General features: G+C 41.5%; 3 protein-coding genes across 4 annotated transcripts; 1 reads left to right on the top strand and 2 right to left on the bottom strand.

The window, feature by feature from the left end:
- Positions 1–51379: 51379 nt before the first annotated feature.
- On the bottom strand, positions 51380–76744 carry LOC142382373 (protein Niban 2-like). Its single transcript, XM_075468145.1, has 14 exons — positions 76445–76744; positions 69388–69518; positions 68035–68163; positions 67845–67950; positions 67464–67631; positions 58285–58400; positions 57176–57280; positions 56582–56744; positions 55806–55993; positions 55454–55609; positions 54718–54831; positions 53842–53949; positions 53638–53749; positions 51380–53119 (listed from the first exon to the last, which is right to left on the bottom strand). Exons 1-14 carry the CDS (start codon positions 76497–76499, stop codon positions 52041–52043), a joined length of 2730 nt encoding a protein of 909 aa, XP_075324260.1. The 5' UTR covers positions 76500–76744; the 3' UTR covers positions 51380–52040.
- A 21986-nt stretch (positions 76745–98730) lies between these two features.
- LOC142382371 (syntaxin-binding protein 1-like) lies at positions 98731–120854 on the top strand. Of its 2 annotated transcripts, XM_075468143.1 has the most exons (20): positions 98731–98807; positions 102245–102294; positions 102398–102479; positions 103877–103953; positions 104243–104321; positions 104549–104652; positions 107907–108055; positions 110460–110544; positions 111531–111661; positions 111928–112035; positions 112162–112222; positions 112777–112842; positions 114466–114546; positions 114781–114919; positions 115089–115198; positions 115676–115780; positions 116085–116173; positions 116292–116446; positions 117211–117334; positions 119739–119814. In XM_075468143.1, the coding sequence occupies exons 1-19, from the start codon at positions 98771–98773 to the stop codon at positions 117318–117320; spliced, it is 1818 nt and encodes a 605-aa protein (XP_075324258.1). In that variant the 5' UTR covers positions 98731–98770; the 3' UTR covers positions 117321–117334; positions 119739–119814. The 2 variants fall into 2 exon arrangements, with proteins under 2 accessions (XP_075324258.1, XP_075324259.1); XM_075468144.1 differs by lacking the exon at positions 117211–117334 and having other exon boundaries at positions 119739–120854.
- Positions 120855–127289: 6435 nt separating this feature from the next.
- uqcc3 (ubiquinol-cytochrome c reductase complex assembly factor 3) lies at positions 127290–132506 on the bottom strand. The gene is made up of 2 exons (XM_075469068.1): positions 132265–132506; positions 127290–127587 (listed from the first exon to the last, which is right to left on the bottom strand). Exons 1-2 carry the CDS (start codon positions 132376–132378, stop codon positions 127465–127467), a joined length of 237 nt encoding a protein of 78 aa, XP_075325183.1. The 5' UTR covers positions 132379–132506; the 3' UTR covers positions 127290–127464.
- Positions 132507–144179: the final 11673 nt, after the last annotated feature.

Below are 144179 nucleotides of genomic sequence, written 5' to 3'. Positions count from 1 at the left end.
GGAAGGATGGAGATACTACAACACAACCACAAGAGTACCGCATGAAAGTTCACCTTTTCGGTGCAGTGTCATCCCCTGGGTGTGCGAACTATGGACTAAAATACTTACTACCAAAGAACACAGCCACTCACACCCAGCAGGATCACAGTTTGTGGCAAAAGACTTTTATGTCGACGACGGAGTGACAAGTACAGACAAAGTGGAAAAGGCAATTCAGTTGGCTCAAGAGGCAAGGGAGATATGCAGCAACGGTGGGCTCCGCCTCCACAAATTTGTGTCAAACAACCACGATGTGTTACAGAGCCTTCCCTCATCAGAGTGTGCAGCAGGGGCAAAAACAAAAGATTTAACCTTCAAGGACACGAGCCTTAGGAATTGAATGGAGTGTAAAAGAGGAAAAGAGTCTCCCCCTTGAGCTGTCACCTTACCGTGGTGGGGGGGTTTGCGTGCCCCAATGAGTCTGGGAGCTATGTTGTCTGGGGCTTTAAGCCCCTGGTAGGGTCACCCATGGCAAACAGATCCTAGATGAGGGACCAGACAAAGAACAGCTCACAAGAACCCTTATGATGAGTGATACTTTTGGACGCCGTGTTCCCTTGCCCGGACGCGGGTCACCGGGGCCTCCCCCTGGAGCCAGGCCCAGGGGTGGGGCCCGCCGGCGAGCGCCTGGTGGCCGGGTCTGTGCCCGTGGGGCTCGGTCGGGCACAGCCCGAAGAAACGACACGGGTCCCCCTTCCTACGGGCTCACCACCCGTGGGAGGGGCCATGGGGGTCGGGTGCAGTGTGAGCTGGGCGGCAGCCGAAGGCAGGGACCTTGGCGGTCTGATCCTCGGCTACTGAAGCTGGCTCTTGGGACGTGGAACGTCACCTCTCTGCTGGGGAAGGAGCCTGAGCTGGTGCGCGAGGCTGAGCGGTTCCGGCTAGATATAGTCGGACTCACCTCGACGCATGGCTTGGGCTCCGGAACCAGCCTCCTCGAGAGGGGTTGGACTCTCTTCCACTCTGGAGTTGCCCGCGGTGAGAGGCGTAGAGCAGGTGTGGGCATACTTATTGCCCCCCGGCTGTGCGCCTGTACATTGGGGTTCACCCCGGTAGACGAGAGGGTAGCCTCCCTCCGCCTTAGGGTGGGGGGACGGGTCCTGACTGTTGTTTGTGCTTATGCACCGAATGGCAGTTCAGAGTACCCACCCTTTTTGGAGTCCCTGGAGGAGGCACTGGAGAGTGCTCCTCCGGGAGACTCCCTCGTCCTGCTGGGGGACTTCAATGCTCACGTGGGCAATGACAGTGAGACCTGGAGGGGCGTGATTGGGAGGAACGGCCCCCCCGATCTGAATCAGAGTGGTGTTTTGTTGTTGGACTTCTGTGCTCGTCACGGATTGTCCATAACGAACACCATGTTCAGGCATAAGGGTGTCCATATGTGCACTTGGCACCAGGACACCCTAGGCCGCAGCTCGATGATCGACTTTGTAGTCGTATCGTCGGACTTGCGGCCGTATGTCCTGGACACTCGGGTGAAGAGAGGGGCGGAGCTGTCAACTGATCACCACCTGGTGGTGAGTTGGCTACGCTGGTGGGGGAAGAAGCCGGTCAGACCTGGCAGGCCCAAACGTATTGTGAGGGTCTGCTGGGAACGGCTGGCGGAATCCCCTGTAAGGAGGAGTTTCAACTCCCACCTCCGGCAGAGCTTCAACCATGTCCCGGGGGAGGTGGGGGACATTGAGCCCGAATGGGCCATGTTCCGTGCCTCCATTGTTGAGGCGGCCGACCGGAGCTGTGGCCGCAAGGTGGTCGGTGCCTGTCGTGGCGGCAATCCCCGAACCCGCTGGTGGACCCCAGTGGTGAGGGAGGCCGTCAAGCTGAAGAAGGAGTCCTATCGGGCCTTTTTGGCCAGTGGGACTCTGGAAGCAGCTGATGGGTACCGACAGGCCAAGCGGAACGCAGCCTCGGCGGTTGCTGAGGCAAAAACTCGGGCTTGGGAGGAGTTCGGGGAGGCCATGGAGAACGATTTCCGGACGGCCTCGAGGAGATTCTGGTCCACCATCCGGCGGCTCAGGGGGGGGAAGCGGTGCACCGTCAACACCGTGTATGGTGAGGGCGGGGCTCTGCTGACTTCAACTAGGGACGTCGTGAGTCGGTGGGGGGAATACTTCGAGGGCCTCCTCAATCCTACCGACACGCCTTCCGATGAGGAAGCAGAGTTGGGGAGCTCGGACGTGGGACCTCCCATTTCTGGGGCTGAGGTTGCCGAGGTGGTCAAAAAACTCCTCGGTGGCAAGGCCCCGGGAGTGGATGAGGTCCGTCCTGAGTTCCTCAGGGCTCTGGATGTTGTGGGGCTGTCTTGGTTGACACGTCTCTGCAGCATCGCGTGGACATCGGGGGCAGTGCCTCTGGACTGGCAGATCGGGGTGGTGGTCCCCCTCTTTAAAAAGGGGGACCGGAGGGTGTGTTCCAACTATAGGGGGATCACACTCCTCAGCCTCCCTGGTAAGGTCTTTTCGGGGGTACTGGAGAGGAGGATCCGCCGGATAGTCGAATCTCGGATCCAGGAGGTGCAGTGTGGTTTTCGTCCTGGCCGTGGAACAGTGGACCAGCTCTATACCCTCCGCAGGATCCTGGAGGGTGCATGGGAGTTCGCCCAACCGGTCTACATGTGTTTTGTGGACTTGGAGAAGGCGTTCGACCGTGTCCCTCGGGGACTCTTGTGGGGGGTGCTCCGGGAGTATGGAGTGCCGGACTCCTTGATATGGGCTGTTCGGTCCCTGTATGACCGGTGTCAGAGTTTGGTCCGCATTGCCGGCAGTAAGTCGGACATGTTTCCTGTGAGGGTTGGACTCCGTCAGGGCTGCCCTTTGTCACCGATTCTGTTCATAATTTTTATGGACAGAATTTCTAGGCGCAGCCAGGGCGTTGAGGGGGTCCGGTTTGGCGACCTCAGAGTCGGGTCTCTGCTTTTTGCGGACGATTTGGTTCTGTTGGCGTCGTCAGGCCGTGACCTTCAGCTCTCACTGGAGCGGTTCGCAGCCGAGTGTGAAGCGGCTGGGATGACCATCAGCACCTCCAAATCTGAGACCATGGTCTTCGGCCGGAAAAGGGTGGAATGCTCTCTCCGGGTCGGGAATGAGATCCTTCCCCAAGTGGAGGAGTTCAAGTATCTCGGGGTCTTGTTCACGAGTGAGGGACGAATGGAACAGGAGATTGACAGACGGATCGGTGCGGCGTCTGCAGTGATGCGGGCTCTGCATCGGCCCGTCGTGGTGAAGAAGGAGCTGAGCCAGAAGGCGAAGCTCTCGATTTACCGGTCAATCTATGTTCCTACCCTCACCTATGGTCACGAGCTGTGGGTAGTGACCGAAAGAACGAGATCGCGAATACAAGCGGCCGAAATGAGTTTCCTCCGCAGGGTGGCTGGGCTCTCCCTTAGAGATAGGGTGAGAAGCTCGGTCATCCGGGAGGGGCTCGGAGTAGAACCGCTGCTCCTCCGCATCGAGAGGAGTCAGATGAGGTGGCTCGGGCATCTGGTGAGAATGCCTCCTGGACGCCTCCCCGGTGAGGTGTTCCGGGCCCGTCCCACTGGGAGGAGGCCCCGGGGAAGACCCAGGACACGTTGGAGAGACTATGTCTCTCGGCTGGCCTGGGAACGCCTCGGGGTCCCCCCAGAAGAGCTGGAGGAAGTGGCCGGGGACAGGGACGTCTGGGTCTCTTTGCTCAAGCTGCTGCCCCCGCGACCCGATCCCCGGACCAGCGGAAGATAATGGATGGATGGATGGATGGATGGTAAAAGAGGACAGCTTCAGATTCAACAACACCTTAAAAGACCAACCAGCCACAAGAAGAGGCATATTATCCACCGTTGCTTCCATATATGACCCTCTCGGCTTTCTCGCACCATAAGTCCTCAACGGAAAGAGAATCCTCCAAGAGATGTGCAACCAGGGCATTGGTTGGGATGAACCCCTGCCAGGGAGGCTGAAGCCACGGTGGGAGAGCTGGAAACATGACTTCATCAACGCCCTGCGGTGTTTCATTGCTATTCGAGGCTCAGCTCGCCAGATTCAGTGCGACCAAGGCACCAATTTTGTTGGTGCGAAGAATGAGTTCAAGGCAGCTTTACAAGAGCTTGACACACAGAGACTGAGCACATTCCTGTCACAAAAACAGTGTGACTTTGTGATGAATGCGCCTCACTCCAGTCATACAGGAGGCGTGTGGGAGCGTCAGATAAAGACTGTCAAAAGTGTTCTGAGCTCCACCCTGTCTCTTTCTCAAGGCAGACTGAATGATGCTTCATTAAGGACTGTACTGTACGAAGCTATGGCCATAGTTAACAGTCGACCCCTCACTGTGGACAACCTAAACTTCCCTGACAGTCTAGAACCTCTCACCCCTAATCACCTCATCAACATGAAGTCCACCACAGCACTCCCTCCACCAGGCACGTTCCCTAAAGAGGACCTATATGGAGCAAAGAGATGGCGTTGTGTACAGTTCTTAGTTGAACAGTTTTGGTGTAGATGGAAACGAGAATATCTTCACAATATCACCACAAGGCAGCGGTGGCACACGCCTAAGAGAAATCTAATGGTCTTGCAAAACCTTCAGTGTTGGAACGCCCAGTTCAGAAGTTAGTTCTTCTGTTTGAAGCTTCTTAAAGGGATAGTTCGGGATATTTGACATGAATCTGTATGGCATCACCATAACCAGTGTCGTGCATTCAAACTGACTTACCCCCGACAGTGTCCTGTGAGCCGAGTTCTTGTCCAGTGTTGGTCAAGGCGAAAGTAGTCCGGCTTGTTTGCTGGGGTCAAGAAATTAGCGTGTTTTTCTTCCCAAAACAGTACGTGTGCTAAAGAGTGATTTATTTCATCACAAAAACCGAAGCCGGCAAAAGTCACTCCTCGTTATCACTTGGGCCCTATACTGTCTCTCATTGTGTATCAGTGCGCACGTCATTCTGACCGCGAGCTGTGCGCACGAGTTCACTTTGTTTACTGCTCGGGAAGATGTCTGACAACGAGAGCGACGAGGAACATACTGACTTCCGTTCAGAGCCAAGGGGGTATCTTCATGAACCCGTTTATACTGAGGAGGAAGTTCGCCAAATGGACTTAGATCGGGCAGAAAGACAGAGGGTGGACAGAGAAGTGATGGAAACAGAAGCTGGAGCCACTGCTGGAGCTGCGATACCCAGGGTGGCCGACAAATCCTGGTGCACTTGTTTGAAGTGCGAAGTAATGCAGACAGAGGTGGAATGTTACTGCTGCCACGAGTGGGATTTAGTTATGCCCCAGATACAAAACCTTTCCATAGATTAGGATGTCGGCGGCCGCGGGACAGCTGCTGCCTGCATCACAAATAACGGTGACTTCCCTGCACTCCTGAATGCAGGCGTCTTGAGAACTTTTTTCCATGTTCCCAAGATCAACTGGAAGAGGCGTCCCAGACCAGCTGGACCCGATGGCCAGTTGTCTGCAGAGTAAGACAGTGTTGAGCACTGCCAAAGAACAGAAAGACTCGTGCGCACAGCTCGCGGTCAGAATGACGTGCGCACTGATACACAATGAGAGACAGTATAGGGCCCAAGTGATAACGAGGAGTGACTTTTGCCGGCTTCGGTTTTTGTGATGAAATAAATCACTCTTTAGCACACGTACTGTTTTGGGAAGAAAAACGCGCTAATTTCTTGACCCCAGCAAACAAGCCGGACTACTTTCGCCTTGACCAACACTGGACAAAAACTCGGCTCACAGGACACTGTCGGGGGTAAGTCAGTTTGAATGCACGACACTGGTTATGGTGATGCCATACAGATTCATGTCAAATATCCCGAACTATCCCTTTAAGCTGTGGCTACATAAAGACATAGACACTCTTAATGAGAAAATTATTCTCAGTTCACAGCATTTAATGTGTGATGCTCATAATTTTGGTGGGAGTGTAGCAGACCACCTTTTGGTTTTGTGAAATGCTGTTACTCATTTCGTCCACTAGAGGGCAGCTTATGTTGGTTATATGAGTTAAATCTTTAAAACGTCGTAATAAGTGTTCAAAATTATATTCCAACATGATTTGGGTATAAACATTTCATTGATGATTTAAGTTTATGGTAAAAATGTAATTCTTTTGTTTTTTATATGTTTATTGCTCGTTTTGGAGTTTAAGCTAGTATTGAGCTTTTATTTTGAAGCATCGCTAAATCTCCAGCTACTTCCTGGCAGTTTTCGGTCCTCCTGTAACGACAACGAAAATAGACGACGATTAGAGCTGTAACAAAATCCGGGTTATCCGGTTTTCAACCCGGATAAATACGTCACCCGGGCAGACCGGATGGTGGCATGCATTTGATCCGCCTTAAAAAAAAAATTTAAAAAAAGATTAAACCGGAATATATATATATATATATATATATATATATATATATATATATATATATATATATATATATATATATATATATATATATATATATATATATATATATATATGTGTGTGTGTGTTCCCTCTTTAGTTGCCTACTAGGCTACGGTCTTTCTCAAGCATGGTGTTCAGTCACGAACACAGTCACAGACACACTGAGTGAAACGAAACCTAACTCCCGCCCCGTTTGTCACGAGCCGGTTAAGTGAGCCATGCCCCCTACTGATCCGTCCGGACTTGCGATCCGTACGGACGGGACGAATCCCCACTGACTCGTAACTGCTCGAACGGCTCACTCTGCTCGCGCTCGGCTCTATCTCTCTGCTCGCTCGCAACTCTTAGTTGTATAAATGAGCCACACCACCACTTATGTTCCAACTTCGTAGCGTTGCATTTTTTTCTCTAGTTAAGCCAGCCACTTTGACGGATCATTGCTCGGTCAGATCGTATATTGAGTTGTTTCTGTGTGGAAGCGGGTGCCTGAGTCTGGCGAATCATGCCGGCTCTGGGTGACTCACGGCCACACGAGTCACGCGGCAGAATCGAAACTTAAAATGATCCGAGTTGGCACGGATCCGCGGATCCATGCCAACTCGGATCTTTTTAAGTTTCGATTCTGCCGGCAGCAAGGATTGTCGACTCGTCAACCCATCTGACTGCTGAAGCCTTTGTAGCTCGCTACAGGCTCGGTTAGCGTGGCTTCATGCATCTTGTACAGCCGTTGAAAAAGAATCATTTAGTGATATAGGGAGGGCAAGATCATTCCATGTTGTTTACTTGTAGGTCTAAACTCAGCATTGCCTCACCTAATGCTACCACATTTGTCGCTGTGTAAATGCACACACTAGCTGTTGTGTCTGGCTTTCAGATAAAATGGCATTGAATTATTATTTGACAAAAATAAATGAATGAACTTGTAGCCGTAGGCTGCTCTTTGATTTATCAAAATGAATTGATAAATGGGACAAAAAAAAAAGGCGAGGCGCATAGCCACTAAACGGCAGAAAGTTTTTTTTTTTTTTTTTTTTTTTTTTTAATACGTGACTCAAGTGATTCAAGTGATCCGTATAACTCGGATCCCCTCCTCGAAATGATCTGATCAGCCCGGATCACCCAAAAGATTCGAGTTAAGCATCTCTAACGACGATACGAGTTGACATAAAAGGAAAGTAAACAAAGGCAGCAAGGAAAATTAAAGCCGTGATGGTAACATAAGAATAAAACGGCGAAGGCTGACGGTAATAGCAACCCCTCGAGGAGGCACAAGGTAGAGTGTTTAGTGTTTGTGGTCATGTTTATTTTTGTATTGGGAAGCTATGCTAAGCTAACTTTGTGTACCTGCCGTTTGTGTATTGCTTTGTGTATATAGTAGTGGGAACAGAATGTAATTGTGTTTTCTTCATTTTCTGTACAGTTCTCACGTTGGTCTCGCATTGATATAAGGATTTCATGAAGTTAATTACGGAGCTTGCATGAGAAATAAAACATTGTGAAAACCATCAGTTTGGGTCCACCATCTTTCGAAGGGTATGCTACATAACCAACTTAGGCCTTATGTACGATGCATTGCAGGAACTGTCAGAGCTGTCCCTCGAGCTCCAAAAACGAGTGTACAACATCATTATGTCACACAGAGCCATTTCCAGACAGATCCGGGTGTTCGAGGCCATGTCTACGCGGCCCGATCGACACAGCCAACAGAGCCAGAGTGGGGTCGAGGAGGACTCCTTCTTTGGAGTACCCCTGTACGCAGGACGAGTGACCGACAGAACGTGGACAGCAGGGCATTTTTTGGAAGCCTGGCAAGAAATTTGGAGAAACGCCTGTTATCACATGGAAAAGACCAATCCGAATATAACAAGCTAATCAATAATGTAAAGGTAGTTTATCCACAGTACTGGCCGCAGGAGGAAGACGAGCTGTTCGGGGAAAAAGAAGTGGAAGCGCTCTGCCAGCAGTTTTCCATACATGACCCACGACAAGTCATCAGGGCATTCAGGGAATTCAGGGAAAGTAATGGAGAATTCATCCCAGACGAACTGAAGGGCCTCTTGGCCGTGATCAACACTGTCCCTATCTCAAGTGCTGAGTGTGAGCGGGGTTTTTCGCAGATGAACTTAATTTGCAGTGCAAATAGAGCATCTCTTCTCCCATCTACCATCTCCACATTGCTCTTTCTTTGCCTTGTCGGCCCGCCGCTTCCCCGCTTCAATCCCATTCCGTACGTGAAGTCGTGGATTATCCAAGGACACAGAAGTGCACGGGACCAGAGGAGTAGAGAGGGATGCATGAAATATAGTCATAGTATGACATCATGTACTGGTCTGTGAGAATAAAACATGTGCTGATTAATGTAGCAAGAAAAACACTCCACACACCTGCACCTGAAAAATCTCCAGAGGCTTTAAGGTCACACAGGCAGTGAGTCCCCACACCACGTCACGGCAGTACCCTTGTGGAGGTTTTTGTTTGTTTGTTTTCTTTCACCTATTAATGCTGTCAGAACATAACTATTTACATTGAACACAATATATAAAAAAAAAAAGACACACACTACACTTTAAAATGACAGCTTCTCCTTAACCTTTTTCGCCAAGGCCTGTGTACTCGGCTTCTTGGCTGGCGACACCTTTGGATGAGAGAACAGGTATACATTGAGCTCAGTGAATTTGGACGTTTGTGACAGGGATTACGTTTTTTTTTTTTTTTTTAAACTTACTGTACACTCCGCAGGGGAGGAGGAGGCCTGCTGCTGCTGCAGCCGCTTAGTCAGGAGGAGTGTTATGACCACAGGTCTAGGGGATCAGGGTGGTAACATAATTGTGTCCAGAGGGAAAAAGTAAAGTTTAAAATAATTTATAACAAAGAAAAAGGATCCATAAACAAGACACTTTAACCGCCCCAAACTACTCATTAGAAGCACTTGGGTCAGCTAACTCAAACTATTAAACCGAGCAAAAGGTGGAAGTACAAATTCCATTGAAGTTTCCATAAACAGTTAACAAAATGTCGCCGCAAACAAAGTGGGGCAACAGTTCGAATTCTGTTCCTAAGGCTGTCACCCGGGGAAATTAGTTCAGGAGCGGACGTTTGTGACAGGGATTACGTTTTTTTTTTTTTTGTCCTCTCTGGTGTCAGAGAGGACAGATTCAGCAGGTATAATGGATGGATTAAAATATGAATTTAACTTTTTTTCTGGTTAAAACCATATTAATGACAAAATAAATGTGTCAGTTGTGAAAAGAAATAAACAAAACAGATTTAAACCAAACATTTTATTATAAAATGTCATCATGGAAAATGTAAAACAAGCCTTAATAAAGAAGTTATTTTACTGCTATTTATACTGTTGGGTAGATTAATCTGCAACAATGAACTGTATTTGATCAAATTCAAGGGTTTGGACATTGTAGAAAAGTTCTGAAGTCCTAATGAGGGTTGATCCATGACAGCAGCGAGCACCACATCTGCTGACCGCCCTGACAACAACAAGAGAAATTAATAAATTCATTATCACAGCTGCAAAGTCATGCTGAAAAAACACTTACTTAAAGGGGAACTCCGGGGCATTTGAAGCGCATTTCCATTGCTAGAGGTTGTCAAATACTGACAATACATGCCCAGTAATATTGTTGTAATGTTTTAAATACTTGAACACAGTTTTTCTAGAGAAGATAATTGTTTTGTATATGTGATTATCGCCCATTGACTCTTTTGTGCTTTCACATGCGCGAGCCTACAACCAGCCGGTGAGTGAAATGCTGTTTATAAAGTTGTTTTGTAACGTCCCCATGCCAGTAATGTGAGAACCATGCATATGGTTTTGATGGTAAGGCTTGTGACTTTATTGTCGGATGGTTTATAAAGTGGTGTGACGTTTCTGCAGTGTGCAAGTTGTTGTTTTACGTGGAAGGGTTAGCGCTTGCTCCTAGCCACCACGTATTAGCCTCGCATGACAGGCTGTGCGAACAGCGCGATCTCCACACAGGGAGCGCAGATTTGCACCTGTCTGTGTCCTACTATCAGTATTTGACAACCTCTAGCAATGGAAATGCGCTTCAAATGCCCCGGAGTTCCCCTTTAATTAAAGACCAGTCAGCTAATGCCTCACTATGCCAAAAATGTTGCAATTTAATCAATTTACCGGAGAAAATACGTCAGAAATACCAAAAATGTATTAAATATATAGTATTTTGGTAATGTTTTAAAACCTAACAATCAAAACAACTTTACGCAATGTCACCTGACAATAAAAAGTTAACGGACTTTAGTGAAATGATCACGTTAATTACCTCACGTTAGCCTCCGTTACAAGCTTTAAGCTAGGTCCCTAAATCCATTCCATTTTTAACATCAACATCAACATCGACATTTCATGCTAACCAAATGTAAAAATAACGATGTCTAAGAGTATACTTCTGATAGATAATGCTTAAAAATGTAAAAAACGTTTAAAATGCTGTTATTTTATTAACTTACCAGTAATTGTTCTTGATGAGCATTTGATGTTTTGATATCCTCTTAGCATTTGGGCCCTTCTTGTTCAATGTTTTCTTTGACCCCCCTGAAGAATCTTTTCCCGCCTTCTTGTTTCCTTCCAAGAAATCCAGTTTGTCAGTCATTCCTTTCTGCGTCCCTTGTTTGGAACTGAGGCGTCTCCATGACCCACTTGACTTCCGCATTCCTTTCTTTCTATAGAAGTCTATGGGAGTGTCGCCACTCTCTTTTTACACCACTCTGGCTTGTCATCTCCTGCTGGTCCAATAGGGTTGCTCTGCAGCTCCCAGGCAGCCAATCACCGGAGAGTGCTCCCACACTTGAATCTGCATAAAAATAAACAAAGAGACTGCACAGCCTCTGGAGGCCAGGAGCCGTAACAAGGAGGAAAGACAAGATAGATAGAAAGCTTGCCATGAGATAACAGGACTGTAAATTAATGATGTGCTCATATTTCATTTACTCACCTTGAGGTCAGCATAGACCTTACGGAGGTCCTGCTCCTCCCTCTCCAACACCTGGGCCCTCATTTAATCAATCAATCAATCAATTATACTTTATTAATCCCCAAGGGGAAATTCCAATTTCGGTCATGACAGACAACACAGAAACAAACAGGGAGAGAGAGTGTGACCAGGCATCGCAGCCCGCGGGCTCACGGCCACGCAGGCGCCGCCAGATAAGAAGGAAGGGAACAACATTGGGTGAGAGGAGGAGAAAAAAATCATACTTCACACTATACCCTTATCAGGATACGGTCTGAGATCGCAAAAAACCTCAGCACAGAAAAGCAACACATACACATAACAACACCTTTAAGCAATGGGACAGTGAAGAGGTGAGGAGTTGCGTGTGTTATCAATGAGCATGTCTGTGTGTGCGTGTGTGTTTGTTCAATAAGTCTGCACAGAGTGTTGGATCAGGCAAATTGTCCTTGACAAGTTGGAATATGTCAGCCAGTTCCACAACAAATCTCACAGGAGTGTCAGGAAGGGGAGGGGGGAGCACATGGGAAAGAGCATCATGTTATCATAACAAGCGTGGAGAATGATTTTGCAGCTGGCCACAAGGCCAGTGTGGGGCGCCGGATTGGAATAACAATTAATTTAGGTCAGACAGACAACTGATTGCGCTTTCTGTCTTTTTGTCCATTGCTGGTATCTCATGGCGAAGTCCCGAATTCAGCCGAATTGTGGGATGTGGACCCTTTCCGCCCGGTCCAAGTGATCAATCAACCATTCTCCCAGGTCAATCCACTTCTCTTCTGAGTCCAGGAATCTCAGCCAGCCTGCGAACCTGCGCAAGGATCGCCTCCAGCTTCCGACTCTGCTCACGTAGCATCTCAGTCTGAGCGTTGATTGCTCTTGTGACCCCATCGAATGCCTTCCACGATCTCTTAATTTCACAAAATACCAGGTATCCTCCAACTCCAAACAGCAGGAACCCGAGTATCATTTATCATTAGTGCGTAGAATCCCTTCTAAATCCTGTCGTATGAGTGAAATTTAGAATGTGCCCAAGTACAAAAAAAATCGGCATTCATCAAACGTTCTTACACAGGTCGTACGCACACAGGTAGGTAATCTGCAATGATAAATACCACACCTACCAGTTCACCTTGCGCGGGCATGATCAGACTAATTTGCATCATGGAACGCCCCCAATTAACCATATATGGCACCAACATTCCCTTTAAAAGCCACCGGAACTTGCTTGCTTGCGCTTGACATTTCTTTTCTCATGTGTCTATGCATGAAATATCTTTTAACTTATCTAGACTGTTGCCTGTTTTTAAATTCATTTAAATGATTTTATTTGTTTCTCTTTATATTCTTTTACGTATTTTTAATGCTTCTTGCACTCCCTGCTGCAATGCTTTTATTTTATGTAAAGCACTTTGAAATGTTTGTACATGAAATGTGCTATACAAATAAATTTGATTTGATTTGATTTGATTGACTCAGAGCCCAGATCTCGAAAACACATGAGAAGCAATACAGAATCATACACGGCGGACAGCACAGCTTTATGCCAATTGCGCTCAGAGGCTCCACACCTCCACACACGCATCGCGTCTGCAATCATAACTCATCCCCCCCTGGCCATCGGGCAACGACATTGAGAAGCAGCATATCACTGTCGCATATAAGCTGTACATTAATGGAGTGCTTCCCCTTCCTATTCACGAAGTTGTATTCGTGCTGTGATGGTGCTTTTAGTGCGACGTGAGTGCAGTCTATTGCTCCTATGACGTTGGGGAACTGCGCGATACCATAAAACCCTCGCTTAATGCTGCCTGGCGTGGACCCCCATAAGGGAATCGAATGTAAGTCGGGGCCAAAGAAATAATCGCATCCAACATTGTGGGCAGAATTCGGCTCATGGACGGCTGAGAAATGCCGCATCGATCTCCTACCTCGCGCTGAAACGTACCTGTAGCCAAAAAGCCCAGAGTGGACAGCACCTGTATGCACAGGTATGGCTTGCGTGCGCTTAGTTTCTCGCTCGAGAAATGGCCCCAATTCACGGCAGAGGTCGAGCAATATATGTTTTGGAAATCTGAACCTGCTTAGAAGCCACTCACTACTTTCTGCCAATAAATCTGCACGCTCCCTAAACACGCGCTCCCTCCGTAGCGGACGGTTTTCCAGATCCTCAAGCAATGCAAGATGGGCCATGTTGCGTTCTGAATGGCATGTCCTACGTGTGCCTTTTATACCCATGTCAATTAAACTAGGCTGATTATTGTCAGGTCTTCTGGTGAAACAATTATTGTTACACTCTGAATGAAATGCAATGAACGCCAGATAGGTCTAATGCACCGTGCTTTGGAATTGCATAGGCTACGCGGACCCAAATGCCGTCAGACATACTGTAATGCAACAATTGAATGAACATTGTAATATTCCCCTGTGCAGCGATCAACACCATTTGCAGTTTCGTAATTCTACCACTAGGCAATGTGTGTAAGCATGGTCAAAGCTGTGCGTTGATTTAGGCACATTTCCAAGTTCAAGTACATGTTCATAAATCCCACACTTTGCTCAGGAATGATCGCACGCACGCTTTACGCACAGATCTGTTCCTAAGAACGCTTGATAAATGAGGGCCCTGGATCTTACGCCTGGTGTGGACGCACTCTCCTGTGGTCTTTGTCTTGGTCATCTGTAAAAGTAAAGAAGGGAAAAAAATAACTATAGGATGAGAGAATTGTCTCTGTCAGCTGAATCATCCCTCAGATAGAGATGGATGAAGGCAGAAAACTACAGAAAAGAGAAGAAAAATGTAAAAAGCAATGGCAGTTGGAAGCTACTGCTGGGATTGAAATGCTTCTAATTCAAAAAGTAAAATTCTGAAGGCTATGAAAGTCACACTGGCTGAAAGAGGACAAATTTCCCTACGCTTTAATGCTAAAATTATTTCTGTGGCTTAAAGATTTTGGAAAGCGTGAAAGGTTAAAAGCTTTTTTTCTGAAGAATCTTTCTGTATTCTTCCACTCTGTCAGTTGGAGCCTGGACTCTGCACACGAACATTCCGTGTCATTGGAATGCATTGTAAACTCAAATCATCAAGGATTTTACTGAGTTTTTAAATTGTGATAGTTCAAAATTGGCTGAATATTTTAAAAAGCTGCATCATTCAGTAATAGCTAAATGTCTTGTGATTGTAACAATGACATTTGCAGTCACAGAATAGAAAAATATTAAATCATTCATGGGCCCCAATGCAATAAATCCAAACCAGCAATATAAACCAGAAACAGGCCTAACTTCTCATGTCTGTTAGTTTGGTTATGTTTTTAGGTCCTGTTTAGTTTTGCCATGTTTTACAGTCTAGTCATGTTTTAGGTTTCTGTCATGTCTTAGTTTTGTTCAGTTTAAAGTTCCTGTTTAGTTTTTGCCATGTTTCTCTTGCCCTGCCATCACCTTCACTCACGTCACCTGTGTTCTTCCCCACAGCTGCACTCACTCACTCACTCAGCGGAGGATTCTGCGTATTTGTTTGGCTCTCTTAACAGTTTTCTGAAGGGCGTAGAAACGCTCCACCCACTGGATGTTGATAAGACCAGCAAGCTCAGACACAAGCTCCAGCTTTCTCAGAACCTCCCTCTGGTCTTTGCTGTTCCCCTGGTGGAAGACACCGTTTAAAGCAAAATGCTGGGAGGACCCAGTGAGAGGGTCACCATCCTTGTCAGCTGGCATCTTAGAATTTTTCAGCCAATGCATGTTGACATGAACCTTGCGCTCTGAGGCCTGCTTAATGTTCTCTGGGGTGGGATCCAGCAACCTTCCTTGAAAAGGGGCAAAGTTTCCTGGCTGCCTGCGGTTGGCATGCAATGCCAGCCCCCTGGCATAATCATACACTGACACATTGGGAAAGTGTTTCCAGGATTATTATTTTTCTATGATCGTTTTTAAAAATGCACACAAAAGGTTCTCTGTAACTGTACTGTTTTATGAAGTATTCTGTCGAAAATTCTTGTTGGTTTTTGTTCATTTTAGTTGGTTAGCCAACTACAGATAAAATCGCTAATTCTTGTGTGGTGTAGGCTAACACATAACCCCGCCAAGTGCAGTTATCTCAACCAGAAAGCAATCGGTCAAGCAATAACTCGTTTCACTGACTAGTTCTTCAAACAAGAAAATTAGTAAAACTCAAAAAGTTAGATCTTTTCTCACCTGGGCGTGTTGTGGAGAGTTAACATCTTTATTTTCTGCCATTTCTGTCGTCTTGATGTTCCCCAAACCTTTCGATCTTGATTCCCGGAGGACTGTGATTGGTCGTAAAACATCGGAAGGTGTCCAATTGCTGGTTGTGATTGGCTGTTTTTCATTGAAAAATCTCAATGTGCTTTATGTAAAGCACATTGAGTTGCCTGTGGTATGAAATGCGCTATATAAATAAAGATTGATTGATTGATTAATTGATTGATTGAACTGAACGTAATATTTGCAAGGCATGCTTTGTTTGGATGAAAAAGACCAGTCTGTGATTGGCTGGTGGCATGGCTCATTTACATACAACTTGGTTGCGAGCGCAGACACAGAGCCGAGCCAGCGAGCAGAGTGAAGCTGACACCCCACCCACGTGAAAAATTTACGGAGTCAGTATTTTTTTATTTAGTTTATTGATGGTTGGCAAGGAAATTGGTGCATTACCGTCACCGAATGTCACTCAAGGGGTTATATGTGTTAATTTTAGATAACAAAATACTATCTGATAAATTCTCATTTTTGAGATTTTTCCAAATCTATAAACTGAATCTAGTTTTACTTTAATTCTTTTGTGCTGCTTACCGGTCAGTGTTATGTTTTACTTTCAGGCGATCACATGAGGTGCAGGCTGTAATTACTGTTTTGGTTCTGAGTCGATTGTGTTCCATAAACTAAATAAAAAAATACTGACTCCGTAAAATACATATAACTTCATTATCAGGCTAATGTCACTGTTATTTGCAGAAAGAGATTTTAAAAAACAAACTTACCTTATGTTCTTTCCTGCGTTAGCAACATATCCGACAACTTCCCACTGACTGAATTGGCGAAAAGAACTTACTGAAACAAAACAGAATGACTACAACCTGCAGCAGATGAAATAAATAGACCTTTTTCACACTTCCGCATTTTTTGACCGGAAATACGTAGACGGCGGGTAAAGCAACTTCCGGTTTCTATTGAGAATGGCGGAAAGTAGAAACAAAAGTTTTTGTAGTGTACCGGGTGTCATGATCTGTGTTTTGGTCACCTTCTTCTCTCCTGTGTTTTTGGTTTTCCCTGGTTAATTTGCCCCAGGTGTTTTGAGTTCCCTTGATTACCCTCGTGTGTATTTAAGTTCAGTTCTGTCCCTTGTAGTAACCCAATAGTTACTTTTCCTGGTAATGAGTTGCATTTGCTATATAGTAATTCAGTTACTAACCCAATTACTTCTGGGCAGTGGTTAATTTGAGCTGGATCCTGCCGGAACAGGATCCGGCACCTCTTTATTTTGGCCACCCTGTGTTCCGGCACTTATTTGGGCAGATCCGGTACCTCTCACAAAAAAAAAAAAAAAAAAAAATGGTTAAAATGAAATAAAATATGCAGATATAAATTTACAGAACAAATCGCAAGAATTTCATGTTGTTTATTAAGATTAAGATTTGAAAGAGTCAGAGATCTGTGTTGACGCACTGAAAAGTTGGGCCAACGAACAAAGTGCTTTCACTTTTGAAATTCGCCACATCGAGGAGCACGTCGCAGAGAGGAAGAAACGGTAATCTCAAGGAGGCCGGATGCCAGATAAAACTGGAAATAACAAGTTCATTGAGGAGTTGAAGGTGCTTTACGCACAATACTGGCCGAGTGAGGTCGAGTCACTGTGTCAGCGCTTCAACATTGCCAACCCGCGCACAGTCTTACGGGCCTACAGAATGTACAGAGACTCAGATGGTAAAGACACCCCCGATGAGCTGATGGAGTTACTTGTTGCTGTCAACAGCATTCCCATTGCAAGTGCTGAAAGTGAGCGCGGATTTTCTCAAATGAACTTGATTTGCACTCCCAACTGTAGCTCTTTGCTCACATCCACCATGTCATCTTTACTCTTCTTAAATCTTGTTGGACCTCCCTGGCTAAATTCAATCCAGTCCCGTACGTGAGGTCCTGGGTGGCCAAAGGACACAGAACTGCCCCAGACACACGCAGTAAAAGCAGAAAACAAGAGGTAGAGGACAATCCGGACATGCTCGTGATGTGGGGTGTTTTAAACAACTAAATATGGTGAGCAAACATACTGTCTATTAATAGGCCGCCGTGCCAATCTTTGAATAATAAATATTTTTTTTACACATTAGACCTGTTGAGAAATTAATTGCTGGCTGTATCCTGAAGTCCCACCTGTGGTGATGTGGGCATTTGCCTATGTTTTGCGCACTAGCCTAAAATAATTATAAATTATCGTCATAACATTTATACCATGGATATTATTTGAAATTGAGGCTTGTAAGTCCCACAGCGTTTCAAGTGGACATTTTCATGTTGTTTTCAGCACCTTTTCTGTATATGTTCCGGGACCTGTACGCGTCTCGTCATCCCTGAGCTGTCATATGTACTTTGCGTTCAGGCACCTTATGATTTACAAATTAAGCACTGCTTCTGGGGAAATTAACTAGTAACTACAATTAATTACTTTTTTTTAAATAAGGTCCATATAGAAGACACAGTACAAAACCAGACATAACTATGATCAAAGATGATGAAAGCTAAAAGTTCATATTTAATATCAATCATCATCATAGATTATTAGATGACATTACTACTACTGAATACTTCGGTATCATCTCACTGCAGGATTGAAAGAATGAAGGGCTGAATTAGTTTCTGTATTTCTTTTCAATCACTCTAGGTGTTCGTGATGAGGCAGTGGGATATATCCAGGACTTGAAAGCCACGCTGAAGAAGGTAGCCCTACCATCCCCGACCCTCTTCAGCCGATATTGTGCGTCAGACGACCAGATACGATTTTACACAAAATTTCCATCTGAACTTGTGTTTAAAATATTCTGGGAGTCAATTGCACCATCTGCTTCTCGATTGGCCTACTGGAGCAAGGCAAAGAGGATAGGTGAATCAGACATCGGACCCAGCCCCTCTCGTAGGATGCCATTAATCAATGAGTTTCTCATGTACTCTATGCGAGTAGCAGTTGGCATGAAAGAACAGCTCATTGCTGACATGTTTGAGGTCAGTGTAGCCACCGTTAGTCGAGTAACCATCACCTGGGCCAACTACCTGTTCCTGATGCTGGGGTCACTTCCTCTCTGGGTGCGCATGGAGAAGGTGAAGTCTGTCATGCCAGCAAAATTTAAGTTGCACTGTCCCAATGTCCGTGTGATTCTGGACTGCACTGAGGTTGCTGTGGCGATAGCCTCCTCACTGACATTGCAATCAGAAATGTTCTCCCACTACAAAAACAGGACGACCTTGAAGGGAGTGATCGGAGTCGCCCCCAATGGTTTGGTGACGTTTGTCTCGCCCCTGTACACAGGAAGCATCTCTGACAAGGAGATTACTAAGATCAGTGGAATCTTTCCCTTACTTGAGCCAGGGGATGAAGTGATGGCTGACAAAGGATTTCTCATTCAAGATCTGCTTTCCGATGTTGGAGCAAAACTCATCATTCCACCCTTCGAGCATTCAGCTCAATTTACAAGAGAGGAAACCGAGAGAACACAAGCCATCGCCCGTCTCAGGATAGTAGTCGAGGGGGTAATAGCCAGAGTTAAGTCACATCACATCTGGGACTCACCTGTACCCATCACTCTGATGGGCACTGTCAACCAGATATGGCACAACTGCTGTGTAATGGTTCATTTTCAAGGACCTTTGTCTTGTGAAGAATAAGTTGCTGAGAGGATCATCAACAACCCCAGCAAACAAACACATATAGTACACATACTATGTAGTTTTGAGCATTTGTTTTTCAAAGATGTACATGTTGTATATTTTTATATATAAATGTTGTGGCTCAGTATAATAGAAATTAACAATAATCTAACACAAAGTAACACTTAATGTTCTATAAATGTATTAACCTTTAATTATTTAATTAGAATGTGCGAAATTAAACCTTCAGATGAGAGGCTTTGTAAATACATTAATTGGTGCCCAGATCAGTACTGTTATGCATGTTACCTCATTGTAAATTATAATGGTCAACTTACTTTGAATCCTTTACTTTACTCAAAATGAACAAACAATTGGATAAACAACTGATTTATTGAATCAATTCACCACATTTCACAGTGTGAGTAGGTAAGGTAAGTGGGAGCATTACCATTTTGGGCTTTATGTGTCATGAGCAAGGTGTTAGACAGGTAGATTAACATCAAATGATTCAATAAACATCAACATTTTGATTTCATCAATGTCAACAATTTATATAAAGCCATAGAAAGCACAGAAAGATATTAAACATGCCAGTGGAGACTTTGAATAATGAACCAAAAGCACGTCTTCTGTATACAGACATGACATTTAAAGCAAAAGTGAGTTTAGCAACTTTCATATGTGGAGGCAGGTCCCGGATATTAATCTTGCACACAAACATTCTACTTTTACACATTTACAGTGTTGTTGAATCACATTTTATAGTGAGTAACTTTAAGAGGCATGTGCAAGAGTGGGCCAGGCCAAACTTAAAACAACATGGCAGAATAAAAGTCTGTGGTAGGAGGGACTAGTTCATGAACTAATTTGATTTTGTGCTATGCAAAGACGAAAAATTATTCACGGAAAATTACATCAGGTATCTATCTACAGTTCAGTGTGATTCCAAGTAAACATTCATGTATGTGTTGTAGTAGAAAAGGTCTAAGTTGTCCTTCATTCTGATTATGAACGAATCATTGCGCCAAATTCTTTCAACAGACAAACTTGTCTGTTTTTCTGTGACAAAGTGACACCACTCTAGGTCGGTTACTGCTAGTTGTCCCTGAACCTGCCAGTAGTAACGGTGGGAACGCCTCAGGCTGAAACGGCCATTTTCCCTCTTAAGGTGAGCAACCTGCGACGCTTCGTGTTTAGTGGTGCTCTTCACTTCTACAAGTCCAAACAGTGGTGACTCTGAAGGATCGTACACCCTACCATCTGGACTTGCCCCGAGGTGTGGTGCTTCTGTGTGAATGACAAATCCAGCAGGCAGCACATTAACTCGCACTACTTCAGCATAACTTGCCAGGACTCCATTAGCAGACCCCGCTTCATTGCAGCAGTTTGCTTTTTGGAGCCTCTTATCATTTGGACAGCGAGGGCCTTTGCAGCAGACTCTGGATCCACACTTCCCTCCCAGGAAGAGCAGCCCTCTCGAAAGCGACTGGCAGTTAACCGTGGTTGGTGTAGCTGTGCCCATGCAGGACATTTTGACTGCTGTCTGGTTCCCTTCTCAATTTCACTGGCCATTAGTGGTGACACTTGCAGTGACTGGAGGACCTGATGCAGTGTTGGAACGAAGTCCAACACATAGATTACGGCCAAGTGTTTAAAAAAAGACATAAATGACAACGTACCTTTTGACTTTCTTCTCTTTCATTAATATGTTAGATCTCCCATAGTCAATCCCCGATCCCACAGGTCGAGACCCCCTAGTGGCCTGGCGAACTTCCGTTGTGTTTTGAAGTTTGCAGCGCGCTTTTTTCTTGCATGTGTTTTGGAGTTTGCAGCACGTTTCTCTCTTGCATGTGTTTTGAAGTTCGCAGTGTTTCTCTCTTGCATGTGTTTTGAAGTTCGCAGTGTTTCTCTCTTGCATGTGTTTTGGGGTTTGCAGCGCGTGTGCTCCAGTCGTTTTTGTTATTGCTGCATTTTTCTCTTGCAGCATTTTATTGTTGGATTTGTTTTGGCGTTTGCAACGCGTTTGCACGTGTCGGCCACCGTAGGTCAGGGCCTCAACATGAAGGTATTACACACAACTGTAAGTGTAGTCATGGTTGGTCAGGGCCTCAACATGAAGGTATGACACACAACTGTAAGTGTAGTCATGGTTGGTCAGGGCCTCAACACGAAGGTATTACACACAACTGTAAGTGTAGTCATGGTTGGTCAGGGCCTCAACATGAAGTTATGACACAACTGTAAACACACTGACACACCTTGTTGGGTTGGAGGCTTTGCTGACGCTGTGACGCTTTGCGGTAAGACGTGTTGCATCACTTCCTGTTACCTTGCTCGTGCACTGTGGAATTTCTTGCTCCGCTTGGAGTACTGATAATCACTTTATTTCGATCTATAACTTACACAATTTTGCATAGTTAAACTCTATAGCTTACCGTTCTGTTCTAACACACTCCTACAGATCTTTAATCTTTATTCTCACTTTTTAGCGGTGTGTCTGGTTCTCTAGCGTAGCATGGCTACCGGTTCTCTTCCTCCTTCTCCTGCTTTCACCTGCTCCGTGTGTCAGATGTTTAGTTACTCCTCTGCCTCCTTTAGCGATAATGGTACATGTAACAAATGTAGTCTTTTTGTAGTTTTGGAGGCGAGGTTATCTGAATTGGAAGCTCGGCTCTGCACTGTTGAAAATCAACCGATAGCGAGCCAGGCCCCTTTTGCCAGTGTGGAGCCACCTAGCGTAGCTAGCTCCATTAGCCGCCCCCAGGCAGAACCCGAGCAGCCGGGATTACATCGTGGCTGGGTGACTGTCAGGAAGAGGCATAGCTCTAAAGTCAAGCCCGTTGTTCACCATCGACCTGTCCACGCTTCTAACAGATTTTCCCCACTCAGCGACACACCCGCTGAGGACAAAACCCTGGTAATTGGCAGCTCTATAGTCAGAAACGTGGCATTAGAGGCACCAGCGGCCATAGTCAAATGCATTCCAGGGGCCAGAGCGGGCGACATAGAATCCTATTTAAAACTGCTGGCTAAGGATAAACGTAAATATGGTAAAATAGTTATTCACGTCGGCGTTAATGACACCCGGTTACGCCAATCGGAGGTCACTAAAATTAATGTTGCATCGGTGTGTGATTTTGCCAAAACAATGTCGGACTCCGTAGTTTTCTCTGGACCCCTGCCAAATCTGACCAGTGATGACATGTTTAGCCGCATGTCGTCTTACAATCGCTGGTTGTCTAGATGGTGTCCAGCAAACAACGTGGGCTACATAGATAATTGGCAATCTTTCTGGAGAAAACCTGGTCTGATGAGGAGAGACGGCATCCATCCCACTTTGGAAGGAGCAGCTCTCATTTCTAGAAATATGGATGAATTTATTTGCCACCCTAAAACATGACAACCCAGGGCTCAGACCAGGATGCAGAGTTGTAGTCTTACACACTTCTCTGCAGCTTCCCACCTACTGCTGCCCACCCAATCAATTAACACAAAAGGAGCAAATCCTCTTGTGCAAAAAGAAATTATTAAAACAAAAACTTTAACTGAACAAAAACATCAAACTATTAAATGTGGTTTGCTGAATATCAGATCTCTCCTTTCCAAGTCTCTGTTAGTGAATGAGTTGATTTGTGATCATCATATTGATATATTTTGTCTTACAGAAACCTGGCTGCAGCAGGAGGATCATGTTAGCATTAATGAAGCAACTCCCTCTGACTGTTTAAATGTTCACGTTCCTCGAACCACAGGCAGAGGAGGAGGAGTGGCAGCTATTTTCAGATCAGGGTTACTAATCAGTCCCAGACCCAAGATTAGTTTGAGCTCTTTTGAATCTCTGATTCTCAGTTTTTCCCACGCAAAGTGGAAATCACAGAAACCTCTTGTGTTTGTTGTTGTGTATCGTCCACCTGGCCCTTATTCTGAGTTTCTGTCTGAATTCTCAGAGTTTTTATCCCAGTTAGTGCTGAGTACAGATAAAGTCATTGTAGTGGGTGACTTTAATATTCATGTAGATGTTGAAAATGACTGCCTGAATATGAACTTTAATTCTATATTAGACTCTATTGGATTTTCTCAGAGTGTTCACGGACCGACTCACTGCCTTAATCACACCCTTGATCTTGTTCTGACTTATGGCATTGAGAGTGAACAGTTAACAGTGTTCCCTCATAACCCTGTCTTATCTGACCATTTTCTGATAACCTTTGAGTTTACATTACTTCACTATACAGTTTCTGAGAAGAAATTTACATATAGAAGGTGTCTATCAGAGGATGCTGTAACCAGATTTAAAGAATTAATTCCATCATCCTTTTCTTCACTGCCATGTGCAGATATGACAGAGGACGACTACATAAACTTTACTCCAGCAGCATTTGACTCTCTTGTTGACAGCACTATAGTTTCAATGCGTACAGCACTGGACAATGTTGCCCCTCTGAAAAGGAAGGTAATCAGTCAGAAGAGGTTGGCTCCTTGGTATAATTCACAGCTGCGTGCTTTAAAGCAGACTGCAAGAAAGCTGGAGAGACAGTGGCGTTCCTCTAATTTAGAAGAGTCTCAGTTAGTCTGGAAAGATAGTTTAACAATGTATAAGAAAGCCCTTCGTAAAGCTAGAACTGCTTATTATTCATCATTGATAGAAGAGAATAAGAATAATCCCAGGTTTCTTTTCAGCACTGTAGCCAGTCTGACTAAGAGTCCGAGCTCTGCTGAGCCAGGTATTCCTTTAACTCTCAGCAGTGATGATTTCATGAGCTTCTTTATTAATAAAATTGTTTCTATCAGAGAGAAGATTGATGGAGTCCTTCCCACTATTATCAGTGATGTATCATCAAGTACAGCAGCTTTAGAAGTATCTTTAGAACCTGATTTGTATTTAGACGGCTTCTGCCCAGTTGATCTCTCTGAACTAACAACAGCAATAGTCTCTTCTAAACCATCAACTTGTGTTTTAGACCCAATCCCAACCAGACTGTTCAAGGAGGTTTTCCCCTTAATTGACACTTCCATATTGGATTTGATCAATCTGTCTTTGTTGACAGGATATGTACCTCAGACTTTTAAGGTTGCTGTAATTAAACCTTTACTTAAAAAACCTACTCTTGATTCAGAAGTGTTGGCTCATTATAGACCTATATCCAATCTCCCTTTTATGTCTAAAGTTCTTGAAAAAATAGTTGCAGCTCAGCTTTGTGATCATTTACACAGAAATAATTTGTTTGAAGAGTTTCAGTCAGGATTCAGAGTGCATCATAGCACAGAAACAGCACTGCTGAAAGTTACCAATGATCTCCTCTTAGCCTCTGATAGCGGACTTGTGTCTGTGCTTGTCCTGTTGGATCTCAGTGCTGCATTTGATACGGTCGATCACAGTATCTTATTACACAGACTTGAACATGTTATTGGGATTAAAGGAACTGCATTAGGCTGGTTTAAATCATATTTATCTGATAGATTTCAGTTTGTTCTTGTAAACGAAGAATCTTCCTCACACACCAGAGTAAGTCATGGAGTTCCCCAGGGTTCTGTGCTTGGACCGATTCTTTTTACTTTATACATGCTTCCATTAGGTAACATTATTAGACAGCATGGCATAAATTTCCATTGCTATGCTGATGATACTCAGCTGTACTTATCTATAAAACCAGATGAAACCAATAGGTTGGTCAGACTACAAGCATGTCTTAAAGACATAAAGACCTGGATGACTCAGAACTGTCTGCTGCTAAATTCAGACAAAACTGAAGTCGTTATCTTTGGACCTGAGCGTTTCAGGGAGAAATTGTCTAGCTATATAGTTACTCTAGATGGTATTTCCTTGGCTTCTAGTTCTACAGTGAGGAACCTTGGAGTTATTTTTGACCAGAACTTATCATTTGACTCGCATATAAAACAGGTTTCTAGGACTGCCTTCTTTCACCTTCGTAATATTGTTAAAATCAGGAACATCCTGTCTCAGAGTGATGCAGAAAAACTAATTCATGCATTTGTTACTTCAAGATTGGACTACTGTAATTCTTTATTATTGGGCTGTCCTACATATTCTCTGAAAAGCCTTCAGTTGATCCAAAATGCTGCAGCCAGAGTTTTGACGAGAACTAACAGCAGAGATCATATTTCTCCAGTTTTAGCTTCTCTTCATTGGCTCCCTGTTAAATTCAGAATAGAATTTAAGATTCTTCTCCTCACATATAAAGCTCTTAATGACCGAGCTCCATCATATCTTAAAGATCTCATTGTAAGATATTTTCCTAACAGAGCACTTCGTTCCCAAACTGCAGGTTTACTTGAGGTTCCCAGAGTTTCTAAAAGTAGAATGGGAGGCAGAGCCTTCAGTTATCAGGCCCCTCAATTGTGGAATAAGCTGCCAGTAAATGTCCGGGAAGCAGACACCCTTTCCACTTTTAAGACCAGGCTTAAAACTTTCCTTTTTGATAAAGCTTATAGTTAGGGATGGCTCAGGTGATCCTGAAACATCCCATAGTTAAGCTGCTATAGGCCTAGACTGCTGGGGGGCCTCATCTGACACACCTTTCCTCACTTTACTCTCTTTATGTATATGTGATATTATTGTGGTCATTAACTCGTGTTTCCCTGTTCCAACAGATATCCTTTGAATGGTGTTACAGTGCCGCCGTCGCGGTGGCCCCCTGCCCCCCTCCCCCCCCCTTTTTCTGTCTTCTCAAACCCCAGCTGGTCGAGGCGGATGGCCACCCTTCCTGAGTCTGGTTCTGCCAGAGGTTTCTTCCTGTTAAAAGGGAGTCGTTTCTCTCCACAGTCGCCTCAGGCACGCCGCTCAGGCCGGGAGATTGGACCGAAAAACAAAAAGTTTTCAGTGCAATCTGTTGGTTTTCTTAGCTAGGAAATTGTTTTTGAATTGGCTCTATATGAACGAATTGGATTATTTTATGAATTATGATTATTATTAATTAATTGAATTCCAATTGGCTTGAATTGGACTTACTATCTAAGTGCCTTGAGATGACATTTGTTGTATTTGGCGCTATATAAATAAAAATGAATTGAATTGAATTGAACTGTAAGTGTAGTCATGGTTGGTCAGGGCCTCAACATGAAGGTACGACACACAACTGTAAGTGTAGTCATGGTTGGTCAGGGCCTCAACATGAAGGTACGACACACAACTGTAAGTGTAGTCATGGTTGGTCAGGGCCTCAACATGAAGGTATGACACACAACTGTAAGTGTAGTCATGGTTGGTCAGGGCCTCAACATGAAGGTATGACACACAACTGTAAGTGTAGTCATGGTTGGTCAGGGCCTCAACATGAAGGTATGCCTGAAGAACCCTCTCCTTGTTCGGAAAGGACACCTTCTCTGTTGTCTCGATCACTTCTGGAAAATGATGAAAATTAGTATTCTAATGTTATATAATTTTCAAAATGTAAGTAGTATACTCTGTCAGAGTAGCATAATCACCTTTTGTTTAACAGTAATGATCGGTAATGACTGAATTATAATAAAGAAGGATAAATATATGATATTATTATTGCTTTTTTATTATATAAGTCGAGAAGTTGGGTCACTCAGAAGGATGTAAAGAAATTCAATTCTATCACATTGTATAGAAAATCAATTCACTGGACCTTTCAGTGAGCACTATACATCATTGAATGATATGCCCTCACCTGGAATGCATTCCTAACCATCAGGCACAAGTGCAGAGACAGGATTATGTGGTGGTTAAAGTTATGGATACCATCCTCCCACTCCTGGTATCTGTAGATCATGCCACAGTGCAGGCATGTCTTTCTGTATGTTGATATCCCTAAAAACACAGTCATTTGAGACTAGTAGAACTACTTTTTCTATTTCTCATGTCCATATAAATGATGTAACCCACTAAATGATAAGAACACAAGACCATAGAAAGACCTGTGATAGCACCAACCTTCAACTACACCTGTACGTACTTGTCAGGTCATTAGTTGTTGTTCACACAGTGTGTATTCACATTCTACACATTTAGTTTCTTTGGGGATAAGGTGCTCAGGAAAGCTGTCCTTTGTTCTACCCTCTCTGGACAGTTCTATGACAGCTTGGGGTAGATCTGCAGGGAGCTTTTTATGGGTGAGGAGGTCATTCAGCATCCTTGCAACTCTTCTGTCATCTGGTGGATAACTGTCCTTATTACACTCGCTTGCATTTTGATCTGCGGTGACCCGGGTTGGATTGGGTGTCTCTGCCTCTGTGCCCTTCACCTTTCTAAATAGCTCCCATTGTGATGAAGAGATGCCATTCAGCAACAGCTTTGTGAATGCAAGGCTGTCTTGCTTTAGAGCAGGGACAATGCCGGTTGTTCTGTTTTATGTCATATGACACAGTTACTTTTCCCAACCTACAATAATATGTTACCTTTGGCTCATTTGACCAAGGGCTACTGGCAGATTCCCTTCTCTCCCGAGTCTGAGGAGAAAACGGCCTTCTCCACTCCGTACAGTTTGTACTATTTTAGACATCTTTATTTTCAAACATAATGTTAAAATATTATTCTGTAAAGCAATAAAATGATTGGCTGATACTTGTTTTGTGGGTGGAGACTTTCTGCACCGTAAGTAAGTGTCCATGCAAGTTTAGTCCCATATTAGCCAGGCACCTCTGATACAAGAGTCATATTTGGCCTTCAAATATTATAAATTCTCTAATACATTCTAAAAACATTTTTCTTCTATGTTTATGCATTTGGCAGATGCTTTTATCCAAAGCAACTTACAGGTAAGCAGATAGGGTAACGGGGGTCTTGCTTAAGGACCCCTACTCAGAGCCGGCCCAAGGCATAAGCGAACTAAGCGCCTGCTTAGGGCCCCGCGGCCAGTAGGGGGCCACCAATATGGGGGAAATTTTGTGTCAAAAAAATTAATATAAATATGAACGAAATTATAAATGTATATATAACTAATATAAATATAAAAATGTGATCGAGATATATGTGAGTAAAATGAATATAAATATGAACGAATTTATAAATGTATATATAATTAATATAAATATAAAAATGTGACACACAAATAAATGTATATATGTATATAACTATACATACATTTGTAAATATATTTTCGAGATTTTAAAATAAATATGCTTGACTTTGTGTGTGCAGTCTGGCAGTCTCCATTTGTGGATCCATTTTTTGCTCTCGTGTCCATGGCGTAATTTTGACACACTCCTACTGTGCTGCACGATGCACAAACAAATGCATGCCGATTTGAATGTGAACAGCGGCACAGCCCACTATTCACGGAGTCTCCACCAGATGGCAGTGTGCAAGGCACACGGCAATGGCAGTGCCAAGCAGTCCAAGACAGAGGCTTTGGACGATCAATATGGAGTCGACAAGTGGAAAAACTGGATGGGTATGACTAGTAGTTTAATCTTTTATAACTTTTCCTAAATCCCTTTGGCTAGGCAGAATAAAAGGTAAAATGTAATGTAATGTATACCCCGCAATTTTTTTTCTCATGCTTTGAAACCTGCAGCCTATAACATAGTGCAGCTGATGTTCATTGTGTTATATTTGTTATCTAAATGTTCAGAACATATGATCAATGACGCTAGTCATAGCAGCTCCGCTAGCATCAATAGCTATTCTGTTGTCAGAATGCTTTCTCCCACTGACCTAGAACCTGAATCGGAATCTATCAAAGATTCTCTAGGTTCTATATACTCTTATTCTATCTACGTCAATGCTAGCTCCAGACCAGTCTTAATGAAGAATACCCTGGACTAATAAGTTTAATACATTTTACCTTTCATTCTGCCTAGCAAAAGGGATTTAGGAAAAGTGCACACTGCCATCTGGTGGAGACTCCGTGAATAGTGGGCTGTGCCGCTGTTCACATTCAAATCGGCATGCATTTGTTTGTGCATCGTGCAGCACAGTTAGTAGGGCAGATTAGTGAGAGAATATTTCACTTGGTGATACAAGCACCATATTTGGCACACTAGTGCTCTAGAACCTACTTTAACATAAAAGTACGTTGTCCAAGTGAAAAAACAAGATGGCCGGCATTTTTCAAGATGGCCACCATTTGACGTATTCTCAATCATTGTTTGGGCTTTATTGTGACAAAATAGTTCTATTTTGATTATATCAACATCAAATTAGATGTTTTGGGACATGGGCAGTCCTATTCTGCATTCAAAAACTTAAGATTATCTAATATTATAACACAAAATTGAAATGTAGTGCATTCCATTGCTACAGGGCAATGCTTCACTGTTAGTTTAAAAACTTCACTATAACATTATTACCGTATTACAGACAGTCTAAAATATCATTGACGTTCTACTTCTTACTCTTAACTACAATGCTATAGTGGACATGGGGAAGAAAAAGTTGTTCTCTTTTTACTCAGGTGTTGCCAAAAGATGTTCTGGGTCAAGTGAAAAAAGTGTATATTGTTTGAGTCGGAAAACGGTTTGTTGTTGACTGACAACTTTTATCAGTGCTTTTGTTACTTTTTAGTGCTTCTATCTATTTAGTTCTCACATTTGCAAGTGCATAACTGGGTGCACTTCAGGCTAAAGCGAGAACATTTGCATAAGCCTCTGCATTCTGTCTTGCAGCCACATTTTGTCAACTGCTGACAGGCCTGAGCGATGGGTGGAAGAGTTGACCAGAAAACTCTCCAGACCTCACCATCTTTATGCCATCCCCAGTTGGCAGGGTTCTCAGTCTGCATTTTGCATATTGTTGCCTGGCCCCATATGCAGGCGGCTTGGAAGGCAGACCGTTTAACATGCTGTACTAGAGATGCGCTTGTTGGTGGAATTGAATCATAAGACCTTTGCTTCCGAGCAAATAATTCCAGTCTTGCCTCATCAACCTTGGCTGTAGTGCTGTGCTTGTCATACATGGTGACAACAAACCTCTCAAGGATGTTGAGGTCTGCCTCAGTTATGGTAGGTCGGTACCGACTGAGCTTGAGGAAGACTGGACTCACTTCAGGGCACACCTCCCATGCTTGCCATGCCGTTTTCTTGCCTTTCCCATGGAAAGCTGACACAACATCACAACCAGTGAAAGCATGAAAAAAGGGTAAGCCACTACATTTCTCTGGGCCAAGATTTAGCACCATATCATGAATTGGCAACCACCTAAGGGATTGACCCTGGCCAAATTCTACCCAAACCATTTCCAGGCCTGCATCCTGAAGAACCGTAAACACACTGACAGCAAGAACAAGAATATCTGTGTCACATGCCTTAATCAACAAAGATTTTATCTGTTGCTTGGCTGCATGAAGAGCATGTGTGAAGATCCTGGTGTCAGCTTCTTCATGGTTGCATGGACACAAACCTTCAGTGCTGATTGATTTGTTTGAAAGAGCCTGCTCTCCTTTTGTCACAACTATGACATTGTGGGGACACAGGGTCACAATCTTGTCAGCCAAGAACTCGAACAGCTCTGTTTTGTTGTCACTGTCTCGCAGAAAGCTTTTCCAGTTTGGAGGTAGTTTTGTTTTGTCAGTCACTCTTCGTGACTTTTTTTTGGTGGTACTTTGCATTGTTTCGCCGCAGTGTGTCTTCAATACCACTACCATCATCTAATCTGGATGGGTCTAGCTTTATGGGCAATAAGTTGATTGCCTGAAATTGTGGAATATTTCTGGCAATCATCGAATAGCCATCGGAACTACACTCATAGCTGGTAGGGGGAGACTTCAACTCCTCTTTCGTGTCAGTCTGACAGAGGCAACACTTCCTCCAGTCAGTACCAGCAAAACTCAACGGATTGTTGCTTAACATTGTGTATAATACGATTTAAGGCCAAGGGGCTATCCTTTTACTACCTTAACGTACAAAAACATCAAAGCACATTGAAATATGGGATACGACTAGATTCAAGAATCTGATTCCCTACATCTAGCCCGATCGTTCATCCAGTGTCGTTTAATTCCCGTGCGATCTGTACACCATCCAGGTAACTACAGCCCTGTTACCCTTGGCTCGGCTCTCCCGCGCTGGCACACCCTGTCAATTCAGGTGCGGCTATCTAACTACAGTACTACAACTAACTAGTCTTCTAGTCGATGTCTATACAGGGGCTTATTAGATAGCATTTGGGACACTTGAGTATACTATCAGTAACAGTGATGCCGGTAACGCGTTAATTAGTAACGCGTTACTGTAGTCGGACTACTTTTTTCAGTAACGAGTAGTCTAACGCAACTACTATTTCAAAACTAGTAGTCAGATTGAAGTTACTTATCTAAAACATCGTGCGTTACTATTTCTGCATTTCAGGGGAACATATATTTGACTTTTGTCAACATATATTCACGATTATTACAACCATACATTTGTATTAAAATAATTTGGGATAATTTTGTTTTCTTATGCGTTATATCAGTGTCCGCGACGGGAGCGGGGTTCGCCTGAAGTCACTCGTTATTTTACATGATCTGTCCCACTAAAATGTTTAACACCAGCGATATCATTTGTTACATTTTACTCACTTTCCCTAATCATTTTAAATAAATACACCAATCTAAGCCACAGTTTTCATCAGTGCCCGTCACAGACGATAGTTGATAGGTTTAGCTATTCGTGCTAACTTTATAACATATAGCCTACGTTTCAGGCAGTGCTATGGAGAGGGCTAGCTAGCTGTTTATCTTACCTGGTCGCAATTGATGACTCAAAGATGACTTGTTAACGTCGTACTAACGAGTGGATACAGCAAGATAAACGTGACATTTTTCGGTCAAAAACTTGACTGTCATACTGGCTTGGGCCCATAATTATCAGCAGGTTACGTGTTATGACCGTCCGTTTGTCTGCATCGCTGCGAGTGAATGACTGATGTTTTGTAAAACCACTCCTTGCAGCTCTGATGCGGGACAACTACAGGTTCATTAATATGTTCAATGTAACTTAAGTGTTACCGTAATTCATATGGATAGATGCAAGAATGTCTATTGTATGTAGTTTTTTTTAAAGAAGTGTTTATGTTAAATTGAGTCAAAAAACGCTACTTTATTTTTTATAAGAAGTATTTAAGTTAGATTTAATGAAGTCAAAAAAGCATTTAATTTGTAATAAGTATTTCAGTTAAATGAAGTGAAGAAAGAGTATTTTGATTTTTTTTTTTATACTGTTTTTGTTTCATAAAACCACTTCTTGCTGCTCTAATGTTAGACAACTACAGGCTCAAGGGATGTTCAATATAGGTATTATGTATTACTTTTTTTCATAAGAGGTTTTTTATATTTTAAGTAAAGTCAAGAAAGACTGTCTTATTTTTTTTTTATTTAAAAAACATGTAAGCCTATTTCAAGAAAAAGTTTGCAAATGCCAGTGTTATTTTTGATGTTCCGGTTAAAATACATGTCAATAAAGTGAGTATTGGCAGAACTGGTAGTCATTTTCATGTTATAGGGGCGGGAGATCAGCCTCTGCTGAAAGTAACTAAAAGTAATCTAACTTAGTTACTTTTGAAAGCAAGTAGTCAGTAACTTAACTAAGTTACTTTTTAAAGAAGTAGTCAGTAGTCAGTAGTCGGATTACTGTTTCAAAGTAACTATGGCAACACTGATCAGTAAATACACAACAATGTTTAGTGAAGTTTACAACTACAGCTAGTACACTACAAGTCGGCACTGAACCCCATGCTGAGTCTCACAGCAGTAATGTCACCAGTGTGCCCTGGTTGTGCTACAACATCACTCATATAAAATATTGCAAAATACACATAGTTTAGATTACTCAGCTTTACCAGTTTAGTGTGTGATTTTGGATGTTTATTGATGCAGAATATCTGAGGCCAAAAAGACAATTTTGAGTCACATAACGGCCCGTCCCTACACAGCAAAATTTCGCCGAAATTTCAGCGAAATTCGCTCTGTGGTTCGGTGATTTCACGTAGGATCCGCCATCTTGAAGGTAAGCAGCACATATTGGAATACAGATTGTGCCATTGAATATTTCGACACAACATAATTTGGAAACTTTGGTCATGAACATATTTATATTAATCGAAATTCTACCTTGAAAAACGCTTTTGTTTCCTTTTTTTAATTTAATTTGGTGGCCATCTTTAAAACTGGTAGCCATCTTGGATTTGAAGCCAGATAATTTTCATAAATAGTACACCCTTGAATCATTTGGACCAAATTTCACTTGTATCACCCAGTGAATGATCTAGCAGAATGTCTGGCCAGAAAACATTCGAAAACATTAATTTTGAATGACTTAATATCCGCCATCTTGAAAACCGTCAGCCATATTGGAATGCAGTTGACACCACTGGGTATTTCTAGACAGAACATATATATATATATTGAAGCTGTGGTAATCAACACGTGTCTGTTCTATGAAATTCTACCTTGAAAGACGTTTCTATTACATTAACTTTGGCGGCCATGTTGAAAACTGGCGGCCATCTTGGATTTGAAGCTGGACAACGTACTTTTCTTAAATAATACACCCTGGACATCATTTGTACCAAATTTGGTGCTTGTATCACCAACTGAAATATTCTGTGAACATTTGGACTCTAATCCGCCCCACTAAGTAGGAGTGTGTCAAAATTACGCCATGGACACGAGAGCAAAAAATGGATCCACAAATGCAGACTGCCAGACTGCACACACAAAGTCAAGCATATTTATTTTAAAATCTCGAAAATATATTTACAAATGTATGTATATTTATATACATATATACATTTATTTGTGTGTCACATTTTTATATTTATATTAATTATATATACATTTATAAATTCGTTCATATTTATATTCATTTTTACTCACATATATCTCGATCACATTTTTATATTTATATTAATTATATATACATTTATAAATTCGTTCATATTTATATTAATTTTTTTGACACAAAATTTCCCCCATACACCAAGAGCAATAAAAAAAAATTACAATTTTTTTTTTTTTGCATGTACGAGTGATGCTTTCTTTATGATCAAATATATATTATTGTAAAAATAAAATAAAGTAAAAAATTTTAGTGCTGCTGCTGATGTAGGCCTATGATTCATACTGCCGTTCTACGTCAAAGCTCAACTACCGTTATGTGCCTCCTGCTGTGCAATGTGCACTGAGCATCCAAAGCGCAGGTAGTTGTGGGGCAAAACATTGTAGCAAAAAAGGACATATCCTTCAGGAGCAGAGAAAAGAAAGAGGAAGAAAGAGGAAGAAGAGAAAAAAACGCCAAGATAAAGGTATGTTTAAAGAGATTTGTGAAGCTGTTGATAACATATTAGCTAGCTAGTTAAAAATGAAAGAGATTTATCTTTCAACTGGCCCGTTATAGCTTAATATTCATACTACAGTAACGTGTTTGTATTTGTGGGGTTGGGTTGGCCCTTCAAGAACAGATGTCTGTTGTTGTGCGCACTGTAAATCATGGAAAAACACCAGAAATAAAAGAGCACTTCTTGGGGTTTCTCCTAGCTCCTGACTCTACTGGTCAAGGCCTATCTGAACTAATTCTTCAGAGGCTTGAAGAATTGAACATCCCCTTTGACGACTGTAGGGGACAGTCTTATGACAATGGTGCAAACATGAAAGGTGCAAATAAAGGTGTGCAGGCAAGGCTTTCAAAAAGAAATCCACTTGCTTTTTATGTGCCTTTTTATGTGCCATAGCCTAAATCTAGTGGTCTCAGATGCTGCTAAAATGTCGATGGATGCCACTTGCTTTTTTGGAAATCTGGAAACAATATACAAAGTCTTCTCAGGTTCCCCTCAAAGGTGGACCATCTTGAAGAAGCATGTGAACATCACAGTAAAGTCTTGGAGTGAAACACGCTGGGAAAGCCGGGTTAAAAGTATCGAACCGTTACGCTACCAAACAGAAAAGGTGAGAGAGGCTTTGTTAGAAGTTAGGGAAAAAAATACTGACCCCATGGTAAAAGTTGAGACCCACTCGCTTGCTGAAGAAATCGGGTCATTCATATTTCATATTTGCTGGGTGGTTTGGTATGACATTCTCTCCCAGATTAACACCACAAGCAAACTACTTCAGTCAGCCAACATGGTTCAGCTCCTGCTTCAGCTCCTGCTTCAGCTCCTGCTTCTGCTTCTGCTCCTGCTTCTGCTTCTGCTTCTGCTCCTGCTCCTGATCCTGCTTCTGATCCTGCTTCTGATCCTGCTTCAGCTCCTGCTCCTGCTTCTGCTCCTGCTTCTGCTTCTGCTTCTGCTTCTGCTCCTGCTCCTGATCCTGCTTCTGATCCTGCTTCAGCTCCTGCTCCTGCTTCTGCTCCTGCTTCTGCTTCTGCTTCTGCTCCTGCTTCTGATCCTGCTTCAGCTCCTGCTCCTGCTTCTGCTCCTGCTTCTGCTTCTGCTCCTGCTCCTGCTTCTGCTCCTGCTTCTGCTCCTGCTTCTGCTCCTGCTCCTGATCCTGCTTCTGATCCTGCTTCTGATCCTGCTTCAGCTCCTGCTCCTGCTTCTGCTCCTGCTTCTGCTCCTGCTCCTGATCCTGCTTCTGATCCTGCTTCAGCTCCTGCTCCTGCTTCTGCTCCTGCTTCTGCTTCTGCTTCTGCTCCTGCTCCTGCTTCTGCTCCTGCTTCTGCTCCTGCTTCTGCTCCTGCTCCTGATCCTGCTTCTGATCCTGCTTCAGCTCCTGCTCCTGCTTCTGCTCCTGCTTCTGCTTCTGCTTCTGCTCCTGCTTCTGATCCTGCTTCAGCTCCTGCTCCTGCTTCTGCTCCTGCTTCTGCTCCTGCTTCTGCTCCTGCTCCTGATCCTGCTCCTGATCCTGCTTCTGACCCTGCTTCTGATCCTGCTTCTGATCCTGCTTCTGTTCCTGGTTCAGTTCCTGGTTCAGCTCCCTGTACTGCTCCTGCTTCAGCTCCTGCTTCAGCTCCTGGTTTAGTTCCTGCTTCTGCTCCTGGTTCAGTTCCTGCTTCAGCTTCCTGCTTCAGCTTCCTGCTTCAGCTTCTGCTTCAGCTCCTGGTTCTGCTCCTGGTTCAGCTCCTGCTTCAGCTCCTGCTTCAGCTTCTGGTTCTGCTCCTGCTTCAGTTCCTGGTTCAGCTCACTGTACTGCTCCTGGTTCAGCTCCTGCTTCAGTTCCTGGTTCTACTCCTGCTTCAGCTCCTGGTTCTACTCCTGCTTCAGCTCCTGGTTCTGCTCCTGCTTCAGCTCCTGATTCTGCTCCTGGTTCTGCTCCTGGTTCAGCTCCTGGTTCTGCTCCTGGTTCTGCTCCTGCTTCAGCTCCTGCTTCAGCTCCAGCTTCTGCTCCTGGTTCTGCTCCTGGTTCAGCTCCTGGTTCAGCTCCTGGTTCTGCTCCTGCTTCAGCTCCTGGTTCTACTCCTGCTTCAGCTCCTGGTTCTGCTCCTGCTTCAGCTTCTGCTTGAGTTCCTGGTTCTGCTCCTGCTTCAGCTCCTGCTTCAGCTCCTGCGTCAGTTCCTGGTTCTGCTCCTGGTTCAGCTCCTGCTTCAGTTTCTGCTTGAGCTCCTGCTTCTGCTCCTGCTTCTGCTCCTGCTCCTGATCCTGCTTCTGATCCTGCTCCTGCTTCTGCTCCTGCTTCTGCTCCTGCTCCTGATCCTGCTCCTGATCCTGCTTCTGACCCTGCTTCTGCTCCTGCTCCTGCTTCTGCTCCTGCTTCTGCTCCTGCTCCTGATCCTGCTCCTGATCCTGCTTCTGACCCTGCTTCTGATCCTGCTTCTGATCCTGCTTCTGTTCCTGGTTCAGTTCCTGGTTCAGCTCCCTGTACTGCTCCTGCTTCAGCTCCTGCTTCAGCTCCTGGTTTAGTTCCTGCTTCTGCTCCTGGTTCAGTTCCTGGTTCAGCTTCCTGCTTCAGCTTCTGCTTCAGCTCCTGGTTCTGCTCCTGGTTCAGCTCCTGCTTCAGCTCCTGCTTCAGCTTCTGGTTCTGCTCCTGCTTCAGTTCCTGGTTCAGCTCACTGTACTGCTCCTGGTTCAGCTCCTGCTTCAGCTCCTGGTTCTACTCCTGCTTCAGCTCCTGGTTCTGCTCCTGCTTCAGCTCCTGATTCTGCTCCTGGTTCTGCTCCTGGTTCAGCTCCTGGTTCAGCTCCTGGTTCTGCTCCTGCTTCAGCTCCTGGTTCTACTCCTGCTTCAGCTCCTGGTTCTGCTCCTGCTTCAGCTTCTGCTTGAGTTCCTGGTTCTGCTCCTGCTTCAGCTCCTGCTTCAGCTCCTGCGTCAGTTCCTGGTTCTGCTCCTGGTTCAGCTCCTGCTTCAGTTTCTGCTTGAGCTCCTGCTTCTGCTCCTGCTTCAGCTCCTGGTTCAGCTCCTGGTTCAGCTCCTGGTTCTGCTTCAGCTCCTGCTTCAGCTCCTGCTTCTGCTCCTGCTTCTGCTCCTGCTTCTGCTCGAGTTCCTGGTTCAGCTCCTGGTTCAGCTCCTGGTTCTGCTTCAGCTCCTGCTCTAGTTCCTGGTTCAGTTCCTGGTTCAGCTCCTGGTTCAGCTCCTGGTTCTGCTTCAGCTCCTGCTTCAGCTCCTGCTTCTGCTCCTGCTTCTGCTCCTGCTTCTGCTCCTGCTCCTGCTCTAGTTCCTGGTTCAGCTCCTGGTTCAGCTCCTGGTTCTCCGACTGATGGACTATGTGATTTTATTTGTTGTTGCACTTTGTTGTTCTTGCACTGCAATTTTTTGCACATTGCTGTTGCAGTTTTTGGAAACCAGGGGCCCGTTGCACAAAAGTAGGATTTAGACATCCAGGATGAATTACTTAGCCAGGTTCAAGGAATCCAAAACATGGGCGCCCAGGCTTAGTTGGTTGCACAAAGGCCAAGCCAGGATGAGCAGACACGGATTCATTAAGCCAGGTGAAACCGATCCCGGATAAGTGTTGCACACGGCTTGCTTACATAGACCCCACGATCGATCATAGATTCACTGATTCACCATGGCAACAAGGGCGGCGTATTTCTCCCCAGCGGAGCAAGAATTATTAATGGAAACCTATGAAGAGGTGAAGGAGAAAATAAAACAAAAAGGAAATACTGCCACAGTTCAAAAACAATGGGAGCAAGCGTGGCAAACCATTGCTGACCGCCTGAATGCGTAAGTAGTGCACAAATCACACTCACATTCACCACTCCACTGAAACTACACAATTAGGCTACAATCCAAATAAAATGTTAATTAACATATCGTCACCTTCCTAAAATAATCGCCCCAAGTCATTTTTTGGCATCAAAGGTGTGGTCCAAAAAATGCCCAAGTCATTTATTTAATCTTAGTTTTTATGAAAAACAATAAGTGTTCTTATGTCAAGCATCCTTTGATACATACTTACTGACTGAAATTATTATTTTATGCTATAATTTAACTTTTAGGGGGAGTTTTTTGTGTTTCCTGAAAAACCTGAAAAAATGACTTATGAGATTATTTTAGGAAGGTGACGATATTTGAAAAGATATTTGTAGCCTACTTTGATTATGAATAAGTTGAAATTGACTGCATGTGAGTGAAACTATCTAAATGCAACTCCATGCTCCTCCACTGTTTCATTGTGTGTTTGTGTGTGTGTGTTTTTGTGTGTGTAGATTTAACATGACTGGGTCAAAACGGACATGGCAGCAAGTCAAAGTGAAATATAAGAACATCCTGCAGAATGGTAAGTCCACTGACAAATACTTAACAAGTGTACTTTTTATTAAGAATGTGTCTGCCCACACATTGCCTGTACTGTGCGTTAATTGGTTTAACATCTTATCATTTCAGATGGTCTGCAATGCTGACTATTTGATCAGTAATGTGGCAAAGTGGCCCGGCTCGGTCCACGACTCCCGAGTGTTTCGGAACTCAGATCTATCGGCGCCTATCACCAGTGTTGTGCCAGTTCACAGCTTTTCTGAACTAGTTCAAGTTCAGTTCATACATGCTCAAAGTGAACAGTTCACGTTCAAAGTTCACAATTTTAATTCTGAACTAGTTCAAAGTTCAGTTCATTTTGCTTTTTTCGTGAGATATTCAAATAAATACTTTTTTTCACACTACGAGCTAGAAATCACTATACGTTCTTTGAAACTGCTCATTGTAGACATTTGCTCATGACACTGCAATTGTGGGTTTCTTACCAGGTGATGAAACTTGCAGCAGTACAGACAAGGTAGACCAGTTGGCAGTGTCATTTGCGTTTGGGGTTGGCAGGGGGTCTTTTTTCCCTTTCCTCCCTTATGACCCTCGAGGGCGTGCATATATGCATTCACACTGGATGGGATGTTTTAACTCAATGTGCCGTTTCAAATTCGAGAAGGACGTTGTTGATGTCCTAACTTGTTTTTGCTGCGCAGGTGGACATATCTTACACAGAAAAGTAAGATTTTTCCCGTCGGGGTGTTGGTTTGCAAGAGTGTAAAATTGTTTTAGATGTTCATAAGGAGAATCGGTGTCTGTCTCCGTGCCATCACTTCCACTAGCCTTTTTTTTTTTTAATTGCAGCGCTTTCTCTCACTCTCGTCATTGCTCTCTCTCTCTCTCGCTCCTCCAGCCCTCTGCGCGCAATTCATCACGGGTAACGTCGTTCGGAAGCCAGTATGTTATTCAACTATTCTCAGCTGGACACTACGTTGCCCGCAATGCATTGCACACACAATGTCAAAACCATTTCTGTCTGGTGATACATGATTTAAGCGGCACCAGCGAGAATACAGGAGGGAGGAATTTCTCTCGTTGCGTTTCAAAAGAGAAAACAGATGTCACTCAGTTTTCAATGGAAAACAAATTCCAACGTTCATTTACAGTGATGTCTGCTGTTCATGACACATAATGTTAACTCATTCACGTTCAAGTTCTTTATTAAAAAATGTGTTGCGTTCAGTTCAACGTTTGCGAAAAAATGAGCGTGTTCAATGAACGCGTTCTTTTGAACTCGTTCACGCACAACACTGTTGTTCAGTCAACGCAAGTCGTATCCAACGCATTCAGTTCATTTTCAATGAAATCCGGCCGATCGTTGTCGCCGTGCTCGCAAAGCATGCTGGGATTCTGGCATGGCGAGCGGGGGACCTGCGGCACGTCAAAAAGTTGGGCTCGCTCGAAGTTTATGCAAATTTGCCACGGCAGACGGAGTGCGTTACCCAATGACAGTAGACCATGTAGTTTTTTTCCCCTTTGTTTATTCACCCCTGAACGTTTCGGGTATTGCTCATGTCATTGCTATTGCGGGCAAAATGAACAGCAGCAGTGGCCAGAATGGCTGTGCTAAAACGATTGTAGGCGAATAAACACACCTAAAACATCAGGCAATTGTGAGCATCTCCACTTTTGCAGTAAAGTAATGATCATCAAGGAATAGAGGTTCAATCCAGTGCATCAAATTCTTTCAGGGGCAGAGGTGGAGTAGTGGATTAAACGTTATCAATAATTGTGATAGGCATTCATTTCAACAAAAGAACCAAATCACACCCATGGCCATGTTTTCACAAGATGTCTTGTTCATGTTTCATTTTTAAATCGGAGAAAAGGTGCAGGGACAGGTGATGCAGCGAGAAGGAGATCTCCTGTGTCGCAGCAGCAGCACAATAGCAGCTCTCCTCGCTCGCAGATCCACATCCATGATGCAATATGAAATAATGTTCCATTGCTGACGATTTATACACATTAATTTCCCTCCAAAACTCCGAAACTTCGGTTGGTTAAAATCACAAGTTATTTACTTTCCCCCGGAGCCATTCTACCGTATGTTCTATCTACAACTTCGTATACACGCCCACTGTAGTAGCAACACGGCGACATTAGGCATCCAATCCGGCGAGTTAAGTTGACGTGACGGAACAATGGACGCCTAGCGTAAGACTCATCAAGCTACAGGATAAGAGGAGGGGATTGCCAGTCATTCGACGCCTGGTACTCCAAGCCGCTCCCCCTAGAGTTCTCGATGCTCCCCGAGTCGTCTGTTCAGTTTGGTTGTTTTGCACTAACCTTATCTAATCTGCTTCCAGGTAACTCCTCTGTGATCTTCAGAAAACAGTTCATCCAAATTCCTCGCCGTCTCCTGAGATCTCTGCACCCGCTGTCTGATTTATGGTTCTCCATCCACGACTGGCAACCATAACCTCCTCTTATCAAGCCACCAACTGCGAACCCTGTCCGCCCCCCAACCTCTCTCTGGACTCCTGGAAGGTCTAACAGCCCCCCCATTCTCGTCTGGACAATCACTTGGACCCAAGCCCCTCAAACTCCCCTCACCTCTCCCTGGCGAACCAACTCCCTTCACCATCAGCAGCAAAACGTCCTTCCACCAAACCTTTCCAACTCAAGTTACCCAGTTACTCACCATCTCCACTTCCGTTCCGGTGATCCAGTCTCTCTTCACCATTCCCCAGGACAAAGGACACTTACATTCATAATTTTTGTAATAAACTTTATTCTGCCTCCTGAGAGTCTCTGCATATTGGTCAAATACGTTTCTAAAACCACGAGGCATACATCTTTAATGCCAGTTGTGGATTTGAATTAATGGGGAAAATTGAAATCGCATCTCCAGACTGGTAAAAGTTTACGTCTACTCTCATGCTTCCTGAAGCTTATTCCATTTTTCTCTCATGGATGTCCCCCACAGCTGTTGCCACTTTTCCCCCTTCAGGTTTGTACACAGTTAGGAAAACTTCTTCTACTGATTAACTACCAGCAACATAGCTTCTACTTCCACAGTCCGCCGACATCATTTAGCTGTCTTGATTTGCTCCAATTCTCTCTGATTTACTTTTTTTTTTAAATTTATTTGTTTATATATTTATTTTTAAAGAAGTTCACATCAAATTTGCTTTGCAGTTGCATGAAACATGCGTGATTATAATACTATGGTTCAGTTAAGTTTATTTTTATAGCTCCAAATCACAACAAACATCTCAAGGCACTTCAGTGATATAGTCCAGTTCATTGTAATCAAATCCAATTAATTAGATTCAAAATTAGTCAAATTCATACAGAGCCAATTCAAAACTATTTCCTAGCTGAGGAAACCAACAAATTGCACCGAAATTTCTCTTCAGTCCAATCTCCCGTCCTGAGGCGACTGTGGAGAGGAACGACTCCCTTTTAACAGGATAAACTTCTGGCAGAACCAGCCTCAGGAAGGGTGGCCACCATCCAACTCGTTTGAGAGGACAGAAAAGAGAAAACAACAAACCCAAGGATACCTGTTGCAAAAAGGGAAACACAAGTTAATAACCACAATAATGCCAAATGTGCATAATGTCATATGAGGAAATAAAAGGGGGAAAAAAGAGAGCAAAGTGATACATAATCTTAAAGTTAGAGAGGGGTGTCTGCTTCCCGAACGTAAACTGGCAGCTGCTTCCACGACAGAGGGTCCTGATAACTGAAGGCTCTGCCTCCCATTCTACTTTAGAAACTCTGGGAACCTCAAGTAATCCTGCACTCTGAGAGCAAAGTGCTCCGTAGGGAAAAAATCTAACAATGTGATCTCTAAGATATGATGGATCTTGGTCATATAGAGCTTTATATGTGAGGAGAAGAATTTTAAATTTCATTCTGAATTTAACAGGGAGCCAATGAAGAGAAGCTAAAACTGGAGAAATATGATCTTGATATACCTTGTTTTTTAGTATATCACATTCAACAGCTTAATTCCCTCCCAGTATGCCTGCGCACTCCACCAAAAGGTCTCGGGACCAATGGTAGGTACTGTCACACGCCAACATTACAACTTTTACTTGCAAATCTTAATTTCTCTGTTTTGTCCGTCCATTTAACGATTTTCTCTGAAAAGGTATATGCAGTAACGTTTCAGTCACTTGAGTTTTCATTTTTTATTGAGTGCATGAAGGGGGACACAGAGATTTAGGAGGGTCTTCTCCCAATTTTGTATTCCGGCTGTGTTTTGCTGCACTTCGTTTTTTCAAGGGATCAAATGTGTTTCCTGAAGGAGTTTCCAGTGTTAAATCTAGTACAATCTTTAAATGTATCATCTAAATTGGTTAAGATTAAGGAAGGAGCTGGTTATTCAGCAATTTAGAAAATTTATTTTTGCCTCATTGATTTTATTAATTTAGTCCCAAAACACTGCAGTCTGAACAGTAGGAAACAGACAGTATCTGGTTGGAACATTGTCGGAGAGTTTGTGGTTAGGGAGGGTGAGACGCTCCGAAAGACATTTTATATTCTCAAGTGTTCAGCACATATGTAGCTGAACACTGGATTCCTTCATGGGACACACTGAGAGTAATTCTTGCAGCCACTGTGCCAGAATGAAGGGCGATAACTAAGAAGTCATAAATGGAGGAGTTGCACTTATAGTGTTTTAGGACTAATTTAATTTGACCTAAGATGAAAACATTGATATTTGATGACTGAACAGGAAGTGAAATTGCATCACTCTATGCTGTGGAAACGATGTCATAATTACCTGTGACAGTTACACTGATTTCAATACAAGATTTTTTTATTACAACATATATCCATCCATCCATCCATCCATCCATTTTCTATTCCCGCTGAATCCGTCAGTCGGGTCGAGGGGGGGCTGAAGCCAATCCAAGCGCTAATCGGGCGAGAGGCGTGAATCCTGGACAGGCCGCCAGTCCATCACAGGGCCACACAGAGACACACGAGACAAACAACCACACACACTCTCACAGTCACTCCTGAGGACAATTTCCTTAGAGACACCAATAATATGCATCTTTTTGGACAGTGGGAGGAATTACAACATATAAACCAGGAAAAATTATTTCTAAAATGTAATCAATGTCTTTAGAAAACCTGACAATTTAACGCTGAGGGACCAATGTATCATGGTTTTATATATTCATCTTAAGTTTTTCTGCATGAGTAAGCTACCCAGATGGCAGCAAAGCAGAATGCATTAAGTTCTTGAAATTGTTTGGCCAAATGAGCAAATGAGATCGTCTCCCTTCAAATTACTGTTGGGGTGAGATTTTAAAGTACCAAGATAGAAGTGATCTTAACATGCATCCAATTTGTTTAAAAAAAAAAAAGATAAATAAATACATTTCAGTGACGCTTTACCGATATACTTTTAAGATCCAGTTGATCGAAGGGAAGTCAAAGAGTGGGCATTTCCACACTCTACCAAATTAGCCAAATTTTCCTTTAAAATCAGGCTTCTTTGACCCTGGACAAGATAACTTCTGCCAGTAGTTTGTTGTGTACCTTGACTTCAGATTTCAGACTCACAAACTGAAATGTTGGAAGTAAATTTGGAGCAACTAACAACAAATTAAGGGACACATTGAGTGGTGTGACAGCAACAAATGCTGAAAATAAGATGTTCATCTTCATTTGTGCAAAAAGGCTAATTCAGTTCATCTTATCAACATCAGCTCCAGCACTGGGGTGTCTGCTTATGTATTTGACGAGTGTTATGTTGAATTAAACTGAATAATACTGTCAATTTGCCATGGGGAAATTATACTGTTGCAGCCTAATTAACAGCTTACTGTTGAAAATGTAGAGAATTCATTATTTTACTTATGATATTCATACATTCCATTGTATGTATAATACATATTTTTTGTTAATTTTAATCTGTTTATATCAATCATTTCATGTTTTAAAGGACTGTTTCAATTTGCCTTTTTTCACTAAAATCTGGTGAAAGGACAGGCTAGTCAAACCAGGAGGATACAGACAACTGTGTAAGAAAACACATGTTTAGAAATACGTCTAACGTCATTCCACACAAACTTATTAGTAACCGATGTTGAATGATGAAAATAATGACGAATAAGCCACACATTCCTGTACTGAAATTAAGACTAATGTTTCTTTTAAAAATGTATTAGGATTGAATGTAAACAGTCAATTGGAAGCAGCTGACCCTTATTGTTGATGTATGAAGATAGTTGCCATGGAGATCCTCCTGTTTATTTCCAAGTTAAATGCTTTCAGAATCCCCTTTCATCCTGAGACTTTGGAAGAGACACATCTTTCACAATTTCTGGAAGAAATTCATCAAGTTACCAGTGAAACAAGAACCAAGGAACATCAAGCCAGCTTGACTCTTTCTTCATGACAAACGTATGAATATAAGAAAGTAGAATTTCCTCAAACTAACCTTTTTTTTTCATCAGGGCATTTTCCTCAAGGTAGCTAACAAGCTGTTCTAAGTCTGAGCAATTTTTTGAAATGAAGTCAAATTATTTAAAGAAAAACCTTTATTAGTACTACATATCTCTGATTTGGAAGAATTAATTCTTTCCAACTTTAAAGTAGCTCCTTAACTAATTAACAGGCTTAGAATTTGAGAAAATAACTTGGTGGTGTTTTGAAACTCTTCGGTTTGTGTTATTTCCCTGACTTTGAAAACATTGTAATGGTTATAGTCCAATTTGTAGTCCTGTATCATTGTATCATTATGAATATGTTTAGAGGTTATAGGTTTAATACTTTTGAGCCCAGTCCAAGTTTGTCCCCTTGGTCCTACCACTTGGTTTCATATATCTATTGCACTGGTTCTTTTTCTTTGTTTACATTCAATTTGAAATGGAATCAATGCACATCTAAGTGCACATGTGACTGGCAAGCTATATGAAATCATGATTTTATGTGGAATATTGTTTGTTGCGGGAATACATTTGCTGAAAAAAGTTAGAAAAATGGCAAGCACTTTCAGATTATATTTAAATTGGGATCAGATTAAGTATTTATGACAAGAAAATTTCACCTCATCAAATACTGCAGAGCTTGTTTGACAAAGCCAAACATGAGTGGGACATCACCTGCTTCGTCCTAGCTCCTTACGCACTGTTTCCTAAATTGTCTTCCCATCTGTCTAGGTACCTATTTTACCGCACTTACTCTAGCACTAGTTATGCTATTAGCTGTTTGGTTTTGGAAGGAAATGCACTTATGATTTCTTGTGACCTACCGATGTGCAACACACTAATTGTAAGTCGCTTTGGATAAAAGCGTCTGCAAAATGAGCGTAATGTAATGAGTGAATTCAGCAGGATAAAGAGATTAACAAATGAATCAAAAGTTGAGTGAGAAGAAACAGCTATTGTGCTGAATCTTGAATTGCATGTTAATTATTACAGATGTGTGACGTGCCACTTCACCTCCAAGACCACATCTACTGGAGGAGAGTGTCCGGCACGAGCCCGACGAAGGTAAGACTCTTGACTTTTGCTGTTTGTGCACACAGGAAGTGTTCATCCTGTCAGATTTACAATGAAACAGTACATAAAGACATTGTACCATAAAGAATAACACCTTGATTTGTATGTGGTGATGTAACACTGGAATGTTTTAAATCATAATAATTTGAATTCCAGTGTGTTGGAATCTGCCAACACACTGGAGCAGATCCTTTACCTTTTGCCTGTGTTCATCTGTTGTACAGAGACGGAGGGAGGAGGAGAGCAGCTCCAGAGCCACCGAGGAGCCTCCACAGAAAAGACTCCGTCAGAGTGCTGCTGTCCCCGGGCCCTCCACTTCTGCGCCACCAGCCAGGCTGGTAGAGGTGAGTGCTTTCACCATCTTCCTGCTCTTCTGTTGGGCAGTCGTTGCTCGCGTGTATCCCACATTACTACATCAGTTTAAAGGGTGTAGCTGAATCATTCTGAAGCTTCTCTCCCTCTCTGTTTCTCAAAGGTTCAACCTAGCGCCCCCCAGGGGCCTCTGCTGGACTATCCACCATCCTGGTTCAGGCCACCCAGGCCTGAACCTCCTGGTCTGCCACCATCTGCTTTTGATGCTGTGTCAGAGTTGCTGATGGGGTGGCTGACTGACACTCCATACAGTCGGGAGATGTGAGCCCCACCTGTGGACTAGGCCACAGCAGTAACACACACACGCATGCATACACACACACACACGCACACACACACACACACACACACACACACACGCACACACACGCATGCATACACACACACACACACGCACACACACACACACACACACACACGCACACACAGATGCACACACACACATGCACACACACGCACACACACACACACACACACACGCACACACACACACACACACACACACACACACACACACACACACGCACACACACGCATGCATACACACACACACACACGCACACACACACACACACACACACACACACACACGCACACACAGATGCACACACACACATGCACACACACGCACACACACACACACACACACACACACACACACACACACGCACACACACACACACATGCACACACACACACACACACACACACACACGCACACGCTAACTCCAAACAAATATTCAAAGGAATCCTTAAGTCAAAGGTGATTAGCTATCAACGCCTCTGCTTTCGAGACTCCGATCGGGAAATGCAACCCAAATACTTTTTTTTTAACTCAAGCCCTTTCCCTGTAGTCCAACACACAGACCATCTCAGCACATCCAAATCAGTCTTACACTGTGCGTTTTTGTTAGAAGTGACCTTACGAAATGTTCAATAGCTTTCAAGCACTCTCTGACACTAATGTAAAAAGCAATGGTAAGTACTTACACTCTTTCCTTCAGACTCTATTTTCTGGTTTAGCTTCTGGGGAAAAGTAGTATAAAAAAGTTCTCCTTGAACATTTTTTTCTTTTTAGTGTGTTAATCATTTGCATACAGACAAAAAAACTTTATCCTTTACTTTAAAAAAAAGTCTTATTGAAGAAATGAGCTTTAGGAGGGTCTGCTGAGAGTTTTTTATTCCAACTATAGTAACTGTAAATAGGTGAATTTAATTTTTTCAACTAATGCATTATTATGTAGATAATGTCAACAGATTGTACATGCTAGTGAATCAGAAACAACTTGTTGATGGGTGTCAAATTAAAGGGAAAACTAACCAACGCTGGGTCTCCACCCTTGGAACTTTCTGCTACCTTTTGACTGCAGGCACCAAACAGAACACAGAAAATGTGTTTCACCACTGAAAACAGGCCGTATTGTGCAGTCGTACCTTTAAGACCGGTACTGTCGAGGTGTTGTAGCCTGACCAAACATTCCTGACAGGTCGACTACTCCAAATGTTTTGTTTCCGCCAGTTTACTTCACCTCACGGACAGTATCGACTCCAGCTTTATAAATATTTTCACTTTAATGGGATTTGCAGTTATCCCTCCCTTATAGGCTCAAAATGACAGAAAGAGTCCATAATTCAGCTTTTAATAGTGTGGAGCTTTAAGCCCCATCACTGCAATCTGATAAGTGGGAACATTTGGATGGGACATTGTCAGAGGGTTAGGGTGAGGGTAGGTCTCGACCCTACTAAAGACTTTATATCTTTACATCTTCAGCAGAGGTGAATCTTTTAAGAAACAGCACACATAGATTCAGATGGAACATTGAATTCGTTCATGAGTGGCAGCTTTAGTCTTAGTACAGGATGTATTTGCATTTCTAACAATTATCTGATTATTGACCTTATTCTTCAAAAGACAATATTCAGAATATTGTCTGTAGCGTGTGCTGCAGCATGTGCTGTTTTATTGCCAAATTGAAACTTTCTCATTTCTTTTTACCCTTTCAAAAAAGTTGAACTTCTTTATGACCTTTCGAGTTGAAGTTTTTGTGTATTTCTTTCAGAACTGAGATCAATTCTAACTATTTAGATGTCTCTTACTATGTAGATAAGATTTAACAGCTTAATTCATTCCCAGTATGTGTGCAGGTACTGCCTGTCTACAGTTTATGATTTATTTTATTCTGTCTAAACATCAAAACGTTTCAGGACCAATGGTAAGTATCGTCACATTCCAACTTTCCAACTCTTAACTGCAAACTTCAACTTCTCAGTTTTATCTGTTTAAAAATTTTTCTCCACCAGAGGGCGCCATGGAGCCTCATTCGGAGGACGGACCAGCTGCTGATTGCTCGCACCTGAGTTGCATTAAGACTCATCAAGCTACAGGATAAGAGGAGGGGATGGCCAGTCATTCGACACCTGGTACTCCAAGCCGTTCCCCCTAGAGTTCTCGATGCTCCCCGAGTCCTCTGTTCAGTTTGGTTGTTTTGCACTAACCTTATCTAATCTGCTTCCAGGTAACTCCTCTGTGATCTTCAGAAAACAGTTCATCCAGATTCCTCGCCGTCTCCTGAGATCTCTGCACCCGCTGTCTGATTTATGGTTCTCCATCCACGACAGGCAACCATAACCTCCTCTTATCAAGCCACCAACTGCGAACCCTGTCCGCCCCCCAACCTCTCTCTGGACTCCTGGAAGGTCTAACACAAGGTGAGCCACAGAACCTCTATTGATAACCACTTTTAACATCATGGCTGTGTTAAGACTGTCACTACTTATGAGGTTGTGATGGTAACATTTTGTATTCACAGGTGAATTCCTGGGTGTATTGCTGGGTGACAGAGGGTATGCCTGCCAGCCTTTTCTGCTCACTCCATTTGCAGACCCTCTGGAGGCACAACTGGCATACAACCATGCCCATGCCAGAACAAGGGCCCGGATAGAAATGACATTTGGCCACCTGAAGGCACGTTTTCAGTGTCTGACCCACCTGAGAGTCAGCCCAGACAGGGCATGTGATATCATTGTGGCCTGTGCTGTCCTCCACAATGTGGCCTGCCTGAGAAAGGAGAGGGCCCCCAGAGTGCCAGCTCTCATAGACTGGGACATTCCTGCCATCCTCCCGGATGACGACTGGTCGGCTGGTCAGAGACCAATATGTGTTAAATTATTTTAATTAATATGCATGTTGATTTAAGTTGGGCCTGCAATGGCAGAGGAATTTTTGTTCGGTTTTTGTGCTGTATAGGCAAGGCAATTTTATTTGTATAGCCCATTTTTACAAACAGTTTGTCTCAAACTGCATGCTTTGATTCTGTGCTTTTTGTCTTGTAGAGCACTGTGTGACTTCAGTTTTGAAAGGAGCTGATGGTTTGCTTACTTTGCTTCATCCTTGTTCAATAAAGGAACATCGTGGTACTCTCATGTGTATTTATATTTATATGGTGATGTACTTTATGTGTAGTCTGTGGGAAACTAAATTATCTAGTGGTTCATCTAAAATCATCAGTTATCTAAAATGATTGTAATTAATGATCACAAATGTTTCAATAATGATAGTGGGTATAGTTAAATGTTTTAACAATATGTTCTAGGCCGTGGAATAAATATTGGTTTCCATTTGTGGCGACCGCTGACTGAGATAAGGAATGAGATTAAATAGATCCTGGAACTTAGCCTGGTCTGGAGCAGGCTAGCTTCACAGAATAAATCTCCATGGTAACTTAGGTCTGAACATATCCCACTTCCCTCTATCCCACTTTTGTGCAACTGGACCACGGATAAGTTGATCCAGGATAGCCAACATATCCCGGCTTAATCCCTTATCCTGCTTTTGTGCAACGGGCCCCAGATGACACTTTTACAGTAAACACAATGCTTTATCACTTGGAATGTTGTGAAAATCAACCCCAGGCCGCTCTTGTAGCTGAATGTGCTACATTTTGAGAATAAAAACCATGTGGCACCCTGAACATCATTCATTGGTATTATTTGTATGGTTGCATTGGTATTATTTATGTTATTACCTAGGCCACCCCCTTAAATGTGTAAAGACATGTCAGGCGCAGTAAATTTATACTGTAGTAGGTGTGTGAATGATCAATCAATTATTGGCAGAAAGAGGGCCCCAAAATCAAATTTTGCTTAGGGCCTCATGGAGGCTTGGGCCGCCTCTGCCCCTACTGGAGGTAGTAGTACCTTTCATGCAGGGGATTTTAACCCAGGTCACCCACATGAAAGGTGGCAATCTTACCACTATACTATCCAGATCCATATCTTCTGATATCTTCCATTTTTTTTCAGCAACTCGTTACGCAGTTTTGTGAAGAGGTATCAAAAACATGCGGTCCGGCCGCTATTGTGACTTTTGGTTTACATTACTTGCACGTTTTTTTGCCAACATTGTCCAATAAGGACTAAATAGGATTTCACTGGAGTGAAAAACTAAGCCCACTTTGGAGCCCTATAACTCAGGCTTTATCATACTCATAATTACAAGTTAAAACGGGCCTCGAAAATTTCAACTTTTAATGACTGAAAGCGTTTTTCTTTTAATATCTTTTAGGTTTTGACACAATGGCAGTGACATAAATTATGAATGTTGTGTTTGTGGATGAGGTCAACTGCAAATTAATTGCCTTTCTTAGGATCAATAAATCTGTCTGAAAGTGAAACTGAATACATTTAATGGATAACGATTTATTATCAGTAAGTCATTTGATTCACACAAGATTAAAATAAGTTGAAAAGCACGCTGGTCAAAAAGAGAACGGGATGCAAATTAATAAATAACAAGAGGTATGAAATCAGCACGTGTGAAATTATTATTAAAAAGTAAAATAACAGATTGGTGGTTCACAGAATACAGAATCCATACAAGCTTTATACATAATATATTAAAAAAAAATAATAATAAAAAAGATAAACTCAAAATAGTGTAATTCCCAGAAAACACTACATGAACTGAAGTTGTGACACATCAGTGTATTAAATGAGAGAACTGATTACATGCAAGCTGAAGAAGAAGAAAACGTTGACCCTTCTGACTTCAGTACTGGGTTTTCTGGTGGCTTATTTGGGCCAGTATTAAGCAAAAGACACCGGTTCTTTGTTTTCACACTTGGCTCTTTATTCTGCTGAATGTAGAAGAGAAATGAAGTGTGGGAATTTTCTGGATTAAAAGCTGGGCTTATTTCCTGCCTCATGCTCAGGGCAGAATCTGAGCCCTGTTCAGTGTAAACAATGTGTCGAGTGAATTTCTGCTGTGGAAACTGGAAACGTGTGTGGTTAAAACGGCATAAAGACTCGATGAAACGATTTAGTCACTGGTTTGTGGTGTCAGAGTTACTGGTTTTGGGGCTCAGACTCTGGTGTTGCAGCTACACTTGCCTGCTGTGCCACAGGGTGCTTCTCCGTGGGCTGAGGCTGGGATGCGCACGAGCTCAGCTCCTCCATCTCTTCACTGGTGGGAGATTGGAAGCCACTGTCATCATGTGGAGGTAGGGAGAAGTCAGGTGTCGACTTAGGAGCATTTTCGGAAGTTTGTTCCATAGGTTTGGAAAGCATTTCCTCTGGAAGAGGAGGCGATGATGTCTCCTCTGACGGTTTGTGGTTGGAGGGTGGCTCATTCCCTGCCACAGGCTGACACTTCTCTCCCGTGACTTCCTCCTCTGTGGCTGAGGCCTCCTCTGTAGCTGGTTCCGCCCTCAGTGAGACATCTTCCTCACACTCCTCCTCTGGTGTGGGTTTCTCTTCCTCTAAGATAGAACCATTTGACATGTTCTCTGGAGTCGTTTCTGAAGCGTCGGAAGATGTTTTCTTGAGAAGTGATTGTGGTGACAACTCCTCCTCCACCTCCTCTGGGTTGGAGGTTGGCTCTTCCTCCACCACTGACTGGTTGTTCTCTCCCTTGTCCTTCACAGATACGACTGAAGCATCTTCTGCAGCTGATTTAACATCATTTCTACGCTGCTCCTGTGATTTGGCTCCTTCCTCCTTCAAAGTAGAACCATTCAACATGTCTGAGGGCTTCTCTGACATTTTGGCACTCGTAGACCTATTCTTGTCAGAGGAAGTCCCATTTTCTGAATGTTCCTCTCCATCTCTGGTAACCTCCTCCAATATAACACTAATGCCGGGCACCTCCAGACTTGACTCACTGGGCTCAGGGGAGCCCTCCTCCTGGATCATGGATACCACCTGCTTCATCCTTCTCCTCTTCTGACACTCTGCATGGCCACCCTCACCATCACCCTCGGTATCTTCCCCCGGTCCTTCTGCCTCATCCTTGGCTCCTCTATACTCTCCTGCCCAGTCGATGGATGGATTTTCCCCCAGTAAGTGCAGGCTGGGGTCACTATTGCCAAGGACAATGCTGTCCCTGTACAGGTTGTGCCTTCTCTGGACCGCTGCCTCCTTCACAGCTACAGACATTGAGAAAAGGTTGAATCAACAGCAATTTAAATACATTTATTGTAGAAAACTAAAAAAAAAAAAAAAAAAGAAGTTTTCTCATAATGTTTCCAAATTACAGGAGAACACTATGAAAAACATAATGTCAGGGATGGATTCTGCTTCCTGAGTGATCAGTAATGAAATACAAAAAGTACAGCCATCAGTATTTATCAATAAAGCTGTTTGATGTTCTCTTTAGTTGTTGTTATAATTGACACCTGGAGGAAGCTCATGCGTATAATGCAATGCATTCTTCCATATCACACGGACATACTTGGGTTTGGCTGTGTGATACCACACTTACACCTTTTACCCATCTATATTTCTTAAAAAAAAAAATGTGTGCATATGTGTGGTACCAAACAAGCTGCTGCCATACAGTTAATGTGCACCATAAAAAGGAAATGCAGATCAACTGTAATCCACAGCATCCAATGTACCGAAGTCACGTGAATGCAGAAGCGGAGTAAGATGGTAGAAGACTGACCCATCATGATGTCCTTCATGGCTGAGTGCAGCACCACCTCCTCAAAGATGTTATCCACAAGGATAAAGCGGGAAAAGTCCTCAAAGATCAGCTCCTGGAAGCGTGGAAGCTCCTGGTGTTTACAATAACAATCAAAACTTTTTAAGCTCGCTCAACATTATCTTACTCAAACGTTTTATGGGGATTCAGTGATCAGAGACTTACTGCGGCGCAGGTTGGGCTGAGCTGCTTCAGCATGTAGGGAATGAAGATCTGGAGGAGAGCCTCCCGGAAGAAACGCTTCCTCACTGTGCTGCTGTCGTAGTCAAATTTCTGGATAAATAAGCAAGGAAGAATGAACAAAAATACATTAGGGTACAATGGTGGAAAGGTTCAGGGTGCATTTACTCAAATGCTGGCTTTTAGGAATAGTTTGAGGTGCTAAAACTTTACTTGATTAAGTCCCATTTCTGTCGTTTCATTCTACATCCACAGCATTAATTAAATGAATGGGCTGAATTTGATTTCGTTGGTCTTAGTATCAAAATATTTGCTTAGGAATATTGCATACTGCACAAATTTTTCAGTTTTGACACCTGTAAACATTTTTAGATCAAGTTAAGAAACTGGGTGCCATGACAACTCAGAAAGCATTAAGAACAGTGTACAGATGCGAGGATCAAGGAAATGGTTCTAAGAACTGAGATGACATGAGTGAGTTAGTGGTTGTAAACAAGCACCATAATGGCATGATGGTCCACTGCTGCATGGAGCTGCATTTTATCCACACATTAATTTGCAGGACTCCCACCTTCTATCATCATCAGCATCATCATCCCACAAAGTAAGGTGGGAGGAGGACATGTTTCATACTCATGGTGCCATACAAAAGCAACAAGCCAAATTAGTAGTGCATGTCATATAATATTTGTAAATATAAGACCTAGCAAAGAATAGGATCACCTCCAGGTAGTATATGTACATCATGTCTCATGAGAAAGAAAAACAAACCCACATCAGAGAACTTACAAAATTAACCTGGAACACACACGACACAGTGTGTGTGTGTGTGTGTGTGTGAGATCTACCACTGTGCTTTACCTTAATGACTCTGTCCTGGCAGCGCTGGATGGTCTTACACAGAGCCTCTGTACCCTGGGATTCCAGATTTTGATGGAGGATCTGTTCAAATGTGTACACTGCATTGTCCATTTGCTGTGGACAGATACACAGTGACTTTTTAATTTTTATTTTTTTTTATTATGAAACTTAAACTAGACTGTATGTAAGTGGTAAAATATTCAAGTGTTCATATTTGCTCTAAGTTGTGATGACCTTTTCAAACCTGGTATTCATTGAGTCTCCTGAGATGGAGCACCACCATAAGATGGCCACCACCCAGCCTTCTGCAGCTCTGCTGCTTACCAGCTAAACCACATCCAAACGCAAACTGAGTTTAAAGAACTGACCGTGGGACTTATCGCTTTGTTTCTGACCTGGAAATCACTTCTATTATCTGATAAGAAATGGATTTTTGCTTGGCTTCAACATTTCAGTGTGTACGACTTAGAGCAGGAATACATTTGATATGCATGATGTTTCTTTTTTTTTTTTTTAACCTTACACTGAGCCATTTATATCTACAAATACTGTGGCTCCTTATCTACAGAGCCAGCCAATGCACAGCCAATGAATTCAGGATTCAGTTGGTTGCAAACTGCAAATTTAGCCCCAGATGACGATGCATCCTTTACACTGCCGTTTTAATATTTGCACCTGGACCAAAGGGCCGACACTGTGCTGTTCTTTAAAGCCATACTGTAATTGGGAGTGTCACCTTTCTCATGAGTATCTGGGCCCTCTGGACAAACACCGAGGGGCTGGAGACGTCAAACCTTTGCTGCAGACCCTCCAGATTCAGCTGTTCCACCATCTCAAAGCACCTCTGCATTTTCACTGGATGAAACGCCAGCATGGAGATGACCTCCATGTGCTGAGGAGGAGAGAGGGACAAAGGAGAAGCTCATTTGGAACAAACACTGCACTGTTGGACTTTTGATTGGATTTATTGAATTCACAATCACAGACTTGGATGCCAGTTTATCACCTGCCTTTAAGTCATGGTGTGATCACATCAAAAGGCTTTCAGCCCATTCTAAGGTCTGAAACTCAAAGGTTTTCCTGCTCACCTGTGCCATGGTCTCCTTAGTATCATTATTGAGGGTGTTCTTGCTCATGTCCACCAACTCTCGGAAGAAAACGTCCCGCACCTCAGAAAAGCCTCTGCTGGTGGGCTCCATCAGTGCGTCCAGAATGGAGCTGATGTAGGGCTGAATGCTCACTTTCAGCAACTTCTCAGCCTTCGGGAGAACCACCGCTGCGGGGGAGCAGCGAACACCAGAGGCAGAGTAAAGTTTTCAGACAACTATCTACAGTGGAAAAGAAAACTTATGCACATTAAATACACATTATCCCTTGTATCATTCACTCATTAGCGGGCAGTTGTGGACAAAGTTGCTGTTGTTAAACACAAGTTTCGTCAAAATGTAGTGCTTCATAAGTCCCTTGTTTTCATGTCACTTATACAGGATTTCCAATTTGTCTTCTCATTCTGCTGTCAAAGATTCCTTCTGTAATCTCATTACAACACACCTGCAGCTCCAATAAACTTTCAGACATACAACTGTGTAAGGAATGCTACTAGTCGGCCCAGTTTCCTCTGTGGGACAATGAAAAGAAGCCGTCCCACTGCAATAACAAACTTCTACCCAGTGTGGTGAATGGAGAATAAATGGAGCAACAAGTGTCCCTGGCTAACCAAAAAAGATGAAAGATAACAGAGTGCAATTGTACGCAGGTAGGAAAGAGCTAAATATCAGTAACAGTTCAAATCTGAAAAAAAAAAAAAAAGAAGCTTACTTTTAGCTACAAATATATGATCTGAGAAACTAAGCATTTGACTGACCTCTGATCTTGTTTGTGACGTGCTCCTTGGATGTGATAATCTGGTCCATGTCTGTCCGTATGGAGGCTTCCAGAGAGGAGCGGGCTGCCTCACACATGTGCAGCACTGCTTCATACTGGGCCTGACACTGTCCCTGCACCAGACTGTACACTGCACCACTGATCTGTTCACAAGGACGAAGCTCCCATTACAAAGCTCACACAGCACACTACAAGTTGAGCATACTCAGAAATCTAAAGGATAATTCTATGCATGTACAAAAAGAGCAGCAGGACGGTTGAGGATCAATATGCTTCAGAAAGAGCCAGAAGTGGATGGATCCCTCGCCACACAAAAAAAAGCTTTGCTTTGATAAAAATCCCGACACAACCCACTGTGACACGTACTTTGTATTGTCCTGTGGCTAAGTGCTACTCCATTGCTTCCCTAGTAGATTAGATATCTATGGCAAATCAAATATACTTATATTTTCTCATCTTATAATGTCAGACATTGAAGACATAGAGCATCAGCAGTTGAGGGTTAAAGTGAAAATGGATTCCATTGATTTGATTCTCAGAATCAAAGTGGAATGAGTGTGGAGTAGCATGTTACCAGCATCCAGTTCCTCTGCCGCTCATGCAGTTTGCCTTTAAGGCGGGGGGAGATGAGTGCCCTCAGTTCAGGAAGCAGGCCCTCCATCACCAGGTTAGACAGGATCTACAGGGAAAACAAGACCAGCAGAAACACACCCCTAACCATCACTACTGAATTCACGTGAGAAGTCAGAACATCATGGTTCATATTCCCTGTAATAGTTACATCAGTAAATTAAGATGATATGCGACGCAGAGAGAGACCAATGTTAAAACACATCACAAACCCTGCACCGTTGCTCAGACATACAAACTCAGAGAACACAACATTTGAAATGCTTGTTTGAAGCTTACTCTTCAAACTCGATTGGGACCAAAAAAAATAAAACAGCTGTTCTGCTCAAAGGTCAGTTCATTTAGTTAACCATGTGAAAGCAACCTGGAGGGAAATTCTATGCAGCCAACGCTGGACATTTAGATGTTTATTGAAAAGCAGGCCAAGTCCTGCTCCCAGACAAAAAAAAACGGGTATATTTTTCATATATAGAGAGAAAGGTCTAGAATTCTGAACTTACTTTTGGGTTTGTTTTATTCTAAACACATTTCTTTTGTTTGGCATAACTGACTTGCCACACAGTGCGTTGGGCATCCACAAATGATTGGTGTTGTATTGTTGCTGATAAAGGACGAGGAAATGACATGTTTGCTACAAAAGTTAGCGCTCACTTTTACACTTTAAATAATAAGGAGCATTTAGGCCTACTTTGGATTCTCAATCTTCCAGGAAAGACAGAGCTGGGTGTCATGGATTTAATATGCACAAGTGCCACAGCTTTCATCAACCAGCACCATGCAGAGATGAACAAATCAAAGATAGATCTGCTGACCAATCTACACGACATCACATTACAAAAGCACAATGATGCATACATTCATCACTTCTGAAATTAGTAGTCTTTTGTGCTCATTTTAAAATAAAGACTCGGGTTGTGAATCTTCAGGTAACTGATGATTTCCTTAAGAACTAAATACAAAGAGCATTCTGGTTGCTTTTTAGGAAACACAGTATGTCTCGTCAAATTTCTGTACCAATGCCAGCCAAATGAAAGTGGGCCTGGTATCTTTTACCTGCGAGGGTACACCGCACATCATCTCCCAGGTGCCATAGTCCCCTTGAGCTTGGCGGTAGAGACGTACTGAATCAGTGAAGGCTGGTGTTTGGACTTTATCCTCCTCACACAAACCTACAATTGGAAATTTGGCAGCAATTAGCGTTTATGAGCACAAGGCAAGTTAAGTTTATTTGTATAGCACAATTCAACAACAAGGTGATTCAAAGTGCTTTACATAGACATTAAAACAGTAGAAATAAAAAGCATGATTTAAAAGAAATAAGAGGATAAGATAAAATCAGAAGTTAAAATGTGATTAAGTTTTGAAACTCAAGCTTCAGATTTGGAGCTTTATTCAAAAGCAGCTGAAAATAGGTGTGTTTTCAACCTGGACTTAAACACACTGAGTGTTTCAGCTGATCTGAGGCTTTCTGGGAGTTTGTTCCAGACATGTGGAGCATAGAAGCTGAATGCAGCTTCTCCATGTCTGGTTCTGACTCTGGGAACTGATAAAAGACCGGATCCAGATGACCTGAGGGGTCAGGAAGGTTCATACTGGGTCAGGAGGTCCTAGACCATTCAGAACTTTATAGACCAGCATCAGAACTTTAAAGTCTATCCTCTGATGGACAGGCAGCCAGTGTAAAGACCTCAGAGCTGGACTGATGTGGTCCAATTTTTTGGTCTTAGTGAGGACTCGAGCAGCAGAGTTCTGAATAAGCTGCAGTTGTCTAACTGACTTTTTACGTAGACCTGTAAAGATGCTGTTGCACTTATCAAGCCTACTAAGGATGAATGCATGGACTAGTTTTTCCAGGTCCTGCTGACACATCAGATCTTTGAACCTTTTAGCATAATGGATTAGGCTGTTCAGAAGAAAAACAGAAGTGTGCTGGTGACTGCCAGTCTGCTTAGAATGCTTCTTAGTTTCCGCTGGTTTCCAAATCAGTTGTTATGGAGCTTATAGCTGGGAGGAGGGCCACAGGCACAACTCTAAAGCAACAAATCACCTCGAGTCAACGGCACAGAATCAAAATGTGTGAGGAAAAAACACAAAATGCATTTTGCTGTAACGGACCTGGGATTAATTCATCTAAATATTTATCTAACTAATCTGATTACTGGAGCCAGTGTCACACGTGTGATGTATTTTTGCCTAAATCATAATTAAACCCCTCACTTTGCTTTGGGTCCAGCTTACACTAAAAACAGTGCTCTGTGGCAGAAATTCTCCATACGGCTAATAATTAAAAAGGCAACAAGTTTTGATCCCACAGTCTTATTTTGTATATGTCATTATACCTATCTAATGATTTAATAGGTGTATCCTAAACCTATTACAGCATTACAGCAGAAAAATGTATCAATACAGTGTTACAGTGTGAGAGAAAAGGGGCTCATTCTTATGCAATACCTTACTGTACACTGTGGGAGAACTCCGAACTGTGACAAAGCCAGGAAGTTACCATGTGACAGGGCTAAAGTTCTTTGCAGGAGCTGAGATAGGAAGTCCAAAGACCCCATCAAGAAAGCACTTGTAGCTTTGACTTAGCCTCAGATAGTAGGACTACATTTTAGACAAGCAAAGACTGGAATTCTGGGCTCATTAACGCAACTATCCTCCTCTTCTATATCTATATCCACTTCACATGCCTCGAAATGACTTCTCCTATTCATCACAGGATGTCACACACACCCTTTAGAGTAAGCACATGATTCTTTCAAGAGTGACTCATACCAAAGAACTGGTTTTAACTAAACCACCAATGTTTGTGTTTTTGTCAACTATGAAAGATAATGAGGTAAAAGTATTCTTCAGATCACAGTTCCAAATATCCCTACTTTAAGGGAAATCATCCGTTGTCGAGTAAATCCATCATAAAAAAGATGGATATTCAAATCCCCTTCAAAGGAAAGCAGTAGACTTCTGAGAAACAATTCATTTAAAAAAAATGAAAAGATCAATTTATCATATTCTCGTGGATTTGTAAGAGTTTTGATTAGACAAGTCTTTGTACCATGTTAGACCCGAGTTCACTGAATTTATGAGATTACAATGAATAACTTACGCACTGGAATACTGATGGGCTGAGGCAAGGGGAAAAACCCAGAACCTGGACAAACGGTGGAGGCTGACTGGCTTACAGGTGGCTTTTAGACTCGATCGGAATCGGACGTTTCATCTCGATTAGGGATCGGATATGTAACCTATCTATATATGTATATTTATTCTCATTATTCTTTTTTAATCAGAACTACAATATTTCAAAACAAATGGGGAAAAATAACAGCTTAGTATTTCCTGTGATGTGGTGGTACAGAGTCAGACTGTCTCAACCATAGACATAATATACGCAGACGCCTCATAGACTGACGTTGCCTATTGGAGCTGACCTATCAGCACGGCCGCCATCTTGGATGGGTCTCCAATGCCCCCACATTGCATTTATTTCCACTGAGGAAGGTGTATATCCCCAACTACAATAATCAGAACTCCCCAATTTTTTATATCTACGGTCTTAACTCCACACAGAAACATGCGGCATGACGTCACTTTGCTGCCGTAAAGCGGAGCAGAACATGGCAGCAGCTTGAAGCTGGGAGCCGAATGTCCGCGGTGTGGAGGTATTTTAAAGGGGATGGCAAAAACGTTGCGATTGCAGACTGTGAGATATGCAAACTTGGGATTTCAAGAGGTGGAAGGACATGGCTAACATCCTTGATGAGAACAGGAACAGGATCAAACCTGACAAGGTAGGAATGTTGGTTTTTAATCAAGAAAAACGTACATTTCCTTCTGTGAAGCCAGAGGAGGAGAGTAAGAATTAGGAGTGCAGCTCCCAAAAGCACATTACTGCCTTACTTTATAACACTGTGGCACTTTTATTTGCTTATTTGTTGACATGCCTGCTGGTATTTCAGGTTGAGCTGCTGCTGGTTTTTATATTAGACATTGTTGCACTAAACTACAATGTGAAGAATTTGTTCATTACTTGATTACTTTTTAGTTCAAGCTACCTCACAGAAGTGCTGTGTTTATAAGTGTTAAATGATAAAATAAAGAAAAAGATGAAGTGAAAAAAATAAAATAAAAATCAGGGACATCCTGTTTCTTCGTCGTTCTTCATTTTTCTGATATACTGTAGAAGTATCGGATCGGGACTCGGTATCGGCAGATACTCAAAATCAAATGACTCGGGCAAAAAAAACCTGATCGGGACATCCCCATTTTAGACCACCAAATAGTCCAAAGCAGGGGTCGGCAACCCGCTTTGGACCCAACCAGCGGGAGCAGTAAACAAAGCAGACTTCATTACGGCTTATGCCAACCACCTGTCACTTGACATCCTAGCTCTCACTGAGACCTGGATTAAGCCTGAAAACAATGCTACCCTGGCAGCACTTTCGACCAACCACACATTCTCCCACACCTCTCGTACATCTGGGAGAGGTGGTGGAACGGGCCTGCTCATTTCCAACAAATGGAAATACAACAAATTACTACCTTATGCTAAATACAATACCTTTGAATACCATGCCATTTTGGTAACTGCACCGGTCAAAATCTACGCGGTTGTCGTATATCGCCCACCAGGACAACTCTGTGACTTTCTAGATGAACTAGACACCTTGCTCTCTTCCATCCCTGAGCATGACTGCCCCATAATGATTCTTGGTGATATGAATATCCACCTTGACAGTCCTAACTCTTCAGATTTTCTTCAGACATTAATGCACTCGTTTGAGCTACAACTGGTTTGCAGTCCTCCAACTCATAAAGTTGGGAGAGGCCCTGTCTGCCACACCTCTGCACTTTTCTGACCACTATTTTGTTCACTTCAAAGTGAGTCTCCCGAGAAGACCCTCTGCTTCCACCCCTATGGTTTCCTTCCGCCGTAACCTTTCGCCCAACCGCTTCTCCTCCATTGTTGCCTCCGCTCTTCCAACCTCCAGCACATTCTCCTCCCTTGAGGTTAATGATGCCAGTCCCTCTGCTCTACACTGAGCTCATGTCTGGATAGTCTGTGTCCTCTATCCACCAAACCTGCTCAATCCTCCCAGTCCCACCCTTGGCTTAATGATACTCTCCGATCGCTGCACACCAACCTCAAAGCTGCCGAAAGGAAATGGCACAAATCAAAAGATCCTGCAGATCTAACTAAATTCCAGGCACTACTGTCATCATTCTCAGCCAGTGTCACTGATGAAAAAAAGTCTTTGTACATTGACAAGATTCACAGAAGTACTGACACCCGGAAACTTAAAAAATAAGTTTTAACGGCTCTGTTGACTGTGACAGAAGCCTTAAAAGAAGCTAGAGCGACAGCTAAATCATCAGTACTTATCCTGCTCGGCCTATCAGCTGCATTTGACACTGTCAGCCATTGTATCCTTCTGTCCGTACTCTCTAACGTGGGCATCACAGGGAAAGCACACTCCTGGTTTGAATCGTACCTCACTGGTCGGTCATTCAAAGTATCCTGGCTTGGTCACACTTCTGCAGCGCACCACCTCGCCACAACTAAAGCCTGGTTTATAGTCGGTAACGCAAGACGCAAGCCGCAACGCAAGCCCTTGCGCGGTTGCAAGCCCCCCCTTGCGTGCTTGCGTGTGTCACCTCAATTTTCTAAACTTCACGCAAGACGCAAGCGCAAGCCACTGGCTGTGGTCGAAACCGCCTACTACTTGATCGATCTGACAGTATGCAGAGCGTTTACACCAGGGCCGGCCCAAGGCATAAGCGAACTATGCGGTGGCTTGGGGCCCCCAAACTTTCATGGGGGCCCCCCCGAGAGGACTCCCTACAGGGTGAGCACCGACCGCGATGAAGAACGCCATCTGTATCTGACTTCTCAGTGACCTATATTTTTCAACCGAGTGATTCATCCTGTCTACACAATCTTTGTTTTCCCCCGTGCTCTGCGTACCGGTCACGTGACCGTAGCCAGCCAATTAGCTGGCTATATTACCGTCAGCCAGGAAGTGCCGGGAAATACGAGAGAAGCCTTGATTCGTTTGCTGCAGGTACGGCTATTAACTTGATTTACTTTGTTCTTCGCCTTTATTGAGCACTGATCTCTTATACTATGCATTACCTAATCGTAGGAGCCGAGCTACCGTGTCCCAAAGTGCTGTATAGGAGTGTTGGTTTAACAAAACGCGTGGAATTGGTAAGCTTTGCATTTGTTTGCATCTTAGTTTAGCATTAGCCGCTCCCTGTGTTTTAATGGGTCCGGTTAGCATTGTTAACACTTATGCCAACTTTCTACATTTGTTTTGCACTTATTATGATCTAAACTTAATCCCGATCATGTTGATTTGGACAATACATCGATTTAATACTGTTTAACTATTTCTAGGTACATCGTGGCATTTGTAGCCTTAACATTGTGTCATATTGACTGTTTCCAAGCATTAGCACTTTAGATGCTGTCTGCTATCAAACTTTTAAATGTATTGAATGTGTATTAGCACTATGCACTTTCTAATTGAATGTAAATTATTTTATTAAGCATTTAGTCAATGTCTTAATTTAACGCAGAATCTTATGTGCAATAGTAATTTATACAAATTATTTATTACATTATGACTTGCATATTGACTAACTTTATTTTGTGTACACATGGATTGATTATGATAGATTACAAGTTATTTATTATTGTAATTTATATATAGACAGACAATTTGTATTGAGTGGTCCTGTTTCTATTATACAGACCAGGTCCCTGATGGCGAGCTAAAAGAAACCTGAACTAGCCTCTGATCTCAACCGACTTGCACCTACCTCCATGGGCTGGTAGGAGGCTCTTGCAGCAAACTTGTCCCCTCTCACACCTTACACTCCGTTCTACAGCCCCAACACACAAACACACACTTCCCTCACGAACCCTTCCCTTGATTTTGGGGCTTGTATGAACAGTTTTGCTCATTCAGAGCTGTGCAAAGGCTGGACTTTTTGGCATGTGGTTTCACGCCACAGCCACATGTTGTTGAACATTTACACCATTATTTCATTCGCAATTATATGTTGGATCTTGTTTTGTCTAGTGAACTGATTGTCTATCCCGAATGGCCATTTCATTCATTTATGCAATTATTCTAAATATTTGATGTTGTTTTGTCTTGTGTTGTCTCAATACATGGTACCTTTTTATTTGCAACCCATCTCCAGTCTCCGTCTCCTCTCTCCTAGAGTACAATTTAACCTTCTGATACTAGCCTGTGTATACATATCAGTCATACGTTATTAATACAATACAATACATATTTTACTAGCGTATATGCTACACATAGTTTTCAGAAAAGCATTGTTCATTGCACTTGTTAAAATGCTGTTCTGTTGTACAACTCGATTGATTTTGTGACATTACCTTATCTATTTGTTTTAAGCATTTTATTTATTTATTTTTATTTGAACTATTATTATGCAACAAGTCAATGTCATTTGGTTTATTTAAGTTGTGATAAATTGCACATTTTGCACATTTGTTGTGAATTTAAAAGAAATGAAACGGGTAAACTTTTAAATATAGTGTCTTGTCTGCTGATTTTTACTTTCAAATGGTGAAATTAATATGCCACGCATGTTCACTCCAGTGTACATTTTTGTTTTAGTTCAATCCACAAATAAGATTAAAACCAGTCAGAATAACACTGGTATGTTTTAAGCAATGAAGCATAAAGCATTATGCATGAAGCATTATGGTAATGAAAGTGGATATGTTACACGCATTGTGTAGCCTATAGGATGATGACACATCTGATGCTGAGATGATGATATGGGGGGGCCCCCTAATGAAATTTTGCTTAGGGCCCCATAAAGGCTTGGGCCGGCCCTGGTTTACACACAGTGCACTTCACTCCTGCCCGCGCCGAAATCAGCCGGCCTGAAAAGCTGATTTCCCTTAAGCTATAGGCTAAACTCTGTAAATATATAACTTTAGCAACATTTGAAACATTTTCAGGCAAGAAACTAGTCGTTTAGACCCCCAAGGTGTTGAAAATCTGACAAAATACCGGCTATTTACAAGAAGAAGAAGAAGCATGAATCTATGGAAGAGAGACTTGCCAAAGAGCTCCTGGCGGTGAATTTGCTTTCATCGTAGTAGGCTTGTCATTGAAAAAAACCGCTACTCCACCTACTGTCCTGGCGGTGAATCGCCACGCAGCACACGCAACCGCCGACAAAGCAAAATGAAGTATAAACGTCTCGAGCCATTAACATACGCGCAAGACGCAAGCGCAAGGGCAGTTAAAAGAAGTATAACTCAGCCTTAACCTTCAAAGATCATGTTGCATCCGTTGCTCGATCATGCCGCTTTGCATTGCTAAACATTAGAAAGATCAGGCCATACCTAACCCAACACTCAGCTCCTGGTGCAGGCCTTAGTCATCTCCCGCTTTGACTGCTGCAACGCTCTCCTAACTCGTCTCCTAACTCGTCTCCCAGCCTGTGCTGTGAAACCGCTGCAGATGGTCCAGAACGTGCACGTCACCCCCGTCATTGTTAGCTTTGATGTTAGCTGTAACATTATATCCTCATTTGTAAGTCGTTTTGGATAAAAGCATCGGCTAAATGCATAAACAATTTATAAAGCTACAAAAAGGTAACTGATAATCTGGACTGATTTGGTAATTCATTAACATATACTGCGCACATTCTTAAATACATTGTAGTTATTGCTGAGTAGAAATGTACTACAAACAAACTGTGACTGAGAATCCAAGTGTAGCCCTGTGCATAAACGGCAGCAACCCTTTTTTAAAGCAAACAGTGGATGTGAAGTTAGAACAAAGAAGCCATTATAAGCAGGGTTCCTCCTGGGGCTTTCCCATTGCACAGTGTATTTAAATATGGCCTGGCATTATGGCAAAATATTTACCCTCATTTTCACGTTTAGTCCCAAAGGTCCAGTTATGGACTTGAAAACCACAAAGCGAGGGAAAAAAAAAAAAAAAAAAAAATCTGAATTCTTCAACAATATGTGTAGCAACAATGATGCAGATTCCCTTTATGAAAAGGTCTTTACAGTTATGAACCACCTACTCGTAGATTTTGAATGAGAAGGTGGGTCCATACAACCCTTAGCAAAAATTGGAGGATTTGGTCAGGATGGGGTGGTTTTACACATCTTGATATTAGTTAAAAAAAAACTAACTTGCTCTTGATCACAAAGTACTGCACATATACACAGATATACATACAGCTACTACGGTTTAATTTCCTTAGAGTTAATACATGAGCTATAACTGCTAGTACTTTATGTACTATGGCTACAGTTATACTGTGCTGCTACAGTAAATACTGCTCAAAGCTCCCAAGCGCAAGCCATACAGTCACAGCAAGTAATATTCATTCATTCTGTATTAAGGTATCTTATGCACAAATTTATGTGCCGACTAATTGTTCAGTTTCTTCACACCATCGTCCACACCAAGTGAAATCTAGATTTTTCTCTTGTTGTTGGAACCAACTAATTTTGCTAAATATCATGTATGATATGTTTCTATATGGACTGAATGTGCTGAATGTGGACTTGTGAAATGGACTGATGAAATGTAATAATTCTTTGTGGTGTTATTCATGTCTTTTTTGGGTTTCATTTGTAAGTTTTAAATGTGCGAGGCTGGACCTCAATGTCTGAAATAAAAGTAAAATAATATCTAAGATGCGATTTTATGTTGGCAAGAGACTGATAAAGTACTACACAAGTAAGAAAAGCTTTAAAAAAAAAAAAAAAAAAAAACTGCGAGTAACCTGGGCCAGGCATGTAAGACCAGATGAGACTTGTGAATTCAAGCCAACTATTGTGTCATCTAGTGTAAGTATTGTTGCACTTCCATTAGCTATCCAGTTAAAGAAACTTGTGCCAAATCCAGAATAAAGGAGGAACTGAGCCAGAAAGATTGATTTACTTCATTATTTCAACATAACGTTTCCAGCATTGTGGTGCGGCTGTGCTCCAACCTGCACAGCCACAGACCAGATCAAAATACTCAGACTAACATTTAGTCCATGAACCTTGTCTTGAGGTGTCACAGAAGCAGACTTCTTGCTACCGTGTGTGCATTCATCCATTTCTTGTATGAGGATTTACATACCAGTAAGATTTAAGAACATAGGCTAAATCCCACCTAGTGATAAGTCAATGAGCTGTTGACATCTTTGTGTTAAGTTGAGTTGGCAGGACTCACCATCATTTGAGTGTCTGACACAGTCCTGGAGGACAGCATACCACTTTTGCTGCTCTTTCTCAGTCACCACACAGAAGTAATAGTGGCGGGCGTAAGGGTGCCACAGGATCAGGGGGAACTGGTTAGGACACTTCAGGAAAGGTGAACTTCCTACTTTAGCTTTCACAGCTGGAACAAAAACAAATACAAAATTCACTCTTTTACACTGTTAATTTGAATGTAACCCTCTACAATCACCACTGCTTACTGCCAATTTCTGATAGCAGTTCAAAACTTTTTCACTTTGCAGTTGATGATAAGAATTGAAGCTTTCCCATCCTGATAAGATTTAAAGTGTGCAATACAAAACATTGCAGCTTCAGCTTCTTCTGCACTACTCACTAGGCAGGCTGTTGCTGATTAGATCCAGATACTGCTCCAGAGAGGTCAGCACTTTGTAGCCGGCACAATTAACAGTTCCTTTGGGATGGAGATGTTTGTCATAGGCCTGGGAGGTAAAACGCAGCATCAGTGACATGTCAGTGATTCACACAAGTATTCTCTAAACAAACTGCACCGTTTCCTCACTCACTGCTTTGTTGTCATAATAGCTCATGTTGTAGGAGTCTGGAACAAAGAAGAAATGGTTCCTCCATTTCTTGTTCTCCTCTTGGTACTGAAACATTGACCCAGAGAAGATAGACTTGTTCTCCAGAGGAATCTGTGGAAGATGTCACATCATTTAGGAATTTCGGGAAAATAAACTTCTCAAATGAATCCATGAGAGGAGCTTTCTCAAGGAGAGCCAAAAAAAATACTTTAGTAAATGTATATAGGTACTAATCTGTTCATTCATCTGCTCTGGAGACATTTTGTCATGTCACAGAAGGAAAAGCACAGATGTTACAAATTAAAAATGGCAGCATTGCCATTAGGTGATGCACATCCATGGTCTTCCTATTTCTACTGTTTTGAAGTGTGAAGTTATATCATTCATTATTTCAACCCATACATTGAACTACCAGATCTAAACTCCACTTTCTCATCTCATAATGCACTCTCATGTCATGAAGATTCACGGCACTACTATCTTACAAATATTGAAATTAAAGGGGAACTCCGGGGCATTTGAAGCGCATTCCCATTGCTAGAGGTTGTCAAATACTGACGGTAGGACACAGACCGGTGCAAATCGGCGCTCCCTGTGCGGCGATTGCGCTGTTTGCGCAGCCTGTCATGCTAGCCAAATACGTGGTGGCCAAAGGGCAAGTGCTAAACCTTCCACGTAAAACAACAACTTGCACACTGCAGAAACGTCACACCACTTTATAACCCATCCGACAATGAAGTCACAAGCCTTACCATCAAAACCATATGCATGGTTCTTACATTACTGGCATGGGGACGTTACAAAACAACTTTATAAACAGCATGTCACTCACCTCTTGTCGGTAGGCGCGCGCATGTGAAAGCCCAAAACAGTCAATGGACGATAATCCCATATCCAAAACAATTATCTTCTCTAGAAAAACTGCGTTTAAGTATTCAAAACATTACAACAATATTACTGGGCATGTATTGTCAGTATTTGATAACCTCTAGCAATGGGATTGCGCTTCAAATGCCCCGGAGTTTTCCTTTAAACTGTGTTTTGCTCTCAATTCTACCTTTGCCTGTACACATTTATAAACTTACAATGGAGGTATAAGAAGTACAAGGCATGATAATGAAAATGCAACGCAATGAAATGAGCCAATGAAGTACTGTAGATCAATAAGTTGGGTCTGCACATGTAGTTTAGCAACCTAACTGCACATCTTCTCACAAAACCCAATGTAGTCCTACTTTTAGCTGCTTTCCCCCCCCTCTTAAAAAGAACATCTTGCATGGGTATGTGTGTATCCTCAGGTTGATCCCAACAGAATGGTGGAAATGAATGTTGTACCTTACGGTGTAGCAGTTGTGGCTGTGGGCCACCTCCTCCCTCTATGTCAAAGCGAACTTTGTTGAAGAGAGCCACAGCATACTGCTGCTCATACAGACACCCAAACTCTCCCATCAACTTCCCAGTGTGGGCTGCAACACAAACACAGAGCTGCAGCTGTAGTGGAAACAGATCTCAGGCATTTTCAGGTTTCATATTCAGTGATTTTTACTACATTGTGCTTCAAACTAATTTGCACAAAGAGCTCCAGATTCTGCTGACATAATCAGAAAGGCCAAAAAGTTTGTGTGACAGACCTTGAGGGAAGCCTTACTTGGAAAATGTTTATATATCTATATATATAGATATATATATAAAAAAATAAAATAATAATAAATCCCCTGATTTATCTCCCGATTACTGGAAACCTCCATACATGCTAGCTTCAATCTGAATCTCAGTCTCATCATTGTAAATGTACTTTATTTCTACAGCCCTTTACAGACAATCCTTACGATGTACCAAAGATCGTAACACAGATCGATACTGCAGTGTTAACACTGTAAAGAGAAGAGCTGTCCTGTGGAGTCAGGTTGCATGAACCAAACAGTCCTCACTATAAAGCTCAAATGTGACTTCACCATCAACGTCACAGTTTGCACACATGTAACACACTGATGAGACAGCGATTCTGATGTTATAAGGCTATTAGCGCAATGATGTTACCTTTGGGAAACATAGGGCGCCTGGTTATTTGGAATAATTCTGTTAGCTCGGCATATTTTTGCATAAATACCTGTGTAGAAAGAAGCTAACATGAATTGTGAATTATATTACATATAATGTAACACATTATATGTGTTACCTTATACTATGTTCAGTAATGTTTGGTGTAAACGTCTTTGATGTTTTTTTTAATGACTGCCCACTAGTGTGATGCCATTAAAAGCTGGTCTTCAGTTGCAGTTTTCAGCGATTGTTCTGGCATACAGGAAACAGTGTGCCTTACAATCAAAGGATCAGGAGGCATGAGAGAGATGAAGTGACTTGGCTTCCTCCAAGCTGAAGCCAATGGTTTTAGCTATATAGCACAAGTTAGCAGGAATTTTGGAAATGATCTGTTCATTGTGGTTAAAGCTGAATAATCTAAATCATGCTGAAAGAGAGAGGAGTTGTTTAAGATGTAAAGGAACAATAACTGGAAGTTCTGCATGAATCAGTCTAAAATAAAATAGATTCACATCTGTACCATTTGTGCCTAGCAACAACCTTTCTAAACACAGATTCTTTTACTTACATTCCTTCACTTCATTATTATCATAATTGCTAATATTAGTATTACTATTAGTTATTATTTTAATCATTAGAATTATTATACGTTCTTTTTGATAGCTGCACTTGTAAACACAAAACTTTCCTGTATTCCCACTATCCATTAACTCCCCGACTGGGAAAAAAAAAAAAAAAAAAAAAAAAAAAAAAAAAAACAACATCCCAGATTGGACATACTTCATGGCCAAAACATCAAGGTGTCGCCACACTTCTTGTAGCAGTTAAATCTTCCTGTCCTTGGTGAGATGAATGATATGATAAAACCAAAGTGAAATTTCTAACTGCTGTTCCGTTTTCATTGACTTCGAGAATCTAGCTCGCCAACAGACTTTTGTTTCTCCAAGGGAAGCTTCGGTAGAGGGACAAACTTCCTGACATAGGTTCCCACACCCAAGGTTTCTGTGGTGGAGAATTTTTGCAGCCAGTGCTGGTTTGGAGCAGTCAGGGAGCCTTGGAGTATATAAACAAGTTCTTTTTATTGTTTGACAGCAACTTCATCAACCATTAGTCAGGGACTAAGAATAGACTTCGCCACGCTTGTCTTATGTCCTATTCATGCGAGGACTGAAGCCGATTTACTCGAGTACCTTGTTATTTACAAAAAAAAAACAAACAAAAAAAAACACTTTGTACTCCGAAGGGTTCTTAGAGCACAGAAAAAAATGAAAAGTGTCATGGATCTAAAGTCTTGTAACCAAGATATTGTTTTTCTCGATCCAAAAGCAGAGGGTGTCTGTGTTATCATCCTTATCCAATGGAAACAAAGATTAGGAGAAGAATACTACCTAAAAAAATACCGTTAGCACTAAAGAAGAAGATTTTAGACCACCTGCAACCAGCAACTAAGACATTCAATGGAGTGCATGCTGTTCCTTGATTTACTGGCCCTGGCATAAAAACATTTATCTCCAAAGATCCTGCATGCATTCAACGAGGGTGATGTAGTATAATGTGCATTTTATCTTTGGTAAATTCTATTCACCCTTTAGAGTTTGTCACTTATGGTTTGCCTTTTGTTTTGGAACTTTGAATTAGAAGTTAGCATTATTTCTAGTCATAACTAGAAGAGTCCTGCAAGCTACTGAAATCCTTTCCCCGTGTTGAGGTTGCAGCTGGGCTGGAGGGCCAAGGAAGGGGACCTACAGCATGCTTGGTTGAACATTGGTCATTCTAAGACAATGAAAAGAACTAGAAATATTTGTACACAATATGGTACAAATGAAAGCATAGTATTCAATAATTTGTCAGATTTTGGTTAATATGTTGTCTCACATGCCCACACAGGAATCTTAACTTGCAAGTAAATATCATGAACAACCAAACTCGATTGAATAAGAAAAGAAAATTCTTGAACACAAGGGTTAACAAAACACTTCACAGCACAGCTCTGGAGTAAATCTTTGTTATCTGCCCAGACTAATGTAATCAACAGCAAATCCAAACTCAATGAAGAAAAGATTCCATCTTAGAAACGAGATGGAAAAAATCAAACCTGATGGCAACAAAAAATAAGCCCATAATAATGGGAAATCATTTTTCCATGTTTGGAGCAGCAGCTTCAGTTGAACTTATTCATACACCGGGGTCACATTCCACAGACAGTTTGGGTTTTTTCCCCCCAAAACATGTCACATTTAGAAAAGAAGATGGGGCCTCAACTTTACAGAGAGCAGCCATCTGCTTTAAAGACACTACAGTGTTGTCTACCATCACAGTGGTAATCTGATCCCAGCAATACATCGCAGCTAGTGTTATTGCTGACGTCCGTTCAAGAATTGCAGCATATCTTTGAGACCAGATTTATATTTATTAGAGCAATGAGAGACACCCCCTTCCTCCCCCACCCTCCCTCCTTTCCCCACAGTGTCTTAACAAAAACATTCCACTGTGATAGACCCATTGGCTGACTCATAAATAAAGAGTGTTCCCATCACAGATCACTGAAGCAAGAGCTGCAACTGTGCGTGTGTGGAAGAATCTAGAACGCCAAAGGAAAGCTGATTTAGTTATAGCTAGAATGTGTTTACTGAGATTATTTATCAAGGCGGGCATGTAGTTCAAACATTCCACTGAAATGGGTTCTGAAAGAGCATGCAAGGACCACTCTGGGCCCACAGAGGCAAACCACCTGTGAACATATGTGATGGTCAGGAACCTGGGACAGTTAAGGGCGGTTTATGGTCGGAAACCAGGTCGTCTGCGTGTGTGTCGCCGTTAACACAGACATGCCCCCACCCCTTACGCAAACACTCTGGTGCACCTCCCCAAAATTGTAACTGACCACAGACAGTGCCGCAGATATCGTCGCAGGGAGGAGAGTAAGGAGGCCTCTTATTGGTCAACTCTACATCCGCTCTACACTATGCGTATTTCCGGTTTGCTAACCGGCTAATGGTGGCGCTAACCGTGACGATTCTTTCGCCTCTCTGCCAGCTCCAGTAGTAGCAATATTTCTTCTATTTCTAGATCGATCAGCTGCATCTCAAAGTGCGCATTCGTCCAGTCGCCATTGTTGTTGAATGACCTCCGTAACCGGAAGAGAAACACGCCACCCACCAGACCCACAATCCTAGCTGGTTCGCGATTGTCCCTCTTGCATGTGGCGTGGGATTAACGTAGCGCAGACCGCGCTTCAAAATTGGGCATAAATCAAAAATAACTGCGTCATGTCTGCGACAAGCTCACTGCGACACACTGCTGCGAGAGTATACACGGCCCTTTACTGGAGATGGTTCCATGAACAATGCAAATTATTTGCCCCAAGTAGTAAATGCCACATATGGAGGCCTCTTCAGTTCAAACTGACTGGTGGAGAGTTTCAAGCTCCCCACCAGTGCAGTCACTTAAAACTGAAGATGCCTTTAGGACACGTGGTGAAATGTCTTTCCGCCTTTTATTCAAGCACTTAGGATCACTTAGGATCCAGATGACTGAGAACCTACAGACATGTCAGCAACATCGACCAATGCTGGCAGCTCTGTGAACGCAGCCAACATTTTATTTATGTGCTCCTGGCAGCAGTCTCTGTTTAGGAAAAAAAAAAAACAAAAAAAAAAACACAATATTAACTGATTGATGCATGAAAACCCTTCTCAGCCCCCTTTTCTCTGGGTTTCATTGTGATGCAACCTCACCAGAAACCGTAGCAGGGATTCCCTCCATCTGAACCAGTTTCAAAACAAGCTTTTCTCATGTACTGAAGGTGAGAGTGCCATTCCTCACCATGCCACAGATAGCTTCCCTTCAGAGCCTGCAGATTTTACAGACCCAGGAAAAATATTCCAAGTTAGAATTTCCTGTTTCCTGTCCCCTCACCCACTGAAGTTAAAACAGCTGTATGTCTGCTTAAGGGAACTCTTTGTGGATGCACACAAGCAGCTACTACAGCCAACTAAGGCTGCGGCTACACGAAAACGTTTTTCACTGTAAACAATACTTTTTCTTATCGTTTCGCTGTCGCGGCCACACGGAGCCGGCGTTCCCACTACCCCAAAACGATAGTTTTTGAAAACGGGTTCCAGTGGGAAAGTTTGAAAACGGCCTCGTTTCGTTTCCATTGTTACAGCTAAAACGTTTTTGCGTCAGTCACACGTTGACGCTGTGAGCCAATTTTAACACTTCTCTATTGTCTCACAGCGTGGCGTGACACAGTGGCGTGTGTACTGCATCGTTTCATCGTTTTCGTCTGGACCTGAGTCTTTACAGCAGCGCGTTTCCGTGTGGTCGCAAGAATTTTCGTACCCGTTTTCAAAAAAAACCTCGTTTCGTTTTCGTGTAGCCGTAGCCTAAATGAATTGCACTATAGTGGACTAAGTGAGCCCCCCAATATGGGTGGTATCATTAGTTGTTTTCTTTTAAACCTCATTATTATACATTTTACAGCATAAAGGTAGGGTTTTTTTGTTTGTTTTAAAAAGAAGCTAAAATCCCCTGATAAGACTATTACAAGACTTTTCAAGAGTCTCCATAGAACCCAAAATAGTAACAAGATGACTAAAAGATCATTAGAAAATTAGGTTTAATAATAATAAAATTTATTTGGAGGCACCTTTCAGGTCACCCAAGGTCCCCTTACATTAGAAATAAATGGCTTGAATGGCAACTTAGAAAAAAAAAAAAAGGCACCCGTGTCACCATCAAACAGTTCTTCTTTAAGCAAAAGCCTGTTTTATATCTGGGATGGATGACAAACAAGCCCTAAAAGCTTCTCTATGCCTACATGTGCCTTCCTGATTCCAACGCTTGCTCATGTCAACTCTTAAAAAGGAGATAAAAGGTTAGTCATGTGATCTGGGTTAATAAAAAAAAAAAAAAAAAAAAAAAAAAAATCCAAGCTGACTGACCATGTGGCCCTGGCTGTGCAGGAGGAGGTTTACACACACACACTTTTGATGCATTCCTCACATTCCCCATCTGATACATTTTTATGTGGCTCACTTTGAGAGAGAGAGAGAGAGAGAGAGAGAGAAAGAGAGACATGTCTGGCCTGTAACTCAGTAGCACGTCCCTAAACTTTGTAGTGGAGAAGTTAGCCTCTTACAAAAAAAAAAAAAAAACCCTGTAGTTTAAGTTGTCATCTCCTCTTCTACATGAAAACGAGACTAAAGGTTTGTCCTTTTAAGATTGCTCTGCCCTCCACAAACTGAACTGTATCTTATCTGCACAAGATGTGACTTCATCAGAACATGTTCACACAGGTCAAATAAGGAGCTTGTGTTATGTGTAAGAGCATGAGCTGATGAGGTCTTTAGTTTAACTGTCAAATGTTAAGAGAGATGTGTTGTACCTCCAAACAAATATATGCATTTCCCTCTGACAGCGAAAGTCACAGTTTAATTGATCTAAACGAGCAAAGGGCCGGGCCTGGTCTGTTCTTTTCATAGTCATTTCCATCATCGTCCTGAGAACGAAGTCCAGACAACCATGACAGATAAGCTAACCTTGGTTAATAGACACTGAGAAACCTAACAGAGAAGGCAGGGCAGGGTGTTCCTTAGCCTGGAAACAAAGCCACCATCAACTATCTGCAGATTTGCTCTTCAAAGATGATTTACACTGAAACTCAAACTGGATATCAAGTATGGAAGCCTGGCGGAGGGAGTTGGCTTTTAGTTTAGGTTTTCAAGAGAAAAATCAATCTTAGAGAAACTATACAAATCAGATTAAAGTTACCTTATGGTAACATTTATTAAACTATACTGTGCTGTAGATGACAACGGCCACAATGTTAGCTTTAACCAACTCTATAGACTGAGTCATATGTAAAAATGGATCTGAGTACATATTGTCACTTTTAAACCAAAAAAAGGACCAAAGGGGGAAACTTAGCTGGTTATTATGATGCAAAGAAATGTTCTGGAAAAAAGGGTAAGCACAAACACAAAGTAAGTAAATAAAAATTAAAAAAAAAAAAAAGGGGGTTAGAGAAGACATCTGAAAATGATTTCGTGTCTTTCCAAGTAGGATATGTAGTAGAGGTGAAGTGGAATTATTCAAACACTTTGGACAGAGCCTCGCCTGTGTTTGGCGTTCGCAACATTGTTTCGTCATATTTCTCAAGGTAAAGCTGCCTACAAAAATAAAACCAGTAAAAACCACAAGAGAAACCAAATGTCCTGGAAACACGAGCCCTCGCTCTCATTTCTCCTTTTTTTCCTCACTGGCACACTTCAGGGAACCTAAGTAACTTTGCGAGACGTAAAGCGCACATGAACCAAGCAGACGCCAACCGTACTCCTCTCCTCACCTGTGATTATCTCTCGTTTGGCCTCATCCAGGTGACTGGAAATAACGTCCCCCATGGTGGAAGTAGAAGTCCCTGCCTGACTCCACTGTAGGTCTAACCAGAGTCTTAAAGTCAAACGCAGTTAGGGTGTTTGGAGAAAGGTAGAATCCCGAAGCCACCCTCAGTATGAAGGTAACTACTGCCAAGAAAAGACGGCTAGTAACGGCCTCTAAACTCTGCCTGGTGGAGGTTAAGGAGCTGGAAAACGTTGGCTGAGTGACAAACTTCCAGAAGCTTTTTCTCGGAGGGACACAGAGACACACCCTCCTTTAAAGGAGGAGGGGCACCCCCACCCTCCAGTTAAGGTGCATTCATGCCATGTGGGAAAACGGCACACCCTATCCGGGCTTCACATTTGAAACATTTCGAGATTTTCCCTACTAAAGACATGCAAACAAGTCATTAAAAAGAAATCCCTCTATGTTTATGCGTGTGTTTTGAATAGGATTGCTAAAAAAAAAAAAAAAAACTTTTATAAAAGACAGGGTATGTCAGTGCCTTACAAGTAGCGGAAGCATTTGGTGGTCAACATTAGAATATAATATAAGAAAATAAGGCCAAAAGATGTTGGGCGCCAGAGGAGCCCAGAAATGAATAGGCCCAATCCTCTCTTGTTGATTGGTTAGTGTTTGTTCACCAGTCTTTGCTTAGCCGGCACTTTTGACTCCCAAAGAAGAGCCGGCTCTTTCGACTCCCGAACGGCTCTTTATTTAGGATCTTTTGTAGCCTATATTTTACCTTAACTTTGCAAAAAAAAAAAAAAAATCCTCAGTGTTTTTATGAGAGACCTTATAATTGCCTAATTCTTTGCATTTATTCTGTGACAAAACCACTTTTACATTTGTTTATTTCAATTAAACTTTTTTATTACACAAATTAACAATAAACATCAAACAAATCCACAGAACAGAACCAAAACCAGAACCAAACTCCTTAATTCTCACGTGAATACCGCATGCTGGTCGCCATGCTGGCCAATCATAACAAAGCTCTGTGTAACCAGAGCTGGAACTGAGCACTGAAAGTGAAACCTAAGCAGCGAATGGAAAAAAAAACTTGGAGTCGGCTCTCACTTGATGCGAGCCGGCTCTCAGAGCCGATGCTTGTGCGCATGACCCATCACTACTGGACACAGTAGCGTCGGGATGAAAGGGGATGAAAGGGGAGTGCCCAGCTGTAGTGTATTTACTACCACTGATTAAAAGAAAGGAAGAAAAAGAAAAGGAGGGCTGTACAGTGGTGTCACAGCAAGGAGGTTCCACTCCAGCTTCCTTCCACCGTCCAGAAGCGTCCATATTTAAGTTCATGTTGAATCCATATGGACCCTCAGAGGGAATGTGAGCATGCTGGATTTATATACGATGCACCCCACCTCTTCCCCGGTGGCATCTGGGAAATTGATGAAAATGTCCAATTACAGCGTCTCCTACTTCTTTGTGGTAGTTTGTATAATCCAATGTGTTCTGTAGGAGAAAAATGGGAACGTATTTTTATCAAAGTCAAGTCAAATTTATTTGTATTGCACATTTCATGTACAAATCAATTCAAACAGCTTTACATAGAATAAAAGCATTGCAGCGGGGAGTGGAAGAAGCATTAAAAATACATAAAAGAACATAAAGAGAAAGAAATAAAATAATTCAAATGATTGCCATTATGTCACCATTAAAGATGGCGATGTGAACTTTTACTGGCAGTGGTACTCGTAGGGTGCGGTACTGGTTTCAGATTGTTTTCAGCAGCCAGTCAGATGACAATCTTTGCGGTAAGACGTGTTGCATCACTTCCTGTTACCTTGCTTGTGCACTGTGGAATTTCTTGCTCCGCTTGGAGCAATGCCGGTTTGGCAATGGTATTATCCGGGACCTATCCCGGCCCAAACCATCGACCATAGGGAAAATAGTTGTAACTAATTTTTGTCACTTATCTTATTCTTGCATTAATATCAATTGAAATGTAGTCTGCATAAATTCACCATTAGAACGCAGCCGTCTGCTGCATCACAGCAGATTAAAGGATAAGATCGGTTTTTTGACATTGGGCCCTTGATTTCACATTATAACATGATGTTCTACTCACCCCTGCTTGTTGTTGAACATTTGGAGCTGTTCTGAAGATATTCGCGAGGCGTCTGGCTGCTCTCTTGAGATATTCGGCCATGAAACGGTTTCCTATGGGCAAGCTTATACAGGCACAAACTACGCTGTTTATAATTTATTAATTACTCTACACTAGCACTGATAACGTGGAGGTGCGTCGCTTACTTAAAAAAATCCGGGTTACTAATTTTGAATTTTAGCCGAATGAATAAATAGGCAGCAGGTCTGTGGGCTGTCTGTGGCAGTAGCACGACGATGACGTCAGTTACACCCACTTTACGACGAAAAAAACAAAATTACAATAACCCGGATTTTTTTAAGTAAGCGACGCACCTCCACGTTATCAGTGCTAATGTACAGTAATTAATAAATTATAAACAGCATAGTTTGTGCCTGTATAAGCTTGCCCATAGGAAACCGTTTCATGGCCGAATATCTCAAGAGAGCAGCCAGACGCCTCTCGAATATCTTCAGAACAGCTCCAAATGTTCAACAACAAGCAGGGGTGAGTAGAACATCATGTTATAATGTGAAATCAAGGGCCCAATGTCAAAAAACCGGTCTTATCCTTTAAATAGGTTCTACCATGTAAGGGAATTCTCTCCTCCCAAATGTTTCAGATGGTTTGGCCCATGGCTCGTCTTTTAAAGAACAATGGCGCGACACAGAGCGCGTCAGTGATGGAGGGTAGAAAGAGGCCAAGTGGAACAGAGAGGGCTAAGCTAAAAAAAAGACAGGAGGTGGCACCCAAATGTGCCAAATTGACAGATATTTTCTCAAGACAAGCTGGTAGGTTACTGAGAGATATGGATAATAGCAGGCCTGGTTGTGAATTTGATCAAATAGACCAGAGGTCTTCAACAGGGGGTCCGCGGAGGTACTGCAGGGGGGTCGCGAAATCTTTGGTTGATTAGACGATTTTTAACATTTAAATTTTTTTTTTTTTCAAACAGTTTTTTCTCACAAATTGTGTGCAAACATGTGCCATCCACAGATGGTTTGAGGATTCATTGTCCCATCTACATGCATGTTTAAAGTTAAAATCTGTGTATTATTTGAATAGCTTAGTATTGAATGTACAATAACAGAGTAGCTATGTTTATACACGGCACTAGGCCCCGTTAAATATAAAACACAATTGTATGCCATATAGGGGGGGGGGGGGGGGGGGGGTCCCTGCTCCAACTCTCCATCAGTTTGGGGGTCCCTGGCCTGAAAAACGTTGAAGACCCCTGAAATAGACTATAACGTGGCGAACGTTTGCAATGTCAACTCAACTGTCATCTGACAGCTTTTGTTGTTAAATATGTAAAATCTCACAATTTATATGATTTAGAAGTGTATTCCTATATTCAAAGAAGAACCGAACACTTTCTTTACAGTCCAGTTCTGATGAATAATTGCTTAACGCTTTATCACGCTTTATCTCCTCATCAACTGTAGCCTGCATTCCCACAGGCGCGCACATGTGGTTACTAACGCAATATTAAATAGGGGCGATCACATTTGTTGTTTGATATTTGTTATTAAATGCATTTCAAACATGCAATTAAAATAAATGTAATTATTTAGAAGGGCTGTATGCAAATATTGTACATGGTTCGCGTGCGCAGGGGCAGTATGGGCAGGGGCAGCGCGAGCACGTTGGGGTGTTTAGTTGCCTTTTTTAATTACTGGAGAGTCTGCACGCGCGTTCTATCCGCGGGAATAAGCATCATGTTTCATGTTCAAGCCTTTCTAGCATCAGATCAGCAGACCACTTCCAGTGCTCCTGATGATCCCAAGGAGGGCACGACTACTGAAGGGCCAGGTAGAGGAAGATGCTGTAGTTAGTCAAGATAGAGTGATGTAAAATATTGGCATAGAGAAGAAAACCATAAGGTGGTAGGGTGGTAGACTAAATCATGCAAATCATTTAACACAACCACAATTAAATAAATAAATGAATTAATCAGTGAATGAAAGGATAAATAAAGTGTGTCATGTTTTCCAGCAACATAGACAACTCTCAATGAACATTTTCTGTAGCCTCAGAGGATCAGGTGCAGTCTGAAGGAGAATGCACTCCATATCAGAGTGGCCTGAATTTGAATTAAATTCCCGGACTGAGAAAATGGCCCACCCCGGCCCTGGCTTGGAGTACTGATAATCACTTTATTTCGATCTATAACTTACACAATTTTGCATAGTTAAACTCTATAGCTTACCGTTCTGTTCTAACACACTCCTACAGATCTTTATTCTCACTTTTTAACGGTGTGTCTGGTTCTCTAGCGTAGCATGGCTACCGGTTCTCTTCCTCCTTCTCCTGCTTTCACCTGCTCCATGTTGTTTAGATGTTTAGGTACTCCTCTGCCTCCTTTGGCGATAATGAAACACGTAACAAATGTAGTCTTTTTGTAGTTTTGGAGGCGAGGTTATCTGAATTGGAAGCTCGGCTCTGCACTGTTGAAAATCAACCGATAGCGAGCCAGGTCCCTTTAGCCAGTGTGGAGCCACCTAGCGCCTTAAAGGCGGTAGCATGGTTGCCGGTAGCATGGTTGCCGCGTCTGCCGAGTCTGTCACGCCATAGTAGAAAGACGGCGAAAAAAACGGGCGAAATTTGGGGAAACGGGCGTTTTTAGCGGGTGATTGCGATAGTGTTGACCTGACAATACGCGCGTTCAAGACGTGCGTTTTCCTAATATGATAATAATTTCCTTCCTTCTTTTCCGACAGCCAATGCATTTTGAAGTGTGTGCGGCCAATCGCTGATCAAGCCAGCCAGACCGAGATAGTTCAGCACAGATCTGCTTTGTTGAAAACTCTGCACAGATCTCTGTGTGGCAATGTTGCCAAAGTTCGCTGCATTGTCGTTTCACAAAGCTTTAATTTTAGGAATACAACTCCTACACATGCACTTCGCTGTTATTTTGAATCCATTTCCATGCATTTGTTCGTGTAAAAGTGTTTTCCATCGACATATATTGCCTACTAATGTATTTTAGTGGCACAGTGGTAAAAGTGACTGCCAAGTATGCAAATCTCTTGCGTCAGTGCAGGTTCAAATCCTGCAGTGTCAATTTCAACTCTTGTCTCTAACCAAGCCCGTTTCTTAAGTTTTTTTTCTTTAGGCTATCCCTTGGCCGAAGGCCAGCGACCATGTTTCAACATGCCTCTTAAAATAGCACCTTCGAATCCCGTGTGAACTCTTGCTTACATGAGTTGTGTTATCTGTAATCAATCAGGAGCAGTGGCTCTATAAACTTCAATTATGCACCCCCCCCATCAAATTAAGCTGTATCTAGTTTTTATGTGGTATTGGACAAAAATTATTTCTTTTTCATATTCATCTGTTCCTGTTAAAGGAGCACTAGGTAGCATTTTCACCTAAAATTATAGCCTTCAGGAGTTTAACAAAGGTTAAACAAGTCAATAGTAAGCGAATGAAGCCTGTCTCGCTCCCAACAGGGGTCTGTATGCTGAAAATCCCATATGTAACTTCGGCAGGAGCGACCCGCTTCTGAAGTGTCGTGATGCGCGAGAAGAGTCGTTTGTGTTTACGGCACTTAGCTAGGTACTGTATGCTAGCTGTAGTTGTAGCTATGTGTTCGCTTGCGTTGAAGAGCCAACACCAAGCGTTTCATATTCTGCCTTTCACAGACTGAATATGAAACGTTCGATGTTGGCACTTCCCATCTTTGTGAAATTTCTCCAAGCGTGATCTTGTTCATCTACCATAGTGATCTGCGTTTTAGATCGTAAAGAGACAGGTGATGCTCTAATTCCTCCTGAGTTCGAGACGTAGCCTAGCTTCAGAAATACACGGACTGACCTGATTATAATAAGAATAGCGTTTTGATCCGAACAACAATTGTTATCTACAAATGAAAATTGATTAATTTGTGATTGTAATCGGAATAGTGTAGCGCTAGTCTGCGTTTATTGCGGCGTGTGTTGGTAGTGCTTGCGCGCATCTGTCTAAGATGTAACTTTTGTAAGTGTCTGCTAATACAAAGGAATCACTCCACGAATACACCATGATGAGGGAAGAATCCCATTCAAGATCAGCAACAGTCATCTATCCATCCATACATCCATACATCCATTATCTGCCGCTTGTCCGGGGATCGGGTCGCGGGGGCAGCAGCCTGAGCAGAGAAACCCAGACGAGCTGTCCCCGGCCACTTCCTCCAGCAACAGTATTATAGCATATTATCTTGAGTTCTCTCTACAGAAAATCTCTTATTATAGTATCTTACGTGGGCAGTCTACACTTATGAATCAGATGACCTAACTGCACTGACTAAATAACACAACGGCAGCATTCGCCACGATGTTTAGTTAGTGGGTGTGTACAGGTGGGCATTTTTACGACAGTGTAGAATTTCAGTTTGACCAATAGAGATCGCTATACTGCCGCTAAACTACCTTGTATCCCTTTAACGGGCCTAACTATTCTATAAGGAGTAGCCACACTGAACTTACCATTACCCAGGAGATGTTCCAGCTTGAGTATTATGTTTTATTCAGCTTCAAATTAATTCAATGCCCATCAGAAAACATGTAAAATTACCAATGACTAAACTAACAATAAAGCCTGTGTTTCTGTGTACATGTAGTTCATAATGCTGAAGGAACTGAACCAGAAAAAAATATTTATTTAAATTTACAATATTAACAGTCTTTCTCACTCCCTTCGCCCCACCTTCTGAGCTGCATGTAGAACAGCACTCATTTGTGTGAGGTGATCTTAATGTAGGTGATCTTAATGTGAGCTTAATGCAGAAAAAAAATCGTTGTGGCATTGTCATCTTTGTATAATCTCTCATCATACTGCTCCAGATTGATTACAGATAACTTATAGGGCGTAAGGTGAACCCGGTTTTCGTTTAGGCTAGCTCCGTGCTCTCCGAACTACATGCCCGTTAGCTGATAAAAATGACCACGTTATTTTGCACTTATAAAAAAAGTTACGCGTCACAGAATCCTGTACTTTTTTTAAACCGAGGCGTTTTCTGAAGAAATATTTTCCTCGGCTGAATGACGATTTTGACGTCACAAGACACCACGTGACCGCGCTGGACCAATCACGTTGCCGATTTACGACAACAAACTGGAAAAATGACAACCTGCCTGGTGCTGTCATTATCTAACCTACAGAAAGGAATTTCGCAAAATATCATTTTAAAGTGAACATAAAATAATTATCAACGATAATGCTCATTCATGTATTTCTGAATTGAGCCAAATACATTCTAAATAGTGCTTTATTTACAGCACAAAGCACAATTATGCAAGTGACCTTTCATGTTGTCATTTTGATCAATTAATGGAATTCCAATAATTATTGATAACCACCCACGTGTTTGTAACTTGGGCTAAATTAATTCCAAACAGTGCTTTATTTATAGTACAAACAACTATTGTGCAAGTGGATGATAAGGTTACCTTTTCATGTTGTCATTTTTTATTAATGAATGGAAATAATTCTAATTATCAATGATAAGGACCATTCAGGTATTCATTTATTGATTTATCCACTAATAACTATGCAACACATAAAAAAGTCAAAACAAGTAGGGCATACACATCAACTGGCATTTACATCAACTGGCATAAACTTATATACATATATACATAACCATAATAAAAGGAATGATACAAATGGAATAAAATAGAGGTAAAAAAAAAAAGCACACACACACTATTCCTCACTGTCAGCATTGGATTTCTTGTCATCCATGTCACTTGACTATTTCCATCTTCCAGATGCCAACCATGTCCAGCGGGAGATGGAGCGCCAATCTTTTGCTTTACACATGACCTCATTATTTTAGCCTGATAATTTGCCCTTTTGCAGTGCTGGTGGAGGGCATCACTTGTTGGGGGGATAGATAATTCTGGCAAGGCTGATGATGCCATACAGAAAGCTTTGTACCTAGCCTCATTGATGTTTTCTGCGGTTGGCTGATCGTACAAATGGCATACATATTTGCAAAGTGATGCAAATGTAGAGTGGTCCAAGTTAAATTCAGTCCCCAGATTTCTGAAAGCCTTCAGGTAGACATCTTTCTCGCATGCCACAGCAAATGTCTTCTTTTTGCCTTGTGGTGTCACACCCAGTGAATGTATGGATCCTAATCAAGGCTGAACACACACTGGCTCCGAGAGCTGATGACACCTTGGTAATGTCCATTATGCGTGTTCTGTTGCCCGTCCCTGTGAAAAAGTTTTGGAAATAAATCATCAGAAAAACGCAAGAATTCATTTTTGGACATTCATCTTCTTTTGCCTGCGTTAAACCACATCCCCATGGTGCATCAGTGGTCTTTTAATTTTGTTTGCTTTAAGTTTAATTTGTTTTTTTTTTATGGACAAATGGCCACTACACCTTCTTTATTTCTTTCCTTCTGATTCCTTCCATTCCACCTTGTGCATGTGAAATTCTGTGTTTCCTCATGCTTAACAGAAGATATGTGCATGTAACAAATCTTTCGGTCGAAATTTCGTCTTCTTCGGTACTGCTGGATGATCGCGCTGCTACTGCGGTGCTGTTTCTGTTTACCAGCTCAGCTGACATACCAGCTATCCAATTCGACCATTCTTATGACGTCTCAACCGTGGCACCTCTCGCGAGCCAAACTGTTATTACGCCTGCCGAATATGTACATACGCCTTGCCAGGCATTAGTTATTCCTTTAAACGTTGCGAACTAAAAAAGTACTGTGTTCTGAGCAGCGAAACTTTTTTTTAAACCTCAACATAACTCAATCTTTTTATGTGCTGAAGCGTGTTTGGTACGGAGAGCGTGGAACAAGCCTGGTGTTCTGAAGGAGTTTTCGAGGTTCACCTTACGGCCTAATAACAGTAACTTAAATTTTAGCGAGAGTTCATTGAAGTTTATAGAGCCACTGTTCCTGATTGATTACAGATAACACAACTCATGTAAGCAAGAGTTCACACGGGATTCGAAGGTGCTATTTTAAGAGGCATGTTGAAACATGGTCGCTGGCCTTCGGCCAAGGGATAGCCTAAAGAAGAAAAAAACTTAAGAAACGGGCTTGGTTAGAGACAAGAGAGAGAATGAGGGGAAAACTGAAATTGCCACTGCGGGATTCAAACCTGCACTGACACAAGAGACTTGCTTGCAAAGCAGACACTCTAACCACTGTGCCACCACTTTGTTGTGTTGGAAGGAACTAGTCCAAATACCAACTGCAAAGCACAAAACATTACTCAGCAATTTATGTCGATGGAAAACACTTTTACACGAACAAATGCATGGAAATGGATTCAAAATAACAGCGAAGTGCATGTGTAGGAGTTGTTTTCCTAAAATTAAAGCTTTGTGAAACGACAATGCAGTGAACTTTGGCAACATTGCCACACAGAGATCTGTGCAGAGTTTTCCACAAAGCAGATCTGTGCTGAACTATCTTGGTCTGGCTGCCTTGATCAGCGATTGGCCGCAACCACGTCAAATGCATTGGCTGTCGGAAAAGAAGGAAGGACGCTATTATCATATTAGGAAAACGCACGTCTTGAACGCACGTATTGTCAGGTCAACACGCGCGTTCCTTACGTGCGTCGTTACCTTTAGGAAAACGCACGTCTTGAACGCGCGTATTGTCAGGTCAACACGCGCGTTCCTTACGCGCGTCGTTACCTAGACAACGCGCGGAACCATCATTGCGGACATAAAAAGCGGGCGGAACCATCATTGCGGACGTAAAAAGCGGGCGAAAATTCGGGGAAACGGGCACTTTTAGCAGGTGAATTGCAATCTTAACGTGATACTTAGATGCGCAATGTGACATTTTAGGCTTGCCATAGTGTCGCACCGTGACGTCAAAATGACGTTTCAGGCCTGGCGCTTCCCTTGAAAAGACGGCGCAGCGCGTTGTCGTGCACCAGTCGATTTTTGTTACTTGGCGGCGCCGAGCACAACGAACCGGATGGACTGTTGTGAGACCAGGCTTAGTGAGAAGGTGCGTTTGTACAGACAGCTGTACGAAACTGCAGTGAAACAGCACAGGGAGCACATAAACTCCCAAAACTGGTGCACAGATTGGCAGAACTTTGGGGAAAGAGGGAGAGTTCTGTAAGAATGTGTGGAAGAAGCTACGGGACAGATACGTGAAGGCAAAGAAGAGGGCAGAGACTCTGTTGATGCCGGGGGCTTCAAACCTTCACCTCTTTTAACTGAATTAAAAAATTAAAATGATTTCGAAAACTGCAGCGGCATTGGTTTCTTCTCCACTTTCATGGTTGTAGAGTAGAGGTAACCTTCACGTAGCAGCGCCACCTCTGTGACGGAGAAAATTGCAACTACTGGCGCGCAACGACTTGCGCCACTATATAGGGTCCTATGGCGGGCACGAACTCGTGACGTCATCAACACCGCTTGCGCGAGCGGACGCGGCAACCATGCTAGAGGAGAGCCTTAAGCCTGATTCTTACTCGGCGCAAACGCGCAACTGTTCTGGCTCGAGAACCATTAATGACGTCATCGAAAGCGCCCGCACAAGAGAAACAGAAGATAGTTAGGTTTTGTTTAAAAATAAATAAATAAAAAGACGAAAAGATCTTGTGTAATGATAAATCGAATTTCAGGAGATGAAGAGTAATGGATTTTCTCAGAGTGTTCACAGACCGACTCACTGCCTTAATCACACCCTTGATCTTGTTCTGACTTATGGCATTGAGAGTGAACAGTTAACAGTGTTCCCTCATAACCCTGTCTTATCTGACCATTTTCTGATAACCTTTGAGTTTACATTACTTGACTATACAGTTTCTGAGAAGAAATTTACATATAGAAGGTGTAGCAGTCACAGTGCCGTGTGGATTAAGAGTTTTTCAAACTTTGACAAAACCAACATTCCTGTGGGGGATGTTTACGTATGTGGATATAAACCAGATCTTCATTTTCTTTCCACAAAGGAAAAAGAGACAGAAACTGCCTAATTTACGTTAACCTTCTACCCTCTTAAGAGCTTTTGGGAGTGAAAAATAAGCAACAGACACTTGCCATAAAAATTGGAAAACTCGAATGAACAAAGGACCTTTCTGTTGGAGATGTTGGAGACCTTACTATCTTATCTTCACCATGAATCGAATTGACATGTTAACACCCTCTTCCCCAGAGAAAGAGACCAGATGGCTACACACGAACTGAGAAGACTTCACTAAGACTCACTTTTAGTCGAATCTTAAAACTATATTAAATGTGTTTGATAACCGTATACAATTTCTTTCAGGTTTCCAGTTTGATCACAAGATGCATATAGAGACAATTTGTACGATTCTGGCTTAAATATTGACAAAGAACTGATCTTGGTTGAAAATGCCCAACCTGCCTGATGGAACCACATTGCCCCCTAGTGGTCTGCAGTGTTGATTAGTTGAACATTTAAATCCCAGAGGACTCAGTAAAATGGACAAGATATATGCAACTATTAACTTCTAACGATGTCCCTTCGGTATCTATTTGGTATTTGTTTGGTATCCCCATTGTTAACACAGAAAATTAACATTGTGTGGTTCACTATTCATATGTCACGATTTCATAGATATTCATCTGAATTTTGAAAGTCATAATCATCAATTACGTTGTGTGTTATTTTGATGTCTTTATATCACAAGTCTATGTTATATCTTTAATCTGCATATCTTAACAAGATGTGGTGTTTTCAGAATCACCGAGACAAATGTTCTATGAGACAGAGTTTCTCATCCAGAAATCCCCATATAGCACAGATCATCTTACACAGACACCCAGGCAGACACTCACTACAGTTCAGGCATATCATTGGCTGAAAGAATAGTGTAAGCTTACGTCACGCCCCGCCTCCGAGAATCAAAACCCGGAGCCCGCGAAAAACACAGCTCTCTCCCTCGCTCTCTAGTTCTCTCCTTTTCTGGCTCTCGCTTCAGGCGTCTTGTTTCTGGCTTCTTGCCTCTTGTTCCAGAAGAGTTCCAACCCAGAGTTTCAGAAGGAGATTTGAGCAGAGAACAGCTGTTCAGAGAGTTTTGGAGATGGTTTGAGCAGAAGAGAAGAGCTCACCAGAGTTTGGGAGTTTTCCCATAATCTCAGGAGAGAGCGGAAGGACGTGAGGATAACGATGCAGCGGACGACCGGAGGAAACCCTCCAGAACCCAGTGAGACCCCGGAGACGAGAAAGAAAGACCCGAACAAAGATAAGAACAGAATGAAGTTTTCCTACCCAGAAAGCCAACTCCAAGCAACCTTTTATTAATCTTCTGTGAACTTAAGTTCACTTCATCAGAGAAGCAACGGACCCACTGACACTCAAAAGATTCGATCATCTAACCACAGCCCTCGGCACCATCGTTCCCGTTTCCCAGTGAAAGAACCAACTGAGAAGTTCGCTAAAGTCAGCCACCACAACCAGGAAGGCCCAGAGAGCGGAAGAGAAATCCCCTCGGACCCCGCGTGGCCGCTGCTGTGTTCCGAGCTGACTAAGCAGAACTTCAGCACAGTAAGACCGACCCGTTTTCACCTTAAAGTGGGTTTGATGGATGTCTCGAGGCTTTCACAGAATGATAAATTAATCCGAAATGTCAGTATTTAGCGTCAAATAGTCAGCCAACCCAAACTATTTGAATACATCCAGTATCTCCCCATTCCCCATATTTTATTTTCCATTCACTAAGTGTTTTATATAATCACCCATGTTCAATGCATCTCCTGTTTGTTTTAAAGGTTCATGTTTTGGTCATATCATTTTAATAAATAGTTCATATATCTATATATATGTTATACTCACAGATTGTGTCGTATGCTTTCTTTACGTAATGTCTGTCCAACCAAACGAGAACTTCACGAAAGTAGCGAGATATGAGACTGATTATTAATTGATTATTAACTGATTATTAATTTAACATACCAGGATCGTAATATTCCAACAGTTTTCCTACCTGACTGTAACGTAAAGTTAAGATAACGGTAGGTGGTGCCCTTAATTCGAGGTTTAAGATAAATCCTTATATTTGATATATATAATTGCCCGATAACGCTACAAAGGTGTCTATCAGAGGATGCTGTAACCAGATTTAAAGAATTAATTCCATCATCCTTTTCTTCACTGCCATGTGCAGATATGACAGAGGACGACTACCTAAACTTTACTCCAGCAACACTTGACTCTCTTGTTGACAGCACTATAGTTTCAATGCGTACAGCACTGGACAATGTTGCCCCTCTGAAAAGGAAGGTAATCAGCCAGAAGAGATTGGCTCCTTGGTATAATTCACAGCTGCGTGCTTTAAAGCAGACTGCAAGAAAGCTGGAGAGACAGTGGCATTCCTCTAATTTAGAAGAGTCTCAGTTAGTCTGGAAAGATAGTTTAACAATGTATAAGAAAGCCCTTCGTAAAGCTAGAACTGCTTATTATTCATCATTGATAGAAGAGAATAAGAATAATCCCAGGTTTCTTTTCAGCACTGTAGCCAGTCTGACAAAGAGTCCGAGCTCTGTTGAGCCAGTTATTCCTTTAACTCTCAGCAGTGATGATTTCATGAGCTTCTTTATTAATAAAATAGTTTCTATCAGAGAGAAGATTGATGGAATCCTTCCCACTATTATCAGTGATGTATCATCAAGTACAGCAGCTTTAGAAGTATCTTTAGAACCTGATTTATATTTAGACGGCTTCTGCCCAGTTGATCTCTCTGAACTAACAACAGCAATAGTCTCTTCTAAACCATCAACTGTTTTAGACCCAATCCCAACCAAACTGTTCAAGGAGGTTTTCCCATTAATTGACACTTCCATATTGGATTTGATCAATCTGTCTTTGTTGACAGGATATGCACCTCAGACTTTTAAGGTTGCTGTAATTAAACCTTTACTTAAAAAACCTACTCTTGATTCAGAAGTGTTGGCTCATTATAGACCTATATCCAATCTCCCTTTTATGTCTAAAGTTCTTGAAAAAATAGTTGCAGCTCAGCTTTGTGATCACTTACACAGAAATAATCTGTTTAAAGAGTTTCAGTCAGGATTCAGAGTGCATCATAGCACGGAAACTGCACTGCTGAAAGTTACCAATGATCTCCTCTTAGCCTCTGATAGCGGACTTGTGTCTGTGCTTGTCCTGTTGGATCTCAGTGCTGCATTTGATACGGTCGATCACAGTATCTTATTACACAGACTTGAACATGTTATTGGGATTAAAGGAACTGCATTAGGCTGGTTTAAGTCATATTTATCTGATAGATTTCAGTTTGTTCTTGTAAATGAAGAATCTTCCTCACACACCAGAGTAAGTCATGGAGTTCCCCAGGGTTCTGTGCTTGGACCGATTCTTTTCACTTTATACATGCTTCCATTAGGCAAGGCAAGGCAACGCAATTTTATTTATAGAGCACAATTCATACACAGGGCAATTCAAAGTGCTTTACAGATACATAAAATGACAAGAAGGCAATAAAACCATTAAAAAGGAATAAAAAAATAAAAGAAAGAAATTAAAAAAGAAAGAAATTTAAAACCCATTAAAATAATCATTAATTAATTAAAAAGTGAAGAGTGCAGATAAAATACTTTCAGGTGTCATATGCACAGCTAAATAGAACTGTTTTCAGCCTGGATTTAAACATTGTCAGAGTTGAGGCCTGTCTCACATCTTCTGGAAGACTGTTCCAGATGTTAGGAGCATAAAACTGAAATGCAGCCTCACCTTATTTAGTCCTGACTCTGGGCACCAGTAGGAGACCCCTCCCCGAGGTTCTCAGAGCCCGAGTTGGTTCATATGGCTCTAACATGTCAGAGATGTACTTTGGCGCTTGACCATGAAGAGACTTGTACACAAGCAGAGCTGTTTTAAAGTCTATTCTCTGAGCGACAGGAAGCCAGTGCAGAGACCTGAGCACTGGACTAATATGGTCGTATTTCCTGCTTCTAGTCAGGACTCGAGCAGCAGCGTTCTGGATATACTGCAGCTGTCTGATAGCCCGTTTAGAGAGCCCAGTGAGCAGGCCGTTACAGTAGTCTAACCTTCTGGAGACAAACGCATGGATCAGTCTCTCTAAGTCTGGTTTAGACACTATTCCTTTGATTCTGGCAATGTTTTTTAGATGGTAAAAAGCTGCTGATGTTACAGATTTAATGTGGCTGTTAAAGTTCAGGTCTGAGTCCAATATTACCCCGAGATTTCTAACTTGATAGTTAGGTTTTAGAGAGAGAGTCTCAAGGTGACTGATAACACTTTCTCTTTGTTTCTGTGGGCCACAGACAATGATTTCAGTTTTGTCTGAGTTTAGCTGGAGGAAATTGTTTTGCATCCACACACTGATCTGTTCGATGCAGCGACACAGTGTATCTACAGGCCCGTGTTCTCCTGCCGTCAGTGACACGTAGATCTGAGTGTCATCTGCATAATTGTGGTAGGACACATTACAGCTGCGTATTAGCTAGCCTAGTGGAAGCATGTACAGATTGAACAATACGGGTCCCAGGATTGACCCCTGGGGAACCCCACAGGTCATAGCCATTTGGTCTGAGACACAGTTACCAATTTCAACAAAATATTTCCTGTCCTCCAGATAGGACTTGAACCAGTTTAAAGCACGACCAGAGATTCCCACCCTTCTAACCTCTGTAATAAGATCGCATGGTCAACTGTGTCAAAGGCAGCACTCAGGTCCAGCAGAACTTAGACAGTGACTCTACTTGCATCTGTGTTCAGGCGGATGTCATTTGTCACCTTGATCAGAGCTGTCTCAGTACTGTGGTGGGGCCTAAAGCCTGATTGGAAAGTATCAAAAGCATTGTTAGACAGGAGAAAGTCACTAAGCTGTTGGTATACAACTTTTTCTAGGACTTTGCGTAAGAATGGCAGGTTTGATATGGGCCGGTAGTTGTTCAGTACTGTGGCATCAAGATTGCTCTTCTTTAGAAGAGGCTTAATGACAGCAGTTTTTAAGACCTTTGGAAATGTTCCAGTCTGGAGTGAGATGTTGACTAGATGAGCAAGTTGTGGTAACAAACTGCTCAGCACAGACTTTAGGAATCTAGTGGGCAACTCATCAAGGCAGCACGTTGATGAACTCAGACTGCAGATGGTCTCTTCGACTGTTTTGTCAGTAACAGGTGTGAAATGTGTCAGCTCTAGGTGTCTAGCTGGCTGCAGAGTAGTTATTTGTGTTGTGGAAATTATTGCATTTTTAATGCCTTGAACTTTGTCATTAAAGAATATTGCAAACTCATTACACTTGGATGTAGAAATGAGTTCTAAAGGCAGTGAAACTGGAGGGTTTGTTAATCTGTTTACTGTAGCAAACAGGACACGAGAGTTGTTACTGCAGTTTTTGATGATTTCAGAAAAATAACTCTCCCTTGTTCTACGCAAAGTCTGGTTGAACACACATAGCTTTTCTTTGTAAGTCTCATAATGAACCTGGAGCTTTGACTTGCGCCATTTCCGTTCGGCTCTCTGGCACTCCCTTTTCTGTGCTCTGACTGACTCTTCTTTCCCCCATGGCGCCCTTTGCCTACTTTTAACCATTCTAACCTTGACAGGAGCAATGGTATCCAAAACATTTAAGAGACTTGATGTATAAGAGTTCAACAGATCATCAACATCAGAACACAGGGTGTTCTCAAACCTAATCATTTCCATAAACTGTGTCCCTGTTCTGTCATTTATGAGTCTTCCCCGAACAACTGCAGACCCAGCTGGTGTTTTGGGTAAAGTAGATAGGTCGAAGAAAACACAGAAATGATCAGATAAAGCAACATCAACGACATTCACGTTTGAAATAACAACACCCCTTGAAATGAGCACATCTAGAGTGTGCCCTCTGTTGTGGGTGGGCTCAGTCACATGCTGAGTTAGACCAAACATTTCAAGGACAGCAGTGAGCTCTTTAGCTTCCTTGTTATGCGCTACGTCCAATGCACATTCAAGTCCCCTGTTATGACTAAACAGTCAAAAGCAGTGCACACAATTGAAAGTAGTTCAGTAAAATCATCAATAAAACAATTCTGTGGTGGTTTATAAATGGTGATATAAAGTATGGAAGATTGTTTTATCTCCATTTTGAATGACACATACTCAAATGATGAAAAAAACCCAAATGACAACTTGTGGGTGGGTATATTGTCCCTGAACATGGCACAAACACCCCCACCCCTCTGGTTTTCTCATGTTTCAGACACAAAATTGAAGTGAGGTGGACTAGACTCAATCAGGACTGCATTTGCTGTGTTTTTGTTGAGCCACGTCTCAGTTAAAAACATAAAATCAAGATTGTGAGAGGAAATAAAACTATTAATTAAGAATGATTTGTTACTTAAAGATCTGACATTGAGTACTGCGTGTTTGAGATTAGTTATAGTTGAACTGGATGCTGTGTTCTTGCAAGGGATATGGATGAGATTTCTCTGATTGGACAGTCTGATTGTCCCTCTCTTCACTCCATCCTTGGACCTCTGGTTGAGATGGTGTTTACCAACACAGAGGCCCTTAGTGTCCTAGACAACAGCATTGACGCTGTTGGAAATGACAGCTGTGGGCACCGGTGGTGGGGGCCAAGCTGGGGGGGCTTTGGTCGATGGAGTAGGCTGGGGAGGGAGAGGGGCTCGATGCTTCTTTGAGGATAGAATTCTTGATCTTGCCATGTTTGGCGTGAGAGGAACCATTTTAATCCCCGATTTCACCAAGCTTTCAAGGTGATCAGGAAATCTCCTGGGTGACGGTGGAGAAGAGAACGATGGTGAAACATCTCTGGAGGGTGTAGATGCAGCAGGTGGGTCCCAGGCCTGTGGTGAGGCCCGTGGTGAAGGCGATGGTGGAGCTGCTGAATCCTGTGTTCGGGATGCTGGAGGTGCTGCTGTGGCTCCTGTGGCTGAATCCTTTGCTTGGTCCTTGGCTGGCGAGGCTTCTCTCTCTGCGGCAGCACAGGACCCGGTCCTGGTCCTGGTCCTGGTCCTGGCCCTGGCCCCTTCTGATGCCTCAGAGCGTGGAGACGATTATCCGTCAGTCGTCTCACTCCACCTCTGTTCAGGTGTGGGCCTTTTCTTTGAAAGAGATCATCTCTTTGCCAGAAAAGATTAAAGTTCTCGATGAAATGAGGTCCTCTGGACTCACAGACTTTGGACAGCCATGTGTTCAACTGAAGCAGCCGGCTGAATTTGTTGATCCTCCTGTCGATGTTTGGGAGAGGTCCACTTATGAATGTTGGTATTGTCACTTTATCAAGACTCTCAAACAGTTTCTCAAAGTCTTTTTTTAAGATTTCAGACTGATTCTCTCTGATGTCCACTGCACCCACGTGCACAATCAGCTGTTTCACCCCTTGGTGTTTTGCCAGTACCTCTGGTAGTAATCTTGTGATGTCAGAGACAGTGGCACTTGGATAGCTGCATGTAACCATTCTGTTTATGTTTATATTAGATATGGCTCCGTCTCCAAGCACAAGAGTATCTTTGACCTTGACACTCGGCACAGTTTCTCTGTCCATCTGCTTCTTTGTACCGTCTCTCTGTCTGTTACACTCAGTCACATTTGGCTCTGACAGTGGTAAAAATCTGTTTGTTAACTTTATTCCGGGTGATGTTACATATTCTCTGTTGATACCAACAGTTTGACGATTCTTCGGCTTTGCACCAAGTCCATCATACGTGCCTTTACAGAGTCTTGGAAAAGACAAGTATCATTTAGCTTTAAGTTGGAGGTAGCAGTTTTTTCACCCTTTCCTTTGGAAGTAAATGTGGACTTCTTACCACTGGATTCCATTGGGAGCGTTTTATGTCCCATTTCAGTTTCTAAGGCAAAAATCCTTACTTGTAGCGCCCAAATTTCTTGTTGATATATCCGACAGCTTTCACAGGGCATGTTGAAAGGATTGTAGTTGCTGGCTCGTCAGATAAGATGTAAAAAGAATAAAAATGATTTTAAAAAGTCTTGGTTCACTTAAAAGAAAAAGAATAAAATTATATCCAAGACTTGTGGAAAGAAGTAAAATGATTTAAAAGCAAATAAAGCGATAAGCAGCAGGAGGAAGCAGAGACACGTCTGCACTCTTCAGAAGCAGGAAGCAAGTAGGTAACATTATTAGACAGCATGGCATAAATTTCCATTGCTATGCTGATGATACTCAGCTGCACTTATCTATAAAACCAGATGAACCCAACAGGTTGGTCAGACTACAAGCATGTCTTAAAGACATAAAGATCTGGATGACTCAGAACTGTCTGCTTCTAAATTCAGACAAAGCTGAAGTTGTTTTCTTTGGACCTGAGCGTTTCAGGGAGAAATTGTCTAGCTATATAGTTACTCTAGATGGTATTTCCTTGGCTTCTAGTTCTACAGTGAGGAACCTTGGAGTTATTTTTGACCAGAACTTATCATTTGACTCGCATATAAAACAGGTTTCTAGGACTGCCTTCTTTCACCTTCGTAATATTGTTAAAATCAGGAACATCTTGTCTCAGAGTGATGCAGAAAAACTAGTCCATGCATTTGTTACTTCAAGATTGGATTACTGTAATTCTTTATTATTGGGCTGTCCCACATATTCTCTGAAAAGCCTTCAGCTGATCCAAAATGCTGCAGCCAGAGTTCTGATGAGAACTAACAGGAGAGATCATATTTCTCCAGTTTTAGCTTCTCTTCATTGGCTCACTGTTAAATTCAGAATAGAATTTAAGATTCTTCTCCTTACATATAAAGCTCTTAATGACCGAGCTCCATCATATCTTAAAGATCTCATTGTAAGATATTTTCCTAACAGAGCACTTCGTTCCAAAACTGCAGGTTTACTTGAGGTTCCCAGAGTTTCTAAAAGTAGAATGGGAGGCAGAGCCTTCAGTTATCAGCCCCCTCTCTTGTGGAATGTCGGGGAAGCAGACACCCTTTCCACTTTTAAGACCAGGCTTAAAACGTTCCTTTTTTATAAAGCTTATAGTTAGGTCTGTTGAATCTGATAGTGTGTCTGCTAGTGTGTCTTGTTCTGCCTCCACCTCTGGCACCCTCTATACTTTCATTACCCCCTACCCGAACCAGGGTTTGAATCCCATTCCCGCTTATCTTACCTCTTTTATTTCTCCCCCTACCCAAACCAGGGTTTGCATCCCCACCCCGCTGTGACTGGTGTGCAGTTGGTGAGAGGCTGAGGTAGCTTGTGGCTGTAAAAAGATGGTTGTTATGGTGTGAGGAGCAGATCTATATAGGGAGTGTAGGGAATAACTTACTGAGTCTGGTCCTTTCTTTCTTTCTTTATTTATTTTTTCGTTAGCACAATTTTCTTGTGTTTACCTTGAATAGGGATGGCTCAGGTAATCCTGAAACATCCCATAGTTAAGCTGCTATAAGCCTAGACTGCTGGGGGGCCTCATCTGTCACACCTTTCCTCACTTTACTCTCTTTGTGTATATGTGATATTATTGTGGTCATTAACTGTTGTTTCCCTGTTCCAACAGATATCCTTTGAATGGTGTTACAGTGCCGCCGCCGCTGCGGCCCTCCCCCCTCCCCCCCTTTCTGTCTTCTCAAACCCCAGCTGGTCGAGGCGGATGGCCACCCTTCCTGAGTCTGGTTCTGCCAGAGGTTTCTTCCTGTTAAAAGGGAGTCGTTTCTCTCCACAGTCGCCTCAGGCACGCTCAGGCCGGGAGATTGGACCGAAAAACAAAAAGTTTTCAGTGCAATCTGTTGGTTTTCTTAGCTAGGAAATTGTTTTTGAATTGGCTCTATATGAACGAATTGGATTATTTTATGAATTATGATTATTATTAATTAATTGAATTCCAATTGGCTTGAATTGGACTTACTATCTAAGTGCCTTGAGATGACATTTGTTGTATTTGGCGCTATATAAATAAAAATGAATTGAATTGAATTGAATCACCAGGAGACAAACTAACTGTGGTCAGTTTCTTGTCTTAACAATAAGTACGTTTCGGTGTTAAAAGTAACTACATTTTAAATTTCTTTACCAGACTTGTCTCTTGTTTTCAAAGGTTCCAGTAATCTGTCCATGTTTTAGTTTGAGTTGAAGCAGTTTATGGTCGAGCCACTGCAATAATCATATATGTTTGAATTCTCCTCTGTAAGCACACAATGAAAAATGATTTGCATAGTTTGTCTGGTTATGAAGTTGTTTGTCCGGCTAAGTATTCAAGCAACTGGAATCCACTTTTCTGAATTCAACAAACAAGAACAAACTGAACGAACGAACAAACAAATGAACAGGTTTGACATGCCATTATTCCCCTCTGCTGCCCTCTCATGGATGCCAAACCCAACTGTCTGAAGAAGTTTTCCACTGCTGTGCTTCAGATGTGTTCACACAGAGACAGAGAAAGAGGGGGAGATTTACTTCTGCACACACATGTGCAAAGATGTGCGGATGCAAAACAGATCTTCCCCTCACACCTGACTGCCCGGCTGGTTAAAGAATGTTTCAGAGCTAGTTGTCAGGATGCTGAAAGTGTTGGAACAAATAAAGGATTTTGAAATAATCAGCGGTCTCGAAAAACACTTTCAGAGACAGAAGCAGTTAAATGGATTGTTTTCTTGTTTTAAAACTGAAACTGCCTGATTGTTTGCAGTATTAGATGAAGACTGATCACCGAACTGCTCTTCATCCATCCTGGCACTGGTGAGGTCACATGAGAAGAAGGATGTACCTCATCACTGTCTCTGCAGGCCCAGAGGAGATGCAGGGGGGGGGGCTTTCAGCACACTCAGACTGAAATGAAGTAACACAGAGTCTGAACACAGTGAACACACTGTGGCTACAGTGGGGAATGGCGTGAGCATTCACCCTGTTGCTGTGGTCGGCAGTGAAAATGATCATTTATCTGTGTGCAACTGAAAACAAGCACCACTGTGAGTGACACATACATTTACATGTTAACATAATGTGGACAGTTTGCTGCTTTTGTTTTCTCAGGCTGCAGCAGCATAGTTGTTGTTGCACATCTCTACAGACTTTCTTGTGATGAAATCTCCTTTGAATTTGATAATTGGATGTGCTCATGAAGTTTTCTCCTGATGAGGATGTTCTCCTACAAAACAATGAAGGGCACCGAGAATATAAGGATGTCGACGCGATACGATTGTGTGGGCTTTTATTTTGAACCTTGACTCGAACGGAAGCGTGTTTTTTATTCTCGCAGGCTCAGCTCGAGGCGCTGTTAACTGTCTGTGGAGAGGTGGACGCGCAGCAGAGGCTCATCATGGCACCACTTGGACTAAAAGCAATTGTTGGAGATAGTAAGAACTCTTTTATTATCATTATCATCATCATTATTATTATTATTATTATTATTAGTAGTAGTAGTAGTAATATTTTATTTGGTCGATGCTAGATTATCACCCGGGACAGAATAGTTGGTACTCATACAGAGCCATGTAAACTACCATACAGACATCTGAGTTTTCAGTGGGAGCAATGCAATGAAATATATTTCCTGACTTTTTCAAATTATTGCTAGTAATTTGGGAGAGAGCTGTAGATGCACATATTCGTTATTTTTGGGTCTTTGACGTGCAAAAAAACCACACAAAAGTCAAACAATGCAGCTTCCAAAACGCTTGGTGATCTGAACTACATTGCCAATTCGCTCGATGACGCACATTTCAATCTGTTTGGAGGTGTTGTGTTAGACTGCAATGGATGCTTGTACGGTTTCATGGAACTGTCGTGCTGCGTTTGTTCAGAGAATAAATGCATGGAGGGCGCGCTCGGTGTAAATCCTGCTCCTCTAATCTGTGCGGATTAACTGCGTTGACATCATTAAGGTAGAAGAGGACAACAGGAGGAAATAACTGAGTCTGACACACAGAGAAACAAAAACAGCAACAACAGAGCTTTTGCTTCTACTTTCTACTGAATATCAACATACTGTATATATTTACATTAAGATATATATATAGATAATAAAGCTAAGGTTATATTTAGATTCTATTTTTAGTTTAGAAAATGTAATGTTGTAATAAAACCGTTTTTTAATGTAGTCATAGGTTGAATTGATTCTATTTCCAAGTCAATATGTGGCATCAGAATGATTGAATTCTGTGTACACACTACTCATTCCTCCAGTGCCTTAAGCCTTCTCTGAGTTCGATTTGTTCATGCGTGTTACGTGCTGCTTCTTAGTCTGGCATATCCTCCTGAGCAGGACATGATTTAATATAAAGTCATCTGTGATAAATGGGGGGTCGTCTATACTTCTGATGTTAGTGGGTGAGAGTCTGCTTTGGGAAAATGAACCAAAGCCCTGTCACATCGTAGAAAAAGTCATTGTTACTTGTTTTCGATCTGTTCTGTTGGTAGCCCGTCACACTCCAGTCATACATGATTTCAGAGACACTGACATCAGTTTTGAGGGATTTTTTTATATATGGAAAAAAAGTTGCCAAGATTGCTAAATGATATGACTTGATGTGCTGAATGCAGATAAATCTGCCAGTTCTCCAGGGAAATATGTCTGTATGCCTGGAGGACAGTTAGAGAATAAAACATGGAGACAACTGTTTGATTATCATACAATACTATTCAGAAGTTGGAATGGTACTGCATGCATGCTTGACAAACCTGTGTTTAGGTTTCAACGCAGCCAACTCTATGACATCTGAAGTACATCACAAATGCAGTTCAAATTTATTTCAAGGAGTGCTCTGGAGACATGAGAGAAGAAGTCAGAGAAGGTGAAAATGTGGCTTAGACTGCTTAGTGAGCAGGATCTCATTGAGGCTCTGGGATATACTTTCTGTGAATCAGTTAAATATCTGTTAATCTGCTGGGTATCTGCATAAACTTAACACACATGTTGATAGTGATGAAGCTTACTCCTCAGAGTGGCTAGCCTGACCACAGGGACAGGGTGAGAGGCTCAGTCGTCCAGGAAGGACGTGGAAGAGTTACTGCATCCTAGCATCTAAAGAAGTATGTGGAGGTGGTCAGAGCATCTGCTCATGTTTCTGACATGTCCCATTAAGCGGAGGCCTCTGAGAAGTACCTTTGGGAACTCTTTGGAGCTCTTCTGTGCCTTTTTGGAGGAGATGAGGACATGGCTCTTCTCAGACTCCGGACCCCCTGACTCAGTTCAGGATGAGTGGCAGATAGATGGATGGATATGATATGCCCACTTGAACCACCCATTACATTTTCTTTTGTTTTTGCTCACATAGGTTGTCGCGGCAAATAAAGGTAGCAAGACATTCCTTTTCCAATATTGATATTTTTTCATGAAATACTTCCTGATCAGGTCTTGTGCCTGCCATCTGGGCTAACATGCCTTTGTGTCCAGCACTGTACCACCTCACCCTGCTACTCTCAACACTTGGACTTCCTTCAGGATGTCTGATCTCCTCATTCTCTACCCTAATTTCAGCTGCTCATATTGGTGATTTCATTTATTGCCCCAAATTCTTTACCATAAGTTAGGATGGCAATGCAGATCAAGCGAAAGGGTCATTTGTGAGATTGAAAGAGGTTCATTTTGTCTTAATATTTCTCGGTTCGCATTCTTATGACAATTTTAAATGCTTTCAAATCTTTAACAGCTAACTGCTGGTTATCCCACCTGTGAACGCTTTCTCTCAGGATGCATCCAGTTGGTTCATGGACACTCCAGGTTAATCCTGTTGACTAATGGGATGACTGTACCATTCACTGATTTTACTCGACATCATTTACTGCGATTATAGGCTTTCCTCCACCTTGAGTATAGTTTAGTGAATGGATGAAGAGAATGTGTACCCAAAGGGAAAATGTTTTGTGATGAACTGTTTCCACTTTTCTCAAATTAGTAACAACCATCAAAGATTTACCTCGAGGATTGTATTAGGTCATTTCAAGTTTTTGTTTCGGGCCACATAGTTGACTCATTATTATTAAATGTCACGATATAGTGCTTATAACACCGATCCTCTGTGGAATCAGGACATATTGATTTATCTTCAAAGCAGTGTTTGCATGTGTGGGTAAGCATATGTGTGCATGTGAATGATGTTGTTTACCAGTGATGTCACATCCGCTGACACAGAAAAAGCCCAGGAATAGCGACAGTGCGCAGTGGATGGGGTAAGAGGATTAGGAGATTAGAGGCTGTGATTGCAATGGGGCCTGTCCTCCTACTGATTCCCTTCATTCTCTGTCTGACAGATTGGACAGATGCTTAAACCCCAGTGATAAAAACAAAAAAAAAAATGGAATGGTGCTCATCAAAACAAGAGTCTTTCTGAAAAACCATCAGTTTGACCTCTGTCTCTTCTGTCAGATTCATGTACATCTCAGATAAACTCAGCTCCTTTATCGGTTGTTCAGTCATCTTGTATGGAGTTCTCTTTTAGGCGACAGAAAGCATTTGCACAATTAGGTCATCGCACGACTATGTGCTTATATCGTTTCTATGCTAAATTATTGTCATGAATGCTGTCACAATGGGAGCTGAATGTTCAGCACACTTCCTGAAAGTTTGGCAGTAGAAGACTTTGGATGCTTTCCTAACACACAGATATACAATCCCATTCAATCAACACTGAGCCAATGAAATATACTTACTATCTGCTGAAAAATCGTACATTTGAACTGAATTATAACAATATCTCCCTGAAATACGGAGAGACGGGGGCTGTGATACTGATGGTAAATTAACAATGATTTGTTATACTAAACAAACTGATTTTTGTTCCTAACTTTATAGAGATAATGAACAATGTCATCAAGAAGGCAAGAGAAAAGGGGAAATGGAAGGTAATGGCTGCGACTCTCATCAAGCTTGGCATCATTGTTCCTCTTCAGTGTGTGTTTAAATAAATGACTGACAGTCTCCCCTACTGTATGTGGCTGGTTGTAGGTGCTGGTGGTGGACAAGCTGAGTATGAGAATGGTTTCATCCTGCTGTAAGATGACAGACATCATGTCAGAGGGGATCACCAGTAAGTACAACTAAGGTCACCTCAGTTCATATCAACTGAGCTGTCAGATCAGTTCTATTCAGTTCAATGTAAATTTGTTTCATCAATTACTCCATTTTCTATACCCATATGGCTAGAGGTGGGATATACCCTGGACAGGTTTCTGGTGCATCACAGGGTCACAAAGAGACAAACGACCATACGCACCCACTCCTAGGGTCAATTTAGAGTCACCAGTTAACCTAACATACATGTTTCTGGATGGCGGGAGGAAGCCGGAGTAGTCGGAGAGAACCCACGCATACACGGGGAGAACATGCAAACAATTATACCTAGCCGGGATTCAAAACAGGAACCCTGTTGCTGTAAGACAACACTGGACCGCACCACCGTCTTTGATTATTCCCCTAAAGAGGTGTTCTGATGAACTCAGGTGGAGTTGATATACTTGATAGAGACCTGTTCATGTACATCAAATTGCAGCTATTGTTCATATGTCCGAGATCTGACTGTGACTCATGTTTCCAACAGAATCCGAAACTAAGCACTGTTGGGAATGTGGGAAACATGGCATCAGAAAGAAGTGAAAGTGAAATACGTTGTCCTTCTTAAAGAAGTGAGGATCTCTCAGTTTATACAATGATTTAACCATGATAACCGTTTTATCAAGATCCCTCATTGTGTATTTGTTTATTTACTATAGGCCCCTTTATTGTGAGATCTTTTTTTAGGTCAGTCATAGTTAATCATTTAACATCTGATCAGTCACGCGTGCGCATGGTTGTGAATCTTAATAGTTAATCCTAATTTACAGACTGCTTTTGCAAAAAAGACACCTGAATCTTCTTTGTACATTTGAAGCAAAACATAATTATTTACATATACATATATACATATATATATATATATATATATATGTATATATATATATATATATATATATATATATATACATAGATGTATGTATTTATATTAAGTTTTATATATATTCTTTAAAATTTTTATTTATCTATTCATTTTTTGCATATATATGCTATGTATATTTCTGCATGGGGTTGCACGGTGGTGTGGTGGTTAGCACCATTGCCTCACAGTGAGAGGGTTCCAGGTTCAACTCCCAGCCAGGGCCTTTCTGTGTGGAGTTTGCATGTTCTCCCTGTGTATGGGTTGTACTCTGGCTTCCTCCCACCCCCCAAAAAAATGCATGTTAGGTTAATTGGTGTCTCTAAAGTAATTATCCTTGTGAGTGTGTGTCTGGTGTGGCCCTGTGATGGACTGGCAGCCTGTCCAGGGTGTACCCCGCCTCTCGCCCGATGACCGCTGGGAAAGGCTCCAGCGTGACCCGACCTTGCAGATTAAGCGGGTATAGCAAATGGATGGATGGATACTGAGCATCTCTTTTTGTCTGTGCCCTTTAGTTGTCGAAGACATAACCAAACGACGTGAGCCTCTGCCCAGCATGGAGGCCATCTACCTGATCACACCGTCAGATGAGGTAAATGATTCCCCTGCATTATAGGCTGAGTACATTGATGTCATCTTCCCACAATTTTGCATCGATTATCTTTTTTTGCAGTTAAGGCAAGTAAATGAGAAATTCCACCATGTCATTTCAATTCATTCATATTAACTTAATATTAATTTCAAATCAATTGCATCAAAATTGACGGTGAGTTTTTCTGTGGGGGACATGGAAGACTGCGATTCTAATTCGTTTAAAGGTTTTTTCCATGTATTTTCCTCTGACTTCAGTTTGTAAGGGAGCATTATTCTTATTTTTTCAGTCTGTTGAGGCTCTGATTGATGACTTCAGAGATCCTGGGGCTCCGAGGTACAGAGGAGCCCACGTCTTCTTCACTGACAGTAAGCAAATCCAGCCCACTCCTACAGGTCATACTGTTGATGGAAAGTTTGAGCACTAAACCTAAAACAGTTATGTTTTCTTTTATGAAATACACAAACCCACTCTCCAAAGATCTGACTCAATAACTAAAGTGGGAGGCCATGTTGTACAATACTGATTAAACTTAATGACAGAGCATTTTTCAGAGCAAAAACCAATTATTACATTTTTCTGTGATTCCCTGTAGCAATCCCAGACACGTTGTTTGGACTGTTGACCAAATCTCGCGCCTCCAAAGCCATGAAGGCCTTGACTGAGATCCACATCGCCTTTCTGCCCTATGAATCTCAGGTAAGATACTGTCTAGACTAGGATTAGGCTGTGGCTGGCCACTCATAAGCTGTCCATCATGTGTTATGGGTGAGGTTCGGATTGTGTAAAATTCGCTTAGTCTGTCTTCATTGAGAGATGTAAAGTACCCACATGGAACTTTGTTATTTTATTGTGTGGGTTAGTGTAATACAACATGGTGCTTTTGTTTTGATTAAGAAAAAAACACTTTGACAAGAAGACTTGATATAAACTTAGTAATAGTAGTAACGATCAGGTTCAAGGTAAGTCTTTATGAGAGTAATTTCCTGCTGTGTCTTTCTTACTGGACTGTTTTGAATGACTTTTGTGATCTGTGGTGGATAGGCTGTCAAGGAATGGGCAACTTCACTCTCAAACAGCTTAGTTCTTGGGTCTGAAAAATGAATGAATTATATGTGATGGGTTAGAAAAATCCTCCAGGTTTGACAGTATGAATCAAAACAGTTGAACAGTAAAATTATTATCCCAGCTGTAAGCGTTCGTTACAGTCATAAAGGTAAATTACTTGCACTTCTATGCCATGTTTTAACCTTAGTGTTCTGCAAAGCCTTTGTTTTTTATTCCCTCATTCAAACACACAGCGGGGCTGCCATGCAAGCCACTTGCTTCCCTTTTGAACTCACAGTGTTCGTAAATCCAGTGTCTTTTACTTGAACCCTTCAGTGTTTGAAGAGACCGTAGATCAAACTGCCAGTTTAGTGAACGGCATGCTTCACAAGTTGAGGAACAACAGTTTGGGAACTTCAGTGTTAAAACTACTGAGTGAACTTGGGAAGACTTTAACACACTATTGCTGTATTATCCACTTTTTATTTTGTGGTACTGTATAACCAACAGTTTGTATTACAAATGGGTGACTCTGCATTGAATGTGTCTGGGTGCTAAACTGGCCTGAATTCAGTCTATCTCTGTCGCCCATTGAAAATATTTGCTTCATTATTTTTTTTTTTTTTTTGACAAATATCTTTATTGATTTTTTCCCTTTTAATTAACAAACAACCACATACAAAAACAAAACAACAAAAACAAAAACAAAAGAAAGAAAGAAAAGAAAAGAAGGCACATTAACAGACATATTCATCAAGGACAACAGTAAGTAGATACAAAATCCGGAAATTAACATTAGTGAAGAAAGTAAAAAGAATAACATGAGCAGAATAAGAAGAAAAAAAAGAAAAGAAATTATACAATCTCCGACAAACCCCCTCCCTCCAAAAACTCCATAAACAAATCCCAGATCTTAACAAATGTGTTATATTTCCCCTTGATCAAATATGTTAATTTCTCCATGGCTATACAGTGTGAGAGTCCTTCAGCCCACATTTGCTTACTTGGCCTATACATAGATTTCCATGAGAGAGCGATTTTATGTTTAGCTTCAAGTATACAATATATGACCATTGATTTCTCATACTTACTGAGTGTACAATTTTCTGGGAAAAGTCCCAGAATACAAAGCTTAGGGCATAGTGGAAGATGTGTATCAGTGATCTTAGACAAAGTCATAATTATCTCCTTCCAAAATTCTTGGATAATGTAACATTCCCAAAGACAATGAAATAGAGTCCCTTTATGTGTACCACATTTAACACATAGATCAGGTGTGTTAGGATCAATACAATGTTGTACTACTGGAGTAATATATGTTCTCATCAGCCATTTGTACTGAAGTAACTTAAATCGTGTATTTATCGTTTGAACTTGGCTTTGTAAGCATACATGCTTCCATTCTTCATCTGTTATTTCTTCTTTAAGATCTAGACACCAGGCCTGTCTTTTATCATCTGAGGACTCTATTGATTTTGTAATGATACTGTGATAGAATCGAGAAATAAGTCCAGGTCTACCACAATAGTTCACAGCTATCATTTCAATAGTGTTCAGGGAAGGCATGTTTAAGGAGTTTTGAGTTTGTTTTATGAAATGTCTAATCTGCAAATATTTAAAAAAGTGTTTGGCATCAACTTTAAACCTTTGCTTCATTATTAGATAAAAAGTATAACAAGGAGGGCCTGAATTGTTGAGCAGATGGAAGTGTGAAAACAGTTTGCTTTGATACCTAAAACTTTTCCTCCTCAGTTCCCCATTGCATACTTAGTGTTGTTGAAATTTGAATTGAGCATATATTCTAAAATTTACAAATGATACTGTATGTTGTATTTGTAATATTTTGGTCAAAAAGGGTGTTTAAAAAAATGTTCACTTTTTTGTGTTTTTATTTAGATTTTACACGCTGTTCCAACTTCTTTGGAAATAGAATTGTATCAGCAAAACTGTCAATTATCCCTTAATGTACACTAAAGAAATCTCAAAGATATCATAAAAGTCCATTGTGCAGGGCATCATGACGAAGGCATGAATTATTAATACATTAATTCACTGCATGCAGATACAGTAAATAATATTGATAATACGATAAAAATGAATGAAAATTATACTAATAAGGGCTATGGAACTGAACCAAAACAATGAGCTAAATGACACTTTCCTTTTATTTGTAGAGGTTATTTTCTTCAGCTGATCTTCATGACCAAAGTAATATGAACCTTCTATTAGACTCTTGGCAGCAAAATTTCAACCCTGATATTGAAAAGTAATCTGTAAGTGTAGTAACTCTAGCTACTGTACTGTAATTACCGCGTGTAAAAGTACTGAGTAACTGAAAGAAAGTCATCTCATTAGTGCCTCAGTGGAAGGGTACAGCGCTGAAGATCAGACCGACAGCATTTTTTGTTGGATCAGCTTTAGCTTTAGTCTCCTGTGACTGTCCTGTCATTTTAATCCTAAGAAGAAGAAACACATCATACCAGCCCTGCCCCCCTCCCTTCTATTTATCCCCTTAGCTCATTTCCTGAGAGAACCAGTATTCTGCAGCCAACTCTGCAGCAAACGAAAATGAATATATAAGATGTGTGACAAGAGGAGTCACGGGGCTTGTTATCATGTGATTGAGCGAGTGACAGATGGGAAAGTGAGTGTGGAGAAGTGTTCAATTGTTTTTCTGGTGGCAAATGTTTGTCAAACGAATCTGTTTAAATCGTGTTCTTGTTTTCCTGCATCTGAAATTATCAGACCACTATTTAGATCATCACTGAACGCTAAAATTCTTGATCAGTGCTCAGTTGAATAAGTCATATTAGTGCTCAGGCTTACAATGGTTGTAAATGTTTGGGAGGTATAGGAAGTCGAGGTTTGGCCTGAGTGTGTCTCTCTGCCATGTCTTCTGTGTTCAGGTCTTCTCCCTGGATAAAGTGGATGCCTTTCAGGACTTCTACAGCCCCTTCAAAGCAGATGTGAAGAATAACATGATGGAGCGCTGCGCTGAACAGATAGCCACCCTTTGTGCCACACTCAAAGAGTATCCTGGGGTTCGCTACAGAGGGTGAGCTCAAAGCATTTTGGAAGTTGTTTTTTTTGGATCATTCAAACTCATATGAACAGGATTGCTGTAAAACTTATGTAGTTACCACAACTGTGAAAACAGCAACATCGGTGTTGTGGTAACTACATACGTTTTGTGACAAGATCTGACTTCTATTGTTTTGTATCAGGGAAATTTTCCATTTCAATTTTTGCAACAGTAAGATAAACATTTCATTGGCTGTTCGAACAGTTCAATTAAATTGTCAGTTAGCACCACAAAAGCCTCGTTTCCACTGTCAGTACGGTCACTTGGTATCGGTACGGGTCGGGTCGCTTTGGGGTCAGCTTTGCGTTCCCACTGTACAAAGGGGACCCTCAGGGGTGGGCGGAGTGCGTGCCGAAGCGTCACTACGTCGATCACTCCGAAGCTTCTTCAGCTTAATGCGACACTGGCTCGCGGTCCGGTTGAAACCACTCTCTGCCATTTTTGCGGCAATCAGCTGGAAAACTTTTTGGTTTGGCACAGCGCCATCGAGCTCTCGCTGCACAGCCTCCTCACCAACAACGGAGAGCAGAGCCTGGAACCGGTCCTGTGTGCTCGGTACCCCAAGCAGAAGGGTTACAGACATGGTAACGGGTTCCATGGGACCGGTACGCTTTGGTGATAATGGAAACACTGAAATAAGCGAACCGTTCTGAACCGACCCGTACCGGACTGCATAGTAGAAACGGGAATAAAACCAATTGTGTTTGTGACCTCTCACCCATTAACTGGTCAAGGCTGATGGCTGCCCTCCCTGAGTCTGGTTCTGATGGAAGTTCTGCTCTCATCTGTTGCCTGCCACCCCTTGCAGACTCAGAATAGGAGATTGAATAGAACTAAAGATGTGATGTGACTCGTTGTAATCCTTAGATGAGCTACTTTTTATGAATTGGAATTAATTCATTGAATTGGATTGTTGAACTGATTTAAATTTAACTGGACTTGTTTGCTTTCTTCATTAAGTGCTTAGAAATGATCTCAATTGGAAAATGATGCTTCATGAATAAAACAAACTTGAAATGAATTGAAGTAAAAAAAAACTGAAACCATCATTTTTGGTTTTCTGTAACAGCATTTCTGTCAGAGAAGATAGTGAGATAGGCACAGTGGGAATATAACAAATATGACAACAGCAGAAAAACTAGACAAAACTATAACTTTGCTTTACATTTATTTAGTAGAACACTTATTGCAGCCTTTTTTGTTCACTAAATAAAACATGTAACCCAAGATGTCAATTCAATGCTTAAATAAAATGAATAATATAAACACAAATTATGGTTACTGTAAAATTAAAGTACAATATAAGACATGACACTTTCACCAATACCTGCGCTAGATTGGAGCTTATGTGACTCTCATAGAGGCGACGTGTCTGCAGCACAGGGCTTCGCATCTCCCAGTTCGCTGTGATATAGTGAGCGGTCACAGTTACATAGCTTTCTGTTGCTCTGGAGGTCCACCCGTCTGTGGTTAGCGCAACAGAAGTAGCCTGGGACAATTCCGTAACAATTTTTTACTTTTCCTGCTCATACAGACTTGGCACGATCTTTTCACTGAAGTGGGTGCGCAAGGAAATTTCATAATGTGGCTCAAGCACATTGAGCAGATGTTTAAACCCCTTGTTTTGCGCAACAGATTATGGCCTCATGTCTGCAGCTATAAACACTCCGATAGCATTTGTTATAGCTTTGGCCCTGTCAGATTCTGCTGCTAAAGGGTGTTTAAATGTCGCTGTGATTAGTGGTTGATGCGCAGCACTCGTCTTGGAGCCTGATGCAGGAGCTAACATGCCAGGATGATGGCGCTTCAAATGCGCTGCCATGCTGGATGTATTTCCACTCTCATATGGCTTTCTCGTGCCACAATGCAGACATACCGTAATTGTTTTATCCACCACCCTTCGTCCATCATTGTATGTGACAGGGAAGCCAAAATGTGCCCATACATGCGACTTTATGATACATAAACACGCCTCCTTATTTATTTATTTATTTCGTCAACCAATCCGCGGACCACGTACGTACCGAACCATAGAGAGAAATCCGTTCGGATCACGGATCAATTATGATCCGTTGCACCACTAGTATCTAGCTTTTATGGATTTATTGTATCCAATCCTCAGCCTCAGATGTTTGTGTACAGCACAGTACTTTAAAAAAAAACACATTAAAACATTTAGTAGAATTATACTAGACTCTACATGAACATCTGTCTGGTTTTGGGTTGCATATAGACTCTGTAAGAAGCTTGCTTGACTTTCTTGTTTAACAGCTTTAACAGTTGTTTGAATGTCTTGCTCTAGTCACAACGGCATTCTCTAAATGTTCAATAAACAAATGAATGTTCTTATGCTATATGTGTTTGTGTGTTGGGTCAGGGAGTACAAAGACTGTGCAGTTCTGGCTCAAATGGTTCAGGAGAAACTGGATGGCTACAAGGCTGACGACCCCACCATGGGAGAGGTAGGGAGTGGAGCTGAACCACTAAAATGAAATACCAGATGGAACACAGACAATCTACCATATCTTCCAGATAATGGGAAGTCTGGCAAGTTTAAAATTGCAACAATTTACAATCAGTAAATTTATGACCAATATCATACCAGCACTATCTGGCATAGCATGCAGGTTACAGTGCATTTCGCAATTATTTGCAAGTATTTATTGACTCAAGTTTGGAAAAAGAAACACTCATCAATTCCTAATGGAGACATCATTGGTGGAGACCTAACTAAATCCACTGTGCAGCTGTATAACTAGTGATAAAACAGTCAAATGAATCTCAGGCACAACTCGAGCTTTGGAGATTTCATTGTTTTGTCTGCTGCTGAAGAATTGTATGCTTCCACATTGGTTTAACATCAAGTGCAAAGCTGGAATTGATAGAAGACAGGATGAAATGAGAGTAAGAGTAATTCATAAGTTTTAGCCTTTTCACCCTAGAATCTTCTGGACTTTCATAAAGCTGTGTCTGTTTTTAAAATGCAACTACATGAGATACATTTCTAAATAGTCTACATAGTAAAAATTCTAAAGATGTGCTATGTTTTTATGTATTAACGTGTTTACAGGAAATAATGTATTCCTAAAACTCCTGAAAGTTCAATAAACATTGATGTTTAACCAGAAAAATACATTTCCAGATGAATTGTATAAATATTGATCATATCCAATTGATATTTCCAACTGGAGATTAAATCCTACATTAGTATTCTGTTTGATGTACTGATATGAAGTTCAGAGGTGATGATTTCATTCAACAGTTGTTATAGTATTTTCTGTACAGGGCTGTAAGATTTGTGTGTCTCTTGCTTGCAAATATACAACACATCAGTTCCTGTATTATTTTAGTACAGTACTACCAAAAAAATGCGTTCAATGCAAAGAGTGCTGAAAATCAGTCAGCAGTGTCTGCAGTGTCTATTTTGTGTCTGCTTTGATGCGTCCAGGGTCCAGACAAGTCTCGCACTCAACTGCTGATTTTGGATCGTGGCTTTGACCTTGTGTCCCCTGTCCTGCATGAGCTCACGCTGCAGGCCATGGCCTACGACCTGCTGGGCGTGGAGAACGACGTCTACAGGTAAAGCATCTGCACTCTGCAGTGGAGGTGTAACACTGCCATTTTACTGTTGTTTTCACTTTGTTAATCCCTTTTTTTTTTTAAGGTAATATTTTTGATAATTGCATGCTCTTTCTAATTACAAGGGAGAAGCAAAGCAATGCATGCACTAACAAAAAATTGAAATGAACTACTCGCTGGCATAGCTTTACATCTATTTGAACAAATGAAAGACTCTCTTTTGAATGCGTGCAAACAATGTGTAAATCTTTTTCACCCTCTGTCAGTTTCGAGACGAGTGGGATGGGAGAGACCAGAATGAAGGAGGTTGTCCTGGATGAGGATGACGACTTGTGGCTGACTCTGAGACACAAACACATTGCTGAGGTGTCAACGTGAGTACTTTGACTTCAAACAAACACGCTAACTTATCCGTCACAAAGCTGTCTGCACTAAAACACAAGACATTTTCATCTACTGTCCATGACTTTCTTTCTCCTTTTTTGTCTCATTCTGCACAGGGCTGTTACTCGTTCCCTGAAAGAATTCTCTGCCAGCAAAAAGATGAACACTGGAGAAAAGGTGGAGCACATACTCTGTAACTGTGCTCTGATTTCCTGATCTATCCCTGTGTCCTTCACACGAACACACAGAGGCAGAGGGGAAACCATAATCAGACAGCTGGTGCTATCTTTCACAGATTTCCTACATCTTAGATTCGACAGAAATCTGGTCTGTACAGTTTTAGTTCCTGGTCTGCAAAGATCTGACATAAGCAATCATTCATCCCCTTCATTGTCTTTCATCATTAGTGAGTATGGATTCCTCATTCAGGAGATTACTTAAATACTCCCTCCACTGAGTGGCCTCAGGATATTTCTACAGCCCCATGAAGAAGACAGGCATTGTTTGTTTGTCCGTTCTGTCCAGCAGAAGTGATCCACACTTACAAGCCACTCTTTTTTCGCTGATGTAGAAGTATTTGTAGCTCGCTGAAATGAAATGATCTTAGATTTCGAACAATGTTGCTAATCTAATTAGCAAGTAAATACCAATCCACTAACACTGAAGACATTCCCTGAAATGACAGAGGGTAACTAATCACTTTCACTGAATGGTATCACAATGTCTTTCAGACCACCATGAAGGAACTTGCTCAGATGCTAAAGAAGATGCCTCAGTATCAGAAAGAGCTCAGTAAGGTAGGAACTCAAGTGCTACATATATACATGGGTCCAGCAATGCTTTACTTTTTCTTCATTCTTCATGGACGCATCACTTAAGATGGAAAAGGGCAACATTCATGTAGATTTAGCTGGGATTCTATCACATCAATGTTATTTCCAAGTTTTGTTTCCATGAAACTTGAGGTGTTGGATTTTAATTGTGTATACGATGTCACACGGTGTTTGTTCCAACAAGATCAAATAAGTTGTTTTGAAGGTTTTGCAAATAGCATTTTAGAGTCGATCCTATGGTGGAAAACTATAAAGTGTCACAATGGGTGGTGGAGAAAGGAGAAGGACACAAATGCAGACACAGAAAAGGCAGGAGGTTGTAGAAGAGCTTACATGGATTGAGTTTAAACTGTAAGAAAAAGTGCAGCCAAGCCATAAAACTAACCTGTGGGAAAGAAAGCCTAAGACACGAACAAAGCCCGACTGAAACTAGTAGTAAAAACATGACCAGGAAGAGACAGGAAAAACACAAGGCTGTAATGGCAAGGATCTGACAAGGACCGTGAAAAAGCGAGGAGCTTTTAATGCTTTGCGGAGCTGATTGGTGACTGACTGCAGCTGTGACAGATAGAGTGGAGAACCAAAAACAGGGGAACTGAGGATAACTGGGAGTAATGACATAATACTCAGAACACAAGAAACCATAAGCATAACTAATAACAAACACACAAATCAATACTAGGCAATAATAAATCGTAATTCCACAGACCCTAACACAAAGACATTATGTTACTACAGTTTAGTGTCAAGTAAAATTCTGTAATGAATTTTTAAAAAGATCAGCAGAGCTGATGGAATCGTTGGTATGCACAGACCTGTGGAGATGACCAGTCAGAGCAGTCAGGCCTTTTCAGGATTCCCTACCTCATGCTTAGCTAATGCTTAAGAAGCATAGCCCTACCCTTACATCTGCACCTTGAGCACTTTAGCACCAATGGGTGGAAGTTGGAGTTGCACTATGCTCATACTTTTAAACCATCTGCTCCTTATACCTGATTACCAAAGATAAAGTTGGATTCCCCCTCTGTATGTTTCTGCAAAACAGGACTTTGTCAGAAAGTTGACAAATTTTTCACTGGACACAATTTTCTTTCAATTAGTTTTCCAATATTGGCACAGATGATCTTAAAACAAAAAAGTCAAATGTTTTTAAATCTACAAACACTTTGTCAGTCAATTAATAACAACAACTTTGCCATCAAAAAACAAGTGTTCCCATATCTCAGTGCTGGTTTAATGTAAGCTCTCTTGGTGAATGTTCGTCCTCCTGAGGTTGCACCTGCGTCCCAAAGCAAAAAAAAGATTCAGTTACCATGGCGACTTTGCCCCGCTCATTTCTGCTCTCACCTTATCAATAAAATAAAAGTTCTAATTATTTCCATCTGGACTTGTGGGGTTAGCATTACTGAAACAAACAAAGGAGAATTACACTGTGACTGGAAGGTGATGACCAGCATTTGACCATAAAATTGAAAGAAGCTTGGAATTCCTGGAAGCGGACTTTAATTTTGCAGCTGGAAATACATTCTCTTGATTTTGTTGACAGCACATTGTGTGTCAACTAACATCTCCTCTCCCTGACCTCAGTATTCAACCCATCTCCACCTGGCAGAGGACTGTATGAACCGCTACCAGGGCACTGTAGACAAGCTCTGTCGCGTTGAACAGGTAAATCTTTCTTTTTCTCTCTTTCACACACACGCAGAAATAATTTCACACAATTTATGTGTGACTGGTGTAAATGTACGCATTTGCTTGATTTTTAAAAGATAGATATCAGTCTTTGTCACCAGTACATAGTTGGAATCAGGACATAATCAGCTGTAACCGTAAAGGTTACCATTATTTGTTTGTCTTGACTTTATGCTGATCGTTGAGCCACTTTGCTCTCTTTTGTTTAAGGATTTGGCTATGAGTACGGATGCAGAAGGCGAGAAGATCAAGGATCCCATGAGGCTCATTGTGCCTATTCTACTGGATACCAACGTCAGCGTGTTTGACAAGATCCGCATTATCCTGCTGTACATCTTTCTGAAGAACGGTTAGATATCTTTCAGTGGTTTAATCTGCAGCACTGTTCTGGTATTCACAAATTGCTTGAACGCATTGTATCTGTAAATGTGCACGCTCTCATACTCGCATATATGTGTTGCAAGTATGTACTAAACACATGTGCTACATGTGTTTATGTGTCTGAATATGTGTGTCAGGAGTGACTGAGGAGAACCTGTGTAAGCTCCTTCAGCATGCCAACATCCCACCCGAGGATAGTGACATCATTTCCAACATGGCCCACATGGGCGTTCCCATAGTTTCGGAGGTGAGCTGTCCTGCCACGGACCTCGTTAGCTTTGATGACGGGCAGGATCCGAGTCCTTATTACTCATTAAGGTGTCATGAAAGAATAGCTGTACAGTTTTTCAAACGGTCTCTACATCAGAGTTCTGAGTCCATCTGTGATGGACGTGGATTTAACAAACCATGTCATCATATTTTCTTTTCTTATTGATTTTATGTTGTTCATTTATTTGGCATCATTAATCACAAGGATGAAGTCCAGCGTTATATAGGCTCAACAAATATTGCTGTGTACACTAATAGCATCATTTTTCAAAGGTTATTTGAAACTTACCTTTGGTCTGCACACACTGTCCGGACAATCTAAAAAGTTCATGTGTGCGCATTTTTTGTTAAAAAATAGAATACTTTAGGTTTGAATATGACTTGGTCTGTAAAAAATGACACTATCTTGGGGAGTTGTTCTGGTGATGAGTCAGAAGCACTTGTTTCTTTGTAGGGTACCACCACCAAAAAAGCCAAGAAGCCTGATCGTAAGGAACGGGTCAGTGAGCAGACCTACCAGCTCTCCAGGTGGACTCCACTAATGAAAGACCTCATTGAGGTACTTCTCATGTGCCATCACTGCGACCTGCTGGTTCACTACATGCTAAAATTGCCCTTAACTTGAAATGGATATTTGCCTACCACATATCAATTTATAGATTTTATAATATAATTTATCAAGATTATTTTTTTGTGAAAACGCAGGAAATCGATTTTCCTATTTGAACTAACATGATTAATAAAAACAATAATTGCTGCTACTGCCTTTTTGCTTTGTCTATCACAGAGCAGAATGTATACATTTTTTTATTTAAGTGCTCCTTATATCCATGACATTAAGTTATTCCTATGCATTTCCACAGGATGCAATTGAGGACAAACTTGACCCTAAGCAGTACCCGTACATTTCACAGCGACAAGTGTCTTCCAAAGCCAGCGCTCCATCCTCCAGGTGTGTATCATAGATTTCAGATAACAATAATTAGCATCGGTATTGTTGCTTCAATGGTGGAAATGTACCTTTGAGTGTTGTCCCAGAAAACCCCATCTATTTTTATCTATTCATGCAGTGCTCGCTATGGTAACTGGCACAAGAACAGGGGCCCCACAGAGATAAAGACAGGGCCCAGAATCATTGTCTTCATCATCGGAGGAATGACATACAGTGAAATGCGTTGTGTGTACGAGGTCACACAGGCCAATGGCAAGTGGGAGGCTCTGATTGGTGAGTCCACTGGAGACACTGCTGACTGTGGTAGATTCATTCATTGGTCTTTTAAGGGCCATCCCTCCAACTTGTTACCTGTATATTAGTTTGCTTAAAAGAATTCTGTCCACAAAAACTGTTTTGTTGATCCAAAGGAGCTTTATCAAAAGTCTGAGAAAATAATCGGCACATTAATGACATCGGCTTGGGCTCAGTTACTTCAAATTTATAACAGGAAGTCACAGTATAAACAAGATGGGTCAAGTTGTTACTGATGAAGACTTTTCTAAAACTAAATGTCATGAGACTAAACACATTGTCACACCCTTAGTTTTTCTATTATTCAAAGGTTTATCCCTGCCCGAAGCATGACAGCTTTGTCAACCTCAATATCCCACTGTGATTGAGTTTTTATAACACGTTCTAAATAGAAGGTGAACTATATTACGTGTACCAGCATAACCTGGTGTTATTGGAAAAATGCCAGACTTTCTGTATCTTGCTGTTAGCTTGGTTTTGGAAATCTTAGATTTAAGTTCCATGTGAGGCTGACTCAGCAGAGCCTCTGTGTAGACCCCTGAGAACTTGAGTCTTGTTTGGCATTTTTTAACTTTTCAGTAAGACTTACAGTATGTGAATTGTATTCATTATTGTCTTAGTGTATTTAGTCAAGCTCAGTCTTATATATATTGACTGAGCTATTATATAATATATGTTACATACCTAATAGGCTTTGACAGGTTTCAATCCTTTCTGAGATTTCAGGATTTTCTCCTTTATAGGTTCCACTCACATCCTCACACCCACTAAATACCTAAAGGAATTGCAGCATCCAGACTTCTTGGACCCTAATGCCCCACCAGAGGGCACAGAGGAGCCACCTGCAGAATGAAAAGACTTTTGGAAGTAAATACAAGTCCCAATGTGGTGGTGAATCCCAATGCTCCCTCATATTAGGAAGCCTGTCCATTCTCATCCACGTGCACTGTTCCCTTCAGTAATATAATATGTTCCCTTCAGTAATATAATATGTTCCCTTCAGTAATATGTTCTCATTGTCTGTTACTGACATGCAGATGCTGCCTTGGCCCTTTTTTGTGAACTTACAAAGCATGTACCATGTTGTTGGAATCATTTCAGGTGGTCTTCCCTGGTGGCAAACTTAACTCAAGAATATAGTCACTTTTATCATCTCTGATTTTGTGGCACATTCCTGGCTCCAGTCTTTCTCTTGGGGGGGGGGCTGTATATATACGCTGTGGACAGGTTACCAGTCACCGGGGTCAACATACACAAACAATGTTGGCTCACATTCACTCCTAGGGTCAATTTAGAATAAATTGAAAGAAGTTAACCTGACCTGCTTTTGGAAGGTTTGAAGAAGCCAGCCACACACATGCAAACTCCATACAGATAAACTCCAGCCCAGATTCAATACACCAACCCTCTTGCTGTGAGGTGATTGTGCTTGACAACATCACTTGGGAGATGAAATTCCACCAACTGTTCTAAAATAACATACAGAGAATTTGGGAAGTTTTCTAAAATTCAGATTTAGATATACTTGATTATCCCCAACTCCAGAATTAGTCCTTTGCAGTGCTCCATCGGGGGGAAAAAAACTACACAATACAAATATACAAATTGATAAAGAAACATGAAACAATAATAAATAAAAAATTAAATCATAAAAAATGATTTTGAATAGAAAACTGGAATAAATTAGAACGTTTTTTTAAATATATACTATGTACAAGAATGTTGGTTTAGGTTAGTGCTGATCTGTATTTCAAATATAGGCAAATGATTGTGTGGTTATTGCACATTAGCATGAATAAGTGTCAGCGGGAGGAGTTACACAGGGTGATGGGCACAGAATGATTTGCTGTGTTGTTTGGTTTTGCATAGCGGTGGAATGAGTCAATTGTTGAATGCATTCCTGTCATTGACCCTTGAGTGATTGTGAGATGTTGTCAAATAGTAGTGTTCAACATGTAGTTTGTTAGTCTGTTGCCTCAAAAACACTGTGTTTTCCCTGAAAACATTGTATTCAGAACATATAAATAAATCTAGCCAGCAACACACAACTTTGTGTAACATCAGCTTTCTGTTTAATTATACTTCTTAGGTGTTTTTTTTTTATCTTTTGGGAACTCAGGATTTCAGTTGTTGCAGTTTTATAAGAGGAATGTCTCCATTTTTGATGAATACAAGATTCCATCTGCCATAGTCTTCATTATCTTTTCATACTTTTTGAATACATTTTCAATAGGAGAAGGATCTGGACCGCAGGCAGACCAGTTAAGCACAATTAATTACTTTCAGAAGTCACATAATTAGTTGGTTTGGTTCACCTGTGTTCAGTCATGTGAAAAAACGCACCCTATCATATTTGGACATGAATATTTGATATCAGTGTGTGTGTGGTTGTTTGTCTCGTTTGTCTCCGTGTGGCCCTGTGATGGACTGGCGACCCATCAATGACAGCTGAGATAGGCCCAGCTTGCAAAAATTCTTAACAGACAGGAGTTTGTTAATAGCAGGAAAAATGGAGGAACAGAAAAACATAAACATAAAAATATTGAATATGGAGAGTGTAGCGTTCTAAACATTAAATAAATTTAAGATTTAATTACCTTCATTGGGGCACCGAACAGAATTACAATTTATAAGCAAAAAGGGGTCTTTACTAAAGGGAAGCTCTCATCTGAATTGACCATCTACACTCTAGAACGGTGTATATATATATATGTATATATATATATATATATACATATATATATGAATGAAACAATGCCCTGGGGGATAAGACTGTTTTCTTTCTTTCTTTCTTTCTTTTTTTTACATTTATTGTATTCATGCTGGTAGGCAGTGGGATACAGTCAGAGGAGGCTGTGATGGTGAGCTATGCGTGGATAATCAGGAGGGACAGAAACACTTGGTTTTAGTTTTGGAATATTAACTAAATAGTTTCAGGTGTATTTCTGTAAAGTACCTAAAACCAACCGCAGACTGAAAGAATAGTTCACAAAGAGAAGTGGCCACAAAGTGTTGTTAATGTGAGGACTTCATCTATATACCATAACAAAGCATGACAGCATGGATGGATCATAGCAAGACGGGTCCAAAACACAAACATGAAAGACATTGGTGTTCATTCAGCCATCTGTTAAGGTTATTTTGCAGGTTGCTGAAGTTGACCAAAAAAAAAGCATTGGTATAACACGATGTACATATCGAATGGATTTAATCCACATAAGTTCCTGCCAATATAATGAGAAGTAATCATATACTGTCTTGTGTTTGAAAGGATCAACTGATATCTTCACCCCTTCTCGCCTTCTAAAAGCCCTGAAAGACTTGGAGAAAGAAGAGCAGACCAGTTAAGATGCTCCTATAGTGCTCCCTCTTCACCCCTTATAACACCAAGTCATGACTCCCACAGACCCTAAGCATGATGCAATGAATAGATACTTGGCATTGTATACTATTCAGTTGCTGTTAACTCAAGCTGTGTTTCAAATCACCATTGTTTTATGTTTTGATCAAAATTAAATGGAAGAATCTCAAGTTGGGTTGAATGTTGTCTGCTGTTTTACTTGTAGAGGGATTTTGTGTATTTATTTAAAGTAATGTGTGTTCATTAGTGTAGAATGCTGGATGATATTCAGGGAACAAAACTGTCTGCTTCATAGACTCATCAGTGAATTAACTTTTATTGTAACGTCTACCCATGAGGCTCTGCTTTAATTTTGCTAGAGCAAGGCAGTTTTCGCATAATGTTTTTTTTTTTTTTTTTTTTTTTTAATGTAGCAAACATGCCATACTGTACAAATCATCAGTTTTACATTACTATGTCTGACCATGAAAATGCCAACATAAAACCATTCTGATTGTCCATAAAACTAAGGCTTAGGCATCCCAAAGAAAAAAAAAAACGTTGTAATTGTTTCTTGTACATTGTTTCAAAACTGAGCAGTGTTTCTGACAATCTCATGATGATTCGGTTTCCCTTTGGTTCCCTGTGTTTGACCATAATGCTTGTCACTGGTTATGTTGTACAGTGAGACTCTTTAATAGTAATCTACTATTAACTATCAGTCTGTATATGTCCACATCCATTAGCAGTACACATTGGAGGATGTGTTCGGCTAATAAAATGGCTTCCATTAAACTCTTGGTTTAGATTTTGTTCATTTGTACATAAATGGGGATTTACAGACAGCATGACTTCTTTTGTTCCTTTGCCGTGCAATTAGAATGGTCGTGAGTAAGAGTAATTAACAAAGTATCAACTATAAAACTACAGAGAGCAAGGATGAATCCAAAATGAAAGGGGCATCGCGTTAATGTTTCCCAAACCCTCAGGGGCCCCGGACTCACCTGTTTCCCTGCACAGCAGTGATCAACCCAATCGTCCATTCATTTTTGGATGCAGGTAGGTGAAATGTCTTTCACATCAATCATCTTAATTGATTTATTTTAGAATGGTAACAATAAGCACAGCCAGGCCAGAAACACTATAAAACTAAACACAACCTTAACAATGACTATGACAGTCTCAACGCATGAATAGTATTGGCAAGGATCTGACAAAGACTATGAGAAACCTGGGAGAGCTTGAATACTGCAGAGAACTGAGCAGTGACTGGGTACAGCTGAAAGGTTAAACCCAAGTGTGGCAGTGGTACTAATGACCAGAACAGGAGGGGACTGAGGAAATTATGGTTGAGAAGATGAAACAAGACAAAGCTCCAGTAAATGACAAAGACAAACATGAAAGTCACTGTGACAGACAACTAAAGACTAGATTAATACAAAAGGAAAAAACTCAAGAACAGAGTAACCAAGGAGGAACAAAAAGACAAATCTAGAATAGACGAAAACAAACAGGAAAAATCCTAATAAATACAAATGACAAGAAAACTAGAGAAAAAAACACAGAATAACCAAATCCTGAAGAATTAAAGCGAACTCCAAAATTCCACAGATCCTAACAGTTTGAAGATTCAAAATTCTTCCAGAATTACAGCCAATGGTTTTAAAAACTAAGTGCATTTGCCCGAGTTTTCTTAAGCAAATGTGAGGTATTTTCATTTTCATTTTCCATTACTGCCTGTTGCTATGATGCATTGTTAATAAATAACAATCATTCTCATATTAGTCTAACATTGTGAACAGTAATGAGACACTATGACAACCCATTTTCTGTAACTATGAAGGCATGCAATCTGAAAATCACATACAGGGACAGCACTGTGTTTGATTCAGTTTTGAGTAATCTTAGATAGAAAATGTTCACTACGACTCCCCAGGGGTCAATCCTGGGACCCGTATTGTTCAATCTGTACATGCTTCCACTAGGCCGGCTAATACGCAGCTATAATGTGTCCTACCACAACTATGCAGATGACACTCAGATCTACGTGTCACTGACGGCAGGAGGACACGGGCCTGTAGATACATTAGCCGCTTTCGGACAGAGCTGTTCTAAGAACGGTCCTCCTCGAATTTCGTTCTGATAACTGTCCTTCCCCAGCGGAACTGTTTCAGTCTGCATTCCCACATGAGTCGGGACTGATGCGGCGCGCGCAGCCGTCTGCGTCAGCGACGTGTTACTTTAGCGCCACATTCAACAACAAAACAAAACAAAACAAAACCCGGTAAAAGTAAGGAGAGAAGAAAAAAACACCACCAAGAAGCTAACATGGAGAGCGGGGAGGCCACCGTGTTCATGGTCTGCATGATGGTGATATTAATCATGGACGATCACATCGGGTGTCTAACATCGAGGCTGGAAGAGCACACAGAGAGAGTCAGGAGATACTTTTTCATTTCATGAAGGAAGAAAGGAGAGCAGAGCGCCGCAGACAAAGGAGACCAGTGTAAGTTTAACTTATTAAACACCCGCCGGTTGTGTCTGTGTGGTATGAGGAAACATTTCAGCCATGACAGCATGCCATGGGGCGTAGCTGCCGACCACCACACACCTACGTCATATGTGTTCTATAGAACCCAGAACAGACACAGCTGAGGAGAAGGAGCTAAAATGGTTCCAGGAACTGTGGGAGATAGCCCCGAGTTCCTGTATGTCCGAATGCGGGAGAAAACGGCCCCGTGGATTAAAAGGTTATTAGAACTGCCAAAGGTTCCTACAGTCCGAATGCAGCTAATGTGGCACTGCATGGAACAGATCAGTGTGTGGATGCAAAACAATTTCCTCCAGCTAAACTCAGACAAAACTGAAATCATTGTCTGTGGCCCACAGAAACAAAGAGAAAGTGTTATCAGTCACCTTGAGACTCTCTCTCTAAAACCTAATTATCAAGTTAGAAATCTCAGGGTAATATTGGACTCAGACCTGAACTTTAACAGCCACATTAAATCTGTAACATCAGCAGCTTTTTACCATCTAAAAAAACATTGCCAGAATCAAAGGAATAGTGTCTAAACCAGACTTAGAGAGACTGATCCATACGTTTGTCTCCAGCAGGTTAGACTGCTGTAACGGCCTGCTCACTGGGCTCTCTAAACGGGCTGTAAGACAGCTGCAGTACATCCAGAACGCTGCTGCTCGAGTCCTGACTAGAAGCAGGAAATACGACCATATTAGTCCAGTGCTCAGGTCTCTGCACTGGCTTCCTGTCGCTCAGAGAATAGACTTTAAAACAGCTCTGCTTGTGTACAAGTCTCTTCATGGTCAAGCGCCAAAGTACATCTCTGACATGTTAGAGCCATATGAACCAACTCAGGCTCTGAGAACCTCAGGGAGGGGTCTCCTGCTGGTGCCCAGAGTCAGGACTAAACAAGGTGAGGCTGTGTTTCAGTTTTATGCCCCTAAAATCTGGAACAGTCTTCCAGAAGATGTGAGACAGGCCTCAACTCTGACAATGTTTAAATCCAGGCTGAAAACAGTTCTATTTAGCTGTGCATATGACACCTGAAAGTATTTTATCTGCACTCTTCACTTTTTAATTAATTAATTAATGATTATTTTTAATGGGTTTTTTATTTTTTATTTCTTTTTAATGATTTCATTGCCTTCTTGTGATTTTATGTAGCTGTAAAGCACCTTGTGTACGAATTGTGCTTGCCTTGCCTTACTCTTACCAATAATGTTATTTTACTACTTCAGTGACATTCATCCCATGCTTTTTAGAGAAATTACTAAATAAAAGAAGGAAAGACTGAATATTGGCTTCTGCCTTCAAGGGAAAACTTCAAAGTAATCAATTAATGAATGAATGATTAATTATAACGTCATACATATCTGAGCTCAGATCAAACATTTCAGCTTATAATTGTTGTTACCCACTTATGGTTACACTGAAGTATTGTTATAGTCGGATCTCCCTAAATGTCTACTGGGATAAACCCCATGAATAAGAAAAGTAGAAAAACCAGAGCAGGGAGCCTGTGCCAAACTGATGTCAGTCACTAAAAGCTTCTGACAATGCGGCTCTTTCATAACAAGAGCTTTGAGACACATACAGTGGTGGAGGTTTGATGAAAAGGCTTTCGGCTGACATGGTTTTTATTGAAGAAGCATTAATGTTTTTTCTCATTCTAAAAGAAAAAGAGAAGGAGAAAAATGTAATGAGCTTTGTTGGTGTCTCACTATTGAAAATGAGCAACAAGAGAAGTTTAATTCATTCTACTTTTACAGTTCATACTGTTCTGAATGAGAGTTAAATGAGAGTTTTTAATCCATTTTAGCAGACATCCCCAGACAGCCCTCTCCCCAGCCTTGGTGTTCCCAAGCCAGCCAAGAGATATGATCTCTCCAGCAGGTGCTAAATCTGCCCTGAGGCCTCCTCCCGATATGTCTAAAATATGTCCAGAAAGCATCCTGACCAACTGCTCAAATCAGCTCTTTCTTTTCAGTGTGAGGAGCACCCCCATACAAGGAAACTTACTCCCACCCTGTGGGCAATCTACCCTTTTCCAACTGAGGACCATGTCGTCAGAATTCTCATCTGGTTATTTCAACTGCACACTGCTGGAAGTCGCTGATGCATTCCTTCATATATACAAGACATACAGAGAGATCGAAATTGCGTTCCTAACTATCCCACGGTGAAGACAGGACAAGACATTTACCAACAAGTAACATATGACAGTAAACATTAAAGTGCACAGGAGACAGCAAATGAGGACAGGCTTGTCCTCGTCATACTAAAATAAAATAAAATGAAAGTAACGGTGACAATAAAAGTGCAAATGACAAGACAAAGACAAAGTGCAAAGACAGACAGCCGTAAATAGAGGCCGGAGTCCAAAGTGTGAGTGTGTTTGTGTGTTAGTTAGTGTGTGTGTGTGTGTGGGGGGGGGGGGTGCTGGGGGTAGAGAGTTCAGCATTCTAACAGCCTGGTGGAAAAAGCTGTTGGTGAGCCTGGTGGTGCGGGAGCGGAGGCCCCTGAAACTTCTCCCAGAGAGCAGGAGGCTCCCGAACTTTCTCCCAGAGGGCAGGAGGCCCCTGAAACTTCTCCCAGAGAGCAGGAGGCTCCCGAACTTTCTCCCAGAGGGCAGGAGGCCCCTGAACCTTTTCCCAGAGGGCAGGAGGCTCCAGAACCTTCTCCCAGAAGGCAGGAGGCTACAGAACCTTCTCCAGAGGGCAGGAGGCTACAGAACCTTCTCCCAAAGGGCAGGAGGCCCCTGAACCTTCTCCCAGAGGGCAGGAGGCTACAGAACCTTCTCCCAAAGGGCAGGAGGCTACAGAACCTTCTCCCAGAGGGCAGGAGGCCCCTGAACCTTCTCCCAGAGGGCAGGAGGCTCCCGAACCTTCTCCCAGAGGGCAGGAGGCTCCCGAACCTTCTCCCAGAGGGCAGGAGGCCCCTGAACCTTCTCCCAGAGGGCAGGAGGCTACAGAACCTTCTCCCAAAGGGCAGGAGGCTACAGAACCTTCTCCCAGAGGGCAGGAGGCCCCTGAACCTTCTCCCAGAGGGCAGGAGGCTCCCGAACCTTCTCCCAGAGGGCAGGAGGCCCCTGAACCTTCTCCCAGAGGGCAGGAGGCTACAGAACCTTCTCCCAAAGGGCAGGAGGCTACAGAACCTTCTCCCAGAGGGCAGGAGGCTCCCGAACCTTCTCCCAGAGGGCAGGAGGCCCCTGAACCATCTCTCAGAGGGCAGGAGGCCCCCGAACCTTCTCCCAGAGGGCAGGAGGCCCCCGAACCTTCTCCCAGAGGGCAGGAGGCTCCCACCTTCTCCCAGAGGGCAGGAGGCCCCCCAGGGCAGAAATCATGATCCACTTTCATGGACCCTCTTCCAGTATGCCTGAATCTTTGGACATTACCATAGCTCATGTGTCTTCACATTTCCAACCATCTGCTGTTTCCTTCAGACCTAGTCTGGATAACCTATTTGGGTACCAAAAGAATCGATAAAGAATTTTGAATTGGATTCATCTTATTCTAATATCTCTGGAGGGGAACGTTTTCTTCAAAAGTTGTATTCAGGTTCCTTTCACAAAATTGTCTTTCAGAGCTGCGTTGATCGTACACTATATGCTTTGTTCCTAAGTATAGCAGGAATAAGGAATAAATATGCAAAATGAAAAGAAAACGAATAGGGAACTTTAAAGAGGAATTGCTGGAAGAACAGAAGTGGGTTAGGGATTATAAATAACATATTGCTTTTGCTTTTATTTTTTTGCAATATTTTGAACCTGCAAGTCTATTTATCTAACTACGAGGCTGACAAGGTCATCTCTGCTCCTCATCTTAAGAATCTTCTCCTCCCCAGGCAAGAACACCAATATGTTAGACAGTATTTTACAGTGCATGCAACGTGGGACAATGGTAGCAGTCCTTGAGGAACAAAATTACCTTCCCATTTGTGTATGTGTGCATCAGGCTTTAGCAAGAATTTTTAAGTGTGTCAACAGAAGTAACTGAATTTTAATCTTTTAAAGTAGGGAAAAGTTGTGAAATAAAACAGAAAAGCAATTTGTAGAAGTTAAAAGTAAAAAAAAAAGGGATAAAGTAACAGCAAAAGCAGCTGAGAAATAACTAAACCAAAACCTTTACTTCCAAACAATTAGGAAAAAGCAGTCTACTCTCTTCCTCGCACAGATGGAGGCCTTGTAAAACACCAATGAAAGGAGCATTATGCACTTTAGCATCTTTCTTAAGGACCGTTAAGTTTTAATTCATCACTTTTTTTTTTTTCGTTGTATATAAAATTGCCACTAAAATCATGAGCCAGTACGGACTAAAGTGTGGCTTTATTCTTTAAGGGCTGGGACAGGCTCTCCTCTTTGAGCTTCATAGAATAAACAACAGGGTGAGCTGACAGCATTACGAACAAAGATGCAACATTTTCCTTTAAAGGAAGAAGATGTATCCTGAGACATTTGAAAATGCATTTCAAAATATATTTGCCTCATCAAAATATCTAACCTGTGATCTTTTTCATTTCCAGGTGTGACGCAAAGCTTGTTACACACACATGAACTGTTTTTGTATTACAACAAGTATAAAGTTGAAATTATGTGTCAACTCTAATCCATTTTAATAGACATGTATAAGTGTTCCTCAGTTTAAAACTGTTGGGGCCAGTTAAAAATTTGGTCTGAACTGATCAGAAAGCTACACTATGCATTCAATATTTATGCTTCTTAAAGTGTCTTTGTTCAAATTTCAATACAGGAAGAAGGAAGAGCAGGATATATCCAACCACACACACGGCAATGAAACTTTGCAGGAAGAATGTTGGGTCTATCTTTTTTATGTTTCCTCCTTGGTATTAGAATAAAATTGAAAAAAAAATATATATATATATAAATAGGTTCCAATTGGTACATGGTACAAATGTACATGTGCTCAAAAACCTTTCCATAACCAACCCTATAGACTGAGAAGATATTCTGTTTAGAACGTTTTAATGAAACAACTAAATGCAAATAAATGTATGGAACTGCACATTAGACCACCACTTCAACGTACAATAATACATGTATGTGTGAACAAGATGTGGCCCTGCATATCAGCAGCTCACAATAACAGGAAGACTTTGCAAAGTTAACAGAGGTGGGTCCATCTATTTTGGAGGTCCTCTTGCAAGATTGTCACTGGTTTCAGCAGCCTCTTTAAGCACTTGCATCACCATAGCGTTCCTCTGCCTCGTCTCTTCCATTCTCAATGGGTTCGATTCAGGTAGATTCTGGGGGAGTCAATAAATCAAGAAAGAGACATGCAGTTAATTGCTACATTTCCTCAGGAAAATAAATGGACAAAGAAAATACTGACGATTCAAAAAAAGAAGTGCAAATCTGTGATGCCAGACAAAAATACAAATATTTTTTCAAGAATATTTGCAAACAGCAAATGGAATTCCTTGAAAAAAAATGAATTGACAAGTAATGCAAATTGATCCTATAATTCATACAGAACTATAGTTCTAACAATCTAAGTTACACGAGTTTCTCATGTTATGGGGAAATTAAAGATGCGTTTGATCCAGAGCAAGGTGGCTCAATGTGGAAAAGTATACTGAATTTCTTTAGCCTGCGAAAACAAAGGCAGACCAAGAATAAAAATATGAAAACCGGTTTAATAACCTTCCTGCGTGAACCAGAGATATTTGGAGACCAGCTACTTTATGTTCTGACCATAAGTTACTCGCTCCTGTGCATCATATCCGGTTAAAACTTGTACAAGAGAAACTTCCTGAAGAACATTTTATAAAAAGGATGATACATCCTCACTTTGGATACAAGTTCTTTCATTCTGTCAGACAGCCTTAATTTATTCTCAGATTTTTTTCCAAGGGATCTGAAACATTTAGATTTGAAACATCTGGAATACTTGGGGGCTGGTGGTTAGCACCGTCGCATCACAGGAAGAGGGTTCCAGGCTTCCTCCCACCGCCTAAAAACATGCATGTCAGGTTGCGTGTCTGGTTCGTCTCTGTGTGGCCCTGGGATGGACTGGCCTGTCCAGGATGTACCCTGCCTCCTGCCCAATGACCGCTGGGATAGGTTTTATCCCCCTGTGACCCTAAATTAGATTAAGCTGATATAGAAAATGGATGGATGGAATTCTTGGCTTTGGAAAAAGGTTTTACAAGGTTATTAAAAACGTTTTAGATATTTGTAGTTGATCTCTCTACCTTGGAATAAAATCAAATGTGGGATCAGACAAGGTGGCCTCATTACACCAATATTCATATTCACATATTTTATTTCATTCTAGCATATTTAGTCCTATTTTTGATTACAGATATTGACTCAGTAAATTTGTGGATTTTTTTTTCTTCTGAAAGATAAAATATCCGATCAAAAGGTTTTTAGCATAATTTCAACTCTTTTAAAAGCAGCATCTCACCTGTTAGTTGCTACCTCTTTATGCCTGTGCAGAAACAAGTATTGAACTCTTTCCTACAAAATGTAAAATTGAAAATGAAGGTACAACATCATTAAAAGACAGAAACAGAAGGGGTCAAGTTCCTTCGATCTTGGGAATAATTTCATTGACAAAGTCAAATGGAATACCCAAAATAATAATAATCTAATCTGGGTCAGTCTTTCCACTCCAATGATCAAAATGATTGACTCCATCATTTTCCATCTAGTTTGGAAAAAACATCTATATCAAGAAATCCAAAACACTTGGAGACTATAACTTTGGTGGGCTAAAAGTCTTTAATCCAAAATTGGATTATTCAGACAAAATGGATTTAAACAACCTTGGAACAGTTATTTCACTCAAACATGTTTATTCAAGAAAGTTGGAGGGTTGGAGGTTTTTAATCTCCCTTTGAAGCTGTCAGCATTTCATAAACAAGTGCTGTACTTCTGAAAAATGATATCCGCCCATAACTGGCTCCACCTTGTGGAATAATACAACTATTACAATGCTTTGAAAACTTTTCCAATGTTGTGCAATTTCTTTCATGAATGGAAAATAAATGATTTGTAATGTTATTTTTTGCCACATTTAAGCGTACATAGAAAGTCATCCCACTTCTCTTTAAAGATGATATAAAACATAATCAAGTGCATAACGGAGGCAAATGAATCATCTAAAATAACCGACAAAAACTGGAACTATAGAACAAATGGAAACAAGCCATTTTGACTGTAAAACTTAAACACAAAAATAATAGATGAAGGCAGACTATTGACAAATGAACAGGATCAAGCCTTCGATAGAAAATTTCACTTTGAAGTAGATCATAGATCATATTCGCTATTTTATTTGTGAGAGAGAAGGCGAAACTGTTAAACATGTGAACACTTGCTTTGTTCCAAGAAGATTTTGGCAAAATATTTTTAATTGGTTCATGGTTGGATCTTGCAATGACCTACTCCAAATGTTGACATGGATGTCCTCCCTGAGGAAGTCTCAAAAATGATAGACATACGTAGAGTCATCAAGGGTGAATATCATACACACCGAAAGCAGAAACCCAACAGAAATGCAAAGATTACATGGCATCCCTAACCCCACAGCAACTCAGTCTTTACGGGAAGATCATGGCTGGAGTTGCAAAAATATTCAACCGCCTTTCAATTCAATTTTCTTTACCCCCCCCCCCCCCCCCCCCCCCCATTTCATGTGAGGGACAAAAAAGTCCAGATTAGTGCAGTGAAATGAAACGACAACAAACACTATTTGATAAAATTCATATTCTCATAATCCTGGCGTTAAATGTTTTTTACTCCGTGTTCTACTTTTTAACATACACGAGGCCTCTGTATGTTCACATAAAGGCCTGTGCTTTGTGCTGTTTAATATGCAGATTACAGATCGAGAGCTTTTAAATTATATTCGGATCATTTTCTACGAGGTATAGGATTTCACAATATGGTTTATGTTGATAGGGTTCATTCTGCATTAGAATTATACTCAAAGGGCCTTAAGTTCGCCCATTTCTCCTCTCCCTGACTATGACACAAATTCACGGCTCTGGCTTTCTCCCTGTCAGAGCACAGCCCACCCTGTCAGAATTATTATTTTTTTTTAATCAATTAAAAATTTAAAAATTAAATAAAAATCGAGATACGCTATATCGCCATTTAGCCAAAATATATCCAGATATGATTTGTGGTTCATATCGAGCAGCCATAATGCAGATAACTGTTACGTACTTAAAGCTTTCAAATTGAAGTTGCAGGAAAATAGAAGATTCCTAATGTCCGTGAATGGAAGTGCTCAGTAACCCCTTCAGAGCAACCAAACGTGCTACCCACAGAAGATGATCAGTCCGCTGCTACCTAAGTTAGCTCCGCCTCCTTCTCAGGTAGCCTCTCTAAGGGAAGTTCAACTGAGCCCAGCTTTCTTCGGATTAGCTGCAAAAAGCTTTTCATTCAACACGAATCTGCACTTAGATTCCTGTGACTGTGATTATGATCTTTATTTGGAAACGCACAGGAAGCGAGTGTTTACGCATCATTTGATGCTTCACCTGGGAAATCTCCCATTTGATTTGTAGTGCGTGTCAGCTGTGGCTTATAGAGCACAGCACACATCCTACATGATGTTTGACTGGAACTGCAAACCTGGGACGCTTTGGATGTCCAACGTATTCCTTCAGCTGAGAAGCTACATCCCAAGCTGTGGATACAACACTGAGCTCTGGTCTAAAGGAATGATTCACAGCTACGCTCAGAATCCTTGGTGCGTCGAGACTGAAAAGAAATCCCTTCATCAATATTCTATAATGGGTCAATTTGGGGATTAAAATGTCAACGTTTGGCACACTGACTGACTTGATCAGTTTTCTGTCAGTAAGGCTTTTCCATCATCTGACATTTGTTAAACAGAAATGATGCGCTTTCCATGTTGTTATAATGTCCCACATCATCTATCAACAACATCTAAACGTAGTTTCAGTCTGATTCACAAAGTGCTCTGGAGCAGGTTATGCCAAAGTTTACCACGGGGATCTTGCCAGACTGAAAGAGAACCACCTCGAAAACGTTGACTTTGAGCTCAACATAGCTGGCTAACCCAACTCATCTCAGTTTGTTAGTTCCCCCCTCTGGTAAGGTGAAAGGTGGGGTTTGTGTTGTCCTCCTCCGGCTGTCATGTGCTACAAAGCCAGATGAGTGGCTCAGTAGGGCAACCTGCTTCTAAGATCATCAACACATGGAAATACACCACCTTCCAAACAATCAAAAAAAAAAAAAAAAGGCATCAGTGTGGAGACTCCCTATGAGGCAAAGACCAGCGAAGCTTTTAGACTGACAAGATTCTTCACCAGAGCCAAAACCGGATTATTCAGATCCTGTTTACTTTGAAACATTTGGAATTAACCCAACTGTACTTATTAAAATGATCCCTGAACAATAAATGAATTACTTGCTGAGTGTGCGGTATAATAAACTGGCAGTTTATGACACAACTATTTCTTTTCTGTTACTTTGGGACATAGAGCAAACATAGCAGACAGCTTCCCATCTGTCAGAATAAGACTTTCTTCTTATTTACACACCGGTGATCAGGTGGCCACTGAGGGCAGTGATACATCTCAATGTCAGCCTTCCTTTTCCTTTTTTGTCAACATCTCTTGTTTTGACTGCAGCAGCTGTGAGCTTTCCAGCCTCATAGAAATATTATTAGCATCATGATTGGTGCCAAACTCTCGTGCGTGAACGAGCACATATTTCAAAGCTGAAAACCCGGGCTTCATTCTAACACTTTAGATTATTCCACTGGGGGCAGATCTAAGGGACGTGTCAAGGTGCTTCTCAGCCTTTATGTCGCCATGTGACGGACAGTCACGGAAGGGCATTCTTTGAGCTGCAAGCGTCAAAAACCCAAAAGAAATGCAAGTGCAACTCACAGCGAGTGTGATATCACCCATTCTTGATACATCTTTTCTACATAGAATCACCTTTATCATCTCTTTCCGCCTGTCGTCGCCGGGAGAGATCACCGTCCACATGCCATAGCCGATCCCCATGGCGCCGAGCACCGCAGTGGAGCTCAGGATAGTCCGCAGGCTCATCCTGACCACAGAGAAGATGGGGGATATGTTTGTGAGCTACGGAGTCCAACTATTATGCCCCATTCAACATGCTCTGTTCGGTAATGTCGGACACAGCAGCAGCAATGCAAGCCGGGATATCTTTATCTTCTTCTTCCTTCGTTATGCTTCCACCAGAGGCGCGTTGCTGCCCCCTGGTGACTGAGACATCTGTCGCATATTTGGCGAACTGTCCGGGTTTTTGTTCTTTTTTTTTCTTCTTGTACATTAAATCAATACTATGTAACATTTCTACCTTAAAATAACAGCTTGAAAAAAATTGTGCGGCTAGACTGAGTTTTAATATTACGATTGGCCTGTCTCCTATGCCCTTCGCTATGTAACTTTGCTGGACCGTCTATTTAATTTAGTTGTAGAGATGTTAGCTATCTATCTTAAAAACTGTGTAGACGTTGAGAAATTATATGTTTTCGGTACATAATTAATCATTAGCCAGTTAGAAGATGACACTACTGTTTTCTTAAAAAATGATAAGCAGGTTCCAATTGGAATTGATAGAATTAAATCCTTTTCAGAGGCTTCAGGACTACTGCTTAATTTAAATAAAATGTGAATTTATAGCCATTCATGACACTTCCCTAAAAGAAATATCTAGCATTCTAATTAAATCTGAAGTTAAATACTTGGGAACTATTATAACCAAAAACCAAGAATCAGCCTTAACTATTGAAAACAAGATTAACTCATGGCTCCAGCGAGACCTATCTATTTTAGGACAAATCTATTTATCAAAAATGGAAAGTTTGTCAAGATTAATCTATTCAACCTGCAACACTGCTGTCCCAAATAGCTTAATTAAAACTATTAACCAAATGAACTTTATCTGGAGGAACAGGCCACACTACCTACGGAAAAGTCATATGGTCAAAGAAATCGAAGATGGTGGTCTGAAAGTAATTGACTTTGAATGTCTTAACGGAACCCTTAAAATTAATTGGTTAAAATCCTGGATTAAAAATTCTCAATTATTTTGGTATTGTGTCCCAAATTATATATTTAACAAAATAGGTGGTCTAAAACTTGTACTTCTAGCTGATTTCAATATGCATAAACTGCCCATCAAACTATCAGAGTTCCATAAACAAGTGTTACTATACTGGAAGAGGCTCTACGTACATAACTACTCGCCGCACTTATCTATCATATGGAATAACAGATTCATACTACATCGCAATAAATCCTTATTTTACAAAGATTCGATGGAGAAGAATATTTGGTCTATTATACACTTAATGGATGCTAATGGTTGCATGTTAAACTACGAACAATTTTGTGCAAAATATCAATTCTTTCCCCCAAAAGCTGAATTTACCAGATTATATAATGCCTTACCAAAACAATTTACTAATCAGTTTAAAAATATAATAACATATCATCCCATATCCCCACAATTACCCCATCTGTCTATTAATGGGATATCATTCACTGACCCAAAATTCAATAATCACACAATTAGAAGCTGTCTAAACGAAACTTTATTCCCTGGGAAAATAAATAAAAATAACATTCTTTGCAAATTTGGGAAAAAATCTATTGAAAGGTTAATAACTCTTTATTTAAAACTCCCCATACAACCCAAAGCTAAAGAAACACACTTTAAAATTTTAAATGCAATTTATCCCTCAAAAGAACTACTAAGAAATCGCTTTAATATTGATGACAATAAATGCTCATTCTGTGAGAGTGCTGTAGAAACGATAGACCATATCTTTTATGAATGCAACCAAACCAAAACATTTTGGAATTGCTTAGAAAAATGGATCAAATCAAAAATTACACTTCCTGAATCTATTTCTAGAGATATGGTAACTTTTGGAGTGTTATTGGAAAACAAAACTATAGAACTTTGTTGTAACCTTATTTTTTGTTTGGCAAAATTTTTTATTCATAAACAAAGAGTGCTAAGATCATTCCCAGTCTTTAACATCTTTTTATCTGAATTTCAATTATATTTAAAATCTCTGAACTGTATTGAATCATACGAAGTTTGATTGAATTGCCCACCAATGTATGTCAATCCTAATATACAAATCCCCTTGCTGTAAATTTTATTTCTTTCTTTATTTTTTCTTATCAACAATACCTTAATCCCTCTTCAAAATACTCCTCTACTATGTTATCTACACGTTATATTGTTGTAATTGCCTTACTTGTTTGTATTTTCTTGTTTGTGTTTACCTTGTTTAAATAAAGTTAAAAAAAAACAAACAAAAAAATTTAAAAAAAACATACACATACTTCCGGTAAATACTTTAGAAAATAAAGCGATCAAACTGCTGAAATCTAAATAAAAAAAATAAAAAAAATAAAAAAATAAAAAACTTTGCTGGAGCGGCCCGGGAGCTGAGCGGAAGTACTTCGACTTGCTTTCTGGCACACCTACCGCAAAAACAAATAGACCCCTCTCACGCTCCCAGGTACATTTGATTACTCTTACCTTCTCGGTCGACATAGCTTGCACCTTCTGACTCCTCGCCGGTTCGTCAACAAACGTGAAACGTGAAAGTGAAAGGGTGTTGTATTTACGACAGTGTAACCGTACATTACCTCCAAGCCTGTAGGGGGAGCTCCATAATGGGCTTTTTGAGAAGTTACATTGTATTGCTTTAAGACAAAACAACAGAACAATGTGCAATAAAATGATAGAAAATAACAATAGGCAATATAAGTCTAAACATGTTGAACAAGGTTCCTGGTGAGACTCCCGGCTGGATTCTTTCTGGAGTTTGCATGTTCTCCCCTTGTATGTGTGGGTTCTCTCCAGGTACTCTGGCTTCCTCCCACCGCCCAAAAACATGCCTGTTAGGTTAACTGGTGTCTCTAAATTATCCCTGGGAGTGAGTGTGAGTGTGGATGGTTGTTTGTCTCATTTGACTCTGTGTGGCCCTTCCAGGGCCCAATGACAGCAGGGATAGGCTCAGCTCCCCGCCTGAGTTGGATTAAGCGGCTGTAGAAAATGGATGGATGGATGGAAATTAAACTAACAAAATAGAAATGTGAAATCATCCCACGGCAATAACATAAAGTGGCCGTGGTCGAGACAGAGCAAATCAGCACATTTCAAAAGTAGAGTAGTAGCATTATTCCAGAAGTTATCACCAAACCTTAACAACAGCTCTAAATAAGTGAGATGTCTTTAAAACTCTTTTTTTTGTTTTACAAAACCTTAGTGACAGAATGACAAAGTAAAGAATAAAAAAAAAATCTGTAAGGACAAGACTGGAGAAATAAGAAAGTAGAGACTCAAGTTTGAGTTTGATTCGAAGTAAGGGCTTTTTCTGATGTGTGCATTATGTGCAGTGTTTTCTTTTCAAGCCATGATTTAGGAATCTTCACAGAAAAAGGTTCATGTAAAACATATGCTTGAGTAGGTACAGTAGTTACATACATACAAATACATCTGACTACTATGGAATGCTGAGGGCCCTAGTAGATGTTTAATCCCCTTTGTTCTATGAGCTCCTCATATGTAGCAAAGTCCCCTGAATCACTAAATAAAATACCTTGTTGATTTCTCTTTGTAAGGAGTCTAGTCTGATTTTTGTAAAGAAAATGTTGATTATTACTTAAAATGCTGCTGCATGGAGTGAAATTGGGCCTCAAGGCAATTTAACATTCTCAAAGTCAAAAACATTGAACCCTGTCTGCAAGTATATCGTGTAATTACAACTTCCCTGTTATATAAAACAAGTTAATAACTTTGAGTGATAACCCCTCTGCTTTCGAGAGCAAGACTCGATCCAAAATTGATTTCACTTTGTAACCAGTCGGTGAAAATGGATTTGTCTTTAATTATGGGGTCAACATTCAGGAACTTTAGGATTTAGAGATGTTGTTACCATGATTCCAAAATATTTGGGCTCATTTTCAACATTTCTATCATCACCGTGTCAAGCTCAGCATAGTGTAGTGTAATTGTTTTCCTCTTATTTTTATTGATAGTCAAGCCGGAAAAACTTTTACAATGAGAAGAACTTGAAATTCATCCTGTAAAAACAAACAGGTGTCATCCGCCAGCGGACGTATAATAGATATATTGTCCCGTATTTTGAATCCCTTTGCACTGGTTCAATTGATAAATAAATTAAGAAGCTCAGCAGCAATCAAAAGCAAAAATGGAGACTATGGATGGCCCTGTTTAATGTTCTGACTGCCATCAAAACAAGAATATGTACCATATGAGACAGAACCATTGATAGTAAGTGTGTTTTTACAAGGTTTCTAAAAGTGAAAGATTTCTCTATTGAATTTAGGATAGAACAAAATTAGTACCTATGTTGTATTAAAAACATGAGAACTGATAACATCAGAATACTTCATCTTTTGAAGTAGAATTTCCATCCATCCATCCATCCATTTTCTTTACCTGCTTCGGTGCAATCTGTTGGTTTCCTTAGCTAGGAAACTGTTTTTGAATTGGCTCTGTATGAATGAATTGGATTATTTTTAAACTAATTATGATTACAATGAATTGAACTCCAATTGGCTTGAATTGGACTAAGTGCCTTGAGATGACGTTTGTTGTATTTGGCGATATATAAATAAAACTGAAATTGAGAGAAATAAGTCCAATTGGAGTGCTACCTGGAACTAATACTCAGTAGAGATGGTGCTCTTTGGTGACAGGCTTAGTTAATTCCAAAAGTAGTAGAATTCCAAGGCACTCATCTTCTTAATAGTAAAATGCCTTTATTTTATGGGCAAAACATGATAAAAGACACTTCGACGCGTTTCGGCATGAAGCCTTCGTCAGGAAGTGAACAGTTTCTTGTGTGGTAAAACTGAATTAAAAGACATCCATTCCATTAGTATTCTCAGGTGTGTGAATGGGACCAATTAGCCAATGGCAAATCACTTGTTAACAAAGGTAATCCACAAAAAACAAACAAAAAAAAAAAAAACAAAGATATCAATGGTGGTCAGCAGGGGGCCTCATTCTGCAGTCTCTACAAATATAACAAAGTATTAGATAACATCAAAGAACATAAAAAATACATACATGTGATATACATATAAAAATAAACATTTGTGCTTACAGAAAATGACAATATTCTAAATCATCATTTAAACCCGGATATAAAGTAGCTTTTAATTTGAAGATCCAGTAGCTCTCTCGCTGGTTTAATTGTTTTAATCTATCGCCCCCTCTCATTGTTAGTGGTATATGATCAATACCTATAGCTTTTAAAATAGCAGGGTTACTATTGTGCTGGTCTTTGAAATGACGAGCCATAGGATAGTTCTCATTTTTTGTTCTAATCGCATACTTGTGTTCTGAGACTCTATCTTGTAACCTGCGTTTGGTTCTGCCGATGTAAAAGACATTACAGAGGGGACATTCCAGTTTATAAATCACAAATGTTGTTTTACAATTAATAAAATGCTGTATCTCATATGTTCTTTGACTATGTGTATCTTCGAAAGTTTTTCCTTGAACTATAGAAGGGCAGTGATTGCAATGACCACATTTAAAGCTACCTTGCGGTCTCTTTGACAGCCAAATGTTTTTAGAAGGTGGTGGTAAATAGCTATGTACAAGTTTGTCATTTAAGGTAGGAGCCTTTTTAAAGCTGAAAATAGGAGGCTCTTGAAAAACATTTGTCAGAGAAGTATCACAGTGTTGTAGCGTTACCGGGTATTTATATACCTATTAAATATAAGGATTTATGAGATGTTCTTACAGTCTCAAATAAACCTTACCTCGAATTTAGGGGCACCACCAACCTAGGTTTTGACTTAATTTTAAGTCACAGTCCGGTCGGAAAACTGTTCGAAATCTTACGATCCTGGTGTTAAATTAATATTCAATTAATATTCAGTCTCATATCTCGCTACTTTCGTGAAGTTCTCGTTTCCGGGGTCTCACTGGGTTCTGGAGGGTCTCCTCCGGTCGTCCGCTGCATCGTTATCCACACGTCCTTCCGCTCTCTCCTGAGATTATGGGAAAACTCCCAAACTCCGGCGAGCTCTTCTCTTCTGCTTAAACCATTTCTAAAAGTCTATGAGCAGCTGTTTTCTGCTCAAATTTCCTTCTGAAACTCTGGGTTGGAACTCTTCTGGAACAAGATACAGAGCACCAGAGGGCAAGCGCAGACGCCTGAAGCGAGCCAGAGCACACGAGCCGCAAAAAGGGGAGAAGGCAAGAGAGCAAAAAGAGACTGTGTTTTCCGCTGTTCCGGGTTTTGACTCTCGGAGGCGGGGCTTACACTACTTTTTCAGCCAATGACATGCTTGAACTGTGTGCATGTCTGTGTAAGGTGATCTGTGCTAGGGGGATTTCTGGATTTAGACAAAGAACTTTGTGTTTCTCCATTACTCCCATCTCATAGAACATTTGTCTCGGTGATTCTGAAAACACCACATCTTGTTAAGATATGCAGATTAAAGATATAACATAGACTTGTAATATAAAGACATCAAAATAACACACATGATAAAGACAATTATGACTTTCAAAATTCAGATGAATATCTATGAAATCGTGACAAATGAATAGTGAATTACACGATGCAAATTTCTGTGTTAACAATGGGGACACTAAACAAATACCAAATAGATACCGAAGGGACATCGTTAGAAGTTACTAGTTGCATATATTGTCCATTTTACTGAGTCCTCTCAACTAATCAACACTGCAGACCACTAGGGGGCAATGTGGTTCCATCAGGCAGGTTGGGCATTTTCCACCAAAATCAGTTCTTTGTCAATATTTAAGCCAGAATCGTACAAATTGTCTCTATATGCGTCTTGTGATCAAGCGGGAAACCTGAAAGAAATTGTACACGGTTATCAAACACATTTAATATAGTTTTAAGATTTACTAAAAGTGAGTCTTCTCAGTTCGTATGTATAGCCATCTGGTCGGTCTGATGGTGAAGAGGGGTGTTAAAGTGTCAACTTTCGAGTTATGGTCTAGATAAGATAGTAAGTGTCCCACTTTTCCAAGAGTGAGTTCTTTGTTCATTCGAGTTTTCCAATTTTAATGGCAAGTGTCTGTTGGAGTTCGACTCCCCAAAAGCTCTTAAGGGTGTTGTAAATTAGGCAGTTTCTGTCTCTTTTTCCTATGTGGAAAGAAAATGAAGATCTGGTTTATATCCACATACGTAAACATCCCCCACAGGAATGTTGGTTTTGTCAAAGTTTGAAAAACTCTTAATCCACACGGCACTGTGACTGCTACATTCCCCCATTCGAATCGGATCTGAACTCGTGGCTGATCCGAATCGCAGGTGAAGAAGTCCAGTGTGTCCGAGTCTGGTGGTTGCTAGGACTCTCAAGAGGGTTATGGTGGGTGTCTCGAGACAGCCTAATACAATTCTGACACAACAATGGCTATAAACGTACAATGGCTATAAACGTAATTTTGTTAAGCTTACTTAACCTACGTAGTAAATGTCTAATAGCTAAAGATAATGTTCATAAGTAAAGGTTTCTAAGCCTATATAATTTCAAATGGAAAATCCTAGTAAAAGCATGCAGATTTCTTTTGGAAAAAGATCAATGTTAGGGGAGAATTTTACTCATTGTTAGAGTCATATTCTAGGAATGTGGTGTTTCTTAATAGTTAGGAAATGAGCACGTTTACTACCTGAGTGTGAGCAATATTCGCAGGACTTTATACGAACAGTAATGTGTAACATATTTGTCGCGGCGGCGGTCCTAGACAGGGCTTCACTGTACAGTAGCAACGAGTGATATTCTAACTAAAAGGATCTATGGTGAAAGCTGTTGTCAGTGTTTCACTGCTAATTTGGCTTTTAATTCAGTTGTAGACCAGTTTCCCCCATTTGTAGATGTCACATGGGTGAAATAAGGTAAGTTGAGTGTGTCACCAGATGATGATAGACTTGAAAATTGAAGTTTTGAACACTGAGGTGTCCTGGATTCAATCTTGAGGCATCATGATACTACGGAGTAGTTTTATCGTGATTGGGTAAGTGATATTTTGAGGGTAAGCTTCTTTGCTTCCTTTAAGAGTTAGCTATGGTTAAAGGTTTGGTATTCGGGGTTACTAGAATGTTTGTTGGAGTGTATGGTCCTACCTCCAGGAACAGGCTAGCATTTCTAAGTCTCTGTTAGCACGGTTGGGTTCTGAACTTTTTCTTTTCTTTTAGTAGCAGACTTTTCAGGCTATCAATATCATCTTGACTGATGGCACTTATTTCACTAGACCATTGCTGAGATTTGATGTGGTCCTTGTCGATGACTCTGCTCATCTCAGTTGTTTTCTGATCTGGTGATGGTTGTGACCATGCAGTGTGTGATGGTTTATAGCGAGACCGGAGTCTATAATTGCAGTTGCGGTTTTGAACAGATTGCTGGTCATGTCGATTTTGAAAAGACATGTCTTTTTTCGGGTTTGAATGAACACTGTGGTTTTCACTGTGGCAGTGAGTTGGTTCATGGCTGGGCCATGAGGATTTGGAATAGTTGTGTTTGGAGCCTTTCTTAGGCCGTTGAGAATGTGGCCAGTGGGGGACCTCTGCTGGAGGTCTGCCACTTTGTCCCACTTCTAACTCTGGGGACCAAGAACCAGGGTTCTGGGTCTGTGTGGTGATGGGTTCTGGCTGTTTAGCTTGTCTATGTTTTTGGAAACCTAGACTGGCCCATTCACGTAGCTGCTGAATGGTAGCAGTGTGAGGGTTAGCTATAACTCCTAAGTGATAGCTGGTAGTTGGATGGAGGTTTTGAAGGAAAAGAGTTTTGAAACTCATGTCTTCTTCCATTCCTACCTTGTTGCTGAAACCAAAATAAGCTTTGAGGAGGCGGTAATAATACTGCTGAGGCAGCTCATTCCGTCCCTGTTTAACCATCATGGCGGCGGTTAAGCCAGATGGGGTCAGCTCATCTGAAAACTCGCGTTCGAGTGCTTGGCAGAGGAGTGTATAGTCGTTCCGGATGTAATCGGGTTGACGTTCAATGAATCTACTGACTTCGCGGCTAGATGTAACCTTAATCAAGTAGAATTTGTTGTTAACTGATGCGTTTGGAAACCTTCGCAGGAAGAAATCAATGTCGTCCAAATATGCTCGGGTGTCATGTGGCGTCCCGAGAGTCGGCTCGAATCTGGGCACATGGCGAGCAATTTTGTCAAGCTCTTCGTCAGAAGGAGCTTGTGGAACGTGGGGTCCTAGAGTAGGAAATGATTGATCCGGTTTACCTGGATCATAAACGATCTTTTCAGATCTGAAAGAATTTGTTGTCGTTGAAGACGGGGGTGAAATAATTGAGCTCTTGTAGGCTGTTTTCACTTCAGGAAAAGGGTTCCTGCTGTCTTCCTGGGGGAAACCATGTGTTTCCTGTTCATGTCCAGTCTCCAAAGACTGACGTAGGTCTATCTCAACACCTTCTGGTTTATCTGATAGGTGTTCCTGCTGTGGATGAGCGGCGTTTTGCTCATCCTTAGCTTTGCTTGGCTGTTCTGTCAACAGCTGCATTTGTTCCTGCTCAACATTAAGATGCTTGTCATCAGTTGGCACTTTGGCTGTTAAATCCTGCACTTTCTGCAGAACCACGTGTAGAGATTGCTGGGACTGTTTTTGTGCTTGGTCCACCTTCTTCAGTTGGACTTGGGTTGAAATCAACTCTTGTTGGCAGTTTTGAAGTAGCTGTTCAAGCTTTTTGTTGTTTTCATTGAGTTGAATAATTTGTTGGTTTGAGTTTTCAACCTGTGTTGTTAACTCTGTTACTTGGGCATTAGCTTGGCTGGATGCCCTCTCAGTGGCTTCAAGTTGGTGTTGGAGGAATTTGGTTTCCTCCTGAAACTGTGGCTTTTTCTGTGACCGAGTTTTAAGTTTGTCAGCGGCTTGTTCCATCACTTGGTGTGCATGTTTAACGAACACCACAGCTAGACTACTTAACATTTTGGTCAGAGATTCTTCTTTGGGCTTTTTAGCTTTTGTCTCAGCCGATGGCTTTACACTGATTGGCTCTGTTTCAGGTGTTTTAATGCATCTTTTCTTTAAGGCATAACCCAGTATCAACTGTTTTGTTAAGTCCATCATCTTGTTTTTCACTTGTCTCAGAAAGGGTTCTTTCTGAAAATAGGTTTGAGTTTGGAACAAGGGAAGATAGTTGGGTTAATGTGAAGGTAGTTGGGAATAAGGATTGTTCTCCTGAAATTAATTTCTTCCTTTTGAATTGGTTTACTTGAGAAACAAATAAGGAAGGATGTTAAAATAAACACGACTGTGTTATTTTACTCAAAACTGGAAGAAATGCATTTAATTTAGAAGCTTATCATTAACCGTTATGGTAAAAAGAGGGAAAACATTAATGCTAACACAAAAGGGAACATACAAGCTCTTGGCTGTTGTTTTCTTTAAGCCTTAGTGTCTTATAATCAGTTCCTGTTAAGGTAATCTGATTTGGTGAAAGACACACATTTGAGATAAATTAGCTTCAATTAATGTTTCCAAATAACAAAGTTGGTATTGTTTATGTCAAACAATTAATTCAAATGCATTAAAGAATATTCAAATAAAGCTGGTATTCGTTAGTACCAAGCAAAATGATCAGCTTTCTTTGTGATCCTATTTAATGTGATCCTGAGCGCTCACATGTCCAAAAAGCTTCAAGTGGGCGGGTTTGAGAGAAGGGAGTGAGGAGTTGACGTCACTGGTGACGATTTCTAGCACCGCCCACCAATAGTCCTTCAAGCACTCAGTGAATTCGCCTCATTTCAACTGGGGAATGAAAGGGTTAACGTCTCTCACAGACAGTGCACAAGCGATGTTGTAGTTTGCTCACAAACTTTTAAACACAGCTTTGCGAAACTCACAATGCTTGACACGGCGGCCTCAGTTCAGAATGCTTCTAAAAGTCACCAACTTTGATAATAACAACGAATAGAGTCACCAACTCAATTTTTCTGCAGCAAAATTGGTCTGTCCACTACTGCCGTTTATTATTTTAGTTAGGGCTTGTAAGCATTTTAAAAATAAACACACCCTCAGTTTTTTCTTTCAACTGGGTTCAACAGACACGGCGTTCCGGTCGTTTATTTAATAATACAAAAACAATTGACTGTTTAAGTCATTCATGCGATCACGTTTTGTGACCGTGTGTATTTTATTTACTTATTTTATTCATTTATTTTATCAGGAGCGACGGCTCTGACTCATTCAGTTAAGCTCAGCAGCTTTAACTTTCAATAAGTAATCTGTATTACTTTATTTTAGGCGTCACAACGCTCCGTTAAACAACGTTTAAACTCACTCCCCCACTTCATGGGGTTTCAATATAGCACCTTGATGCTTTTTTTATGTCCGGCTGCAAGATTACAGCAGATCAAAACTCCTGTGTTTGAGGAGGCTCTGAGTTGACTAAATTCACCGGGACTCGCGGCTGAATTTGTGATACTCATAAAAAAAATCAAATCAACCGTGTTGGAAACTCGCAACTACGGCCAGGCCTTTAAATTCAGCGTTCTTGCGCTGTGCATGCAATCTTTATTCTGGGTCGAGACAGCGACGGCTGGCTGCTCTTCTGCGGTGTGCAATTAATATTGCGCACCCACGGATTTGGAGAGTTATCATGCGTCCACGATTACTCTGATAAAGTGCTTTTAGTCATTCTAAGTTTATAAAGACAGACACAGCCACTGCTTGCATTGCTCACACACAGATAATGAACCAGCCAATATCATGTTTATGCTTTCCTTCACGTAAGTCAGTCTACCGTAAAACGCCTCGCACGGCGCACCAAAAATATGTAGCGTTACCGGGTATTTATATACCTATTAAATATAAGGATTTATGAGA

This window comes from Odontesthes bonariensis, chromosome 6 (assembly GCF_027942865.1).
Source record: "Odontesthes bonariensis isolate fOdoBon6 chromosome 6, fOdoBon6.hap1, whole genome shotgun sequence".
Taxonomy (NCBI): domain Eukaryota; kingdom Metazoa; phylum Chordata; class Actinopteri; order Atheriniformes; family Atherinopsidae; genus Odontesthes; species Odontesthes bonariensis.
Note: the sequence above shows the minus strand (reverse complement) of the source record. Positions and strands in the feature narration are given on the sequence as shown.

Bases quoted from the DNA above. Each gene is read 5' to 3' on its own strand.
- LOC142382371 (XM_075468143.1), top strand. From the start codon at position 98,771: ATGGCACCACTTGGACTAAAAGCAATTGTTGGAGATA. The intron at 103,954-104,242 runs GTAAATGATTCC...TTATTTTTTCAG, and splicing joins TGATCACACCGTCAGATGAG to TCTGTTGAGGCTCTGATTGA. The intron at 114,547-114,780 runs GTAAATCTTTCT...CTTTTGTTTAAG, and splicing joins AGCTCTGTCGCGTTGAACAG to GATTTGGCTATGAGTACGGA.
- LOC142382373 (XM_075468145.1), bottom strand. From the start codon at position 76,499: ATGGGGGACGTTATTTCCAGTCACCTGGATGAGGCCAAACGAGAGATA. The intron at 69,519-76,444 runs GTGAGGAGAGGA...TTTGTGTTGCAG, and splicing joins CAAACGAGAGATAATCACAG to CCCACACTGGGAAGTTGATG. The intron at 58,401-67,463 runs GTGAGTCCTGCC...TTCCAATTGTAG, and splicing joins TGTCAGACACTCAAATGATG to GTTTGTGTGAGGAGGATAAA.
- uqcc3 (XM_075469068.1), bottom strand. From the start codon at position 132,378: ATGAGCCTGCGGACTATCCTGAGCTCCACTGCGGTGCTCGGCGCCATG. The intron at 127,588-132,264 runs GTGATTCTATGT...TGACTCCCCCAG, and splicing joins GGCGGAAAGAGATGATAAAG to AATCTACCTGAATCGAACCC.